At 32.8% G+C, this 144,179-nt stretch overlaps 4 protein-coding genes across 5 annotated transcripts; 2 read left to right on the forward strand and 2 right to left on the reverse strand.

The window, feature by feature from the left end:
* Positions 1-43,536: 43,536 nt before the first annotated feature.
* LOC143052249 (uncharacterized) lies at positions 43,537-81,844 on the reverse strand. Its single transcript, XM_076225237.1, has 20 exons — positions 81,502-81,844; positions 80,050-80,126; positions 79,084-79,219; positions 78,488-78,601; positions 70,906-70,962; positions 70,032-70,148; positions 68,956-69,157; positions 60,812-60,893; positions 58,970-59,059; positions 58,167-58,311; positions 56,108-56,476; positions 55,271-55,362; positions 53,866-53,898; positions 53,119-53,192; positions 52,727-52,803; positions 51,147-51,248; positions 50,207-50,320; positions 47,408-47,486; positions 44,578-45,356; positions 43,537-43,953 (listed from the first exon to the last, which is right to left on the reverse strand). Exons 1-20 carry the CDS (start codon positions 81,574-81,576, stop codon positions 43,681-43,683), a joined length of 3,087 nt encoding a protein of 1,028 aa, XP_076081352.1. The 5' UTR covers positions 81,577-81,844; the 3' UTR covers positions 43,537-43,680.
* LOC143052250 (uncharacterized) lies at positions 62,399-66,633 on the forward strand. The gene is made up of 2 exons (XM_076225238.1): positions 62,399-64,231; positions 66,600-66,633. The coding sequence occupies exon 1, from the start codon at positions 62,539-62,541 to the stop codon at positions 64,216-64,218; it is 1,680 nt and encodes a 559-aa protein (XP_076081353.1). The 5' UTR covers positions 62,399-62,538; the 3' UTR covers positions 64,219-64,231; positions 66,600-66,633.
* Positions 81,845-82,031: 187 nt separating the features above from the next.
* On the forward strand, positions 82,032-95,103 carry LOC143052251 (guanosine-3',5'-bis(diphosphate) 3'-pyrophosphohydrolase MESH1-like). Its single transcript, XM_076225239.1, has 4 exons — positions 82,032-82,171; positions 91,544-91,599; positions 92,572-92,653; positions 94,672-95,103. The coding sequence occupies exons 1-4, from the start codon at positions 82,051-82,053 to the stop codon at positions 94,962-94,964; spliced, it is 552 nt and encodes a 183-aa protein (XP_076081354.1). The 5' UTR covers positions 82,032-82,050; the 3' UTR covers positions 94,965-95,103.
* A 9,268-nt stretch (positions 95,104-104,371) lies between these two features.
* Positions 104,372-132,670, reverse strand: LOC143052252 (transmembrane emp24 domain-containing protein 7-like). Of its 2 annotated transcripts, none has more exons than XM_076225240.1 (3): positions 132,386-132,670; positions 123,986-124,234; positions 104,372-105,092 (listed from the first exon to the last, which is right to left on the reverse strand). In XM_076225240.1, the coding sequence occupies exons 1-3, from the start codon at positions 132,533-132,535 to the stop codon at positions 104,853-104,855; spliced, it is 639 nt and encodes a 212-aa protein (XP_076081355.1). In that variant the 5' UTR covers positions 132,536-132,670; the 3' UTR covers positions 104,372-104,852. The 2 variants fall into 2 exon arrangements, with proteins under 2 accessions (XP_076081355.1, XP_076081356.1); XM_076225241.1 differs by lacking the exon at positions 104,372-105,092 and adding an exon at positions 120,640-120,999.
* Between the last annotated feature and the right edge of the window lie 11,509 nt (positions 132,671-144,179).

The raw sequence follows: 144,179 nt of genomic DNA on the forward strand, positions 1-144,179 counted from the left end.
ACCAACAATTCAGCGACGAACAGACAAACTAATCAACACAAACCGACAATACCATTGCCAACCAACAATTCAGCGACGAACAGACAAACTAATCAGCACAAACCGACAATACCATTGCCAACCAACAATTCAGCAGCAAACAGACAAACTAATCAACACAAACTGACAATACCATTGCCAACCAACAATTCACCGGCAAACAGACAAACTAATCAACACAAACCGACAATACCATTGCCAACCAACAATTCAACGACGAACAGACAAACTAATCAGCACAAACTGACAATACCATTGCCAACCAACAATTCAACGACGAACAGACAAATTAATCAGCACAAACCGACAATACCATTGCCAACCAACAATTCAGCAGCAAACAGAAAAACTAATCAACACAAACTGACAATACCATTGCCAACCAACAATTCAACGACGAACAGACAAACTAATCAGCACAAACTGACAATACCATTGCCAACCAACAATTCAGCGACGAACAGACAAACTAATCAGCACAAACCGACAATACCATTGCCAACCAACAATTCAGCAGCAAACAGAAAAACTAATCAACACAAACTGACAATACCATTGCCAACCAACAATTCAACGACGAACAGACAAACTAATCAGCACAAACTGACAATACCATTGCCAACCAACAATTCAGCGACCAACAGACAAACTAATCAACACAAACCGACAATACCATTGCCAACCAACAATTCAGCGGTAAACAGACAAACTAATCAACACCAACCGACAATATCATTGCCAACCAACAATTCAACGACGAACAGACAAACTAATCAGCAAAAACTGACAATACCATTGCCAACCAACAATTCAGCGACGAACAGACAAACTAATCAACACAAACCGACAATACCATTGCCAACCAACAATTCAGCGACGAACAGACAAACTAATCAGCACAAACCGACAATACCATTGCCAACCAACAATTCAGCGGCAAACAGACAAACTAATCAACACCAACCGACAATACCATTGCCAACCAACAATTCAACGACGAACAGACAAACTAATCAGCACAAACTGACAATACCATTGCCAACCAACAATTCAACGACGAACAGACAAACTAATCAACACAAACTGACAATACCATTGCCAACCAACAATTCAGCGACGAACAGACAAACTAATCAGCACAAACCGACAATACCATTGCCAACCAACAATTCAGCGGCAAACAGACAAACTAATCAACACAAACTGACAATACCATTGCCAACCAACAATTCAGCGACGAACAGACAAACTAATCAGCAAAAACCGACAATACCATTGCCAACCAACAATTCAGCGACGAACAGACAAACTAATCAGCACAAACCGACAATACCATTGCCAACCAACAATTCAGCGACGAACAGACAAACTAATCAACACAAACCGACAATACCATTGCCAACCAACAATTCAGCGACGAACAGACAAACTAATCAGCACAAACCGACAATACCATTGCCAACCAACAATTCAGCAGCAAACAGACAAACTAATCAACACAAACTGACAATACCATTGCCAACCAACAATTCACCGGCAAACAGACAAACTAATCAACACAAACCGACAATACCATTGCCAACCAACAATTCAACGACGAACAGACAAACTAATCAGCACAAACTGACAATACCATTGCCAACCAACAATTCAACGACGAACAGACAAATTAATCAGCACAAACCGACAATACCATTGCCAACCAACAATTCAGCAGCAAACAGAAAAACTAATCAACACAAACTGACAATACCATTGCCAACCAACAATTCAACGATGAACAGACAAACTAATCAGCACAAACTGACAATACCATTGCCAACCAACAATTCAGCGACGAACAGACAAACTAATCAGCACAAACCGACAATACCATTGCCAACCAACAATTCAGCAGCAAACAGAAAAACTAATCAACACAAACTGACAATACCATTGCCAACCAACAATTCAACGACGAACAGACAAACTAATCAGCACAAACTGACAATACCATTGCCAACCAACAATTCAGCGACCAACAGACAAACTAATCAACACAAACCGACAATACCATTGCCAACCAACAATTCAGCGGTAAACAGACAAACTAATCAACACCAACCGACAATATCATTGCCAACCAACAATTCAACGACGAACAGACAAACTAATCAGCACAAACTGACAATACCATTGCCAACCAACAATTCAACGACGAACAGACAAACTAATCAACACAAACTGACAATACCATTGCCAACCAACAATTCAGCGACGAACAGACAAACTAATCAGCACAAACCGACAATACCATTGCCAACCAACAATTCAGCGGCGAACAGACAAACTAATCAACACAAACTGACAATACCATTGCCAACCAACAATTCAGCGACGAACAGACAAACTAATCAGCAGAAACCGACAATACCATTGCCAACCAACAATTCAGCGACGAACAGACAAACTAATCAGCACAAACCGACAATACCATTGCCAACCAACAATTCAGCGACGAACAGACAAACTAATCAACACAAACCGACAATACCATTGCCAACCAACAATTCAGCGACGAACAGACAAACTAATCAGCACAAACCGACAATACCATTGCCAACCAACAATTCAGCAGCAAACAGACAAACTAATCAACACAAACTGACAATTCAGCGACGAACAGACAAACTAATCAGCACAAACCGACAATACCATTGCCAACCAACTATTCAGCGGCAAACAGACAAACTAATCAACACAAACCGACAATACCATTGCCAACCAACAATTCAACGACGAACAGACAAACTAATCAGCACAAACTGACAATACCATTGCCAACCAACAATTCAACGACGAACAGACAAACTAATCAACACAAACTGACAATACCATTGCCAACCAACAATTCAGCGACGAACAGACAAACTAATCAGCACAAACTGACAATACCATTGCCAACCAACAATTTAGCGACGAACAGACAAACTAATCAACACAAACCGACAATACCATTGCCAACCAACAATTCAGCGACGAACAGACAAACTAGTCAGCACAAACCGACAATACCATTGCCAACCAACAATTCAGCAGCAAACAGACAAACTAATCAACACAAACCGACAATACCATTGCCAACCAACAATTCAGCGACGAACAGACAAACTAATAAGTACAAACTGACAATACCATTGCCAACCAACAATTCAACGACGAACAGACAAACTAATCAGCACAAACCGAATCAAAAACATTTATAAGGTGATCCTGAAATTGAAAGTATGTCTTGTTCAAAACGTTGTACCCGTTGTATCAGTCACACAAATACATATTTTTTGATACGTCTCTTTCGGTGATGACACAGTCGGAAAATGAGGACGGGGTTACGGTTCCTACAATTGAAACATGGCCATCGTCATAATAAAAAAAATATTCTATTAGTGTCAGTCAATTTGTAATTGTTTCCATATAATGTCATCTGAAGAGACGATTACATCTGTATCGAAAGTTAGCCTCTTTTGTCATATAACAGTTTTCTTGTATGCAGCAACCATCATTATAGGAAAAGAAAACTCTGGTATAACTGGAATATAAAAAAAATCACGCTACTGGAAATTGCCTTCATATACATTTAGGGTAAACTAAGCCTTGGTTCACACCGAAAAACAAGCTATAAATAGCATTTTACAATATTCGAAAACAATATAAATGTGTCATACTGACTATAAAATTGCATTAAACTAAGAGTGCATTCAGCTATATCAACAACATCAACCCAATTGTGTTCAAATTCACATGTTTTTAATTTAATTTACTTACTGTTTTTATAATTTAAATGAATGCAAAACAAACAAAAAATGGATGATTACATGAACCTTTTACCGAAATCATTGCTCAAAAAATGGATTGTTAGCACAACCTTCATCAGTACGTTGAAAGCTAGATATTTTCGAGTTAAAAAATAAATTCAACAATGGCATCTTCAGACGCAGACAGTGCCCTACATATGAGTACATGTTTACGTTTATACGTAAGTCATGAACTAAAACCTTCTAATAAGCAGTATTGATAACGTATGAAATGACAGTATTGATTGGGTACTATACTAAGTGTATTATTTGAAATGAAACTTGAAATCAAGGAACAGCCGCTTCAAACGAGGAGTACATGTAATTATGTCAGCAATATCGACTTTGTTGCACACGAAAACATAATTTTTCTTTTTACAGCATTATGAAAAAAGTTGAATATGTTGATGGTTATTCACACACAGTTGTTTACATGTGCGAGAACATCTTTTCTTTCTTGTGTCAAGTTTGCTTTCACGAATTAACAAAGATAATAAGTTATTCAACAAACCATCTGAATGCATCTCAGTGAATTAAAAATTGCTAAAATAACATACCAAGAGGAAAATTGAAAAAAAACCAATAAGTCATAGAAATCTTATATCACTTTAACAATAATATCAAACTAACAAGCTTAGCTCCCTTGAAAGTCACACACTCGAATCTCGAAATAGAACTAAATCATGAACTTTGACGTAAACCGGTTTTTCTTTTGGTATAACCCTTCACAAAGATACACACAGTGTGAAGAGGGACGAAAGATACCAGAGGAACATTCAAACTCATAAATCGAAATTAAACTTAAATTGTCTCATTGGTACTCTTATCACATCTTCCTATATCTATTGACAACGTCATGGATAAAATAGAAAACAGTCAGACAGACAGACAGACAGACGAACAATAGTACACAACACACACAAAAGAAAATATAAAGACTAAGCAATAAGATAATACCAAATGGGGTTATACCTTGGGACGAAGTTTGAATGCTATGACTGTAGAAACATGCAGTTTAAGAACTGTCTGTGTCTTTCCATTTAACAGCACTTTTGTGTGGATTCCCATTTCAGGGTCAGTAATGAATTCCTTAACTACAATAGTATCTAGGTCAAGGATTATTCTAAATGAAACCCTCCTAAAAAAACACAGATGTATGGTTCAAGGGTTTGATTGTAACCATATAAATTTTAAAACTAACGCGATATAAAATCCAACTTGAAACTGTTCTGTTGTTCGATCACATGGTTAAAGGACACAGTTATCCTCTACAATAAGAGTCCCGTGTGTGGACAGTGTATAATTTGTTTAAATGTTTTTAATACGCCTACAAACTTATTTCTTTAAACTGCATGTATACAATTGTAAGTATGGGATAATTACATGTAAAAAATTGTGCATGAAGGTTAAGGTCAATTAGTTGTTAGGTTCAGTTAAAGTAAATAGTCTTTCCAAAATGTGGATATAAGTTGTGATGAATATGAACACACGATTGCAGTAGTACGATTGTCGAAATTAATTTGTTATGCATCAAAATAAAACAAATTGATAAAAAGATAGAAATGCATGTTTGTAAAGGATATTGATGTCTAAAAAAAAGAAAAATGAATAGATTTCAAGCAGGTATTCAAATTTAGAGTTTAAATCTTCTACTTTGTTTGGACAAAAAAAAACATGAAAAAGTGAGTTAAGTGTTATATCATAAACACGCACAATCGAACTCAACAAGAAGACAACAATGACAAAGTCGAGGTCAAATATGAATGTATGACAATAAAACATTTAATTTAAACTGTGAAATATAAATTTTAACTATTAAATAATAAATCGACAACGTCCTCAAACCTTATTAAGCAGGCATTCGTCCTCAGACTTAGACACAATTCTATACTAATATAATTCTGCTTAAAATCAAACATCTCACTTACTATCGGGAACTACATTTCAATATACCATAGAAAGTTAGAGGTGTATTTTTTATCGGACGGTATTAATCTGCAACAAAAACTATTAATGTAATGTAACAAAATCGGTTTTAGATATTTTTTTTATCAAGAAGTTATACATTACTTTTATTGAATTACTTGAATTTAGCTTCTTTGTTATTCATAGCATCCCAAAATATTTTATAGATTCTTGCAAAATACCGTTTGACCTCCAAAACTGTGTCTCAGATTTTTACTATTACATTTCATTCTCTCATAAATCTTCAATGAATTTTGCAACATCAATTCATAAGAGACCACTAAACTCAATTGGATATAAAATTTGTTCTATTGATGTTTTCGGAAATCTAAGACACAGTTTTGTAGGTCAAGCTGTGTTGTAAAGGAATCTATAAAAGATTTTGGGATGCTATGAAGAACAAAGACGCTAAATTCATTCAAGTATAGACATCATAATACAGCAACTAATTACATAATAAATAATTATGTAGTAATTATGTCATAATGAGATTATCACAATGTGAAAGATTAATCTTTGTCTGATTGGGAGTGAACAAAATTTTGTATTGTGCTACCTTAAGCAATAATATCAGACCAAAAAACAAGAAAAACTGAAAATCAACGCCGAAACCTGAAAATTATAAAAACTATTATATTGCCCTACTTCATGAAGGAAGTTCTAGATTCGCACTTTGTACACAGGATTAGGTTTAAGTTGTTCATGGCCCTTGTATTGCAGCGTGATCTATCAAATTTTAGAAGCATTACTTTATTGCTTTTTCATTTTAGTTTTAGTTAAAAACGATATTAGGAAGAATAAGATATAAACACCAGAGGTAAATTTTGATACTGACCTTAAGACGGACGAGGATCAATCTCTCGAGAAAGAAAATTCATAAAGGCAACAAAAACAAGACTTCCAACGAGCATATTCAACTATTAGAATAAGTGTTAAACGAGGACAACCAAAAAACATGAGAAAAATGGCTGTGATAAAAATATTGGTAGTGTTAAATTTGAAAGTGTGATGAGTGACAAAATTATTGTATTGGAAGGTGACTTTAATAATATGTTTTTTTTTTAATTGTCATTTGTTCTTTTGATGTATTTTTTGTTCACATGATTTAAAACAATTGGGGTAATTGATAGTTTTTTTTATTATTTCAGTGATTGAACTATCATTTACCGATAAGAATCAGTTAGGCTACCTTTAACTGTCCAATTTTTAAGGCAGAGTAGGGCTATATTCTTACAAATATTGGACAGCTGAAGGTAACATGATAGTTTCTTACAGGTAAATTAGAGCCCAATAACTGATAAAACGGTTAAAACAATAGAATGACGTGACAATAATATTTTAAATTTCAATAGAAAAATACTGTTTGTGCTTTTTTTTGACGAATGTATAATCATGGTTTTAAAATACATATACCTAATTAAGTTATTTGTTATGTATTAACAGCTAGCCGAATAGTTTGAACCTCGTTTAAATGTAGTTAATACAAAAGGAAAACGACAATAGTCGTAGTAATCAGGTTATTTTTTTATTAATATCTAACCATCAGGTAATGGAAAACAGGCAACTTCTTGCAGCAATCACGTAAATATATGTTAAATGTTGCTTTGTTATTTGTCGAATTAAGCATTCATCTGCCTACCCTGTGATTTGTGTACTGTTGTTTGTCTGTTGGCCTTTTTTGCCATGGCGTTGTAAGCTTATTGTAGATGTATGAGTTTGAATGTTCTTTGGGTATCGTTCTTCTTTTCCTTTACCAAAATTTATGTTTGTTTTCTTATTTACTTTATGGATTTTTTCTTGTTTTTTTTATATATTATTTAGGCTCCTAATGTTGATGTTTCTTTTCTTTTTTTGTGGTAATTAAAAGTACACAGTTATTTCCTGCATGATCGGTGTCATCGTTGAACTGTAAAATGGTATGCTCGTGCTTGCATTTCCTATCATGATTTTCTTGATAGAGGGTTGCTGCTCACAAGGAAGCTATTAAACCAAGAGTTCCAAATGGTGAAGTTGAAATCATCCCTTCGTAAATTTTACGGACGCCATCACGAGTTGGTTGACCGTTATGGAATAACCGTTTCACAAATGATATCGGATATGTCCCTTACGTCGTAACTACAATCCCCTTCCCTTTCATGAATGTGACCTACCGAATTAGACTATTTACCGGCATTGTAATCACATAAGCAACACGACGGGTGCCACATGTGGAGCAGGATCTGCTTACCCTTCCGGAGCACCTGAGATCACCCCTAGTTTTTGGTGGGGTTCGTGTTGTTTATTCTTTAGTTTTCTATGTTGTGTCATGTGTACTATTGTTTTTCTGTTTGTCTTTTTCATTTTTAGCCATGGCGTTGTCAGTTTGTTTTAGATTTATGAGTTTGACTGTCCCTTTGGTATCTTTCGTCCCTCTTTTAAACATAATATAGAGAGGCGGAAGATACAAAAGGAACATCAACTGTCAATACAATGGCTATAAACAAAAACAGACTAACAGACAAACATATAACACTACATAGAAAAATCTAAGACTTAGCAACACCACGAATCCATCACAAACTAGATCTCAGATGCTCCGTAAGGGTAAGCACATCCTATCTTAATATTCGTTTTAACTGTTGGTCCCAAAGGGTACGTTCCTAAAGTTATCATTGTTTTGAATCTAGAATTCAAAATTTGATTTCATACTGATAATTTTACAGTTTGAAGATGTTAGCGTTTACGATACATAAAAATTACAGTTTTATCTGTAAAATTAATCTTTTATATGATATAAGAGATATAATTAACCTTAATGGAAGTCCTTTTTTTAATTGAAAATGCAAATGCAATTAGAACGTTTAGTATGAACATCTGGATTTCAATTATTGATGAGCTTGACAGTGCTATAAAGTTAAAATGTGGAAAAATGTAAATCCCTGAAGATGGTCATTTAAATGAAATAGTATTTATATGCATAAAATTAATCTATACAAAAGATCAAATCTATATACATTAAATTTTAAATTATCAATCGTTTGCTTTCTCATTGCAGATCATAATTCAAAATAGAAGTACGGCTTATCGCAGGGAATGCAGGCAGTAGAAAGTTAAAAATAAAAAAACGAACTTCCAAAAAGGAAAGTCTCTTATCAAAGCCACCCGTACGCCTATCAGTTATATGTCACTACTAATGACGTTCATTGGAAATCTTTAGACAGTATTATTCACTGGCTAAGGAAATAGTGTATATGAAACACTCAAATAATTTACGTAAGGATATACATAACTTCTGGTTGTACGATGAATTGAAGTGAACTAAATACCCAACGTTTGACGACGACAACAAACAAATAAAAACACAACTTTTGCCTTTTAAACTTCTTTTATGCCCCACTTATGGACCTTATGTTTTTGTTTGTTCGTCTGTGCCTTCGTTTGTCCGTCTGTTTGTTCATCCGTTTATTCGTCAATTCGTCCGATTGTCTGTCTTTTCCATCTTCCGTCTGTCCCGCCTGTGGTTAAACATTGGTCGAGGTAGTTTTTAATGAAGTTGAAGTGCAATCAACTTAAAACTTACTACACATCTTACCTATGATATGATCATTCTGATGTTTTTGCCAAATCAGAGTTTAACCCATTTTTACGTTCCACTGAACATAGAAAATAATAGTGCCAGTGTTGCATCCCTGTACTATGGACAAATTCTTGTTTTGATTAGTTTATCTAGACAATACTCAATTATTTTCCCATCATTTCTTTTGTTGAAATCTACAGAAATTGTTTGCCCTACATCTAAAGTATATAATAATGGTACAACCCTCGGAACCCTTCTGGATCCGCCATTGATATGATAACATGACTTACAAAATACGGACTTTAACAGAAGGGATGGGGTGAACACTTGCATAGGGCATTTGAGCGGGAGGATGCAAATAGTGTCATCACTGGACATTTTAGCTCTGCAAATTAAGCCTCATCTGGATTTTAATTATGACATTTTGGCGAAATTTTCTGTGTTACAACCGACAAATTTGACCTAATTTATTTATAATAGTAATGATTGTGTAGTCCTGGGTTCATATTCTCGTACCAATCAATCGGAATAAGCGCAAAACGGAAAACCGATGATGGAATAGCTCAACGTCCCTCGAAAATTAGTCCGTACCGAAGTACAGAAATTGATGTCACTGTGGCAAACCTGAAAAATGAAGACATTAGCAGCGTTTTAAAGCCTATGTATAGAAAAAGACATAACTCTCACCCTTCACTTGGATAATCTAAAGGGGAAACACACGAAACGGTAACAGAAGGAAGTAGTGTGGGACTGATATGTAAATACTGCCATTGCCGATTTTTATTTTTATGTCTCCGTTTATTTTGTTGCAAAAGAAGATATGATATGATTGCCAATAAGATATACAAGAGTCCAAATGATACAGATAGAAACAACTATAGGTTACCGTATGACCTTCAACAATTAGCAAAACCCATACAAATAGTCAGCTCATTTTTATTTTCGCTCAAATGTCCTTAAGTACATGAAATGTTGTATACTTTGCGCTCAAAGCCCCAATTTCACGGTCCACGAAACATAGTAGGACATCCGTGTACTATGGACACATTCTTGTGTTTTGTCTTAATTACACCAGCATATTGACAGAACACGTTATATCATTATATAGCACCAAAACAATCTATTACATGTTCCGCTGCTACAGTTACCGGTTTTTCAAAAAGTGGCCAAATCTTATATCGGAACGGAGAAATAATGCAAAAAGATGACCTGCAAGTAAATCTTATAAAGTTTATAAATTGAGTACTTGACAACTGTATTTTACATTCACATTATGCAAAGCTTTTTAGTTCAAGAGTTATATAGCATATGAACGTGAGGGGTTGGATGGGTTTTCCAATTTCCCATCGGAACATATTTTTTTTATGGAAAAACCACAGTCACAAAAGAGAGAAAAATTAAAGCTTCAATACATCTTAAATTGAGTCAAGAAATTAGGTTGATTTCTATTTTGATGTTATTATTATGTATGCGTTCATGCATTTACACAGTATTTTCGTCTGAATTGATTTATATTGATAATAAACATATCGTGTTTTTACAACTTATAATTTCATTTAAAATACGTGTCCATAAATGAGGGTCTGATTGTGGTTTGAGAAATGTAGAATAATGGGCAAAAATTGCAGAAAAGGCAAAAAATATATATATAGAGAGAGAATATTGGGGTGCTGAAATATAAATAATAAAAAATACTGGTAATACAAAGTCAAAATCAATAAATGAAGAACCTTCTATCCAGACGCTTATGATAAAAAGAACCTATCAATACAAACACAAAATCATCATGCAAATAGAACATTGGAAAATCATAGCATGATAATTTAACTTTATGTAATAAAAATGACAACGTTACAATTTTTGATGGTTTTTTTGCCAACATATTTAGGTTGCGTCGCTTCTACAGGGAAAACGAAGTCGGTGATCATATTATTCTTTTACATCATCTAATTTGTTAGACAAAGAGGACTAAAATATTTATTTTTAAAAAAAATATATGGAGTGAATTTCGTGATTTATACAGCAAAACGAAAATTGTAGTAGAAACATAAGGATTTTCTTTATATATTCAACGTAATTTGGTACCCTCTCGGACCATTTAAAATATGCCTTTTCTCGAAAACAAAGTCGGTGACCTATACTTTTATTTACATTTTCTGATGTATATTTACAATATCTAATTGATTTCTAAATTTGAAAAAAAAATGGACTAGTTCATTTATTGATCCTTGACCTTAAAGTATTTGTTATGAGTTGACATTTTGCCTAATAGTTTGACCCTCGTTCAAATGTGGTTAATTCAAAAGAAAAACGACAATAATCATATTAAGGATGTATTCTTCTGACTTTTCAGTCTCGTTCAGTCTCGTTCAGTCTCGTTGAAATCTCGTTCTTGGATTATTTGCAAATCATGTGGTACAAGTGAAAAATATCAAAGGGCCGTAGCAAAAAAAAAAATTTCTTCACCAATTATTTTGTTACAGTCTTATAAACCAAAAAATCAGGTTAAGAAAAAAAGTTTAATTCTAGAAATTTTTGGCTCCTCAGAGGTGTACATCCTTAATCAGGACAATAATTCAAAATAACTGCAATATAACTTCTTTTTTTATTAACATGTATCATTAGATAATGAACAACATGCAACTTGTTGTAGCAGTGGTGTCAATATTTGCTTTGTTATTTGTCGAATTAAGCATTTATCTGTTCACCCTGCAGATCACCTGACATCATCTCCGGTTTTTTTGTGGGGTTCGTGTTGCTAAGTTATAAGCTTTTGTGATTTGTGTACTTTTGTTTGTCTTTTGGCCTTTTCTTATTTTACCATTTTGTTGTATTTTAATTTAGATTCATGAATTTAAATGTCCTTTTGGTATCGTTCTCCTTTTTCCTTACAAAACAAAAGTTTTCATCATGACCTTTTTTACTCGGTTTTTCTTCATATATTATTTAGGGTCCTGATGTTTATGTTAATGTTTACATCATCTAATTTGTTAGACAAAGAGGACTAAAATATTTATTTTTAAAAAAAATATATGGAGTGAATTTCGTGATTTATACAGCAAAACGAAAATTGTAGTAGAAACATAAGGATTTTCTTTATATATTCAACGTAATTTGGTACCCTCTCGGACCATTTAAAATATGCCTTTTCTCGAAAACAAAGTCGGTGACCTATACTTTTATTTACATTTTCTGATGTATATTTACAATATCTAATTGATTTCTAAATTTGAAAAAAAAAATGGACTAGTTCATTTATTGATCCTTGACCTTAAAGTATTTGTTATGAGTTGACATTTTGCCTAATAGTTTGACCCTCGTTCAAATGTGGTTAATTCAAAAGAAAAACGACAATAATCATATTAAGGATGTATTCTTCTGACTTTTCAGTCTCGTTCAGTCTCGTTCAGTCTCGTTGAAATCTCGTTCTTGGATTATTTGCAAATCATGTGGTACAAGTGAAAAATATCAAAGGGCCGTAGCAAAAAAAAAAATTTCTTCACCAATTATTTTGTTACAGTCTTATAAACCAAAAAATCAGGTTAAGAAAAAAAGTTTAATTCTAGAAATTTTTGGCTCCTCAGAGGTGTACATCCTTAATCAGGACAATAATTCAAAATAACTGCAATATAACTTCTTTTTTTATTAACATGTATCATTAGATAATGAACAACATGCAACTTGTTGTAGCAGTGGTGTCAATATTTGCTTTGTTATTTGTCGAATTAAGCATTTATCTGTTCACCCTGCAGATCACCTGACATCATCTCCGGTTTTTTTGTGGGGTTCGTGTTGCTAAGTTATAAGCTTTTGTGATTTGTGTACTTTTGTTTGTCTTTTGGCCTTTTCTTATTTTACCATTTTGTTGTATTTTAATTTAGATTCATGAATTTAAATGTCCTTTTGGTATCGTTCTCCTTTTTCCTTACAAAACAAAAGTTTTCATCATGACCTTTTTTACTCGGTTTTTCTTCATATATTATTTAGGGTCCTGATGTTTATGTTAATGTTTATTTGTTTATTTTTTTTATTTTATTTATTTATTTATTTATTTATTTATTTATTTATTTATTTATTTATTTATTTTTTTTTTTTTTGGGGGGGGGGGTGTATGTAATGGCACAAAGTTGTTTCCTGAATAATAAAAATAGGGCTTTTTCTTAATATTTCATAAAGAGAAGGTGTCATCGTTGAACTGTAATATGATATGCTCGATTCAACATAATACAGAATGGCAAAAGATATGAAAGGACATTCAAACTCGTAAGTGGAACATACATCGACAACGCCATGACTAAAAACGAAAACAGACAAACAGTACATAAAACATTACATAAAAATATCAAGACAACACAAACCCATCCCAACTGTAGGTGGTTTCAGTGGCTTCGGAATGGTAAGCACATCCTATTCAAAGATTCTTTTTCAACTGTTGGCCCCAACGGATATTTCCATAGGTAATCATTGTTTTGAATCTAAAATTACAAATTTCATTCCATAATGATTAATACTTTCAGGTTATTAGCGTTTCTGATATTTCATCTGTACAATTAATGTTTTTAATTTGTTATATGAAATAAGAGATATAAAAAAAGAATTAAAGTTAATGATTATCACTTTTGACTCAAAATGGAAGTTTTTTCACTGTAAATGCAATTAAAACGTTCAGCTGTCGAATTTCAATTATTGATGAGCATTGCGGTGCTTTAAGGTGAATGTGTGGGAAAATGTTACTCCCTGAAGATGGTCATTTAAATGAAATGATATATCTATGCATAAAATTAATCTGTACAAAAGATAAAATCTATAAACAATAAATTTTAAATCATCAATCGTTTGCCTTTTCATTGCAGATCATACTTTAATATAGAAGTATGGGTAATCGAAGGAAATGCAGTAAAAAGTAAAAAATAGAAATACTGAACTTTCAAATCGGAAAGTCCCTTATCAAAGCCATTATATATATAATTATCTACTTTAATTAGATATTTGGACAGTTCTTCTCAACCGACATTCGTATTTTACAATATAAGTAACTTGCTATGCAAGATAGACTCTCTGACATGCAACGTGACTAAAGGCGATATCTCTACATTTTTGTGTAGACTATAAGAAGATTATTGTTAGAAGACCCAAAACCACAACCGTTCCGACAGACGTTCACACCACTGTTCGGTTGACTGTCCATAATGACCAACGTCCAGAAACTTGCGTTACTTACTTAGTCATTTTACCTGACCTCTCTTTTCCCGAATAGGCGTTTTAGAAATGTATCTGCAATTATTTATACTTTAGGTTGATACAGATCAGAGCTCAACAACATCCAAATGCATTGAGTTATTGCATGCCTTCTTGAACGACAATTCATCTTTGTTTAAAAAAAAAACCAGATCATCTTTATCAAATTAAAACACATAAATGATATCAATATTAATAAACCATGATTGTGATAGTACTATTGCTTTTTTTCACTCTGGTATATTAAGATATGTTTGATTCTCCTTTGTTTATATTTCAACATAACTTGATAGTCCAAGTGGAAACGTTTTTTTTTTTTTTGTTTAAACTATTATCTTTTTTTTCATCTTGTTATGATAAATTTATGCAAGAAATTTAAACATTAACGACAAATACTTGGCAAAACATTAACAATCAAAGTGAATTATGGAAAGGTTATTACCGTAAATGCTTCCAACAGAAAAAAAGGAAGGTGTGACCGAGACTGCGCAGCATGATTTAAAAAAACTGCGTTCAGATATATTACTGAGATGCTTTTTCAAATGATAGACAATTTCAATTATTTGTGCTGAAATGTACAAAACTGTCATATGTGTTGTGTCTATTTTCTCTGTGTTTTACTTAAAGTCTGCAGGTAAGATCATTATTATCGTAAAAATGATAAAAACAATGTGTAGTAACAGTTTTATTAAGAAAGAAACTTCAAAAAGGGAGGGGGCTCTTTATAGATTTTTTATTTGCTGACTCGAAAATTGCAATACATAAAATCGTGGTTCAAGCGCTATTACATTGGAATAATGTTTTAAGTAGCAAAATGGTGAAAAACGAGACAGTTGCATTTTCATTTTATAAATTCAAATCAAACTGGCAAGTTGATGAACGCACAACATGTAAAACGAATTATTACTAAATTGGATATCCATAGAATGTTCTTGATATATTATGTATATTGCATATATAAGGGGGTGTTTCCACTTACTAGAATCAAATGTAATTGTGCAAGGTAAAAATGAGAAGATTTTACTTTCTTGTTTTCACGTTTTAAGAACATTCAACATGCAATTATTTAAAGCTCCAATTTAACGTGGAATATTTAAAAACAAACATGCTGTAATCAAAACTGCTAAACCGAAACAGCTGCGATCGGTGTTGCTAGTTTTTGATTGACCAAAGTGACTAACGCAAATATGATTTTAGGATGTACTAACCTAAGGATTTGGAAATTTGTGTCAGATGTTCGGACTCCTGTTTTTTTCTACAATATAGGGTAAACTGTTTTGCCCTATAACACCCATTTTTTTTCATAAATGACTCCAATAGCTCACAAAAGGTCATTTTATAAAATTTAAGCAGATTATTGATTTTATATCTTTCGATTCGATACCCAAATAATACAAACGCAAGTGTAAGGTAAAAGTCCGAGTCAGCCTATTCAAAATATCTAAAAAAAAAAAAAAAAAAAAAAAGAGCTCCTTAACCTATCAATATATTTAACTTATTTTGTTCCTTAACTGGTGCTCTTTTGACTTATAATTTCAATTTTAAATTGTTGAATTATTAAATGTCACCTATAGGTACATCAAGAAGAAAAACATATATAGTGTTCTATAATTCATCATAGATAGAAGATTGGAATGTTGTATGTGCCCCAGCCGCGCGTTTTGTCTTGAAACGACTCATCAGTGACGCTTGAATAAAAAAAAGTTAAAAAGGCCAAAAAAAGTACGAAGCTGAAAAGTATTGAGGACAACAAATTCCTAAAAGTTTTGCCAAATACAGCTTAGGTAATTTATTTCTGAAGTAGGAAAGCCTTAGTATTTCAAAGTTTTGTAGACAGTTAATTTATAATTATGATCATATCAATGATAATTCATGTCAACCCAGAAGTGTTGACCTCTAGGCTGGCAATTACCTCGGGGAACAAAAAATCAACCCAATGGATGTAAATAAATTCATAATAAATACGATTTTTTTCTTTCAACAAATTTCTCAAATATAGCATATGCAAGTGATCAACGATTTGATTGATACTTCTTTTTAATTACCATGAACTGAATAAAATTATAATTTACTAATTTGAAACGTATTTTTGGGGTGTTACACTACTTCATGTACTAAATGCCCCAAACCTGGTCAAGCAAGTGTCAAGATACCAATCATTCGAGATCTACACAAACAGCCAATCATAAGACTACTAGTATAATGGCATCGGACATAACATTTCATAAAGACTAAAACTATTAAGATCTACCCTTACCAATGCCTGAGAAGATTGTTATAATTAATAATCGTCTTATCTTTATAATCTAATGATGTCCTATTCCCTACTAGTGAATGTGTTTTCGCATGGTGGGTGATGTCATGGTATTATCGTTCTCTGAGGACGGAACCGGTCTCATTCCTTTTGTTTCTATCCGTTTTTATTTGATTCAATGTATTTTCGTGCTTCTGAGGGTTTTTTTTCATTTTGTTTTTTTGTATAATGGTATTAGTTTTATTTTTATCGTGTTCTGTTTTAGCGACGGTCACGTCAATTTCTTTTTCCGAGTTAATATGCCCCTTTTGAGATCATTCGACTGTCTATGTCATACGATGAGAATATGTACTGCAAAATTTAATAAAAAGCAATTGTGTTATTGCTGAGATTTGACATTCAAGGAAAGGATATCAAAAAAAGTAAAATCACAAAATAACTAAACTCCGAGGAAAATTCAAAATGGAAAGTCCCTAATCAAATGGCAAAATCAAAAGCTCAAACACATCAAACGAATGGATAACAACTGTCATATTCCTGACTTGGTACAGGCATTTTCTTCTGTAGAAAATAATGGATTGAACCTGGTTTTATAGCTATCTAAACCTCTCACTTGTATGAAAGTCGCACCAAATTCCATTAGAATGACAACAATGCGTGAACAAAACAAACAGACATAATAGGTAAAAATGTCAATAATACAGCAGTTAACAGTGTGCTTTTATCCTAATCACTAAAGAAAGCATACAAACATGTAAAAAAGAAGCACACAATGGCATACAGATTAAGCATATTACAAAAATTTAAAGACAAGAATACACAAATTTACCATAGTACAATAACACAATGACGGGATGTATAGTCCATGTCATATATTTAAGGAAGAAACATAGCAAAAATGAAAGACGAGCAACAAACATGTTTTCGGAGTAACATCAAAAGGTATGTATTAAACTGAAAGTTATCTTATTTTGCAGATTCTGCATGTTATAAAGTGGGCACGAACTATAATTATGAAAATGAAGCCCTCACTAATGTTTGGTGTCAAAACAAGTGTAGAGATGATTCAGCAAATAATCGATATTATGGAACATTTGTAAGTTTTCTTTGTTTCAAATAGCAGATTTTTTCGAATGCATGTCATACACATGCTTCCTGAATAGTATGCATTCTATCTTAAAAGAAAATAGGCTACAGAAAGTTTTTGGTGATAAATAACACTAGAATAATCAGATGAACCAATCCGTCAACTGTCAATTTTCGGCAGGCGATTCTAGAATAATTACATATATTTACACTGAAAATGTAATCATTATGTATAACAAACCTTTCTTAAGGATGTTTGCTCCTCCATTTTTTACTTTTTGGCCAGATTTTCGGAATCCTCTGGTTCTTTCCATGTATTTTCATTAAAAAAATGCCCACTAACTCCAACTTTTCTTTTTATAATTTAATTACATAAAGTTTAAAAAGCAATATTTCAACATTTTATAAAATTCTTGTTATGTTTTCATAGTGTTTGAAACAAATAAGGTGCCAATGTTAAATATATATGAAAAATCTAGAGAGAATAATTTCCCGCCAAATTTTCAATGGCTTATATCTCGAAAACGAGCACGCGGACCCTCCATTTTTTCCTACTTTTTTAGTTTCTTTATTTTTATACTATCAATTCATAATAGTCTTTTAAAAAGCTTGTTCTTTTTAAACAGAGTAGCGAACATCCTTAACATGTTTGCTTGCGAATTTAGAAGTTAAAACGAAAGAACAGAAAAGTTGACCCAATATGGTCTTAATGTGAGAACTGCTCATTTAGATTTCTAACTGTGTCACTTCTTCACATCCTTGACGTTCAAGTATTCTCCTTTGAACGTTCCTGATGAACAGTAATCCAGAAAAGCGCAACGGACTCGGTATATTTATAACATGCAGCTTTCATTCTTTAAACATCATTGCACATGAAAGGCGTTAATATTCATCTATCGACGCTATATGAGTGAAAATAGATTATACCTTAGATGTAAGGCGCATGGCAATGACTTGTAAACTGAGGTCAAAGTTAACAACTTTGACTGTTCCTCGTATGCTTCAAATCTAACATTTCAAACGATTTACAAAAAAGGACTTTTTATGATTATCAGGTTAGCCAGTATTGTATAATTTTCCCGCAACCCGGCGTATTACTCCGTCTTCTGTTTGTTTTGGGTGTATTTTGGTTGGTTGGTGCATTCCTCAATGTATCTACAGTGCCTTTTTCAAATACCCTATATTCAATTTGTTTTTTTCTGTTATGGTTTTGACTGTATATCAGTCTGCATATCAAAAGAGTTTGATTCAGTAAAATAATATAGAAAGCGTAAATTATAGTGTATCAAGATAGGTCTAAGGAAGTGTATCGAACACGCATCATCCATAAAATGATCTATGGTCGGGGTGTTGTCTCTTTAACACATTCCCCATTACCATTCTCAATTTTATTTGCGTTTAAAAGTGGTTAACCCAATATGGATAATATTTATATGTAGGTTTCCCTTTTTTTGAATATATATTAACAATGATTGATATATATCGATAAGTTAAATAATCATCTTTAGTCTTTGTTACCCATTCGAAAGAAAAACAATGATTTTCATAACAATGGTTCGTTAATGGTTTGTGAACAATTTGCATATATCACCGACTTCTTCGAAAAGAGAAAAGATTTCTGCTCAAATAGTGATGATTTTAAATATTAATAAAAGTATACATGATGGAAACGTTACTTCAAATGAGCAATATTTTATTTCCCTTTCTTCATTCTTTCAGTTCAAACTATGTTTTTGTCTAGAAACGGTGCAATCTTTGTCAAAACGTCCGGATGCTAAATGTAATACAGCATGTCGGAGTAACCCTCAGGAAATGTGTGGAGGAATACTTGGCTCTCAACACCTAATGACTGTCTCTGAAATAGGTAATTTTACTAGAAACGTGTACATTTGTAAAGGAAAACAAATGCATTGTTACAGTTGAAGGTACATTGATCATTTATGTATTTATGTATAAGAAGTTTGTTTATGACAACGCGAGGTTTAGCTTATTTTTGAACACACCAAACAAAAACACAGTGATATACCCAATAACAATTCTGAACTAGTAAAAGTTAGTCTTATAAAGTTTGCAATGTAATATCAGTTTTAAAGAGGTACTGTAGTTTTGCATTTTTCAAACAAGAAAGAGACATGGAAGGAATTTAACACATGTGAATATGGATTGTGTGTGTAAGTATGCTGTCACATAAATATAGACGACTTACCTAATAAAACACCTAATCTTCAGAAATTAAAAAAAGAGATTGGCTTTGAAGAAGTAAAGGTGACTTTATAATATTACTTTTATAGAAACCTTCGGCAAATTCAACATAACGTTTGCTAAAGGAGAAGACGCGTGCATCGATCAATATTGTATCATCTAAATTAAAACACACTTCACTATCCTTGTGTATATATCCTGTTTGACAGAGGTTATGTTCTATAAATACAAAACAATAAATAACACCAAATAACCTAAAGCTACATGTAGGTTCAGTACGTCAATAGTAAAGACCTTCAGTAATGATTAACATTATACATGTTGCTATATTTACAGAAGTTCTAATTCAGAAAACCAACAATTTAGTATAAATTCACTATGCAAGTTTTATATTTTTGTTGTATTTAGTTTATTTATGTTTTTAAAAAAAACATTTGTTTTTTTTTTTTCATTTTCTCACGAATTGACTTAGTGCATCCAGGTAAAAGTATGACTTTATTTACTATTACATTTACATTACATCGGGTTTTTGCGTTGCAAAAGACAAAAATGGCTTTGTTTGCACATCAAAAATAACTTTATGACAGACAAATCTGAGCAGTTCGACAATTTTGAAGTTATTCATCCACTAGATATAAAAGTTAAATTCATATCGTGTTTCGGATAGATAAAATCTTTTTGGGAAGTTAAAGGGGTTTTTCCCTACTGTATTGATAGTTGTAAAACAAACAACGAAATAAAATTTAATACTATCCACTCAGTTACAACCTTTAAACCACATATTGCTGTGTGAATATCTATTTTCTTCTATAGTTCATATTTCAGAACAATTTATTACAATGTAATTGTTGATTGTTTTAAAGTTATGTAATGTCGAAAGATGAACTAGATATGATTTCTTGATTGATTCACTGGACAGTTATACATGAAGCAAGTGCTAATTCGACCTATGAACATAACCAATAGTCACATGCATCATATGTTCATCAATGTTTTATTCTTAAAATACAAAGAAAAAAGACAAAGGCGTCACAAATGTGTAACTAGTTAACCTTCTGTTCTTTTGAGCCATGCCATGAATAAAAGATTTATATAGCATAAAAATTTTAAATAGAAAAAATACACGTTACAGACCTAAACCTTAATATTATCTTTAACATATCTTTACAAAAGAATGTTTGATATACATCCTCCTCCTCCTCCTCCTCCTCCTCCTCCTCTTCCTCCTCCTCCTCATCATCATCATCATCATCATTATCATTATCCTGCTCCTCCTCCTCCTCCTCCTCCTCCTCCTCCTCATCATCATCATCATCATCATCATCATCCTCCTCATCATCATCGTCATCGTCATCGTCATCGTCATCGTCATCATCATCATCATCATCATCATCATCATCATCATCATCATCATCATCATCATCATCATCATCATCATCATCATCATCATCATCATCATCATCATCATCATCATCATCATCATCATCATCATCATCCTTCTTCTCCTCCTCCTCCTCGTCCTCTTCCTCCTCTTCTCGTCATCCTTCTCCTTCTCCCCCTCCTCCTCCTCCTTCTCTCCTCCTCCTACTACTACTCCTCATCATCACCAATTATGATTATCATCACGGGAGCAGAAAACGATGAATAAAGTCTCTTCATCAAATTAAAAAGGTAAACATTTCTGAGAGGCATAGAACAATGTTTTCAGAAATATACAGGAAATGATTACTCATGATACTGCCGGGACTTATAACTTTATAATCCATCAACTCCTTCCGTGCAATTGTAAAAATATCATGATATGGGGATGTTTGGACACGCAGCCATGTCATGTCAGATTTTTGGATTCAGTCTCACTTTGTACTGTATTTGCCGTTGTTTTCTCAATTTTTGTTTTGAGCGTCATGACGTAAGTGATTAGCGGTGAATGTTTTGGTGATATCATCTATGATCAATTTATTTACAATCACTTGGTAAATATCGATGCTGCATGTGTTGAGGTATATTTCTTCATCTAGGGTATCATAAGCCCAGTAGTAAATACTGCTGTGTTGACATGAATTATCATAGTTGTAAGTCAACTGTAAATAAAGCACGAAAAACTAAGAATTTATTATACCACATGGAAAGATTACATTGGCTGTATTCATCAAAATCTTTCGAGAATGTTTTTCCACCTAGTGCTTATTTTTTTGCCTTTGGTATCTTTTTTTTTTTCGATCGTCTCTAAAGAGTTTTTTGTAGACGAACAACGCTTCTAGAGCACAACATTTCATTACTGGTATAAACAGTTTATTTGGATCTCCAATCAAGAAAAGTGAGATCCGCGATTTTCTCGTAAACAATCATTTCAACAACTCAATGGGGGCTTTGTGTGTGGTTCATTGATACATGCATCATAAGATAACTTATATATCTCTGCAACCTCTCGTTCAATATTTTAAATTCAAACACAGCTCCCGAATAGACAATTGCAGACATTAGAATAATTGTCAATTGAAAATGATGTATGTGGTAATATATTAATAAATTATTATAGATGCTCAAGGTACTACTTGTTTTGTGTACAAACATGATATCCCATCATACAAGGGCTCAACTAGAGTTACACAAACAGGCAAGACCTGTCAATGGTGGTATAATCAATCTCCACATAGACACAGTTATGGGGAAAGATAAATCCTACTTTGTAAAGACTTACTATGATTCAAACAAAAAAGTCTCTGAAACTGATATTATCGAGATATTTGATTTCTGGATTGACAATATATTTGTTACCTTTGGAGGACGTGTTTATCAACAGACTGTCGAAATTCCAATGGGAACCAATTCTCTTCTTGCCGACTTGTTTCTTTATTATTACGAGTCTGAATTCATACAGGATCAAAGATAAGACGTAAGCAATATCCTTTAGCTTTACGTTCCGCTATATAGATGATTTTCTCTCACTAAATAATACAAAATTTGGTGACTATGTTAAACGAATTTATCCCATCGAACTAGATATACATTATACTACAGATACAGTTAAGTCTGCCTCATATCTTGACTTTCATCTAATAAAGACAAAAGAGATGGTTTCAGGCTCCCAATTGTGAACTTTTCAATTCTATGTAGCAACATTCCAGCAGCGCCTGCATACTGAGTATATATCTCCCAATTGATACGATATTCCCAGGTTTGTATTTCCTATCATGATTTCCTTGATAGGGGATAGCTGCTCACAAGGATTACAATTAAACCAAGAGTTCATATTGGGGAAGTTGAAGTCATCCCTTCGTATATGTTGCATGTTAGCTGCTGGAATGTTGCTACATAGAATTGAAAAGTTCACGAGCCTGAAACCATCTCTTTTGTCTTTATTAGATATATGTCAAGATATGAGGCAGACTTAACTGTATCTGTAGTATAATTGATACGATATTCCCAGGCTTGTATTTCCTATCATGATTTCCTTGATAGGGGATAGCTGCTCACAAGGATTACAATTAAACCAAGAGTTCATATTGGGGAAGTTGAAGTCATCCCTTCGTATATGTTGCATGTTAGCTGCTGGAATGTTGCTACATAGAATTGAAAAGTTCACAATTGGGAGCCTGAAACCATCTCCTTTGTCTTTATTAGATGTAAGTCAAGATATGAGGCAGACTTAACTGTATCTGTAGTATAATTGATACGTATTCCCAGGCTTGTATTTCCTATCATGATTTCCTTGATAGGGGATAGCTGCTCACAAGGATTACAATTAAACCAAGAGTTCATATTGGGGAAGTTGAAGTCATCCCTTCGTATATGTTGCATGTTAGCTCATATTTTAGGAGAGAAACTGTTTTGCCTTTGAATGAATCGATACAGAATCATGAAATTATATAACATTTACATAAAATTGAGAATGGAAATGGGGAATGTGTCAAAGAGACAACAACCCGACCAAATAAAAAACAACAGCAGAGGGTCACCAACAGGTCTTCAATGTAGCGAGAAATTCCTGCACCCAGAGGCGTCCTTCAGCTGGCCCCTAAACAAATATATACTAGTCCAGTGATAATGAACGCCATACTAATTTCCAAATTGTACACAAGAAACTAAAATTAAAATAATACAAGACTAACAAAGGCCAGAGGCTCCTGACTTGGGACAGGCGCAAAAATGCGGCGGGGTTAAACATGTTTGTGAGATCTCAACCCTCCCCCTATACCTCTAACTAATGTAGAAAAGTAAACGCATAACAATACGCACATTAAAATTCAGTTCAAGAGAAGTCCGAGTCTGATGTCAGAAGATGTAACCAAAGAAAATAAACAAAATGACAATAATACATAAATAACAACAGACTACTAGCAGTTAACTGACATGCCAGCTCCAGACTTCAATTAAACTGACTGAAAGATTATGATTTCATCATATGAACATCAGGCACAATCCTTCCCGTTAGGGGTTTAGTATCATACCATCATAACATATATGAGAAGAACATAACCCGTGTCATGCCAACAACTGTTTTTAGAATAAATGTGTTTAGTTTCGATGTAAAGACCTTATCAGTGACTCAATATTAACGCCAAAATATGCAATCTTTAATGACTTGACAACAGTATCGTAATTATATCCCTTCTTAATAAGTCTATTCAAAGGTTTTGTAAGTTTCTGAGGTGAATACTGACACCTTTGTGCTTTATAAAGAATATTTCCATAAAAAATTGAATGTGAAATACCTGAACGTATTAGAAGTCTGCATGTTGAGCTATATTTACGAATGATGTCTTTATACCGATGATAAAATTTAGTAAATGTTTTGACTAGTTTGTGATATCGAAAACCCTGGTGTAATAATTTTTCAGTAATACATAAATTTCTCTCGTTAAAATCTAAAACATTGTTACATACACGAGCGAATCGTACAAGTTGAGATATATAAACACCGTAAGATGGTGACAAGGGAACGTCACCATCTAAAAACAGATAATTAACGATAGGAAATGAAAAATCATCCCTTTTATCATAAATTTTAGTATTCAGCTTTCCATTAGTGATATAGATATCAAGATCGAGAAAAGGGCAGTGGTCATTGTTAGTATTAGCTTTATTTAAAGTAAGTTCAGCAGGATAAATTTCATTAATATACATACTGAAGTCGTCATTATTGAGAGCCAAAATATCATCCAAATATCTAAAAGTATTATTAAATTTGTTTATCAGATGTTGTTTCGATGGATCTTTGCTTATTTTTGTCATAAATTGTAACTCATAACAATACAAAAACAGGTCCGCAATAAGTGGTGCACAGTTAGTCCCCATTGGAATTCCGATAATCTGACGATATACGGAATCCCCAAAGCGAACAAAAATGTTATCTAGTAAAAATTCAAGGGCATATATAGTATCAAAGCATGTCCAATTAACATAGTTTTTTTGTTTATTGCTACTAAAAAATGACCTAAAAGAGTTTGAACATATATATTCACATTCTGATTTTTTGAATGCCCATTTAATTAGGTGTGTGAATTTTTTCTTAATGAGAATGTGAGGCAATGTGGTATACAGGGTAAAAAAAATCAAAACTTTGAACAGATTCAAAATCACAAATATAAGCATGCAATTTATCAAGTACTTCCAATGAGTTCTTGACACTCCAAAAGTAATTTATTCCATTATTTTCGAAGGCCTTATTTGAACAATTTATTATCAGGTTTTTAATTGTACCAAGTGTGCTGAGAAGAAGAATAGACAATTTAGTAGTTAAACAATGGCTTGAAGACGAAATAAATCTATATTTGTAAGGGGTTTTGTGTAGCTTTGGAAGCCAATACATAGTTGGGACTTTCATTGTATTTGGCTCTGCTTGTAAAGCGGTGGCTAAGAGTTTATGTTTGTGACAGATTTCGTTTTCTGAAAATGGAGTCAGTTGGAATGTTGGTGAATTGGTGATTTCCTTTTTCAGAACCTCAATGTAAAATTTACGTCAAACAATAATAATATTATTAGCAGCTTTATCGGCCGGGACAAAAACAAATTCCTTGGCTAGTTCTTTTAGTTTATGTTTGATACGAGAAATAGGTTTATTGTGGTTATTGTTAATAGTAAAATGTTCTTTAAAATGTTGAATACGTATATCAACTATCTTCATTACTGAATTAAAAAAAGAGTCCAAAGATTTTTTGTCAGCTTTTTCCCGTTTTATCCATTTCATACAGTAAGTATGGAGTGAGTCGTGGATGATATTACGACAATCATTCCAATTAATAATTGACGGGGGACGATATTTAGGTCCTTTACTGAGGAATGATTTTAACTCTCGGTCTTGAACGATGTTAAGATCTCCTGTTATAACATGGGAAATGGGTCCATAAATATATTCGGAATTACTGCAATTACATGAAGTAGGTGTATTTTCACTGATATTAACATCTTTACACAATTGACTATAATTAAACACAAATTTCCGGGTAGATTTCTTGTAAATATAACAAATAAGAGGTAGCTCAGTATTGTCAAAATATCCAGGAATTTGTTCTTTAACAGAATGGTCGTTAAATATACCGGCAATATTTACAAAATCAAAGCCTTTATTGACATACTTAATTTTAATAAAATGTTTTTTATGATCTTCAGGGAGATCAATTTTGGGAAATAATTTAGAATAACAATATGTCACAATAATTTGAACAATTTCATACTTAGGACTGCTATATGAAATTGTGTTGCAATCCTCCAAAATTTTATTTAACTTATTAGTCGGTAACGAACAGAGTTTTGTTAACAGATAATGTCTGCCGTTGTTTTTTGAAATAGAAATTAGGTCCGAAATATTGGTATGATTGGCCCGAAATTTTCTTTGATTGCGATTTGTTCTACGACCATGAGAACGTTTTTTACGAACAGTTTTAGAAACTATATCCAAAATGTTAACGGAATTGGTTCTAGATATATAACCAATTCCCATGATATTATCATTTAGACCGAGAGGGTAAACTGTCTGTAATTTTTTAATCCAATTTAATTCAATTATTTTCCGTGATCGTACAAACTTTGAATGCGATTCACCAGGCTGCTTATTTACTACTTCTAAAGGTTGAACTGCTAAATATTTAAAAGGATGGTTGTGCTTCTTAAGGTGTTGGTAAATGATCCTTTTGAATTTATTGGGTCTTTTAAAACGATACAGATGTTCTTGAGTGCGTTTAGATAAATATCGTCCAGTTTCTCCTACGTACTGAATACCACACCCCGGTTTGTTTCATGTGAGTAAATAAATAATACTGTTTGTTTTTCAAGTTATATCAGTTTCAAAATTTAAAGAAAATGTGCGACCATTAAACGTGGACCTTACCGTATTGTTGGTGGAAAGACGGGGACATGTAAGTCATTTTTTTGCATGACACTTATCGATAGAAGGGTAACCACGATTTTTATTGTTAAAAATGTTAGCGATGGTAGTATTTTTAGATAACCGATTTTGAAGATTGAGACGTGTAGATACCCTTTGAACAAGTTTAGTATTTAGTAATTTTCCATTTCTAAGCTTCATAATTATTTTGCTAGTGAATTACATAATAAAGGATCAAAGATTGGCGTCCAGAATATGAACCAGCATACAATAATTTAAGTTATATAAAATGGATAAATTTGCTCGGCTAAAAATGTCAAACGCTATCAGTAGTAATTACCCGAAAAAGATAGGGTATATCAGGGTAGGACTGATGGCTGACTAAATAGTAGAATGGGGCTGAATATTGAAATACTACTTTTTGATAAATATTCCTAAAGTAATGAACTAGAGCAGTTCTCGATCGGACACACACTCCATAATCTAGTATATTATAAGAGCATAAACCTCAAGCACGAGGAGGCACTCTACTGCCTCCACACGGCACTAAAGACAAACTCTGTAAAAAATAAAATTAACTTTCATTGTTTTATTAAAAACTGTAAGCGTGTTCAGTTCAGACTCATGATTTTTTTTGTGTACGATGTCTTACAATACCATTCTAAAGAGTTTTTTTTTCAATTATCATTGTGTATTGATCAAGTATCAAGACGATGACGTTACACTGGTTTTATTGTTTATAGTACATTTTTATGAGTGTTGCAATCCTTTTTGGTCTATTGATAATGAAGATTTGTAGATAACTTTATTATCAAGATATAACTATTGACAGTAAAATTTTAACTTCTCGAAACGTATTGTTTATTACAATTTGAGTTCAACTAGTGTACGTTAGCGCGTTAAAAGAATAGTTGTCACAATGAAACGAAATTTGTGCTAGGGAAAAACCCTATAATACAATACTGATACCCACAATTGTATAACTGAAACAAGTCATTATCTAGCTGTGCATGTCAGGTCACGGCTACATGTGTCTTAGCCAAGATATTTCAATTTGTTTTCTTTGCAGCTCATACCACATCGTTCTGTTCTTGTATTGATTAATTAAAAATATATGTGTATGGCATGAGGGTTACTTTTTAGTAGTTCCTATGTTGTTAACCTATTGTCTCCAATGCAGTATACATTTTAGATCTTAGAGAGGAAGCTCTTCAAGAGATTTTTAACCCCCATCCCTCCTTATATGATAAACAAAACTGTACACTTTTACACTTTTAAGCTATGCGTAATGTAGGAATTCTGATAAGTACTTTACAAAGGGTAGAAAATAAATACATCCCTTCAGTGTCTATGATGGCAAACTTGATTGTAATGTTACTTCATACATTTTTCAAAAGAATATATATTAGTGGCAATGCAACTGTTACAAAAGAATATGTCGTTATGGCAATTCAACTGTTTAAAAACAATTCATATTTGAGGCAATGCAACTGTTACAGTTTCTTTTCTACCGAGACAGCGTGCATGATTAACATGCTAATGATATCAATCCTAACCGAAGGGTTTAATTCATTTGTTTTATTTTTTCCACTTTTCATTTTTGACGTGATACTGATTTTCTTCGATCTATATTGTCTTTTGTTCTGTTGGTATATCGTTTAGTTTTAAAAGCAACATTATTTACAGATCGAACAACTGAAACCGTGACTGAGAAAAATATTATAGCGCCTAGTGCAACATCTGTATCTACAAGAGATTCAGCGATGACAGAATTCATAAACATGATAACTAGTGACACATCCTCGGCAATAGCTACAAAAAGTACTTCTTATACTAAACGGGATTTATCCAGTACAACATCTCAAAATGCAAATAATGATATTTCATCTGTTCTGACTGAGGCATCAACACAAGCAACAACAGGTATTGCACATATTGACACAAAGTTACCTGTTTGGTCATGGTATATATTGTGTATAAATACAACAACTGGAATGTTTAAATTCAATGACAAATCTTTATTGAAATGCACAGATTTTATAGCGTCTTTGTATCTTAGATCAAATGTAATGACTGAGAAGTCAAGATCAGGTATGGTCTATGTTGATAGTTATTCATTTTTTTTTATATAGTTTAGAGCAATTAGTTGAAATATACCGATACATCATTAATAGTACTTTCAAATTACGAATTTTGATAGTTTTCATTTTATCATTAAATTATGATTGATTTATTGATTTGCATAAATATAAGCAGATGTATCATTACATTCAAAAGGAGAATTATAATGAACGTTATGTTTTGTAGCAAATGGAGAATGGAGTACGTGGAATGACTGGAAGTTCTGTGAAGTAAATTGTGTTCGGGAGGATACAACAAATGGGACACAGAGGAGATGGAGAACATGTAATGGCTCGAAATGCTCTGGTAAAGAAATGGAAGAACGAGCATGCTCAGAGCCAGACATATGTAAAGGTATGAAAGTGTCAATGTATGACATACAATAAATTTGTGTTTATCCCTAATATTAAGCTTGTAAGCCTTACGTATTAATAAGTTTCACCCACCGATATAATATTTCTCATTTCAAACGTCACTTTGTGTAGCACCCTAGTCCAGCCGGAATACTGATATGTTTTGTCTAATTCTTCGGTATCATTCGTCAGGGCATTTTTTGTCAGTCCTGTGTAGTTTTTTTTTGTCATCTTCCAGATGCATTGTATTTCATTCTGTGATGTTTCTAAATGTATATTTCTTTTAAACTCGTATATATATATATATATATATATATATATATATATCGAAATTTACTGTGGATATGGCTTTGTCAAAAAGACACAGACAATATTTAAGGAAGTTCGCTGCTTAGTTTCAAAATTAATAGCTTTCCATTACACTAGTATATATTGAGATAGAGGATTAATTGACGAATCAATAAAGCAAAAAGAATATAGTGGTCAATGTGCTTGTTTTCGAGATATTAGCCATTGGAATTTTGGCGGAAAATGTTCTCTCTTGATTTGTCATATCTTTATCATTGACCAGTTAAAGTACTCAAAAATCATTAAAAAATAAGTAAGATTTTATAAGACTTTTACAAATGGCTTATAGTTATACATGTAAAAGATTTATAAAAAGAAATATGAGGGTCCATTGGCAATTTTTAAGGCATTCAAATGGATAAAACCAGAGGTTTTTGAAAAATCTGACAAAAATTCCGAAACATTACAGGCAAACATCCTTAAAAAGTTTATATGTTAAAGCGGAACAAATAGCAAGATCTTGATCATATCAGCTTTAGCTTGAGCCTAGCGTTTACCTAAATAAAAAAAGTCAAAATCTTTCCTATGTAATAATTAAAAATATATCAACTTACCAGTACGATGAAGTCTATTTTAGTTCATCTTCATTCACGTATTTTGCTCATACATACTTTAATATTTAATTTATAGTTTTCATTCTATTTACTCAATAGTGTAACAAATGAAATATTACATAAGATAACATCCCTTTTCACTTTGTTATTTTAGGAATGAGACCAAGGAAACTTTTATGTAAATGTCCAAAGAGGTTAATTAATACAAAATGGCACAACCTTGATGGAAAGAATATAACTGATGCCGAAGTAAAGAAAATTGTCCTTGAAGATTTCAACAAAAATACAAAATCAGAGATCTCGGTAAACAAGAAAACTGTATCAAAGGAGGTACGAAAGAAAAACTCCTCCGTAAACCAAAGAAAATCCTCACAATCTATTGGATGGGGCTGCGTTATTTTTCTCGTTCTGCCAATGGTTTTCTTGGTTGCCATAGACATACTCAACTGCTGCATGCACTTCCGGTCACGCTTTGGTGGTAGGAAACGGAACCGAAGTAGGCCAATTTCTAACACCCAAGTTCAGAGAGAAAGACCAAAGTCTCTGCAAGAAAATGGCAATAACACCGAAAGTTGTTACGCCAGCAGATGTGGCAATAATGTTCATCCTGACGAAATGAAACTCGAAACTTATCAGAGAAGAAGAGACGACACCAATCAGCCAAGCAGAGATGAATGGATGCAGTACATATAACGTGCAGTACTTGTTTAACTTTCCTTAATACATTTGACACTTTGCTCATCGGGATGATTTCTAAATAAAACTGTTTTTTACTTTACTAAATGTACTATGATTCGGAAAATTGGTCCTCTATGAAATAAATATATAATTTATAAAAGATATTTCTTTTTCAAAAACATGTCAAATTATCATGTTTTACATGCAAAGTTAAAGTTTTTTAACATCATCTAAACAACGAACCTACTACCCCTCCCCCCACAAAACATAAAACAATAAGTAAAATGGTCAGTAAACAAAATACTCTTTGAATTGTACAATTTCTCAACCACCCGTCCTGATCTGAGATCCTTAATCTAGATGAGATAAATAATGAAAATAATCAGCTTACAGTGACAAGCGTTTTCGCGTCAATTGAATCTAGATTAGTAACACACCACACGATATATTAGAGTTAAAGCCACGTTGCTGAGTAGTTGTCTTGATATCCCAATAGCATGCGTTCCAATTCCGGAGAGGGAAGAACAAAAGTTTTCATCCGCAAATTTGCAGATTTGACGTTGTTTATCTGATAAATTGCAAAACAACTGTAGGGGTATATTTGTTCGTTGGAAAAAAAAACCACCAAAATGTATTAAAAAAAGGTGGTCAAGTGAACCAATTAAGGTTCATCATAACCTTTTGGCTAAAATGGCCGTATTTACACCACCAATTTTACTCTAAGTACAAAATTACCTGTGCACTTGTTTAAGGCATGGCTGGGCCTAGATAATTAAATTTTAAATGCATTATATGGTTCAGAAAGTTATAAACTTTTCTTGATTTTGCTATTCATTTTTTTTTCATTCCTGCAGAAGGTGCAAAAATAAACTAAGTTCGGAAAATGTTTGAGAAGCTCCCCTCATATTATCGATGTTGTGAGTAGTATTGATTTAAATGGACAATAGATGGACAATAGACACCTATAAACAATAGGTGATTTAAACTGTGTAACTGAGTGGACCGTATCAAATGAAACTCGTGTGTTTGTTTATTTTGCGATCTTCTGCAGACTTGAAAAAATGCACGTCGAAATCCAGGTAAGTCATTAATTTTCTGAAACATAGACTTCATATAACTTTTAAAGTCGAGTGCACCCTACAAGGTGTACTTGATTTGGTCCATATTTCTATTTTTTTAACCAATAACCACATTAATAAACTTATTTTAAGGAAATCAATGCTAGAACTACAAGCAATAATCCTATATCTATCAGTCATCAAATTGCCAAATATGGGAGTACAAAGATAAAGGCTGTGTATTTTCTATAAAATTTCCAAATCTTTAGCATTGAATCAACACAAGGGTACATAATCCTTAAAGGCTTGGGAGTAATACATGGATACAGTGTTAATATAGAAGCTATATTATCAGAAAAAAAGCAAAGAGAGTTAATTTGTTTCTTGTGGTTTAGAAAACGTGTGACCTAACATTCAAGGGCTTTATATAGATATCATTGATTATTTCTTAAAAAACAGGGGGGGGGGGAGTTGAAATCCAAATGGAAGGGAGACCTTATAGATATAAAAAAAGAAAGAAATGAACAATATCCTGGGGTATTTTACATGGAAGGTATATTTAATTTACAGGGACATGTGTTGCTTATAAAGACTGTCAACAACGTGAGAGGTTTAGTGCTATACAACCAGGTTTAATCCACCATTTTTTACATTTGAAAATGCCTGTACTTAGTCAGCAATAAGACAGTCTTAGTCTTGTCCATTCGTTTTTGATGTGTTTTGTCATTTGATTTTGCCATGTGATTGTGAACTTTCCGATAAGATTTTCCTCTGAGTTCATTATTTTTGTGATTTTACTTTTTACTAGTGGTGTTGAACCCCCTGTTATGTCATTATCATATCTATATATGCTTAATTCAGGTGTTCTCTTAAAGGGGCACTAGCTACAAGATATATTAAAAACCTGATATATTTATTTTTTTTGGCTCAATCAGTAACGACATTCAAATAGTGAAATATTAATTCCCTTTTAGTAGCCAATAAGGTTCAATTTTGTCAAAATAAGCAAAAAGAACATTGACTATGAATTATTCACTAATATGAATAATTCGACCTCATTGAATCCGTATTCATATTAACTTTAATGTAACCCCTTAGATTGAGATGGATAACACGTGAATTGTATGTGTAAAGTTATTTAAAGGAAGAGAATATTAACATTGAAAGTGAAACAAAGGTAAATCATTTGATTGACTGATTCGATCCACAAATAAACATTTTAATACAGGTAAAAACGATGATAAACATTTATTTTTTTTTATCTGATATATGAAATTAAATAGACCTAGAATAATTCAACACCACGTATTTTCTTAATCTATTTATATCTTTATTTATGTTTACATCGCTTATATGGTCATCGGATGACTCTAGAGGTCAACTCGATAAATAATTAGATGGTGTCAAGACTCAATACACACGAAACGAAGCTACGTATTTTCATGACTGTGCCTTTGTTTTTTTTTTTAGACTTGTAATAGTTTGGATAAATGTTTTACATTGTTATAAATCAAATATGAGAATTTGATTAGAAACGGTGAACATGAATTTGACAGCTAGTATAAAAAAGATGTGGTATGATTGCTAATGAGACAACTATCCACAAAAGACCAAAATGACACAGACATTAACAACTATAGGTCACCGTACGGCCTTCAACAATGAGCAAAGCCCATACCGCATAGTCAGCTATAAAAGGCCCCGATAAGACAATGTAAAACAATTCAAACGAGAAAACTTACGGCCTAATTTATGTAAAAAAAATGAACGAAAAACAAATGTGTAGTGCCTTTTTAAGTAGCTTTGATCGTATATCGCAGAATACTATAGAAAGCCTCAACAAACATTGACTTTTGTCATACTAGTAAATAATTCATGAAAAAATAGTAATTATCACACAGGAAATTGTTAACATGAATCTCCACCTACGTCAAGTTAGTCTCTGGTGGATTATTTTATACTGTTCAACTTTTTTAGAAAGCACCATTAAATAACACAATTGATTGAAGGTCCATGAGAAGTTAATTGTTTGAGATCTGTTGTCTTGATATGAAATGTTGCAAAAAGAGCTGCTGATTAAACTATTATCAATTATTCATAACCTTTTATACCTTGATACGACTCGTTATAAGGGATGACATTTTGAATATGTTTTATCATTTGAAAAATAAGTATTTTTCCTTGAATCTGTTGAATTTACATGGTATGCATTATCATTTATTAAAAATAATTGATAAAACGTAGTTTGATAGTTTTGCTTTTTTGCTTTTGAACAATTTAATTACAAGTGGAGATTTAAATAAATATTTTTAGAAATAAAAGTTGAGTATAAAAATAGATTTCGCTTATAAGTGTTGAGCTTTCAGGGATTTGGGTTTAATAAACATAAAATCCAAAAGCATTGTTTACAAGGTTTAACTCAAATACATACCAAGTGAAATATTTTTTGAACATTTGTACATAGGATATTTTAAGATGTTAATCTTTAAAATGTTTCTCCGCTTGTAGATACTTATTTTACTTATTATTGAATTCATGTTGAAAGTATAAAGGTATATCTCATTAGCTAAGCAATATAAATGGGTTTTTTTAAACAGTCACAGTCAGATGAACCTTACCTGACATACAGGTACACCTAACAATCATTCCACACAACAAAAATATAGAGGACCTATCGCTTATAATATCAGGAAAACAGATCAAACCACAAAATCTGACCTTGACCAATAATCCGTGAAAATGAAGTCAATAAAATTGAGAATGGAAATGGAAATATGCCACATAAACTATGCCAGATCTACACAGACATGTGCATTTTACAATCATTGCCTTCTCCAAATATAACTGACAAACTACTTATATGATATATGATAAACTGACAAAATTGCAAAAACTTATCATTTATATCAATTAACCACTCCTTATAATTGTTACATACACTCAATATAATTGACTTATTGCTCACAATACTGATAATTAGACGAAAACATAAAATAAACGTTGTCGTATCAACCAGAAAAATGAGGTCAAGGTATTAAAGTAAAATCCTACTAGTTGCGCATGAACACCTTACATTCATTCCATACGCCAAATAAAGTGTCCCTTTTCCGTATAGTTTCTGTGAAATAAATCCAACCACGAAACTACTATACATTGTCCAATGAACCAGGAAATTGAGGTCAAGGTCAAATGAAACCTGCCAAATATAGTTGAAGATGATGGTTATGGTATCTGAGATACAGACTTCATTACTGATCCCTGAAATGAGATTGGGGTCTAGTGAACTCTATCTGAAGGACATGTATACGATGTAAGGATTCCAATTACAGAATGAGATTAGTATAGTACTAGTACCCCATAGTATTTCCCTTGACAAAGTAAACATATTTTTTTCTCTCAAGAAGTTACTGAAGCATGAACATGAGGTCAAGCAAATAGACATACAACAGACAGAAACTTCGTCATACAAGAAAACTCATTATAGCTACCAGGATTAATATTTTATATTTTCTCCAGACGCGTGTTTCGTCTACAAAAGACTCATCAGTGATTATCGAATCAAAAAAATTTTAAAAGGCCAAATAAAGTATGAAGTTGAAGGTTTTTGTTAACAAGGTATGAATCATCCAGGTTTTCTATCATCTAAAATATAAAGCTTAATACAAATAGTTTATGCTGTCACCGGATGACACAAACATTGCAGAATGTTTAATGTGGTTTATCGTTCAAACTACGGCAACATTATTTTCGTTTTTCTTCTTGGAGTTAAACGTTTCATTATTATGTCATCAAGTCAGGAGTTCTACTCCCCTCTATACCTATATACTTGTATTTACGTTCTCTATCTTCACCGTCATACAACTCTTTATTGGTGAAATGATGAAAGTAATATCATATTTAACACGACCTTCAGCATTGTTTGCATTTTTAATATGCATTACAAAATTACTTTTTACTACTGTGAATGTACTTTTATTCGTGGGGTACCAATTTTCGTGATTTTCGTGGATGACTTTATCCACGAATTTAAATGTCCAACGAAATAAATCAACCATTATCTAAATCAAGACATGAAAAGATCCCCATCGGTAGGTTTGACTACTGATATGATCTAGTATTACATAGACTGCGTATAGATATGTTATCCCATATAAAGAGTTCCACCTTAATAAATCATTGAACGAATACAGACAGAGCCGGTATCGCTCACCTGACTCTACTTGGGCTTTTGAAATCATATAAAAAAAGATAAAATTTGGTTTAATATTGCATTCCACGCTGTGGTTTTCTAAATGAAGACATTTGTATGTATTTCCAATAGGGTCCTATGTTAATCTAAGTCCCCCAGTCATTTTGGATGTTGGATCGGTGACAAATTAACAACACTTGGTCAGCACCTCATAAGGAACATTCATGCTATGTTTGGTTTCATTCCATTCAGTGGTTCTCTAAAAGAAGTCATTTGTATGCATTTCCCATATGGTCCTATGGTCCGAGACCACCATTATTTCGTAGTGCATTTCTTTTAGAACATAAATGAAAATAAAAAAAATCCCACCTGCGCTTTCTCAAAGAAACTTTTACAGTGTGTTGTACTACTTTAGGGACAAATTATACCAAAATTAAAGAAAACTTCATCGGCTCTAACTCAAAATTTGGACAATTTTATGTTTAGGGCGTCTTGAAATCTTTTGACAGCTTCCGAAGTGCTAATTTCCAACCTTTTTCACCAGGACCAAATCACTACTTTCCTTTAAAATTCTGGACCCAAATTTTTTTAGTGTAACTTCACCCCCCCCCCCCAACCCCACCCTTAACTGGCAATTTGAGGTATTAAACATGGAGAAATAAATTTAAAAGGGTTATAAAAATTAATGGCAAGTAACCCACTGTAAACACTAGGGACTATATTCGTGAACAACGAAAATCAAGGGACGACAATTGTGGTCTCGGACCCTATGTTAAATTAAGTCCCCCGCTGGTGGCAATCTTGGATGTTTGATCCTTGACAAAGTAACAACATTTGGTCACCACCTCATAAGGGACATTCATGCTATGTTTGGTTTCATTCCATTCAGTGGTTCTCTAGAAGAAGTTCAAAATGTAAAAAGTTAACAACGGCCATCAGGCCAGGTGAGCTTAGAAGGGAAATTTCTTTCACAGGGAAATCATTATATTAAAAATTTCAGAGTACCAGCAAATAGAAAACAGTTATCTGAAAGATATAACTAGAGGCTCTTAGTGTCGCTCACCTTGGTCTATGTGCATATTAAACAAAGGACACAGATGTATTCATGACAAAATTGTGTTTGGTGATGGTGATGTGTTTGTAGATCTTAATTTACTGAACATTCTTGCTTCTTACAATTATCTCAATTTATAATGAATTTGGTCCCTTAGTTACAGAGGAAAATACTTTGTTAAAATTTACAAAAATCTACAAAATTATTAAAAATTGAATATAAAGGGCAATAACTCCTTAAGGGGTCAACTGACCTTTTTGGTCATGTTGACTTATTTGTGGATCTTTCTTTGCTGAACATTATTGCTGTTTACAGTTTATCTCTATCTATAATAATATTCAAGACAATAACCAAAAACAAGAAAAATTTCCTTAAAATTACCAATTCAGGGGCAGCAACCCAACAACCGGTTGTCTGATTCATCTGAAAATTTCAGGGCAGATAGATCTTGACCTGATAAACAATTTACCCCCCCCCCCCCATGTCTGATTTGCTCTAAATGCTTTGGTTTTTGAGTTATAAGCCAAAACCTGCATTTTACCCCTATGTTCTATTTTTAGCCATGGCGGCCATCTTGGTTGGTTGGCTGGTTCACGCCACACATTTTTTAAACTAAAAACCCCAATGATGATTGTGGCCAAGTTTGGTTTAATTTGGCTCAGTAGTTTCAGAGGAGAAGACTTTTGTAAAAGTTAACAATGACGGACGACGACGCCAGACGACAGACACCAAGTTATGGGAAAAGCTCACATGGCCCCTCGGGCCAGGTGAGCTAAAAAGAGCTCACATAAACTCAAATCATTGCCAGGTTCCAAGCATGGTGTCTTTATATTCTGTAGATAAATATCTGTCAGACAAACAGATGAAAGGATAGAAGGATAAACAGTGAAACCATTATAGACAGGGCATATTTATTTGGTCTTTTGTAATTGGTGACTTTTTTGCATATTGTAATAAGACTATGAGACTAATTTTGACTTTTAAAAAGATGCGACTTTATTTCATCAACATCTACAAATACAACGTCACTGACTGACACAGATATTAATATACAGCAATATGATCTACAACCAGTTCACATTCACATACATTCGTCCTTATGATTATGATACAACCAGTCATACAAAACTTTTAAATTTTAGAATCACAAAACAGATGTGTATATACTACAGCTCAGGGGGGATTTTGCTTTGTCCACCCGTCCACAGTGGGAGTGGGCACCGGGTGGGCAAAATTTCTAGTTTGTCCACTCTGCCCACCCATAGGAGTGGGCATGCAATTTCTTTTGTTTAATCAAGAGACTGGCAAGGACAGTCAATTGAAAAAAGCAGATAAGCATTTGTAATCACTATTTTTACAAAATAAGAGATTATAGCTAGGGTGGGTACGGGTGGACTGCCCACAGTGGGTCGGTGGAAAAAGCAAAATCCACCCGGGCTGTTGTATATATTGTTGAAACATGATAAGTTTAGTCTACATTTTACGTTGCAGAGGTTCATTATCAAACATCAGATGAAACATGATAACAAAGTCACTAGGATAATAAACAGATGAAAGTTGATAACACAGAAGAATTATTGTGATTTTGTTGCTGAAAGAATTTAGCTTTTAAAGATTTTTAAGTTGTATCAAATTCGTTCCTTCCTTTAAGAGGTTTGAACTTTAATGATCTGCTAGCAATCATTTCACATATATATAATAGACATTCTATGGCAGTTATATTTGTGACCAACTCTTTAGAGTACATGTAATATATAAACATTTGGACACTGTTATTATCAATATTTCATATAGAGAATACTGTAAAAGCAGAAATTTTCGTGGAGGATTTAATTTCTTTTATTTCGTGGAAAGAACATATCCACGAAATTAAAAACCCCATGAGTATTTAACCTCCATATACTTTCACTTTCATTTAATGGAAACCACGAAATTAAATCCCATGAAAACTTATGTAGATACAAAACCACGAAATTTTAACCTCACGAAAATTAATGTTTCTACAGTATACGATACATGCAGAATTCATCACTCTCGATCAGGTTATATGGAAGTGTTCTGCCATTTTGGATTTCTATTGACCATTAAAGAACAATACACATTTTTACTGACAATAGCAAATGCTCATGCAAATATGTAATTCACTGTTTCAGAATCTAATGCATTCTGGGTAATATATTCAAAAGAGTACACCAAAACGTTGCGATTGGTTAAAACATTCTAAAAAATTGAAATTCAACCAATGACGTTACATTATTTTCATTTTGGTGTATGAACAATGAGATTACCCATAGCTCTCTAGTTTCTGAAAAGGCGAATTCACTGGTTTACATTAAATTTTCTTTTAAATGAAAAACAGTATATATGATTTATCTAATGAAAATAGTCTTAAAATTAAAAAAGATTGTTTTTTAATCATGAGAAATTTTATAAGAAAATGATTTTGAATTTCATTCATAAGTTTGTTTGTTTTAATGAGAGGTACATCACTTGTGTACTTCATAATTAAAATAAGGAAAGCAAAGATATTTTTTTCTATAGAAAATTAATCAAGATCAATTTGAATGAAACAGTCCTATGAACTGTATTCCTTAAAACACTCATTTACTATCAAATGTACAGTCATACAGGTAATAAAAATAATGCTAATTTTCTAATGCTTGTAGAGTAAAACTTTGGTTGACTTGCTTGCTTTGTTTAAATTAACGTTTACCAAAGTTTTGGAATTGAGATTGATATCTTTAAACCATTTTAATATATAGGAATAGTCAAACCTGTATGTATAATACTGTAAATTCAGAAATCATTGTGTGCATTTATTATTGCGATTTTGTCTTTTGACTAAAATGTGATTTTAATTTTTGTGATATTCAGAAATATCCTGTTTGATTGATGTAAAAAAAATGAAAAAAATCGAGTTTTAATTAATGCGATTATAACCCTGTCGCATTTTGGCAATAATATCTGAATTTACAGAATTTTAATATGATTGGACGTTATCCCAATTAAAATTATACAATACACAAAGAAAGCAAGCTAACCAAAGTTCTGCTCTACATGCATTAAGAAATTAGCTTTAATGAAATGGTTATGTACAAATGGGTGAATATCTAACCATTTTGCTATCTAACTTCTGATAAAAGCAATAGTATTTACTCTCAGACACATCACATTCTAATTAATGAGGCGATTTTGTAAGCAAGCACAAATTGTTAAGTAACTTGAAGCAAAGACGTCCTATGGTCAATATATTGTGCTAATGGTATGACACTCTATGCTCAATTTACAAAGTTATTCACAAAAATGCAATATAATTGTTATGTATGAAACCTTCTAAACAAAAAATTAAATTGATAAGAAACTCAATCACACACCCTCATCAATAAAGTTATTTTCTTAGATTTACAAATCATCTCCACTTACACAATTTAAATACATAATAACAAAAAGATCCATAAATCACCTCAAGATGAGTTAGGCATGCAAATAAAATTCATTATTATAGTTAATAGCTCAATATTTTAAATTTGTATAGATATCTAGGACAATTTAAAGTAAAAAACAGGAATAGATTTCCAATGTCTCCCACAAAGCACATATTTTATTTGTCCAAGGGCAATAACTACACTGTTCAGCAGGGTTTTACACAACTTGTTAAATAGAGAACTATATGGCATTTTCAATATCAAATCCATATCAACCAAGACACCATTACCATCCCAAGAGCTCTACTCCAGGGATTACATTAGTTGACAGTTGATACTGGTCCCATATTGGAAAAGCCATATCATATACATCATCATATCCCTCCAGAAGATGTTTTTCTAGCAACATTCAGATTATAGTTATGAAATATTCTTTGCAACAGTGTCTTGATATCGATGATGTGACGTCATAGAGGAAAGGGGTTTGAGTAAGCTTTTCATACCATAACTGATACGGATATAACCACAGATGGTTGTTACGGCAAGATTATCATTGATCGTCTTACAGATAAAATTTATTTGTATTTTGAACTTAGTAATAGAAGAACAGTAATGTACCCAGGTAGTCATAGATAATAAGTAACAAGAATGTGTCCATAATACACGGATGCCCCACTCGCACTATCATTTTACATGTTCACTGGACCGTGAGATTGGGGTCAATACTTTAATTTGGCATTAAAATTAGAAAGATCATATCATAGTTAACATGAGTACTAAGTTTCAAGTTAATTGGACTTCAACTTCATCAAAAACTACCTTAACTAAAAACTTTAACCTGAGCTTCACACTATCTTCCTCTTTGTTCAGTGGACCATGAAATTGGGGTCAATACTTTAATTTGACATTAAAATTAGAAAGATCATATCATATCATAGGGAACATGTGTACTAAGTTTCAAATTGATTGGACTTCAACTTCATCAAAAACTACCTCGACCAAAAAACTTTAACCTGAAGCGGGACGAACGAACGAACGAACGGAGGCACAGACCAGAAAACATAATGCCCCTCTACTATCGTAAGTGGGGCATAAAAAGAACTACCAAATCCCAGTTCTAAAGGTCAATATATATTATTGAGTAGCAGGAGTGTAGCCCATTGGAATGGGTAGTACTTACAATATAAAGGGCTTGTGAATCCTGTTTCCATTTATGTAGCCATGGAATCATAAACATTATAAAAGAACTGCATACAGTTAGTTCTAAAGGTTACAATACATTACAGTATTGAGACGCATGAGTGTAACAAACAGACAAGAGACTGGATAGAAAATACTTACATAAAAGGCTTGCTCACATAACAAGAATGTGTCCTCAGTACACGAATGCCCCACTCGCACTATCATTTTCTATGTTCAGTGGACCGTGAAATTCGGGTAAAATCTCTAATTTGGCGTTAAAATTAAAAAGATCATATCATAGGGAACATGTGTACCAAGTTTGAAGTCAATTGGACTTCAACTTCATCAAAAACTACTTTGACCAAAAACTTTAACCTGAAGCGGGACAGACGGACGAACAGACAGACAGACGGACGGACGGACGCACAGACCAGAAAACATAATGCCCCTCTACTATCGTAGGTGGGGCATAAAAATAAACATCATCCCAGTGGTAGTCATACAGCAAGATATATGTCTATTTCTAAATACAATTAATTGAACACACATACACACATATATATCTATACTTTAACAATTTCTTAAACAACACTAATCACTTAATCAATTGATTTTCTCATTTTCACTATCATTTAACGCCTTAAAATTTTGAACACAACGGAAGAATTATGAAAGCTTTGATTTGGTCCATTATCATGATTATTGACAACTGTTATTCGCATTCATCACATTCTCCTCCCACAATTCATCATGCTGGAATCATTATTGCCGATATTTTAAAATAATGGCATTTGTTTAACGATTTAATCCCCTCAATATACAACAGATAAAGTATACAGACATGACAGACAATTAATTAATGGTTTTCTTATCTAAATCCATTTGCACCATTTGGATTATTCAGATCATTTTATATTTTTCAAATCAGTAACAAAGTTGTAAAACTTCAAGTAATTTAAAAAAAAATATCTCTTTCATCACACACAATCTAATACATTCAAGAAAATTCCCACCAATCAGCAATAAGCACTAAAATTATCCACCAATGAGATCTATCATGTTTTATCCTTTTCTGTCATTGTCTATCATCCTCCTTATATTATTCACTGCTGAATATTAAGTTCATGATGACAAACACCATATCATATCAGCTTTCTCCAATTATTTACTGCACATATCTTATTTTTATCCAATCAAAAGTCTTATAATCATTTACTACTACACTCCAAGTAAATTATGCAGTTCATCATCTGACATTACTCCGTCTGACTCAGACTCGTGATGTGGGGATTCCAGTACAGCTACAGGAGGCGGTACAGGGGCAGGTACGGGGGCGGGGACAGGTTTGGGCTCTTCCTCTTCTTTTACTGGTTTGATGGGTGACGAGTCCTTGTCAAAAACCTCCTGTTCAGGATCATAGGCTGCTACAGCAGAAAAGGAATCCTGACTTTCTATAATGGCTTTAATTCTCGCATCTAAGTCTATTCTTTCCTGAAAAGAAATATAAGAGTATTTATTACCTAAACAAACTTTTTTTATGGTATTATGCAACAGAATAATTTTTGGGAGTTCATAAAGTATTAACATAACTTGATTTATGTATTTCTCTGTCCTGAGTGTTTATTTGTCCTGTATTCCTGTCACTTTATGTTGTCATTTTAGTGGTATTTTTGACATTGATAAAAGCAGGTGGTTTGGCTAGCCATAAAACCAGGTTCAACCCATTGATTTTTTTCCTTCATGTTCCAAGTCAGGAATGTTTCAGTTGTTATATAATAGTTTGTTTCTTTGTACGGTGCATTGTATCTTTATTGGTTTCTTTTGCACTTCAGTGTATCTGTTGTTCCGTTGTTTTCTTCTTATAATTGATGTATTTCCCTCAAATTAAGTTTGTTATCTGGATTTGTTTTTTATGACTTTTCTAACAGCGGTATACTACTGTTGCCTTTATTTGAAATAGGGCATGTGTAACTTTAGCAGCTAAAATTAACTCTCATGGTCCATTCAATTTTATTTTTCCAATTGCCCATCTATGATCTGAAAATTGTCAAAAAATATCACAAAGATATGACATTCTTTTTACTTATTTTCAATCTAGCAGACAAGAAGTAGTACCTGATCTTCATTGTCCTCAACATCATCCACAAATTCTGGTTGTGCTTCATACTTGGCCACTTCCTGTGCAGCTTGCTGTAATGACTTGGATAAATCGTCCCCGGCTTCATTATCTACATCCATGTCCTCTTCCTGGGATTTATTACCTCCCTTGGAATGATCTCCATCACCTCCCTTGGAATTATTACCCTCCTCTTCCTGGGAATTATTCCCAGAAGAAAAAGGATTATAGTCAGTATCATTACTAGTCACTTTCACATTAGAATCTGTTTTTGAATTGCCATGGAAATTTTTGATGATTTCCAATTCCTCGTTGGTCATATCCACTTCATTGTCCTCATCTTCAGTATCTTGTTTCTCGGAGTCAGTCTCGCCAGTTTTTACCGGTTTCTCAGACTCTTTTTCACCAGTTTTAACCTCTTTTTCTGAGGTCTTATCTTCCATTTTTGTGTCTTGATCAGACTGTTCGTTTTCACTTTTCTTCAATTCTAATTGATCCAAGTCGCCAAGTCCAGGAATTAGTGTCTCTCCTAAACCAGGGATTTGTGTATCGCTCTGTAGACTTGGCAGTGAAGGCCAATCTGGGTGACTCTCGGCAGTCCGATTTGGTAATTTATTATTTGGTATATTTGCCGAATCTACGGTGTCCTGCTTATTGTCTACATTGTCAGTTTTATCATCGGATTTATCATTATTGATAACCGTTTGATCTAAAACACTTGTTTCCATCGTAGAATCTAAATTCAATGAAACGTTAACATCTTCTATTGGTCCATTTTCTGAAAACAATCGAATCAACGTAAGTTAGAGTAAAAGTATGGATAAATAACTCTTATCTGTGAAGTTACATAAAATTCAATTTGTGTATATTGATTAGTTTGGAAATATGTTTGTACCCTATAACCTTTAATGTCAATGAGACGGCAACTAAACTACACCAAAAACTAAACGCCATCTTTAACTAAATAAGGAGAAGCATTTAACATTCAGGCAGACAGTGATGAAATAACTGGATGAACCAAGCTTATGTTATAATGATTGACCTAAATTCCAAGTATTCTGGAGATTTCTGCTCTTTTGAAGCTACTGATTTTTCTGATTGTTGTGAATGAGATTTTCTAAATGATAAACTAAATAAAGGTGTTCCATTCTTGCACACCTGTAATTTTGATAGGAAAATGCATAAAGTCTGCACCAAAAACTTTTCCAACTACTAGTCTGAAGACCAATATTCCACCATTTTGCTTATGCCAATACTTGCTAGCCCAAATAAAATTTTACTAGTCCAGGGCATCAGACTAGTGGCATAAGGTGCAGACTGTGCATATGATTAAATTGAAATAGCAATAATTTAACAAGAAAACTATGCAAAAAGTAAAATCACAAAAATACTGAACTCAGAGGAAAATCTAATAGGAAAGTTCATAATGACATGGCAAAAATCAAATGACAAAACACATCAAAAACGAATGGACAAGAACTGTCATATTCCTGGCTTGGTACAGGCATTTTCAAATGTAGAAAATGGTGAATTAAATCTGGTTTTATAGTGCTAAACCTTTCAAAATCCTTTATATTTATAATGATGCGTGAACTAAATAGACATAATAAATAAGATAGTAAAAATATGGGTACAGCAGCCATCATCATGTAACAATTTTAAAAGGAATAATTTAACAGAACACAAAAATATGTATCTACAAACTTTGATTGTCTGACGTCAGAAAATTTTATATGTCACATATATTTGACAGTCAATGTATATACAATTTTAAAATTTCACATTGGCAATGTTAGTATACAGGGTAAAACAAGAACGTGTCCATAGTACACGAATGCCCCACTCGCACTATCATTTTCTATGTTCAGTGGACCGTGAAATTGGGGTCAAAACTTTAACTTGGAATTAAAATTAGAAAGATCATATAATAGGGAACATGTGTACTAAGTTTCAAGTTGATGTAACTTTAACTTCATCAAACACTACCTTGACCAAAAACTTTAACCTGAACTTCGCACTATCATTTTCTATGTTCAGTGGACCATGAAATTGGGGTCACAACTATAATTTGGCATTAAAATTAGAAAGATCATATCATGGGGAACAAGTGTACTAAGTTTCAAGTTGATTGGACTTCAACTTCTTCAAAAACTACCTTGACCAAAAACTTTAACCTGAAGCGGACAGACGAACGGAGGCACAGATGGATGGACGGACGAATGGACAAACGGAGGCACAGACCAGAAAACATAATGCCCCTCTACTATCGTAGGTGGGGCATAAAAATCAAAAGTATGTAAGAAGTAATTTCAAAAATAGACCGAGATGTAAAATAGTCCAAAAGTTATATAGAATTTATAAGAATCCACAAATAGTTCATTCCACAACGCGATTGAAAAATTTTGATGTTTGTGGTTCAACGTATTTTCTAATTCATAATCATGATAATAGAAATATATCATAATGACATACATGTGTAATAGAACAATATCATACTGACAGGATCTTTTAAAGTACAGTCCTTTTTAATGCGTTTTGTTATTTGATTTTGCCATGTGATTATGGACTTTCCGAATTGATTTTCCTCTGAGTTCAGTATTTTTGTGATTTTACTTTTCACATTATAAGAACCAAAGAAACACAAAATTCGCATATACAAAACACCCCAGCAAAAAATGAAAGAGAGAATAAGTCAATGAACCATGACTGAATGTGACAGGATGTACAACAGAGAGACAAACAGACAAACAAATAGAAGCACAACCCAGAAACAAAATGCTCCTCTGACATGACACTTTACCTGTTATCAATAAAAAAACAAGCATATACCTGAGGTCTGTTGTATCTCGTTTTCTTTATTTTCTCTTTTCTTTTTTTCCAAGTTAACATCTTTATGCTTCTCTTTTATCTAAAATAAACATTACAATAAATATAGGTCAATAAATCTTATAATGGTCGGATGATGATGAAATGCATAGTCTTTCTGAAAAAACAATTTTTTTTCCAGCCAAACAAATATATATATCCATGTTACCTGCCTAAAGACAGAAAAAATAGTGTCAGTAGTTCATGGAGGCTGATAAAATACCTTTTTTTTAATGAAAAAAAATTAAAAAATTCCTGAATATTTAGGTTTTGTATGGAGACAGGAAACTGTATTTGATTTACCACAGGCACTAATTTTAGCAATTTTCTACAGCTCCTAAATGTAAGCCAGAAAAAAAATAAGGAAAAGATTACATTTCAAAAATCTAAAAAGAAAATCAGTAATCCTCGACTGTATTAATAATTTACCATATTATATCACTCTGAACATACTTTGGCATGATAATGTGGGTTTTGCTCACTGTTGAAGGTTGTTTGTTGATCCACCAATGGATGCTTACATCAATATTTTTTGGATAATTATCTAACTGTGATGTGACATCACAACTTCTAATTTTTATGCAAAGAACTCAGTAGTTTTGTACACAAAGTACAGTCTGCACTACTGTAAATTCAGAAATTATTGCGATGTTCTTATTATGGTGAAAAAGGCGACAGGGTTATAATAGCAATAACTTAAACTTGCTTTTTGAATTCTTTTATATGAAATAGGAATTTTCTCAATATCGCAAAAATGGAAATCGCATTTTGTAGTAAATGATCAGGGGTTAAAAAATTTGGTTACAGCTAACTAGCCCAGGACTTATTGGCAGCAGGATTTTACTAGCCCTGTTGGAAGAACTGCTAGTCCATCAAAACTGACCTGCTAGCCCTAGTATGCCTTAAAAATCAAGAGTTTGCTGCATAATACAAAGTGGGTGTCCTTTGTTTTGAAGGAGACATTATACACTGTATTTAATAATTTTTGTTGATCTGTTATTTATTCTTCTGGTGCTTAACCTAACTTAGTTGTTCCCACATTCAAAGCAGACTTTTTTTTTGCGTGCTTGGGGCAACTAACGGCAATATTCACAGAGCATTTTCGTTTTTTTCATCAGCAACAAGCCAACCTTGCCAGGGGAATCATTGTGTCCCAGTTCTACCAACTTTTCAGGAAGTGAATGTGTGATTTTTTGGCCAAATTGTAAAGATCAAAGAGAAAAAACAATAGATCAAAGGAAAATGACGCCAAATAAGCATGAACATGTGCGAGTCTCGCGCTAAAGACTTGGCAGCCCTTCTGTCCTGGACACTATTAATTTTTTTCCGCGGCTATTCCCTGTCGTATTTAGCATTTTTGGGGGATGAATTTTCAGCCTCGTTACTCCTTTCATCTACCGTTTTTCGTTTTGAAACTGACGAAGTTCCTTGGGTTCCCGTACTAAAATATTAAAAAATATTTTGTTGCATGGTTTCGTGCTCAAGAGCTGTGCAACAAGACAGGTCAATACCAATCAATACATCATACCCCCAAATACCGTTAATTGAAAATCTCGGCACGATAAGCAATGTACAATACCCCAAGCCATGGTATGAGAAATCGATATTTAAAGTATGAGAATTGCAATCAACACATGATACCAGGCCACCAGACATGCCAGAGTTATTTCTTCTATTTTTAAAATATTAAAAAAAACAGTTGTTGGCATGACACGGGTTATGTTCTTCTCATATATTTTATGATAGTATGATACTAAACCCCTAACGGGAGGGATTGTACCTGATATTCATATGATGAAGACATAATCTTTCAATCAGTTTAATTGAGGTCTGGAGCTGGCATGTCAGTTAACTGCTAGTAGTCTGTTGTTATTTATGTATTATTGTCATTTTATTTATTTTCTTTTGTTACATCTTTTGACATCGGACTTGGACTTCTCTTGAACTGAATTTTAATGTGCGTATTGTTATTCTTTTACTTTTCTACATTGGCTAGAGGTATAGGGGGAGGGTTGAGATCTCATAAACATGTTTAACCCCGCCGCAATTTTGCGCCTGTCCCAAGTCAGGAGCCTCTGGCCTTTGTTAGTCTTGTATGATTTTAAATTTTAGTTTCTTGTGTATAATTCGGAGTTTAGTATGACGTCCATTATCACTGTACTATTATGCATATTTTAGGGGCCAGCTGAAGGACACCTACGGGTGCGGGAATTCTCGCTACATTGAAGACCCATTGGTTGCCTCGGCTGTTGTTTGCTCTATGGTCGGGTGGTTGTCGCTTTGACATATTCACCATTTCCTTTCTCAATTTTATTTACAACAGGACCTGTACAAACCAGTTCAAATTCTTGGAAACCGAAATGATTTAATTGAATCGAATTGGCTAACATAGAATAGTGATGAAGGGATTTTTCACTTTCTATTTTAGAAACGTCAAGAATTTTTTGTTACTAGTCCGTCGGGCATATTGGATTACACATTTTAATTGCCCGAGGCGTAAATGATCTAGTCCCGGGCGTCGGGCTAGTGGATTTTTTAACCCCTGATGATAAAATCGCAATAATAAATACATGCACTAAAATCTGAATTTACAGTATTTCCCACTGTTCAGATGCCCATTACTAGTAAAATGTTATTCAACAATGCAATTATTTTTAAAACTTTGTTTGGATACATAAGAACAAAGTTGGAATATCTGTCTACTGACTTGTAGTTGGATAAGATTTTGATGCAGACTATGATTGAAGATGACAAATAACATACCACTACTGGTGTTGTTGAGCCGAAGTCTTCTCCTGACAGAAAGAAAGCTTTGAACTTGTGGTAAATCACTTCTGCTTTCTGTTTAATTCTCTCACTGCCTTTATATTTCCTCAACTACAAAGTCAACACACATTAAAATGACAAATACAAATACAAAACCACTTGATTTTCAAAAAGTTAACATACAGTACAAATTAATTAAAATCAAGTGTAAAACCTCCAATAAAATGAAGAGATAAACATATCAAATTTGAATTTTTATGATTGTTGTCACTCTTTTTATATATAGCAAGAGTTTTCTTCTGCAAGACATTTTCAGTTTCTTTTTGAGACAATAAGCATTCTTGATTTTTTTTGGTTACTTTTTTAATTGCATGCCTCTGTTTCTTGTTTTTTAATGGAATAGCCAACCAACCTTTTTATAGCTTTTTCTTTAATTTCTCCACAAACTCTTTTTTCACATATCAGATAAAGTGTTATAATACTGTAGAAACATTAATTTCGTGGTTTTGTCTCTATATAATATTTCATTGGGATTTAATTTCATCATTTCCAGTAAATGGAAGTGATAAAATATGAAGGTTAATTTTCGTGTAGGTTTTAATTTCGTGGATATATTCTCTCCAAGAAATCAACAAAATTTAATCCTCCATGTACATTTCTGCTTTTACAGTAGTTTATATTATATTACAATCGTGTGAATAGACAGGTTTATTCACAATATCAGAATTCAAAGAAAACCTGCATCCAATTTTAAAATAAGTTTCTATAAACAGATTTTTCTTTAGTTTTTAGGTGAAACTTATCTTCAATTAAATTTCTTACTCTATTTTTTCTGATATTTTGTGTGTGTGTGTAGAATTGTCCACTTGTAGCATTTTTTCAGTCAGACAAAGGGACACAACTATCAATATAATAGTGATAATACTCTAAGTCTTACCATTTTAATTGTCTTTAAAATGTCTGGATTTTTCTTTAACATGATCTGATTGACAGGTAGAGCTTCTAAATCCTCCATAATGGCTATACATTTGTCTACATCCTTTAAATATAAAATTACATATTCAATGGGAACTAAAATTCTATTGAATTCAAAAACCAAATATTTAATACTTACTTTAATGCAACAATATATTTCCATAGAACACCTGTTGTAAGTATATGGTAAACAAGAAGTTGATAAGCAATGAATCTGATACCGTATCAAATGGTAGACCATGCTGACATGAACCATGATCACAAATTTCAATAAGAAACGTAAACTAGAGTGTTGCTCACCTGTATTTACTGATGCTTTGTAAATCATGTAAAATGAGGTTAAAACATAATTAATAGTATTATATATTAGATATTATTAGATACTATAATGATATCCAAGATAATAACAAAAAACTGCAAAATTGCAGTAAAATTATTATCTCATGGGTAGCAACCTAACAAGGGGTTTTCAGATTTGTCTGAAAATTTTAGGGCAGATAAATCTTAATCTGATGAACATTTTTGCCACCAATCAAAGTTGCTCTAAATGCTTTAGTTTCAGAGATATAAGCCAAAAACTGCATTTTACCCCTATGTTCTATTTTTAGCCATGGCGGCCATCTTGATAGGTAGGGTCATCAGACACATTTTTTTACACTAGATACCCCAATGATGATTGTGGCCAAGTTTGGTTCTTTTAAATTTGTGTAGGCTTCATGTTTTTGATGCAATTTCAAATCACAGTAAAGGGAAATTGACCTATTTTTAAAACTTGTAAATCAATTGGGAAAGTACCAACTAAAATTTAATTAATAAGCAACAGAAAATCAAGAAATTCTAATCCTCATAAAAAATTTAGCAGAAACGGGGCTTGTAAACTAAGAGTTGTCTTTTGTTACAGGATGTCACAATTGTTTTCATTTATTGTCAGGCAGTATGTTTTCTAGTTTGAATAGTTTTACATTTGTCATTTCAAGGCCTTTTATAACTTTCTATGTGGTTTTTGCTCATTGTTGAGTGCCATAGAGTGACCAATAGTTCTAACTTCTATGCCATTTGGTCTCTGCTGGAGAGTTGTCTCACTTGCAATCATACCACATCTTCCTTATTTTTATCATACTAATGTCCCACAATGATCAAGGAAAAATAGTGAGAGGTGTACTGAAATTTATCAGTTGTCCCACTGTCTGTATCACTCTGCTCAGCTCTAAATCAAGTTACATATCAGCTTTGAGATGTCAAATATGTTGACCTTGTCTTAATAACTTTAACCCTGAAATATCACCAACATCATAATATATGAATCGACGCTGATAAAGTTTGACCTGAACTTATCATGTCATCTTCAAGTTTGCTGGTGAAATAAAGAAAAGTTAGTTATTGCAATATCAGCTGCACGACACAATATGAAGCCTTTTTTTATCTTGTTCTCTGCCCTCACTCAACAAAAAGTTTCATATTGTGTCAAGCAGCCGATTTTACGATATCAATATTCAGACAACTGGATGATCCCAATGTATCAATAACCAACAATATACATACAGTTGCTTCATGGTCTTTCTGTATACATTTCTTTATCTCTTTGTCCATCTGCATTAACTTAGTTTCTGTCTGTACAACTGCGAATGTAGAACAGAAGGCATTTAAGGAATTATAAAGATGACATCCCTTATGTGTTTTTGTTAGTTTAGTATTTTAGTATTCCTGGAAGATCTTTTGTACTCTCATCGTGTTGCAACAATTATGCTTTTATTATTTGTGATATACCAATTTTTGATGATTTTATGGGTATGCATGAACTATGATTCTGATGTTCAACGAAATGCAAATTTTCTGTATAGGATTCTTAAATAGCCACAAGAGAATAATACTTTCACATTCTACGAAAATTGGTACCCACAAAAATTAAATGAAGCCACAGTACAAAAACATACAGCTTATTTTATCTTTTTTCTTCTGTTCATATTTTTCTCTCTTTTTTCTTTCCTTTTCTTCCTCTTTTTCTCGGCTACAAAAAATCAAAAAATATTAATTGCTTTTATAAAATTCCCATCTAATGTATGTATCTTTCAATCTTTTTACAACTTTTTTAAATTGTTGATGCTGAAAATTATTTAAAATTCACTCTTTAATTAACAAGATTAAACCCCTTTTTTATGTATCATTTTATTTGTATGCAACAATGTTTTTTATAGATCAATATTTGTTTTTAAATGATAGACTGTTTATATTAATAATCTTGCTCTCAAACTTTCTGTTTTTAAGCACTTGTCAACTCCAGCATTGCATTGATTCTCAGTAATCTCCCTTGAATTCATCAAACTTTTCAGATTTGCATTTATTGACCTATGAATACAAAGAGTGCTTCTCATTACAGATTGGTGTATGATAAACTTTAGATGTTTAGTATTCTGTGTGTTATTTCTTAGGGCAGTTCCAGATTTAGATGCATGGGGGATGGAAAACATTTTCTTAAACCCCAAACACTCATAATAGAAAATTTTCATTTTTTTTTCTTTCAAATTCTTATGAAACTGCAAACACCAACAATTTATTAATTCAAGGGTCCTCCCATCCAACCTCCCCCTTTGCAGTCAATTCAAAACAAACTTCATCAACTCTAAATATTTTTTTTATGGTATAAACAAAAATGTTTCAAATATATTTATTAAATATCTTACAATTTTCTCTCTTTTTCTTCTTCTTTTTCTCTCCTGCAACGAATGATTTTTTATATTTATAACAAGTCTATAAATGTAATGAATAAATCAATTTTCTGATAATATAGTCATAAACAATAAAGCAGTTACTGTAAATTCAGAAATTATTGCGTGCATTTATTATTGCGATTTTGTCATTTTAGACTTAAATGCAATTTTAATTTTTACCATATTGAGCATGTTGAGAAAAATCCAATTTAATTCATATAAAATATTTCAAAATGCGAATTTAAATTATTGCATTTACAACTGTGTCGCATTTTTCGCAATAATAAAAACCTCGCAATAATTTCTGAATTCACAGTATATATTGAAATCCAATTATATTTGTTTAGACATCAGACCAACAAAGTGGTGACACAGTTGGTGCACATAACATATCTTCAGATAAATCTTAGACAATTTTCTTAACTCATATATAAAAAGGATATGTCATGTTTACATTTTTTCTTTCTTTAAGTATGAAAACCTAACAGAATTTGTTTTTAAGGTTTTTATGATGGAGTGGCTCTCTTTCAAAAGTGTCTACAGTTAACATTTAACTGAAACATAGTGAACTGTTACAACAGATTGTGTACAATGTATATCAAACAGTTGTCAGGCTTGGCCACAGGTCAATCAGCATAGGCTTATCAATTCTATATTTTCCACAAAAAAATAGTGATGAACCTATGGATGTAACAGCTTAATGACTGCACTAATCAATCAGATTAAAAGGCAGGAGGTTTGATTTCTCAATAGAATCATTTGTCACTTTTGCCTGGAACTTTAATGGTTTAGTTTATTTTTGCTCCTTGTTGAAGGCTGTACAATAACCTGCAGTCGTGTCCATCATTGTCATTCAGTCTCTTGTGGAAAATTGTCTCAGTGTCAATCATAGCACATTTATTGATCTTTATCTTAATTCCTGGAACATGAAAAGTACTGCACAAATTAGGGCTGTTCCAGAAAATACTATGTCCCCCCCAGGGACGGCACTTTTTTTTAACCCCCACCACCCACAGAAATAAAATTTAATTAGAACAGCACTCCCTTTGCATTTTGGTATTTCAAATACAACCATGACAACCACCCACATAATATTTAAAAAAATTGCCTTCCCTGGGGGGGACATAGTATTTTCTGGAACAGCCCTTAGAAGAAATTTATCCTATGATATTTTTATTCATAATTCAATTTTAACCATCATGACCATATGGCTAATCTGCAAAACACTTGACCATCACTTTGTGACACAAAAACCTCTGAAGTCATAAAACAATCAGATTTGCATGGTTGCGTCACACATTTTCCCACATGACATAAAATTTATACAGGAAGATGATGGCTGACAAATACCAATAAGGTGTACAAAGCACTGACTTACTGTTTTCTGACCCTCTCTATCCGTCGTTGTCGCTCTGCCTCTCTTTCTGCCTCCTGTGCCTCTTTATCTAATACTGAATGACTGCTCTCCTCCTAAAATAAAAACAGAAAATCTTTATAAAGTTTTACTCCTGAAATTATAGAAACAGTAGGGTAGGAGAAAAAAGGGTTGTAGATTTTAATTTCCATTTTAAGGTCAATTTGACATGAATTTGAATATTAAACTGGAATCCTGCATTCCTGAATTCTGCTAGATTATCTGAAAAGTTTCATATTGTGTCTTAAAGATTATAAATTTAACTAGTCTTAAAATTTGATTGATACTTAAATTTTTAAGCATGAGCAAGAATCTAAGAGCACTTACATTTGAATTAACAGGTTAACAAGTATCAGACTGATCTGACACTTTGTGGTAAGTCTCCCAATTTTAACATGATCATTTGTAGGTGTTACCAATACTATACTATGTTAAGTCTATCTTTTTTAGAATCAGCAAACCTACTTGCGAATGTACATGTTTTGAGTCCATATATTTGTGCCATCATACTTCCACAAGATTTTATGAGATTTAACAGGTTGACACAGTTGATCCTCAGTTTGCAAAGAATTTCACCAAAACTGGTGTTTGGGCTGATCTAAAACTTAAGATGAGAAAAAAATTTTGCTGTGATGAAGGCCTTGTTGCCTTTTAGATGGAGACAAGCAATAAAAGCAATGGTTCTTTGCTTTTTGTGGGTATTTTTTTCAACAGACTTTGTCATGGTTGGTGCCCAATATCCTTTTTTGTCTATTACTAGTATCAGAATGAAGCCTATATTTTCAGTGTCATTATACTTACATGAGCATGAGAATTAACAGGATTATCAGTATCAGAATGATCACTATGTTTTAAATTTTTAGAAATGTCATTATCACTTTCATCTTTGATCGTCTCTTCTTCTTCACGGTTTTCTTTTATAAATTCTTCTATCGTTTTACTCGGTTCTTTCTTTTTCACTTTACTTTCAGATTCATTATTTGATTTGTCTAAATGGTCTTTTTTTAATTTGTCCTTATCATGTTTCGTATCTGTTTTCTCCTCTGAATCTTTCTTGTCCGTTTTTATATGGTCCTTTTTATCAGATTTTTTAGAATGTTTTGATACACTGTCTTTTGGAGAATGCGATTCTCTTCTTTCTTTGACTATTTCTGACTTGTCTTTGTTTTCCTACAAAAAGATGAACAGAATTTAAAAACAAATAATTTTTATGTATTCTCTGTTTTTCATTTTTAACAGAAATACATAATTGTTTGAGAAAAAAACAAAGTTCTGAAACTAATAGATAAGTTGATTTACAGTACTTGAATAATACAAATTCTAAAAAAAAATTTTGTTATGATTGGAAGAGGAATAAGTGAAGCATGCAGTTACTAAACTAAGAGAAAATTCTTTTAGTAATATGTCCTTTTTGTTGGGTAGTTGTCTTATTTTCATATACTCAAATTTCTTTTATACCATGTCTATCAAAAATTATTCTTTAAAAAGACTTAAATTCTATTACAATTCTATTCATATAGAAGTCCAGATTTGTTTTGCGGCCATAAACTTTTGTGAATAATTGTTGTACAATACGTTAAATCAGGAAGATTTAATAAATTTCAAGGACTGTTCAATAATTTTAGTTTACGATCTAGTTTTGCAAAAGCCCTTAACAGGTTTTTGGTTTTTATCTATGCATTTTACATACATGTATGGTGTACAATGCATTGAATTAAATCCCCAAAGTTTCAATTTGATGTTATCTCAATATAAGAAACATTAAACAATAATTCGAAATTATTATCAATATCTTCTGCAAAATGTTTGCGAAGCAGAGCTATAACAAAATAACTTCATTGTTAATACATATACACTACTTAGCAGAAAAAATATATCGCTTGTAAAACAGTGTTACATAAAAATGTCTACACCAAGCACATGCAAAGACAGAAATGTAGTTTTGTAGCAGGTAATTTCTTTTTCTCAAATTGCTATATTTATCATAATAACAATAATGTTTTTTGTATAATTTACTGTTTTTTGGTTTCCTTAACCCTTTCGCCGATGAGTCCCGGTTTACCGGGATTCACGCTTCAGACAGCTGACAATGAGTCCCGTTTTACCGGGATCGGAATACCTCTTTTATATTTCCCGCTCAAAACAGTGCAAACATGAGTTATCTTTCTTTGATGAATACCCGGATGAAAGTGTAAACATGGCCCTTCCGTTTGTTGAAAACCGTGTCAAAATCAGACGAAATTTACGGAATTTACGAGAATTTGAAATGAGGGAACATTTTTTTTGAAAGAATATGGAAGAATTGAAGCCAAACTAGTAAACTTTTTTGACATAAAATGTCGTTTTATGTACAAAACACGTGGAATGGACATCGTTCAGTGCGAGGAATTTGTACAGCCTCATAAAATTTTTCAAAATTATGCCGTTTTGGGTTAAAAAATTACGTTTTGGGGTCTTAGAGCAGAATTTTGAGAATTTCACCTAGATAATGCCGAAAATTTGAAAATTTGAATATTTTATGAAGAATAAATTATCAAAACATTAACAAAACTGTGAACATGATGTTGGTGAATGAAATAAATACACAAATAACTACAAACAAGTTTTTATTGACATTTATTATGAAGATCTCCCACTTGAGTAATAGTAGCCAGGGAAGCCATCGTCTCAGAGTAGCTTCTGTCTGGGCAGCAATCGGTGAAAGGGTTAATATGCTTTTAGAGAAAAATGATAATTTTAACAATTCCTAACTGCTATTGTGAATTTGGATTTTTTGTATGAATTAAATAATGCCATTTCAGTTAATGCTGCAAAGAAATAATGAAATCAGAATTTAAAATATAAATGTTTCCTATCTTACACCATCTTCATCAAAGAACTTTTTCCTCTTTCTTTCACGTTTTGGGGAAGTACCATCATCACTTTCGGATTCCTCTTTTTCAGCTTCGGCTTTTAATCTTTCTTCATGGATTTTACGGATTCTCTCTTCCTCTTCCTTATGGGCTCTGAAAGGGAAATGATAATATCTTTTGGAACATTCTTTGTAACCATTTGAAAACTCTTACTTCAATGATAAATGTCACTTTATGGGTCTCAGTAGAGCATAACAAAATAATTCTAGATGCTCATTCCTTTCAGTTTTTTTCAGAGCTCTCATCCTCCTTCCCTTGCAAACCAGGGTTTTTTTTTTTTGGGGGGGGTTTAGATTTCGTAACTAGTTTCTACGCAAAAAATGGACGAAACAAAATTATATATAAAACTAAATTTTTTTTGAATGGCCTGATAAAACATGTTTGCTGTACAAAGCAGTAATTAATACATAAATGTATGTGATTCAAATGTTTTCTTTTTGTATTTTCTTCATGGACTAATAGAATGCACCTGTGAAATATATTTAAAAGGTATTGATGTCCCCAAAGTGTTTCTGAGGGTGGGAACTCTGTTTTTGAAGATACTTTCCTAGGAACCATGTATGTTTTAATTTAACAGTCCTTATAAAAAAATGTCTGAACTTGACAAAATCTTTGACAGATGAAAAATGTATTTAGAAAACAATTCTAATGTGGCTATCCTATTAAAAATCAGTTAGTTTGTTATTTATTGTCTAAATAGTTAAAACATGTCTCTTATGATAATGTATCCTTTACTGTAACATGTACAAACCGTTCTTCTGCCTCTTTTATTTTTCTTTCCATTTCTTTCTTTTTCTCCAAATCTCTCTTTTTCCAGCTGCTCAAACCGTCTTCAGAGTCACTTTAAAGAAATATGGGACAATTACAGAAAATCTACCACTATGGCTTATGATTGATTGATGGTTGCTTAATGTTCAGTGGCATATGTTTCATGCATGTTCAGGATGAGAACATACAATAAATAAGTCTGTAATAGGGGACGTTTAGGTTGAAGGTCGGAGGAATTTGGACTGCTAATGGAATATGAAAGCATACTGTTTAAACAGAAAGTTTGCTTTGCAACAGGCCACTTTAAGTACAACTTTTTTTTTTATATCTAAAGTGAAATCCAAATTAGCCTTTCCTCATACGATCTTTTTAGGACCCTTGCCAATCAACCATATTTTTCTATTTTTATTCGTAATACAATTATATTTGCTTTCATAACTATTACCCACAAAATATGTGGTGTCATACAGGGATGGGGTAATTAAAAATGTAATGGTAATTAAGTGTAATGCATTACAATTTTCCATGTAATTGAATGTAATGTGTAATTGAGCATTTTTTTAATTACATGTAATGGTAATTTAATTAATTACATTGAAAAAAGCATGTAATGCTCAATTACTTTTGAATTACATTTCAATTACATGTTCTTTTATGGTGTTACAGTTAAGGATTTGTGTTTTATAATATAAATTGTAAAATTATATATATTTTTCAAATATTAGTATCAATGCTTTTTTAATCAATATATGAAGTCTGTAATTTTTTCTTAAGTTTTTATATATTTTATTTGAACTACAGATTTTTCTGAATAGTCTTATAATTTGAAAAATGTGATAATCATATATAAGGGTTGTTCAATTTTTAAGAAAGATCTTTAACTAAATAGATTGATAAGTAATAAACAACTTGTTAAACAAAAACAATAAAATGTGTTACTGTGAAACATCTGTCTGAGACAGTTCATTTAGAATTTAAAATCACTGCATACAATCATTTTGTTAAATTAGTATACACAAAAGGATTATAGAAATAAAAATTAACAGCTGTAAAAACAAACAGCAATTAATCAGATTAAAATGTCTAGGGGCAATGCCACTATTACAGATATTTTATCTAATTAGCAAAATATTGCTAATATTGAGACATTATATACATATATTGTTTGTACTAAAATTATTTTCAATATTGTGACAAGCACTTTTTTATATGTTTAAAGTAAAATAAAAAAATATTTTAAATTCATTTGTAATTTCCTTATTCATATTATGTTTAATTCAAATGAGTTCATTTCTGAGATGTCAAAATACCCCTTGATGTATTGGCAAGTTAATAGGAACAAATTCCCTCTCCTATCAATATAATGATCTTCTATTCAAAAAATTTCCATGTCCTGATCAAACAATATCTTGTACCATATTAGCTCCTGTCCAAAGACTATTTAATTTACAATTGCTGTTTTCAGACCAGAAAGATTCAGAATAATTGACAAAACATTAAAATAACTATATTAAATGATTATCAAATGCAATGCTTAAAACTCTGCTTACATGAAAATTTTACACATGCATTATATAAACATGTAAATTATTGTTAAAAAATATCATGATGAAATGTAATGTGTAATTTAATTAATTACTTTAGTAAAGTAATTGTAATTTAATTAATTACATTTCAAAAACTGTGTAATGTGTAATTAGTGTAATTGACCATTTTTGCAATGTAATGTGTAATTTAATTAATTACATTCCAATGTAATTGACCCCAAGTCTGGACTGTCATATTCTTCAAAAACCTTTTCCCTGATGAATATATTTAAATTTACCTGTCACTAGATAGACTGCTCATATCGCTAGATGCAAGTTTGGTAACACTTTTATTTTTTCCTCCAGTAGATGGTCTTGAACCTAAAATTTATAAAAATTACTATCAGTCATTTCAACTTGACTTTTAAATTCCATAGTTTACAAATTTATATTTGGAATATTAATCTGACGTTTATATTTTGATGGAATGAGGTCAAAATATTCAGATGTTAATAGGATGTACATGACTCAGCTGCAGACAACATTTTTCATAAAATATTTTTTGGGTTTTTAAAATTCAGAAAAAATACTGTGTTCATCAAGACCAATCCCGTATATTTATGCAACCATACCTGAATTAGCCATTGTCTATACGTGTGTTTGTAAGATGAACAGACATGATACGTTTTAATTAATTTTGTTGCATTCCAATATGATGTTTTGCATTTTCAGACCAGAACAAAATTCAAACTTGAACTGTAACTTGTCCTAATAAAACTATATACCAAATTTATCAAATCATTATCTACAAGAATGACAAACTAAGTGCAGAAAACGGATTATTTAGTGAATTTTCTAAGTCAAAGGACCATATCTCTGCACAAAATTATCATCCTGAAACAAAAATCAGACCGTTGGTTTTCCCGTTTGAATGGTTTTACACTAGTTATTTTGGGGCTCTTGATAGCTTGTTGTTCAGTGTGAGCCAAGGCTCCATGTTGAAGGCCGTACATTGACCTTTAATGGTTTATTTTTTTTAAATTGTTATTTGGATGAAGAGTTGTCTAATTGGCACTCACACCACATCTTCCCATATCTATTGATCTGTAACTTGTCATGATTATGCAATCAACCAAAACTCAAATCAATATCTTCAAGATTTGTTCTAAATGGCTTTGGTTTCAGAGTTATAAGACAAAATCTACATTTTACCCCTTTGTTCTATTGCCGTCTTGGTTGGTTGGCAGGGAGGGTCACTGCACACATTTTTTAAAACTAGATCCCCTTATAATGATTGAGGCTAAGTTTGATTAAATTTGGCCCAGTAGTTTCAGAGGAGAAGATTTTTGTAGAAGATTACAATAAACTGTTATCACAGAGATATGTTTCCCCTTTTTTTGTAATTTTGATTATGCAAAAGTTGAAATCAAAATAGCAATACTTTAACATTTACACAAGTTATGTAAATATTAAAAGTCAATGAACCATGAGTGAGTTACATGGCTAAACAATCTCCATGTTAATGAGATGTGCCAATGCTAATACAACTGCATACCAAATACCATTGACTTATTATAAGTCGTTCCCAAACCTAAATACAAACATTAACTTGTAAACTATGTAAAAATTTCCAAGTCAATGAACCATGAAGAGGGGGTTGGGTTATATAATCTCCAGGGAAACAATACTTGCAAATGCTTGATTAAACAATCAACCAAAACTCAAATCAATATCTTCAAGCATGAAGAAAAAAGTGTGGAAAACTGATTTTATATCATATATATTTTTACTTACCAGTCAAGGAATATACATAAGGATTATCTCCCTTACAACGTTCTCATAACTCGCAACACCTGGATGATTTCAAACATCTATCTAACATTGATCATCCGGGTGAAGGCCTCCTCAGTTTATCTTTCGGCGGCAACAAAATAAGACGTTCTCACTTTGAGACTTCCTACTATAGTCTCGTCGTTGAAATTTTTATTTATGTACGTTTGATATTATCGTCCGTTCATATTGGACGATGGCGGAAGAGTATAGACACTCACTTGCTGACGCAAATGCTGAAAATTTAGATTCAGATAGTGCAGGTGAAACGCCAACGGGTGATTTTCTCGTGAAAAAAATGGCGAGGACAACAAAAGACTCTTCTTCAAAGAAAAAGAAACGTGTGTCAAAGACGGCTGAACTTGAGAATAAGTTAACCAGCATGGAGGACAGGTTTGATAAGAAAATAGATATGCTATTTGCAGTTTTGAACAAGTCATGTGCTACTACAGGTAGTTCGACTGTTGCAGAGAATTCTCAATCTGGTGGTTTAGCCACGCAGAGAGAACAAAGTTCGGATAACGTCCCAAGTACAGGGGAGCGTAGACCGGTAATTTCTTTGAATGCAAATCTTGATGAGGACTTGGGAAGTCCTAGAATTATTAGAAATATTGATTTTGACAATAGGTCAGAAATTTCTCTTCATATAGACAGTCGTGAAAAGGCTGATTTACTTGGTCTATGTTCATCAGAGGATGAATATTCTCGTGGCCTTGGTAGTCCTGTTAGTGTTTATTCTCAGGCTGGCAATAAATCTAGAAATGTTGAAAGATTTAGCCAATATCTACAAACTCAACCTACTATATTTAATAACAATGTTGAAAGTCAGTCAAATCAGAGACAAACAAGTAACATTGATAATAATAACAATAAAACTGTAGACAAGCAGTCAGATAATTTAAATTTATTGTCTAAGCTTTTCAAGGAAGATATTCCTTCAGAATCTTCTGATAATTCAGGTGGCTTGATCATTGATGAAGCGCAGGTTAGAATTCTAGAACGTTCCTGGAGAACTAAAAATCCAGAGAAACTTACTGCTTTTAAAGATGAATACCGTAGTTGTTTTCCGGTTAATGATAAATCTAAAAGCTTTTTACAAGTACCCAGTTTGGATGATTTATTAGAACCAATGATAAGAACTGTTCATGGTACAAATAGTGTTAAGTCATGGGACAAACACAAGCAATTGGTTACTCAACCTTTAAAACAGATAGAAAATCTAGCCTATCAAGGGCAGGTGGCTTCACGTATGGGTATTATATCAGTGTTGTATATGCAACAAACATTAGGAACCTTATTAGAGAGAGTTGAGAATGAAAATGTAAGTGATGAAACTTGTCAAATGGTGAAGGACTTGTTTGCAATTTCGACAAAGTCTCTTGATCAGGTAGGACGCACAGGGGCGTTTAACCATATGATACGCAGGAAAGCTGCAGCTACTGAGTCTGGTTTAAATAACTTGAAAGATATACAGGCTAAAGTGTTGTATTTACCTCTTTCGAATGAGGGTGTATTTGGTAAAGGTTTGGAAGACAAACTTGAGAAACGTAAAGAACAACGTGAGCAACTAGACGATCTCTTACCAGAGTATAAAAACAATAATAAGAGAAAGTTTGAATCAACTCAGGTGCGTCAAGATTGGCAAAATAAAGCTCCTAGATATAGTTCTAATAATAGTTCTACTCATGTTAATTATAACAATGCTAATTCAGCTGATAAACGCTCAGGTTTTAATTATAACAAATCTTCTGTGAGATCTGTTCCCAGGAAGTTCCAGAAAGACAATAAAGCTGATGACTTTGGGAAAAAGGATAAAGAAAAGAAAGCAGGTGGCAATTGGAATTCTTTTCGGATCCCAAAGAAAAACAGTAGCTGACTCAGAGTTGAAGGTAATAAGTTATCAGAATCAGGCCGAGATACCAGTTGGGGGTCGTCTAAGATTTTTTCGGGACAATTGGGAAAAAATAACAGACGATCAATGGGTCTTGTCAGTAATAACAGAGGGTTACAAACTAGAGTTTCTAGAAATGCCATTTTGGACAGGCATACGGAAAACCTCTGTGTCTTTAAAAGACTCGGATATTTTAATCCAAGAAATAAATACTCTTATAGAAAAAGACGCTATAGAACCTGTTCGCCAGCAAGATGCAGCAACAGGTTTCTACAGTACATTTTGTCTAGTCCCCAAAAAGAATGGGACAATGAAACCAGTAATAAATCTCAGACCCCTCAACAGGTATCTCAAGAAAATACATTTCAAAATGGACACTCTCACAAAAGTATTAAATCTAGTAAAAATAGGAGATTGGGCCATTTCTCTAGATCTAAGCGATGCTTATTTACACATTCCAATATTTCAGAAACATCGCAAATTTCTCAGATTTTCTGTTCAGAACCAGTGTTATCAGTGGAAAGTTCTTTGTTTCGGACCAACTTCTGCTCCGAGAGTCTTTACAAAAATGGTTTCGGTAGTAGCGGCTTTTCTGAGAACTCAAAATGTGAGACTAGCAGTCTATCTAGACGACTGGTTAGTAGTCAATCAAAACAAGGATCAATTATATCAAGATCGGAAGAAATGTCTCGATCTCCTAATGTCACTAGGTTTTCTTATCAACAGAGAAAAGTCAAGTCTAGTACCAACTCAAAACTTGATATACCTAGGGGGGCAGTTTCATTTGGACAAGGGACTTGTTTGCCCAACTCAGGAAAGAATAGACAAACTGAATATGGCAATATTAATTCTTTCATCAGGGAATGCAGTGTCAGCATTTCACTTCCTACAATTACTAGGCATAATGGCATCTTGCATAGAGTTAATTCCGAATGCACGCTTGTTCATGAGACCTATTCAACTACATCTTCTCTCATTTTGGAGACCAAGTTGTCAGGATCTGTCCATAAAGATCCCAGTTACACCACATCTGAAATCACATCTCAGTTGGTGGAAAAATTCAGCAAACACGCTGAGAGGCCAATATTTTCAACTGGCTCAGACTTCTGTCACAATAACGACAGATGCTTCCAAAACCGGGTATGGGGGTTTTATGAACAATCAAATTTTTCAAGGGGAATGGTCAGAAATGCAGAGCAAGAAACATATAAATTCCCTAGAATTGGAAGCAGTGTTTTTAACGCTGAAACACTTCCTAAATCAGTTGAAAGGTCAATATGTTCTGATAAGATCGGACAATACCACAGTGGTCCAATGTATAAACAAACAAGGGGGGACGAAATCGCCCACTCTTTGCTACCAAACATGGGATTTATGGAATCTAGCAATTCAAAACAATATTCGATTGAAGGCTGCTCATATAACGGGAAAATTGAACATTTTAGCAGACCAACTCAGTCGAACCAAAATTCAACACACGGAATGGTCTCTGAACAAACTGGTGGTTCAAAATCTATTTCAAATTTGGGGGACTCCTCTCATAGATTTATTTGCCTCAATAGACAATCGTCAGACAGAAATTTTTTGTTCATGGATCCCACATCAGAAAGCTTTAGCTCTGGATGCTTTGACAATTTCATGGGAGAGAATGTATGCCTATGCTTATCCCCCAATCTGTCTGATCCCAAAAGTCTTGCAATATATGAGGCAGTACCAGTGTCAGATTTTGTTGATAGCTCCCCAATGGCCACAGAGACATTGGTACCCGGAGCTGCTTCAATTATTGATAGCAGTTCCCATCAGGATACCAGTTATTCCGGAATTGTTATGTCAACCGAAAACTCGGATTTATCATCCCAATCCACAAGTTTTCAAGTTGACTGCATGGCTTCTATCAACGAACGGTTTACAACAGAAGGCTTTTCTAAAGGGGTTAGAGAGTTACTCTCCGCCTCATGGCGGAAAGGGACTCAAAAAGATTACTGCTCAAAATTCAAAAGGTTCAATAGCTGGTGTAGTACAAGGAAAATTGATCCCTATAAAATATCTTTAAGTCAGATAGCTGATTTTTTATCATATTTATTTGATAGTGGTTTGCAATACAGAACGATTGCAGGATATCGCTCAATGTTGTCCACAGTATTACCTCCTATAGATAATTTCCAAATTGGACAACATCCTAAAATAATTAGATTGATTAAAGGTGTTTTCAATACAAGACCTCCAGTTGCAAAACTATTACCTGAATGGGATTTGCACATAGTATTAAGAATGTTAGAAAATAGTCCTTTTGACAATGTTGAACAAATGAGTTTAAAAGATTTGACTTTAAAAACTGTATTCTTAACTGGCATTACTACTTTCAGGAGATGTAGCGATCTGCAGGCACTAAGAACGGATGAAGCTCCATGAGAATACAGACTAAAGGAATTACGTTTATAAGACATGGCCTAGCCAAACAGGATAGGGAGAAACATTTTGGAGCAAAAATTTTCGTACCTACATACACTGAGAATACCTCTTTAGATCCACGGAAAAGTTTGTTACAATATTTAGATAAAACAAAAACCGTTGCGAAAAAAATTACAGCAGGACCAAAGAGGGAAATTATTTTTAGCTGTATGTGAACCTCACAAGCCAGTTACCTCTCAGACAATTTCACATTGGATTGTTCAGATTATTAAACAGGCTTATTCTGACTCTGAATCTTCAGGGAAAGGGAAAATACATGCACATTCTACAAGAGATATTGGTCCGACTTGGGCATTCTTTAAAGGAGCATCTATCAATTCGATCTTAGAATCTGCAGATTGGAGTTCAGAATCTACTTTTAGTAGATTTTATTTGCGTGAATTAGATGTAAATGTGTTACAGAAAATAGACTAAGTTGATATTTTCGACGAGTTGCACAGCATGTTTTTGGTTATTCATTAAAATGTTATTGGTGGAAGCATTTTAAATGGTGGAAGTATTTTATATGTTTTTAACTATGAACTGCATTTGAACTTATGATGAAGTTGAAATGACAAAGAATCACAGAGAAGTTTTTCTGTTATTAGATGTGTTGTAGAAAGTCTCTTCAGGTGAGATAATTTATTTATAACACTCCTCCTAAGGTTCAGACTGCTTTGAAATCAGTAGTAATCCTTATGTATATTCCTTGACTGGTAAGTAAAAATATATATGATATAAAATTGAGAATTTGTTTTCAAGTTCTAATTTTATGAATTATTTTTACTTACCAGTCAAGGCTCTTCCACCACCTCCCCAGTTATAAATAATTTTCGGTATAGGGAATATTTTGTTCCCGCCGATAAACTGAGGAGGCCTTCACCCGGATGATCAATGTTAGATAGATGTTTGAAATCATCCAGGTGTTGCGAGTTATGAGAACGTTGTAAGGGAGATAATCCTTATGTATATTCCTTGACTGGTAAGTAAAAATAATTCATAAAATTAGAACTTGAAAACAAATTCTCAATTTGCTGGACTGATCGATGGGAGTGCAAACCTTTAAAATTCAGTCCCCTTCGACTTTGTCTGGAGAGGACTAATAAGCATTGTCATATCATAATGGCAGATTTTACAATAAGAAGGAATTATTGTTTTTTGTATCCATCAAAAAAGCAATTGCTGAAACTGTGAAACAGACTGTGTAATGGAGTAATGCATTATGTTATTGAATAAAATGTGTCTTTCTGAGTAAATAAAAATAAAAATTACTCTGTGTTTGTGTTTTATGTTAGAATTAGAGGGTTTTCAATTTCAAAATATTGGACATGGAATAGACATCATGACCTACTTTACTGACATCCAGCTTATTTGGAGTGGAATTTTGAAGTATTATTTATAAGTGGAGCCTAATAACATGGACTTATATTTTAATAAAAAGTCTTCTTTTGTGTTTTAATCATAACTTTAAGGCAGATTTTTATTGGTAAAGGCTAAAAAAGGTAATTTAATAATATTGTTGCTAACGTCACGTCTTTTCCGTCCATTGTGGTATGTCACGATCGCAATTTTCTTGTTAGTTCTCAGACAGCCCATTGTAGTTATTTTTATCCCGGGTTTTATAAATAATTGAAAATAGCAATCATATTAAATTTGGATGACGTAAGGGGGTCAAAGGACTTGAGGAATCAATATCATTGGCTGTTTTATTTTTTGCGAACGTTACTGTTCGAGGTTTCCGTCCAAATCAGTGTCACGTGAGCAACATATATTTATATCTGTAACTCTCCTGTATAGGAGTTACGATATCGCCCTTTGCAGAAATAGATTCGGAGTCAGTTCCTTCACATGATGGGGAAGCAAAGAAGGTAAGTTGTATGTAATATCGTTACAAGAGGACCTTAAATGTATTCCGTCCATCAAAAAGACGTTCGCAACAAAACATAATGTCATGATAGTAGATGTTGCTAATGTTACTATTACGAATTGGTTTCTTGTGTATTCATTTGATATAAAGTACACCTGCAAATGACATTCTGTATATTTAGAAATTCTAAACCAGACTGTACAATTTTATTACTCCAGGCATATATTAAACATCACTGTGTGCATACATTTTAACTTTTAAAGATGTTGTTGCTCATGTGACATGTCCAAATGTCGCTAACGTTACTAATTTTTGTCTCCGTCACATTAGCAACATGAAAGTAGGAGACAGAACACAATACTGTAAAATCTGCCTAATATATTGTGACATCCTTGATTTATTACCTTTGCTTTGTCGTTTTTGTGCTGGTTTGGCTGGTGTTTTCTTTTTCTTCTTTTCTTGTTTCTCTTCAATAGGTTTTTCTTCCTCCACTTCATCTTTATCACTTTCATCTGAATCAACTGATTTTTTCTTTGCTTTTGTCTTATTTGTCTTTCCTGGTGTTTTCTTTTTGCTTTTCTTTGCAGGTTCATCCATTTCAAAGTCCTGGAAGAAGATTGGTTATCAATTTTTGCCTTATTTACACCCTCCAATCAAATCAATTTTATTTTGTGTTTTGTTAATATGAGAACCATTTATTTGTCATTTAAATACTGAAAACAGGAAAACAGCTCATTTTTATAAACAAATATTACCACCAAAAATAAGTCCCAAGTATCAAAGACAGCTGATCATTAAATCCTTCATCATCATATAACAAAGAAGATGTGGTATGATTGACAATGAGACAATCCACAAAAGACCAAAATGACACATCATTAACAACTATTGGTCACTGTACGGCCTTCAACAATGAGCAAATCCCATACCGCATAGTCAGCTATAAAAGCATTGTTGTTTATATCCGAGTCTGTGACTGCAATTATATGCTTGTTCTATATTTTAGATGAAAAGGTCTTGTGTTGAGCTGATTCTCCATCAAACTGTTTTTATTCAAGTGTCAGTGAGTCTTAAGCAAACTTGTGTATGAAGTCATATAAGCCTACTGTTTATTTTAGTGGTTCTGAAAGTAGGTTATATCATTTAGTGTAAAGTCAGAACTTTGTTGTTAGGTGAGTAAAATTCAAGGGGATATGTGTCACATCAATTAATCCTCTCATTCTGATACATTATTTACATTCACTATTTCCCGAAATCCCATATTTAATTGCCTTAAAGGAGGGTTGTAAAGGGTTATTTATTGCAATGTATTTGAAATTTTTTATTTCATAATTTTTTTTTTATCTATATTGAAGTTAATTATTCATTGTGTTTCATTGAATTGTTGTTTTTTTTTCAATTTTTAATTCATCATAAAACACCAATTGTCTGTTTACACAACCCCCTTTTGTGAACCTCTCAAATTTCGACCTGTGGTTACCTCATCTCCTTCATCATCATTATCAGGTGATTCATCGTCCTCCTCTTCTTCTTCTTCCTCGTCTGCAACTTCTTCATCAGAAGCTTCATCTTTCCTTGCTTTCTTTGCTGGTTTACCCTAGATAAAGAGATAAGTAGAAACATAACAAGAAAACACAAAATAATAATGTGAAAATTACTCAAGACTGTTGTCTGCTCTATGGTCGGGTTGTTGTCGCTTTGACACATTCCCCATTTCTTTTCTCAAGTCTTCATAAACCTCTTGTTTTTTGCTTGAATTGTTTTACAATTTTGTCAGATTTACCAAAAAACAAACAAAACATATTGAAGTTGGAAAACTACTAAGGCCCTTAGCTTCTTAATTAAAACTGTTTTACCTTTTATCGCAAAGATGCATGGTATGGGTTTTGCTCATCAATGGCTGAATGATGATTAATGATAATTTTCAATTAATGCTGTAAAGTGCGGTTTCTTGACCATTCCATATATTCTAAGAGAATAAAAGCGTTAAGAACTCATACTTTTGGCATATAATTGGGTTTTCTTTTGAATTAATTGGGTTATTGAACCCTGTAATGGGCAATTGCATTGGGTTTTTAATTGTTTGTATTGTGAATCACGCAAATACGTAGCTTATCTGGAGCTCTGTACTAAGTTTCAAGTAGATTGGACTTCAACTTCATCAAAAACTACCTAGACCAAAAACTTGAACCTGAAACAAGACAGACGGACTGAATAACGAACGGGCGGACGCCCAGACCAGAAAACATAATGCCCATGAATGGGACATAATAAAAATCATGGTTGACTGTAACATGAATTTTTAGTATATATCTCGTCCATATTTTCTACCTATTTTTTAAAGTGACACTTACCCCTGATGTTGACTTTTTTCTTTTATGTGATTCTTTTTTCTTCTGTGTCTGGGGTGTCTGTAGAAAATCAAACAATTTTATGTAATATAATAAACATACTTATTTCATATCTATAGCTATCTATAGTGTATTCTTTAACGCTTATTATCAGTTTTCCAAATCAGGTAGCATTTCCCTCCAGGCCAACCTTAAAAATATGTTTGTTTGCAGTTTTCCGACTGTACCTTCAGACTGAAGGGTCGGTAGGTAGGAAAAATATTTTTATTTTATTAGCCAAAATACAGTTTAAACAAGCAGTTACACTAAACCAAGTTCCTTGTGAAAAAAACAACATTTTAAAACAACAAACACTGGACATGCTGAAAACCAACATCAAATGAACAGGCATTTTCAGATAAAAAACTTTTTAACCAAAACTGAAACTTTAACATAGTGTCATTATCACATAACATATGGTATAATTATTAAATACTGGAACCCTTATAAACAAGGAATGTCATTATGACTAGAACTGTTTTAAAGAAATATATTCAGACATGTATGCTTCTTGACTAGAATGTTTTCATGGGTAAAGTATTTTCATCAGAAACATGTAGATATTAAAGATTTATAAGACAATGTATTAAAGAGTGTATTTTTGATAAAAAAAAAATAACCATTGAATCTTCCTCAATTGAAAAAAGGCAACTTGAAAAAAAAGTATTAAGACATTCGACTGTTTTCATATTTCTAACAATATTTGATTATATGTGATAAGGTTATATTTTTGCCAGGCTTTATTGAAAACCAAAGAAATCTAAAGTTTGGGGTGAAATCCATAGCACCCCATTAAAAGTAAATGGTCTGTACTGAAATGTTTTTAATGCATAAAAAAAATTGGCAGCATATGTAGCTCCTAAGGACATGTTTTAATTGAATTCACACATGCCACACAGTTTGGGTATATTTAATATTGTAAGAAAGAGAATAATTGCAATGAGTGGGGCAGCCCCCCCCCCCCCCCCCCCTTATCCTAAAGGAGCATACTCATTGCAATCGAAGATAGATTTAATATAGAGAACTGCTATACAGAACTGAATTACTACAAGAACCGAGTAGGCCAAACCAACGCCATAGAGTCATGCAACTGTGGAGCACCTGAAACGCCTCAACATTTCCTTCTGGAGAGTCCCTGCTATGAAAACGAACGAGAAGACATGCTACACCAAATATCCAAAGAGGTCGGGATCAGAAACTTGAATTTAGCTACTATGCTAACGAGACTGGACGGCGAGAACACAGAAGAAACAAAAGCCAAATTACAAACAGTGGCACATTACATTGACAGAACGGGCAGATTTAATACTGCTGTTCCTCAATCCCAATCTTAACCAGTGCATACCACATTTAAAGCACAGAGAAGAAAATACGTCGAGGAAAACGCACCAGAGAGGAAAACCGCACCTTGGGACAATTCGTGCCAACAGGCCTTAATTAAGATTGAGGATTGAGGATTAGAGAGAGTATATTTATTTTTCAAGCTAACCATTCATTATCTCTACATCTTTGTGTAGTTAGGGTTGCTTCTTATTGATTTGGCATGATCTATATCCATTAACATTTCAAATGAGCCCTTCCTGCGTACAGGCCTGTTTACAGATATCCATGAAGATTTAAGTCGCGGGGGAGTTGTTTCATCTTCGTGTCTTCATGTCGTCTTCACAAGGATTTGTAGAAAATATGCCATACTTCAAGCTGCTATCGAATTATTTAACCACTGAAATTTGTTCCTTTAAGTCAGGATCCATAGATTCTGTACCCGATTTGTTTGAGACAGAATGGTTATCGTGTCAGTTATGAATATCCGCTGCATCATCGTCAATGATATCATCACACATCATTACATGTGCCTGAATCTGTATAAACAGTTTACTAATACACTTTTTTGTTTGTTATCTGTCTTAAAATTGATACGAGACGACAGCGTAAAGTACTCCTCCGTGACTTCATGGATACCTGTAAACAATTTCCATGTGCTTTATCATTAAATGGTCACATGAACGCTTGACGGGAAGCTAAGAAAAACCAAACTTGAAATGCGTAATTGACCCAGACTTTAAATCTTTACCGGAAAGGACCCAAAGTTCCGGATCGCGTCAATAGAAGTATTAAAAAAAATTTCTTCAAATTTAAAGCAATAAAATTTTCACAGTCGGGAGGATTTTCAAGGGTCGGTCGGTAAACTGCAAACAAACAATATTTTAATTTAAGCCCCATTAAAATAAATTATGAACAATTAAGAAAAGAATTTAATGAACAATTAAGAAAAGAATTTAATGAACAATTAAGAAAAGAATTTAATGAACAATTAAGAAAAGAATTTTTAAATGAAAATAAATACAATAACTTAAATGATATATACACCTGGAAAAAAGTATTGCAACACCAAATTGAAATTGAATTAAAAAAAACACTCATTATTTTTTTGTGATATAATTTGGTAAAATAGAACTAGTTAAACATTATTTAAGTATCACCTGAGTTTAATCAATAAATATCGACTCGATAAGTTTTTATCTGCACATGCAGCTACTGTACCCGTAAACAGCAAAAAAGATGTTTTGATCCTCATTGTTTTCAGCACTTTAAATAACCAAGTTTTTAAAATTATGTGATTGACACCTTATAATGGGTCCTTGACAACTCTTAACTGCAGCAAGATGGCAGATTATCAGCATAAGAGAAGCAGGGCTGTCGCTGTAACAACTGCACACGTTGTTGGTCATCACCATGCCACTGAAGTCGTTTTGAGAATAAAAATCAGGCAATAAACGCTGTAAAAGACCTTCTGAGATAATGAAGACCCCCTATTCCATTTGCTAGAGAAAATCAAGCATAATGAAGGTTGGTCAGAAGGAAACCCATTGCATACAAGACAATCCTAAAATGAGAGTGGTGGCCATACAAGAGCCTTTTAACAAGAACTGTTCGAGATCAACTCATCGCTTCTGGTTACAGTGCAATAATACCATTTCGGAGACCTTTGCTAACGAGCAGACTTACAGTTTTCCGTATCCAATGTAGTGCAGAGCTCGCCAAAGTTGGAAATTAGCATCGTGGAGGAAGATCCAATGTTCAAATGGAATTTGGTTCATCTTCCTTGGCCCGATCGTAGCCCGGCTTTGAACCATATTGAGCTTATATGGGACACTATTGGGCGGAAAGTGAGCGAAAGGACACCCCAGTTCAAACACAACATGAAATAAACAATTCCCTTCATCAGAAATGGTTGCTGCTACCTTAGCAACAAATTAGTCGATTTATGGCAGGAATCAGAAGACGTTAAGATGCGGTTATCCGTTTGAATGGAGGCTGCGCACAAAGTACTTATTCTTTGGCGTATAACGATCAACCATGATGTGAACAGTCATCTGAAGATTAATTTTGAAATGTCCGACATTGTAAAGTTCGACTACAGTGAAACTTGTCAAATGCGTTTTTTTGTACAAAAAACACTTCATTTTGTTATTGAAATTGTGGTTATATAAATCTTTTTTTTTTAAACATTTTTTGTTCGTTTCAATGCCAATGTTATCGTGAACTATGTTTCAATAATATTATACACATATTTTATTATATTCCATAACTAGAGGCTCTCAAGAGCCTGTATCGCTCACCTGATTCTACTTGGGTTTTTGAAATCATATAAAAAAATATAAAATTTGACTAAAAGTGACAACACAACCTCATTTATAAGGAAAGGAACATGTTTAATTTCATTCAAAAGTCCCCCACTGGCGGCCATCTTGGATGACGGATCAGCTACAATGTAACAACACTTGGTAAGCACCTCATAAGGAACATTCATGCCATGTTTGGTTTTATTCCATTCAGTGGTTCTCTAAAAGAAGTCATTTGTATGCATTTCCCATAGGGTCCAATGTTAAACTAAGTCCCCTGCTGGCGGCCATCTTGGATGATGGATCGGCTACAAAGTAACAACACTTGGTCAGCACCTCATAAGGAACATTCATGCAATGTTTGGTTTTATTCCATTCAGTGGTTCTCTAAAAGAAGTCATTTGTATGCATTTCCCATAGGGTCCTATGTTAAACTAAGTCCCCCGCTGGCGGCAATCTTGGATAATGGATCGGCTACAAAGTAACAACACTTGGTCAGCACCACATTAGGAACATTCATGCCATGTTTGATTTCATTCCATTCAGTGGTTCTCTAAAAGAAGTCATTTGTATGCATTTCCCATAGGGTCCTATGTTAAACTAAGTCCCACGCTGGCGGCCATCTTGGATGATGGATCGGCTACAAAGTAACAACACTTGGTCAGCACCACATAAGGAACATTCATGCCATGTTTGGTTTCATTCCATTCAGTGGTTCACTAGAAGAAGTGATTTGTATGCATTTCCCATAGGGTCCTATGTTAAACTAAGTCCCCAGCTGGTGGCCATCTTGGATGATGGATCGGCTACAAAGTAACAACACTTGGTCAGCACCCCATAAGGAACATTCATGCTATGTTTGGTTTTATTCCATTCAGTGGTTCTCTAAAAGAAGTCATTTTTATGCATTTCCCATAGGGTCCTATGTTAAACTAAGTCCCCGGCTGGCGGCCATCTTGGATGATGGATCGGCAACAAAGTAACAACACTTGGTCAGCACCTCATAAGGAACATTCATGCCATGTTTGGTTTCATTCCATTGAGTGGTTCTCTAAAAGAAGTCATTTGTATGCATTTCCCATAGCATCCTATGTTAAACTAAGTCCCCCGCTGGCGGCCATCTTGGATGATGGATCGGCTACAAAGTAACAACACTTGGTCAGCACCTCATAAGGAACATTCATGCCATGTTTGGTTCCATTCCATTCAGTGGTTCTCTAGAAGAAGTTCAAAATGTAAATTGTTAACGACGACGACGACGGACGACGACGGACGACGCCGGACGACGACGGACGACGGACGCCAAGTGGTGAGAAAAGCTCACTTGGCCCTTCGGGCCAGGTGAGCTAAAAAAAAAGAGGCTGATTTTTCAAATTTTAAAAAATCAAGGTGTTGCAATACTTTTTTCCAGGTGTATAGATAAATTAAAACATATCCTCAATCCTAAAACAAAACAGGACACTTGCAAATTAGGCTCCTTTTTAAAAAAAGTCACTAAGACTGAGGGCAGGGAGTCCTTGATATAATTTGAATCTCTTATATATATATATGTTAGCATCAATAAGTGAAATTAGGCATTAAGCTTAAATCCTAGGCAATAAGCTAACGCCTAGGCATTAAGTTATTGCCTGAAATTTTCAGGCATTAAGCTTATTACCTGAAATCTTATGATGATTATTCATCCTATTGCCGAACATAATTTTAGGCAATAAGTGAAATCTGGAATTAATGCATATTTGGTGATTTATTCTTGATATAAAGGAGTAACTTATATAACATGTGTTAATATACATTCATTTGACAGATCTTCAAATTTAGTAAGTTTATTTAGTAATTTTAGCAGTTTAAAAACAGAATTTACACATACTTTTTTCATGTTTTTGTGATGTTACAAAATATTAAAAAGATTTAAAAAAGTGATTGTTATAATCCAATTAAACAAGGGAGAGATTCTATAAAATAATTTTAATATTTACTTTTTTCACTTCACTATAGTCGAGCTGATTTAAACTGGTCAAAAGTAGACAAAATTATAAGGGATTTTATTTCCAGTCTCTTGTGGAGTGTTGTGACACTTTCATTTCAGCTCCCTCAAAGCATGATTTTACTGATTATATGCCGTAAAATTTTAACTATTTGCAGTTAGTTTGTTCAATTCTAATATAAAACGTAGTTATATTTTTTACTTATGTTTTGTTTCATATAGTTTACAATGTACAAATTATTATAATTTAAAACTAATATTTTTTTCTAATAATTAGTCGGTTTTTAAATTTAAGTTGTTGGTTAAATTTAATACAATATTAATTTTTTTCATTTGCTATTTTTTACGTCAATACACGGTTAGGACATCCTAGCTAAAATAATCCTCGGATAGCTTCAATGTGCATGCTGAGACATGTCGTAAGTCGGTCCTAATTTTATCCTAATTTCTGTCCTAGGAATATCTTATAGGATCGATCTTGGGACAGTTTCGATAAACATGCCCAAGTTCTCACAATGTTATTATTTAACAAATATATTGTTATTTAACTGAATAAATGTCTTTTATTTACTCGCATTAAGTTTTAGGCATTAAGCTTAATGCCTGCACATATTTTTCAGGATTTAAGCTTAAATCCTAGGATTTAAGACTAATGCCTAATATCATTTAGGCAATAGACTTAGTGCCTAGGCGTTAGCTTATTGCCTAGGATTTAAGCTTAATGCCTAATTTCACTTATTGCCGCTAACATATATATTGATTTAAAGAAAGACAAGGATTTATAGTTCAAAGTGTCTGCATTGTTTATTTTCATTGTTTTATATATGTAAACTGTATATTATGTATCATGTTTTAAGCCATTGGCCCATATGGGTGTTAAGTGCTTTCAATAAAGTTTATTTAAAATGTCAACATCTTAAACCATGTAAACCCTTATCTCTTTATTTTTTAAATGATTTAATCCTGGTAATTAATTAGGTTTTTTAATTATTTAAGGATTTTGTGTTTCTTAGTACAAATAGAGCCTCATTCATGTTTACTTTAATTTCTTCCGGAGAAAGGTAGTATAAATTTGATAAAGCCAGAAGTTATCCTGATACAGACACACAGTTAAGTAAAAACAGGACATAACCAGATGAATAACATAAGTCCTTATTCCATGATTTGATATTGAAATTAGTGAGTCAAGAGCTGCTTCTTCAAATATTATCTTATTTTATTAGTTGAGGGAGCCAGAGTATTCGGGGAGAACCATCAACTTTTAGATTGAAAACTGACAATCTGAGTCAATTCAGATAATTGTCTAGTGCAACTACCACATGTGGGATTCAAACTCAGGGCTATTCCAGAAAAAAATGTATGGGGGGGGGGGTTGGAAGGCAGTTTTTGTCAGCACCAGCCACCCAGACAATTGTAATTGAGAATTATAGTGTGAAAAGTTGCTCTGATACCCATCACCCATGTATTATTAATACAATGTGCCTTCCAATCCCCCCCCCCCCATACATTTTTTTCTGGAATAGCCCTCACAGCCTCAGTGTTGACATTCTAGTGATACATTTGTTCCAATTACTGTAAGTTCAGAAATTTTTGCATTCATTTGTTATTGTGATTTTGTCATTTTAGACTAAAATGCGATTTTAAATTTTGCAATATATAGAAAAATCCTGTTTTCTTCATATAAAATATATCAAACTGTACATGCAAGTTTAAATTATTGTGATTATGTCCCCATTGCATTTTTCGCAATCATTAAAACATGGCATAATTTCTGAATAATTTCTGAATTTACAGTACTCAAACCCTCAACTACCAAAGCCCCACTTAGAGCTGTTTAAGACTTCTAGATAGCCTTTTTTTTTATTTTGTTTAACTGTGATTAGATGCAAATATGAGGTATCCCATCTCTCCCTGACATCTTTTATTTGGCTTAGTTTACCTTTTTAGGTGTTTTCTTCGTAGCTTTAACCTGCTCTTCAGTCTCTGACTCAGGTTGTTCTTCTTCTTCCACCTCTTGTTCTTCCTCTCCTTGTTCTTCATCAGAACTTGGTTGCTGAAAGAATAAATTAGAAAAGATCAGTTTATTCATATATAATTTTAACCAAAAATCTAAATTTGAATCTGTTACAATTGACATGATTGACAAATACATGAATACTCAAAAAAAAGAAACATAAATCCAATTTGGTTAAGCTATCCATTTTTTCTTCAAATTGACAAATATTTGTATTGAAATTTTTAAAACAAAGTTGGTAGAATTAATTTCCAAAATATGTAAAGAAAAAAAACCCCAGTCAGCATGGTCATCTTTTGTCTCAGATGGACAGGGGTAACTTTAAAGCCCTCTCAACTTGTCAAAGAATAAAAAGTTTAATATTATATTTTCAAAATAATCATTAATTTTCTGCTTGTTATTTTTCTCACTTCACTGAACATTTACACTATTAATCATCTAAGTTTATCATTATGAATGTAATGTAAATCATTGCACTCTCTGTGTCAGGATGATAAAAGATATCATTTGTTTTTACTTACTGCACCAGAAAATTTAACTTTTGGATTATTTTCTATTTCCCAGAGTCCTTCATTAAAACCTATCCTTTTCTGTGGCTTGGCATACTTGTGTTTCCACTTTTCATATAAAAATATATCTTTTGTGGCCAGGAATGCTCTGAAAAATAAATAAAATACGAAGATGCAAATGTTATATCTCATTAATTTCCTACTGTTTTTCCGTCACTGTGCAGTGTTCTCCCCAGATATTTCATATAGCATCCTGGAAAAAAAGGAATTTGAAATACCATCATGTTTTTAAAATTTATTGCATCATATCCATAGCATAATCACAATAAGAAAACCACTTCAGATAGTATCACATTACCATGATGCTAAAAGGTCTGGGGAGAACACTGCTGTGTCTTGTACAAAATGTTGTATTCTTACAGTTTAAAGCCATACTAAAATGTTTCTTTTTTTCTGTTAACTTTGTTTTGAACTTTGCTTTTTATTGTTGTTTTATGTATGTCTTTAAAGTCTAAACAAAATATATGTGTTTCTAGTCACACGACCAATACTGGAATGTTTTTTTTGCATTCTTAAAACGCTTTTAAACCATCCAATTTGATAAATGTTACCTAAATGCAGACATCTGAATTCATACTCTATTCACTACAGCTAAATTAGCAATGCATTCTTTAAAGAATGCAACAAAGGGGGGAAAATGCCCTATTTTTTCAGCAAACAATATAATAGGCTTTAAGGGGGTATAATTCCCAAATAAAATTCTGTGAAAACGTGAATATTTCAGGATTTAGATAATCCCAACTCCAAAACAAAACTAAAAACAAAGAGATTTCCTGACCTACATGTAAGTACATTATTCTTGTAAAGCATGTAATAGGAAATAGTTTTTTAAATTATAAATAATGGTTATAAAAAGATAGAAATATGGTAGCACAGGGTTAGTAAATAATCTAAAGTTCAAAATTACAGCCAACATACGTTTCATGAGTCCCGTAGAAAAAGATTGGAAACTTTCCTTTTGGTGCTTGCTTTCCACCCTCTGGAACTTCATCAATCTGAAAAACATAACATAGACATATCTAAAATAAATGGTGATTTCATGAATAAAAAAAAAAAACCAGCCTTTAATCAACTTTCAGGAAACACCCCTAATTTCTGAAATATTCAGATTAGGGACACCAAACATAAACTCATGATAAGTTACCCTGATCACAGCCATCTGTGTTTGAGCGTATATATAGAATCATAAGCTTCATAAGTCCAATTTAGTACACTAACTGAGCTAATTTTGATTCCTTCTTAGATCAATCACTAAATTCAAACTAACCATTAATTTAAAAATTAATCATACATTGATGTAATTTTTGTTAAAATATGGGACATGATTGACTTAAGATGGGTCACTTTCGTTTGATCAACATGAAAAATCAAATAACTGGAAGGTCCACGACCTTTGACACCACAACCTGCAACCAAAATCCCAGGCCCTACATATGGATCTATAACAACCGCTATTTGAACCCCTGAATAAATCATACATAGAAATGCTACTCAATTTGATGAAAGAAAGAGGTGGCGAAGGTATCCTTTTCTCACGAGTTTCTGACCATATGATACTAGTTGTTTACGACGTGAACCCTCACATAGGATGTGAATGGTGAACACTTATAGTTCAATTGAGACCATTGGGTTGAGTTTTACAGACTTATACAGTGTTCTAGGATTTTTTTGGCACCTTGACTTACCACGGGTAAGATCAATAAAAAAATTACTTACCCACATCTAAATGTTAAATCCGCCAACCAATGCGGACGGCGCAAAAAAAACGATTTCTTACTAAATTTGACAAATATGTTATAGTTATTACTATGTCATTTATTAAGAGCTATAATAAATGCAACTGTAAGTTTATTTTCCTCCGATGACAAGAAAAAAAATCGTTTATGTCCCGATTTAAGCACCAGTTATCAATCCGGATTTTCTGATTTTACCGACACCGTGACCGACTTTTAGAATGATAGGAGAAGAATGTGGTCTCTTTTGCGCTTGATTACACCTAGTAAACGAGTGCTTGAATAAAAGCGCCGATAGACATCGACAAAATCTTCGATCTTTTATCAAAGTTTTTTCTCGTGATTTAATAAAAATAAAAAGCAGATATGGGAAAATTGAAGAGGACCGGGAAATTTCAAGAGTTTTTCGCTTCCCCGAACTTGAAAATTGACTTACCACCGGGTGACAAAGGCTAAAAAATTACTTACCCGTTGTCCTAATCCACTTACCCCGGGTAACGGGTAATGGGAATCCTAGAACACTGCTTATAATGAGCAAGCAGGTAATACAAGTTTACTTTGCAACTACCTTTACAAAAAGAATAAAATCTGCATGCCGAACCACACAAAATGACATATGACAATAACTATTGCATACCCTTGCTGGCCAATGCGGATATCCCTTCATTTTGGCGAATATTTTGTCAAATGGTTTGAATTCTTGATGTGCCATTGTATTTAAAAGCTGTCAGATACAAACGTGAACCTCTTTTGTATGTAAATGGCGACGACAATGCCTACACCTCGACTTTGTATTCGATTTGCTTCTTTTCAGAGATTGGTATCAAATACCAGAAAGCAAATTCCACAATTTGGCAATGTTATGCAATTGTTTATCAGTATAAACATGATCGTCTTATTATCCTATTCATGTTTCAAGGATTTTTTCTTCCGCTAATTTTTGGTCGTGTAGGCTGCCATATTAGATTGTAGTATCGTAATTTCTCGCGAGCATTAAAATTTGGCGGGAATTCAAATTTACGACTTCATTTTAAAATTTATTCTGATTTTAGGTACTTGTTTTCATTAAATATGTAATACAACAACATAGAGGAATATACGTTGATGTTTATTTTAATTTAAGAGTCAATTAAAAAAATATTTAACTTCAATTACGCCAGTCGAAGGTTGTCAAAAACAAAACAAAATGGCTTCCGGAGAAGCTTCAATTTCAGAAATTATTAGATGCACCAATTTTGCAGCAATTAAACACAAAAATCAAAGAAGGAAAGACCCTGAAAGCACCCCATATATAAATCATCCAATAGGTTGTTAAAATTCCTTTATATAGAGTTGCTTATGCTGGTTTTTTTTGACTGGTCTGATGTTTCGGCCAGAATAGTCAAATCGGTACTTGGTTAAATCGGCACCTGGTCAAATCGGCACTTAGTCAAATTGGCACCGGGTTAAATCGGCACCTAATGTAGTAATTTTGGCACCCATGTTAAATATGTCTTATATATATTTTATATATAGACATTAGACATTAGACATTAGACATTATTTTATTTTTCCAATCATGGGCCCTTGTCAGGCAAGATACAAAAACATCATAATACAATGATTATATAAACATTAGTGAAATACACAATAAGTAATACACAAATAATAAATTGATAATATGAGTAATGTAGGATATAATTATAGTAAGAGACATTGAGTGCAATGAGGCCAATTTAATATTAAAAGGATATGATATTAAGTTTATTTTAAAATACGGAAACTAAAAAATAGCAAAAATAGAACCGGGAATATAGTATCTCAATCTGCAGTAGTTCTCCTCATGACCAGTGCACAGTAGTGAGGGACTTCATCACAACAATGCAAAGGTCATCAAGGGGGGATCCTTCAGAACTAGCTACAGATACATGAGATTACTCCAATAGTGATTCTCCTCATGACTAATGCACAATAGCAAGGGTTAACATTGCTACTGGACAATATTCATCAAGGGACGGTGCTCTAGAACTCACTATGGAGAAAATATAAAGTTCAAATTACAAGTAGTAGAGGGAAATAAATCCCATTAAAACTTTTCATATTTCTTAATGAACATGCATAATTCTGATAATAAATTCTCATCTTCATATATATATTTTTTGGCGATATTTTAAGCAAAACGATTCAAATAAAGAAGGGGTTGTGCCAAAATATTGATGAATTTACATATTCAGGAGGTTTATGTATGCAATTTTTTCGGTCTAATTAAAGGCGCAAGAAATATTTTATGCATAATTTCCCAGAAAATTTGAATGTCTGCTCAAAGCAAGCGTTGCTTTCAGAATAATTATGTGCTTGTGCTTAAAACAAAAGCCTTGTTACTTAAGCGCTGATTGGTTAATTCAAATGCAGTGTTAATTTTGATTGGTTAATTAGAATAATCTCGAAAAGCAAAATTTAGTAAGCGAGATTTCACATGCAGCAGCAACTTGGAAACCCCCAAGCTGATTGGACCAAATAGCAGAGAGGGATTCCCAATTAGAATAATATGTACCTGTATTGCACAAAAACGTATTGTGTATTAATAATCTATTGATACAAAATTGTTCCATTAATTCACAATCCACATACTAGTCCCCCCTCTCCAATCCTCCCTATATATTGCTCCTTATTCTATTTAGGGACTATGTTGCGAATACTTAGATGTTTTCACTTTTGGGGCCCGAACCAAACACTGAAAAGATACAGTGCAAATGAAGCATCTGTTTTACACTAATCAGAGATCAGTAGGGGGTCCAAGATATGTCAACTGGTTCTTAGTTAGAAGTATAAACTGAACAAACACAGGTTTGGGACAAAGAACCACAGTTTGATATTTTCTTTGCATATCAATAAAGCAATACATGTAAACATAATTACAAACAAAGCAAATTCCAGTTGAAAATCTGTGTCAGTGTGGTACTCCAAAGAAAAACCCCAAACCTGTGTAAAGGTAGAAAGTAGGACATGTGTTAGAAAATGCTAAGACTGAGGGCTGTTGCAAAAACATTCATTATTTGACGAACCACAGTACAATTTTAACCAATTTGATGCTAATGGCAGGGGTTAAAAAAATTTGTTACAGCTAACTAGTCCAGGACTTATTGGCAGCAGATTTTACTAGCCCTGTTGGAAGAACTGCTAGTCCATCAACACTGACCTGCTAGCCCTAGTATGCCTTCAAAATCAAGAGTTTGCTGCATAATACAAAGTGGGTGTCCTTTGTTTTGAAGGAGACATTATACACTGTATTTAATAGTTTTTGTTGATCTGTTATTTATTCTTTTGGTGCTTAATCTAACTTTGTTGTTCCCACATTCAAAGCAGACTTTTTATTGGCGTGTTTGGGGCAACTAACAGCAATATTCACAGAGCATTGTCTGTTTTTTCATCAGCAACAGCCAACCTTGCCAGGGGAATCATTGTGTCCTAATTCTGCCAACTTTTCAGGAAGTGAATGCGTGATTTTTTGGCCAAATTGTAAAGATCAAAGAGAAAAAACAATAGATCAAAGGAAAATGCCACCAAATAAGCAGGAATATGTGTGAGTCTCGCGCTAAAGACTTGACAGCCCTGCTGTCCTGGACACTATAATTTTTTTTGCACGGCTTTTCCCTGTCGTATTTAGCATTTTTGGGGGATGAATTTTCAGCCTCGTTACTCCCTTCATCTACCGTTTTTCGTTTTAAAACTGACGAAGTTCCTGGGGTTACCATACTAAAATATTAAGAAATATTTTGTTGCATGGTTTCGTGCTCAAGAGCTGTGCAACAAGACAGGTCAATACCATTCAATACATCATACCCCAATATACCGTTAATTGAAAAACTCGGCACGATAAGCAATGTACAATACCCCAAGCCATGGTATGAGAAATCGATATTTAAAGTACGAGAATTGCAATCAACACATGATACCAGGCCACCCAGACATGCCAGAGTTATTTGTTCTATTTTTAAAATATGTACAACAGGACCTGTACATACCAGTTCAAATTCTTGGAATCCCGAATAACTTAATTGAATCGAAATGGCTGACATAGAATAGTGATGAAGGGATTTTTCACTTTCTATTTTGGAATCGGCAAGAATTTTTTGTGACTAGTCCGTCGGGCATATCGGATTACACATTTTAATTGCCCGAGGCGTAAATGATCTAGTCCCGGGCGTTGGGCTAGTGGATTTTTTAACCCCTGTAATGGTAGCCAAAAATGGCAGTATGACACCTGACAGTAACGGAAATTCATACCCTCTGAAATTAACAGAAAAAGTCTAGACCAAACTAGAACTCTTACAGAAATGACCCATGGCTGAACCAGTTGTGTGGCAAAAACATCTGGAAAGCAAACTGTCAAAAACCATAGTTCAAATTATGATTTCTTGAAAGACTGTGTCATGGGAAGGTGTCAAAAAGCAAAAGCTTCAAATAGCCTTCCTATTTTTGTCCATCTGATGAGTTAAGCCTTTTTCAACTGATTTTTATAGTTCGTTCTTATGATGTACTGTTATACCACTGTCCCAGGTTAGGGGAGGGTTGGGATCCCGCTAACATGTTTAACCCCGCCACATTATTTATGTATGTGCCTGTCCCAAATCAGGAGCCTGTAATTCAGTGGTTGTCGTTTGTTTATGTGTTACATATATTTGTTTTTGGTTCTTTTTTTTTTACATAAATAAGGCCGTTAGTTTTCTCATTTGAATTGTTTTACATTATCTTATCGGGGCCTTTTGTAGCTCACTATGCGGTATGGGCTTTGCTCATTGTTGAAGGCCGTACGGTGACCTATAGTTGTTAATGTTTGTGTCATTTTGGTCTTTTGTGGATAGTTGTCTCATTGGCAATCATACCAAATCTTCTTTTTTATATTTCCAGGATGACCTAATTATTTGAAATAGGGTACCCTACTGCCTTAAGATGATCTAATAGAATGTTTTAAAGAAAAAAAGGTACATAGAAAAGGGCAATTTGAAATAAACACACTATAATGAGAAAATAAAATGTATTTGTCCCATTGGCAATTATACGCATATCCATATTTTGAATTTTGTATACTAACCTTTTTTAACATGTAACTTTGTCCTATTTTTATACGACCGCAAAATTTGAAAAATTTTTCGTCGTATATTGCTATCACGTTGGCGTCGTCATCGTCGTCGTCCGAATACTTTTAGTTTTCGCACTCTAACTTAAGTAAAAGTGAATAGAAATCTATGAAATTTTAACACAAGGTTTATGACCACAAAAGGAAGGTTGGTATTGATTTTGGGAGTTTTGGTCCCAACATTTTAGGAATTAGGGGCCAAAAAGGGCCCAAATAAGCATTTTCATGGTTTTCGCACTATAACTTTAGTTTAAGTTAATAGAAATCTATGAAATTTTGACACAAGGTTTATGACCACAAAAGAAAGGTTATGATTGATTTTGGGAGTTTTGGTTTCAACAGTTTAGGAATTAGGGGCCAAAAAAGGGCCCAAATAAGCATTATTCTTTGTTTTCGCACATTAACTTTAGTTTAAGTAAATAGAAATCTATGAAATTTAAACACAAGGTATATGACCATAAAAGGAAGGTTGGTATTGATTTTGGGAGTTTTGGTCCCAACAGTTTAGGAATAAGGGGCCCAAAGGGTCCAAAATTAAACTTTGTTTGATTTCATCAAAATTGAATAATTGCATGGGGTTCTTTGATATGCCGAATCTAACTGTGTATGTAGATTCTTAACTTTTGGTCCCGTTTTCAAATTGGTCTACATTAAGGTCCAAAGGGTCCAAAACTAAACTTAGTTTGATTTTGACAAAAAATGAATCGGTTGGGTTCTTTGCTATGCTGAATCTGAAAATGTGAGTGTTATTTTTCATCTGTTAGCTCAAACTCTAGAGGTGTAGCTATTTTGTTCAATAATAATTTTGAATGCAAAGTGTTGAAAGAAAAAAAAAGATATAAATGGAAACTATTTAATTTTAGATATTCTTGTAGAAAATAGAAAGATAACTCTTGTATGTCTATACGGACCAAATACAGACAATCCTGATTTTTTTTCTAATATTATGTCTGTTATTGATGATTTTGAAAATGAATACTTTGTTATTTGTGGTGATTTCAATCTTGTCCAAAACCCATGTATAGATTATTGCAACTATGTGAATATTAACAATCCGAAAGCTAGGGAAAAAGTATTGGAATTTATTGAAGAAAGAAATTTGATAGACCCGTATAGAGAACTTTTTCCAGATGTACAGCGATACACTTGGAGGAAGAGAAATCCTTTTAAACAGGCTAGATTAGACTTTTTTCTTCTCACTGAAAACTTTTTAAACAGTCTAAAAAATTGTAATGTACTTCCAAGCTATCTGTCAGATCACTCTATGATTTTGCTAGATTTAGAATTTAACCCTTTCATTAGGGGCAAAGGTTTGTGGAAGTTTAACAACTCTTTATTATATGATATAGACTATATAAATACTATTAAGCAAAAAATTCAGGAAGTGAAAAAACAATATTGTGCTTTAGTTTATAATATGGAAAATATTGACAAAATAGATAATACAGACATTCATTTTAGAATTAACTGTCAGCTTTTGCTTGAGACTCTTCTTATGGAAATTAGGGGGAAGACAATTTCATATTCAAGCTATAAAAAAAAGCAAGACGAAAAAAGGGAAATAAATCTTCGAAATGAAATAACTCAATTAGAGGAGAGAGTTGATGAACATTCCATTAACACATTAGAAGCAAAAAAACATGAGCTTGAAAGTTTACGAACACAAAAATTGAAAGGGAAATTAGTAAGATCCCGTGTCCAATGGATACAGGAAGGGGAAAAACCTACTAATTATTTCTGTGGCTTAGAATCACGAAATTTTATGAGTAAAATTATTCCCAAAGTAGATAAAGAAAATGGGGAAATTATAACAAAACAAAAAGATATTCTGAATGAAGTTAAATATTTTTATGACAATCTTTATAAAAAAAGGGATACTAAAAGTACTTTAAGTGATCTTAAAAAAGACTTGAAAAATTTAAATGTCCCTATACTTTCGTCTCTGGAAAAAGAAAGCTTGGAAGGTACAATTACTGTTAAAGAAGCTGGAGAAGCATTGAAAAAAATGAAAAACAACAAAACTCCTGGAACGGATGGTTTTTCAGCAGAGTTCTATAAATTTTTTTGGAAGGATCTTCAAATTTTTATTGTAAATTCTTTAAATTATGGGGCAAAAACAGGGGAACTATCTGTTACACAAAAACAAGGGATTATTACTTGTTTGCCAAAAGGGAATAAACCCCGCCACTTTTTAAAAAACTGGCGCCCTATATCTTTACTGAACACTGTGTATAAAATTGGATCAGCAGCTATTGCAAACAGATTTAAGAGTGTTCTTGATAAACTGATAAATTTTGATCAGACTGGTTTTATTAGTGGAAGGTATATTGGGGAAAATATAAGACTCATTTATGATATATTACAGTACACAGAGGAACATGAAATACCAGGGTTATTACTTTTGATTGATTTCGAAAAAGCTTTCGATTCAATATCATGGGATTTTTTGATAAATGTTTTGAAATTTTTCAATTTTGGCGAATCTATCATCAATTGGGTTAAAGTTTTTTACAATAATATCAACTCTGCTGTCATCCAGGGGGGGAACCTTTCAGATTTTTTTACTATTGGAAGAGGTTGTAGACAAGGGGACCCCCTGTCTCCATATCTTTTTATTTTATGTGTTGAGATTCTGGCATTGAAAATAAGGGGAAATAGCAACATTAGTGGTATAGAGGTCACACGGGTTGAGCATAAATTGTCACAATTTGCTGATGACACCTCTTTGATTTTGGATGGGAGTGAAAAATCTCTACAAGAATCATTATTAGAATTAGACTGGTTTGCAAAAATATCTGGACTGAATATTAACTTCACAAAAACACAAGTTATTTGGTTTGGGAGCAAAAAATATAGTACAGATACCTTATGTCCTAACAGAAATCTGTCCTGGGGTGAAACTTCTTTTAAATTACTAGGAATTAATTTTGATGTAGATCTTGAAAAAATTGTTAAGATAAATTATTCTGAAAGAATTGTACAGATTAAAAATACTTTAAATCAATGGTCTAAAAGGAATCTAACTGTTATAGGGAGAATAACTGTGGTTAAAACTCTAGTCTTGCCTATTGTAAACCATCTCATTATCTCTCTGCCAAATCCTTCAGATGATATTATTAAGAGAATAAATGAACTTATTTATTCATACATATGGAACTCACCTATACATAGAGTTAAGAAGGATATTCTAATCAAAGATTATTTGGAGGGTGGTTTGAAAATGCTTGATTTGAATATGTTCATTACAGCACTTAAATCAACATGGATTAGGAGGATTTTGCAGAGAGATAGTAAATGGCAAAATATTTTCATGTCAAATATAGATAAAAGAAAGTTGTTTAGTTGTGGTGTTGATTATATTAGACAACTGTATATGAAAGTTAACAACCATTTTTGGAAAGATGTACTAAGATCCTGGGAAATGATTATTCAAAAAGAAAGAAATTTTACTTATGATTCATTTTTATCAAATCCACTATGGCTGAACAATATTATTAAGATTGGTCATAAATCAGTAATTTATCAAGATTGGTTCAAAAGTGGTATTAGATTTGTAAATGATATAGTTGACCAAAATGGATTGTATATTTCATTTGACCAATTTAAGCAAAAATATAACATTAACACAGATTTTCTTAAATTTAGCAGTGTTATTTCGGCAGTGAAAGAGGCATCAAAATCTTTCCCTAAAGGATCTTACAAATTAGTTTGTCCTTTTATACCATCATGTCTACAAATATTTTTAAAACATTGTAAAGGATCAAAAGATATGTATTCTGTACTGACTAGAAATAATGTTATTCCTACTGGACAGCTTAAGTGGGTTAAAATTTTAGGTGAACAGAACCTGAACTGGAAAAAGATTTTCAGACTGCCTTTTGCTGTTACTAAAAATAGTAAATTACAGTGGTTGCAATATAGGATTAACCATTGCATTATTGCCACAAATCAGTATTTAGTAAAAATAAAATTGACTGATGATCCTTTATGTACATTTTGTAAATCAGATAATGAGTCTATAGAACATCTATTTTGGAATTGCAATACTGTACAAGATTTTCTACAGGATGTTGATAACTGGTTCCTTTCCGGTGGAATAAGTCTCCCAATGAATAAATTAAACTTTCTTTTTGGAGACTTATCCAAAATATTTCCCAACAATCCATATAACATTATTTTTCTTTATATTAAACAATATATGTATAATTCTAGATGCTTTAAAAAGAATCTCTCATTGCAAGCAATTATAATAAAACTGAAAGATATGTATAAATTAGAGAGTATGATAGCTGTAAAAAATAAAAAGATAACTGAATTTGACAATGTATGGAATGTTTTTGAAAAACTATTATTGTATACCGACTAATGTCTTTTTTGTTGTTGTTACAATTACTTAGGACTACTTAATTATAATCTTTTTTAAAGAAAATATTTTTGCCATGTTATGTACTTGATCAGTGTTGATGGCTGTTACAAAAGAAATATGTCTCGTTAACATGGTTAATATAAAAAAAATAATTTCAACATAATTATGTGATATCAAAAATAAAGATAGGGATGTAACTGGATAATCCTTTTGAGTTTTGTTTTTGTTTTTTGTTTTTTTTAATTTTTCCTTCTTTATTTCTTTATTTTTTTTTTTATCTTTTTTTTTTTTTTTTTTTCTTTATCTTTTCTATAGAAAATGTAAAATATTTCCAATTAAGATTTATTTATAAAAATGACATTGTATTTATCTTATATGTATTATATTGTATGTATATCATGTATATGTTGTAATTGTTGGAAATAAAAAAATCAAAAGTTAAAAAAAAAAAAAAAAACCTTTTTATAGGTACATCTTAAACAATGCCAATTTAAGGTTGAATAGACCTATGTTATGTTTTTAATATTAAAAAAAAGAAGATGTGGTATCATTGCCAATGTAACAACTCTCCACAAGAGACCAAAATGACTCAGAAATTTACAACTATAGGTCACTGTACGGCCTTTAACAATGAGCAAAGCCCATACCATAGAGTCATCTATAAAAGGCCTCGAAATGACAATGTAAAACAATTCAAACAAGAAAACTAACAGCCTAATTTATGTACAAAAAAATGAATGAAAAACAAATATGGAACACATAAACAAACGACAACCACTGAATAACAGGCTCCTGAAAGTTCATTTTCTCCCTAGTTTCATCTTATTCCATTTTGAGATGTTGTTATCTTAATAAGTTACACACATAGTGAACAAAAGATATATCCTGTTTTCAAGAATTTGTTGAAAGGTCATTTTGGCAGTGCAGATCGTTTATCATTTTACTGATCAAAACTATGTTCGGGCAATTCTTTTCTGATACATGTATTTTATAGCTAACTATGCCGTATGGGCTTTACTCATTGTTAAAGGCCATACAGTGACCTATAGCTTGATATTAATGTCTTTGTCATTTCAATGGTCTATTGTGGAGAGTTGTCTCATTGGCAATCATACCACATCTTCTATTTTATAAATACAACCTGAAAATTGTTTAAGGATTGTATTATAACAATTGATTTGTATGTAATTACAGGAGTAGCTTATATACTGACAAATGAAGGAAAGGTTACCGACTTAAGTGTGATACAGGTATGTATACATAATACATGTAATAATTTTATAACAAACCATTGCAATTTTAGTACATGTAGTAACTACGTAATATTTTGTTTGTTAAAATTTTATGATAGCAAAATCTCTCCCAGCTTGAAAAATTGATAAATAACCAAAGTCTTGTAATTCTGAGTCACACATTGAAATTGTCATTGGAGGAAATTGGGTAATAGTTTATCAACAATGATCAATATCTGATATTGTCAGTTTTCAGCAATATAAGTTCTGATTATTCATATTATTTATCACCGATTTTCTGAAACAAATTTTCTGCGTTTCTTTTTTACCACAAAAAATTGTATATGATTGTGAATGAGACAACTTTCCTCCAAATGGTATATGATTCATCAACTATGGGTCACTGTACAAACTTTAGCAATACGGAAAACCCATACAGCATAGCAAACTGTAATAGGCTTTACATGAAAATTAACTGCTTATAAGCATAAATATTTAAAAATAGAAACAATATCTAATTTTATTTAAAGGATTATTATTTGATTGATGGATGTTTAATGCTTTGGCTATATACATGATATGCACAGGTGCAGGATCTGTTTACCCTTCCAGAGCACCTACATGTAATATCACCCCCAGTTTTGGGTGGGGTTTGTATTGCTCAGTCTAGTTTTCTATGTTGTGGTTTGTGTACAAGCATGGGCAGATCCAGCTATCTTAAAAAGGGCGGGGGTTTCCAACTATATGTCACCATTTAAATGCATTGATTGTCTAAAAAAGGGGGGTCTGGGGGTTGGAACCCTCCTCTGGATCTGCCATAGACTAGTGTTTTTCCCAACCGAGGATAAAGGGGGGTTCCAACTAAATGTCCCCATTCAAATGCATTGATCGGCCAAAAAAGTGGGGGGTTCCAACACCCGGAACCCTCCCCCTGGATCCGCCACTGCATTTACAATGATGCAACTATTAAAACATGTTACAAAATTTCAGGCTGCACTGTTACATGACACGGTAGAAGACACAGAAACAACGTTAGATGAAATCAAGGAAGAGTTTGGCGATGAAGTGGCAGGTTAGTTATGGTATGATAAGTCCCACAAAGACAATACATTGTCAATTTAACTAGAATACAGATCATGTGTCAACCATGTGCTTGCAAGGATCTGACAAAACTTCTTTTTACTTTCAGTTCTGCCATCTGGTAATTATTACATAATCAAATTTAATGTCATTTTAAAGTTTTAATTATTTGTAGATCAGTTGCTATTGTTTGTCTGGTTTATTTTAGCCATGGCATTGTCTGTATATTTTTTTTGACTTAAGAATTTTTATGTTCCTGTTGAATCTTTGGTCTCTATTTTAAGGTATTTAAGGATGAACTTAGGTGATGTTTTGGAATTTGTGTCAAATGTTCGGACTCCTTGGTGTTTTTCCATATATTACAATGTAAATTATTTTGCCCCATAACACCCATTTATTTTTTCATATATTAAAGACTTAATAGCTCATGAAAGGTCATTTACCAAAATTTTAAAAGATTCTTGATTTTCTTTCTTTTGTTTTGAGACCCAAAAAAAACCAATGCAAATATAAGTATAAAGTCCGAGTCAGCCTTTTCCCGTCATATTTTAAATCTCAAATATCTCAAAAAGGAGGTCCATGACCTATCAATATTTTTATCCTTTATTGATGCTCTACTAGCTCATAGTATCAATTTTAAATTCTTAATTTATTAATTTTCACCTAAACTCACCTAAGTACATCCTTAAACATAAACTAAAACTGCCCATCATTAAAACTTTGCAAACAAAGTGTGGATACAAAATCTGTATTTCAATTTGATTGATACATAGCATAAATATTCCTTTAACCATTAGCTAGTCCTAGTACTGTGAATTCAGAAAGTGTTTCATGCATTTATTATACAACTGGCAAAAATATGATTTGAAGAAATGATGCATAGAAATAATGCTACAAATTTATAATACAGAGGCGGATTTAGGGGGGGGGGGGCCCCTTTTTGGGAAAAAATTTGGTTGCTTATATAGGGAATCACTGAAGCGTGACTGGAGCGGGCCCCCTCTTAGGTCAGTCAGTGGGCCCCCACTTATGAAAATTTCTGGATCCGCCTATGTAATATGCATGTCAGGTTTCACAATAATAAAATCAGTGTTTTTGGAATTTGAAACATTCAGTTGTAGAACCTGCCAATTCATTCTGTATCTAATTCCTTTGCAAGTGAATTTATGCATCTATATGACCAAAGATAGTATTCATTGTAAATTATTGACACAACTCAGTCAGGAAGGTTTTTGACTAAAATTACTACCAAATTCATAGTGGGAGTTGTAATCAATGTATAGAATTTTCTGAATGTGTGTAAGGGGGATATGTTTAGCTGACTTTTGGTCAAAGTAGCATGCTATAAATTCAGTGAATTGGGAAAATATTTACATTTTTTGGGATGTTTCATTTGTGGTTTTGCAAAAGTCTGCATACAACATTGTACAACATGTACAAGACTTTCGCTTATTTGAACTTAGTTAAATATTGAAATTTGTTGGTTCATCTAAAACCAAAAAATCCACAATAAATTGTATTTCAATAATAATAAATAAATTCACAGTTTACCGTAAATTAACTAATTTAGTGAGCAATTTATTTTCATGACTTTCACAGAAGTAAGATAACCGAAAAATGTAATGTCTCAAAAAATAAAAACTTGGAACTTTGCTTATCTAACTATATCAAGAAAATTTAAAAGTTGCTAAATTAAATCGCTGCGAAGTGGGCTAGAAAGAGCTCATCATGAAATAAAGTATTTTATGAAAATAAGTTGGTTTGTAGTGTATACCTAGTGGTGGATCTAGGGGGAGGGTACCGGGGGTTGGAACCCCTTTTTTTTGGACGACAAATGCATTTGAATGGGAGCATATAGTTGGAACTCCCCCTTTACTCTGGCTTGGGACCCCCCCCCCTTTTTTTAAATGGCTGGAATCACCCCTGATACCTCTATAAGCTAGAATATTTTCAAATTGGTAGAAAGTGATATGAGATTATAATAATTTTTGTACATTCCTCTTATTACAGGTCTAGTCGATGAAGTTTCAGATGATAAAAGTTTATCCAAGATTGAAAGGAAAAATCTACAGATAAAAAATGCACCTCATAAAAGTCTCAAAGCTAAACTGGTCAAGTTAGCAGACAAATTGTACAATCTAAGAGATCTGAAAAGAGCTACACCAGAAGGCTGGAGTGAGGAACGAGTCCAGGAATATTTTGTATTTGCATTTAAAGTAGTAGCTGGACTGAGAGGAATAAACGATGCTATGGAAAAAGAATTAGACAAATTGTTTAAAGAAAAGGGTTTATCAGATTCTTAGTTCACTAGTTTTTGTATAAGATACTATAACAGTATCAACATTAGATACTTTTATTCACTTTGAAAATCTCAGACTTTTTGTAATGCCTGTCATGAATACTGTAATTTTTGAAATTATTGCAAGGTTTTTTTTATTGCGAAAAAATGCGACAGAGTTGTTAACAAATAATTTATATTCGCATTTTGAAATATTTTATATCAATTAAACACGATTTTTATCCAAATTGTAAAAATTAAAATCGCATTTAAGTTTAGAATAACAAAATCGCAATAATAAATGCATGCAATAATTTCTGAATTTACAGTATTGGAAAGAAAAACTCAGGTGTTTTTTTGTTTTTCTTTAGACTTGGGATCTCAGTCATAAAACTATTTAGCAGTACAAAATGTGTCCTGTAAAAATCAAATCTAGTATTTTGTGATAACAGTTTTGAAGCATATGTTTATTTGTTTCATATTTGTTTTTTTCTTTAATTTTTAGCTCACCTGGCCTAAAAGGCCAAGTGAGCTTTTCTCATCACTTGGTGTCCGGCGTCTGTTGTTGTCGTCCGGCGTCAGTCGTCGTTAACTTTTACAAAAATCTTCTCCTCTGAAACTACTGGGCCAAATTAAACCAAACTTGGCCACAATCATCATTGGGGTATCTAGTTTAAAAAATGACCCGGCCAACCAACCAAGATGGCCACCATGACTAAAAATAGAACATAGGGGTAAAATGCAGTTTTTAGCTTATAACTCAAAAACCAAAGCATTTAGAGCAAATCTGACAGGGATAAATTTGTTTATCAGGTCAAGATCTATCTGCCCTAAAATTTTCAGATGAATTGGGCAGCCCGTTGTTGGGTTGCTGCCCCTAAATTGGTAACTTTAAGGAAATTTTACTGTATTTGGTTATTATCTTGAATATTATTACAGATAGAGATAAACTGTAAACAGCAATAATGTTCAACATTATAAAATCTACAAATAAGTCAACATGACCAAAATTGTCAGTTGACCCATTAAGGAGTTTTTGCCCTTTATAGTTAATTTTTAACCATTTTTCTAAAATTTTAGTATTCTTTTTAAAAAATCTTCTGCTCTGAAACTACTGGGCCAAATTTAACCAAACTTGGCCACAATCCTCATTTAGGTATCTAGTTATAAAAATGTGTGTCGTGACCCTGCTAGCCAACCAAGATGGCCGCCATGGCTAAAAATAGTACATAGGGGCGAAATGTAGATTTTGGCTTATATCTCTGAAACCAAAGCATTTAGAGCAAATCTGACAGGGGAAAAAATTGTTTATCAGGTCAATTTCTATCTGCCCTGAAATTTTCAGACAAAACAGACAACCTGTTGTTGGGTTACTGCCCCAGAATTAGTAATTTTAAGGAAATTTGGCAGTTTTTGGTTATTATCTTGAATATTATAATAGATAGAGATAAACTGTAAATAGCAATAATGTTCAGCAAAGTAAGATCTACAAATAAGTCAACATGACCAAAATTGCCAGTTTACCACTTAAGGAGTTATTGCCCTTTATAGTCATTTTTTAACAATTTTCATTAAATTTTTGTAAATTTTTTGTAAATGTTTAGAATATATTTTCCACTGTAATTACTGGGCCAAGTTCATTATAGATAGAGATAATTGTAGCAAGAATAATGTCCAGTAAAGTAAAATCTACAAACACATCACCATCACCAAAACACCATTTTGTCATGAATTTATCTGTGTCCATTGTTAATATGCACATAGACCAAGGTGAGCGACACAGGTTCTTGAGAGCCTCTAGTTATATGAGAAGGTCATTTTGAAATAATTGTCACTGGACATTCAACAAGCAGCAATCAATCATCATACCAAGAACTTTCTCAAGGACAAATATCATTTCTCATGCAGTTGTATTTCATTCATAAAATTTATTATCATGTAGCAAATTCATTAAGTCACATGCAATAACAGAGATGGGTCCGATTACTTTCAAGTAATTGATTAAATTACAATTACTTTGTCATTTGTACGATTAAATTAAATTAATGATAACATCATTTCTGAAAGTGTCTGATTAAATTAATGATTACATTAGCAAAGTAAGTTAGAGACAGTGGTAGAGCTCTATGACCAAGAAGGTCCTGATTACAGTAGCCGTTGTGGGTGGTTGCTGTAATAAGTTGTTCGTCCCAACTCCTCCATGGATTTCATTTAATTTTTTGTGAAGCCTTTGTTTAACTGTTGTTTGTTTTACATACATACAATTATCATATATATATTATAGTACATGTAGTACAATTTTTTATATGAATTTTTCTTTGACAATTAATATTTATTTAAGATTAGAATTTATTTATATTTATAAATAAAGATTTGCAAATAACATCATAAGATCTTCTAGTGATCAATCATCATAAAGATATAACTATACAAGTTTAATTGGCATAGTGTCACATCTACAGATCACCATTAAATAGTTATCAAGAGTGAGCAAATCCTTCTTATCAGTGTTCCAGTTTGAATCTTTGGGCAGAAGGGTGCTAGTTGTCAGAGATTGGACTTTAGCGTTATAACCTAAATTGTAATGGCAATGTTGGGCAATCAGTGTATAAATTATCTCAGCTATTGCTTGGCCCAGTTGGAGAAAACGAGTTGTATTTCAACCTTATTTAGAAATCTTTTATGATAAATTATAACTAACAATACAATAAATAGGAACTAACCACAATAGACCAAAGGATGCAGATATATACAACTGTAGGGTAGTGTATGGCTTTTTACCACTAGCAAAACTCATCCTGTGTAGTAAGCTATCAAATATTCTGACATGTCAAAATGAGAAACAATTCAAAAGAGAAAAACAACAAAATGATTTATACAAAACAACATACAAAATAACAAATGTGTCATACTGCAACCAAGGACAACCATCGCATTACAATAAAATGACTACACATTGTGTAATACCAGTTTTGTGAATGAATAGGTCAAAAGAGACTTACATGGCTCATGACGAGAAAAGTCAGCAATCGAAGCAAGATGTTTGTCACTCTGAAATAACTTGGTGTCTGTTGACATCTTTTATTTGTTTAACTTTTAAGCTTACATTGTCCACTACTACTGCCATCATTAGGCTTCTGTAGTTTATGTTGTTTGATGTCATTGACTTTTTATTTTAAATCTCTTCTGAAACCACTTGATCAATTTTAACTAGACTTGGGCTGAATAATCCTTAGAGTAATACTACATGTTTCTGTCAATCAGCCAATAAGACTCCATTGACAAAACATAACATGGGGGGTGTATATAATTGGTAAATAATGGTTTGGTGCTGAACCATAATACAATCAACTATTTGATAGTAAAACACATTCTATACATCAACTCTAAATCCATTATGATTAATTGTTGCATTAGAAATTATGTACATGTTTTGTTGGTTAATATAACTTTGCCGAGGAATATATGGAAAAAGTAAAATAAAAAAAAAATACTGAACTCAGAGGAAAATTACAAATTTTAACATAAAATGCTAAGCAAATGGCAAAATCAATAGCTCTAACACAACAAACAAATGGATAACAACTGTAAAATAACGAGTTGTGTTGTCCTTGTCATTTATCATCTGTATATATGTTATTGGTATTCAACCCAGAATTCTACACTTATAAAAGACCACATCTTTATGATATTCATATCGCTTTATTCTACTTCAATATGATTAACCTATTTTCAAGAGTTTGTGTTAAATCAAATCTTCAAATATCAAGTTCCAATAATTAAAGAATCTAGAGTAATAATAAAAATGAACCAGTGAATCTAAAACAAATCCTATTATTTCAATGATTTTGCAAATCATTATTGGGTTTTGGAAGTTCAAACATGTTAGACTGGTGATATTTTATTTGTTAAAATGCGTAAAATAGGTACTATTAATGGTATTAATACAATTGGTTATATACCCTTACCGATTGATTGTTATCCTGGATGTCAGCAGCCAAGTTGTCAGTACTTCAATCAGTGCTGATATGATAATTCGAATATTGTTTGATTTTAATGTGCTTATAAAATTTTGAAATCATTTTGAACTAAGAAATGTTTATCATCGTATACTCACAGCCTTCGAAGCGCTTTCTTCTGTATTTGCCTTCACAAGGAACGGACATCATTAAAAAATGAAAGCCAAGCATGAATATAACTACCTAAAAACGACAAGATCGATATGCACTATATTAATATAACAACATTCATTTGATGTCAACTTTGTCTGAGTATGTTTGAATCTTAACGTTTTATATTGATTCAATCTTTAAACAAAGAATTTAATCGCAAACATATAATATATCTCACGTAAGAACCGAAGTAGTGGCTTCTGGTCTGATATCATCTCGGGACTAACAGTCCACCAGCCAGCAGCGTTACCATCCCAGGGGTAGAGAAAGAAAGTAAGACTTCATAATCTTGCTGCGTCTGAACGGCTTTTCTTGATATACCTTCATCAGTAATGCTCATACCCAAAATAATTGAGAGCTAATGATGTATAACTACCTATGTTTGGGAAGAGCGACTAGTATATGATCTGAAACTGACATCAAAATACTGGATTTTTGATTATTCAACAAAATAAAGGCAGCAGTAGTTTACCGATGTTCAAAATACATAAATCGATTTAGAGGAAAACAAATTTCGGGTTACCAACTAAAACCGAGGGAAACTCCAACTTTAAAAGCAAAAGAAAGGAACAACAGGACCACTGAAGTACTGTTTGAGGGTTTGGTGCGTGTTATAAAACTTTGAAAAAAAATCGGCGGCATTTATATGGTAACTTACTGTGCTCCTCTTCTTTGCCAACTTGTTACTTTATTCATATGAAGCACTCTACACTCAATAGCTTCTAATGACAAATAAACAGAAGCTTAAGCAGCCATTACCTTTAAATTTCGCACTAATTATTTGTAAGTTCGGGGGTAAATTGAACGCGTCCACCATATCGAACTTGAAATAAAAGATACATCTGATAGTTAAGTCTAACTCGTATCTTGACTTCTATCAAGACATTGATCGATGGTAATTTGAAACAAAACGTTACCAGAGATGTTTATTTTCACCTTACCAATAGTGAAAGATTGGTTTGTTTTTTGTGTCATTTTGTCTCTTGGAAATCAAACCACATCTTTTTAGTTTTATATTATTTCTATCTAGCAGCATTCCAGAGCTTGCGTTTTCTATCAAGATTTTCACGAAAGAGGGTTGCTGTTTACATGGAATCTATTGAACGAGAATTATTAATGGATTTTCTACTCTGGTATTTTTCGCCTCACCTGAGATTTTAACACATTACGTTTTACATCCGAATTAAGCCATTCTTACTAGTACTCTTGCAAAGACTAAAAGAGGTTGTCATAGAATGTAACAAAGCTTTATGCTAACTATAGTAGCGAATTTAGGAATGCTCGTAGATCTGTAAACACTCTTTGTCAATATGGAAATAAGAAGAGACAAAAGAGACCAAAAACACATCAAAACTCAGTCATGGCAAAAAAGGAAAAGACTAAAAGGGAAACAGCAGTATACAATTGCAAGACATTTCATAGAAAGCTGGAGACTGAGCAAATCAAACCCACCAACAAAAACAGGAGGATTTCAGGTGCTCAGGAAGGGTTAGCACATCCTGCTCCACATATGACACCCGTATTGATGCAGCTGTCTGGCAGTGATGCTCATGTACAAAACCGGTGATAAGTAAATGCATGTTTTTAGGCTGGTAATTTTTTGAAGGATATTGCTAGAAAGTTGCTACAAAGAAATGGAAAGTTTACAATTAGGAAGCTGAACTAATTTCTTGTATTGTAAATTTTTGTTTGCAAACGACCCTCGTACGTTGTAAATTTTCAGATAAGAGTCAAGATATAAACCTGACTCAGCTGTATCCTTTATCGCAAGCTCGATTGGATTCATTAGATCAACATACTCACCAAAATTTGAATTATTTAGTGGCAATGTCGATTGTTTATTGAAAAACACGCCCTCCAAACGTAACACATATGTTGTCGATCATGAAATCCATCATCTTGACAATGCCTGTTTCGAGTTTTTGTTTGAATCAGAATGTTTTTTTTACATAGTACGATTTACCGATCCCTAAGACAAGATACTTGCAACTGCGTTTGTCATTTTTTTTATAAAACGAAGCAAAACTCTGTAATTATTTGTCTTTCAGATCGGAATTTGCCTCTATTACACTTTACTCGTGTTAAGTGTAGAAGAGTCAAATATTTGCCATAATATTGCAAGATGATAGAAGAGGGTCTGGATGAGGGGGTCTGTTATTCTGTAAACATTTAATTTTCACCCCTTTTTTCTCTAATCTTTAAAAAAATAACCCCTTTTTTCTCTAATCTTCCAAAAATTAACCCTTTTTTTCTCTAATCTTCTAATTTTTGGCCCATTATTCTCTAATTTTCATTTTTTAAGGGCATTATTCTTTAATCATTTAACCCCATCCAAACCCTCATAGAATACGTCGCTGGTAAGGACACTTATGCAATTTAGGTATCCGATACAAAGAATATGATCCAGTTCTTTAATCTTTGGTTGAAATTCCAAATGAACATAAACAAGACTATGATTATCTAGGATAACTCCTTGTTAAATGTCGTGGGGGTATATTGAGTTTCCAAAAAATATTTGTCCATACCTTATTCATTTACACAAACACACACAGTGACACTATGTTGTTTGGGGCTTTATCTTCGGGCATAATTATCAAAGATAAAACTAACCTTCACCAATTATTTGGATAAACGCAAGTATAGGTCACCGTACGGCCTTCATAAACGAGAAAACCCAGACCATATATTCAGCTATAAAAGACCCCGGCAATGCAGTTTTCTTAAATAACAAATACCGGTATATCACACATAAACCAACGAATTACTAAATTAGTCTCTTGACGACCACGACTAGGTTAACATGTTTGGGTAAACGTCCGATAGTATACTGTCCTGGGTCAGCGGTGCAACAGAATACACATTATCATAATATTCAATATAAGGACAATTCATATAATTCGTTACTCGAGACTAGATATTCAATAAACAACAGTCACAGCTTTCTCCGCTTCATATGTTTCGACTTATACATCTAATTTGACATAAGCTGTCATCTCAAAACCAGAATCCATGAAAATTAAACGAGCAGATTTTAATTTTAAAATTATAAATGACACTCTACTAAGCGGCAATATGCAAAATGTACCTGCACATGACATATACATTTCCCAACACCTTTGATAATCAAGAGTGTACAGTCATTTTCTACAGATGGAAAATACTTGTACCAATTCAGGAATATGACAGTTATTTCTTTCATTTCATGTCTGAGTTATTAATGTTGCCATTTGAAAAAAGACTTTCCGTTATAAATTTTCCTTTCAGTTTGATTTTTTTGTAATTTTACTTTTTAAGAGCTTGACATTTTGTACAGGCGCGTGGGTTTTGTTGTTATCGACGAAAAGACGATGTCATGAAGATGTTATTTTCTTTTATTTCCTTGCTTGTTGTCTGATCAACGTTTTTCAAGCTTGCAAAACATATTTAAACTATCAAATGCTTAACATTTTGTTGTTTTAACCGTTTGTCTTTGAATAATATGTTAGAGCAAGTGCTTTATAGAATAATACCGGTATTTGGATGTATTTTAATTAATTTAATTTATGTACTTAAATGCATTGGTCTTACTTGTCGAGTTCTATTCTTCTCTGAATATCAATTCAACATTGAATAAGATAAGATTATGTGGGCTTACTTCACAGGCGACACTAATTCAGAAGTGCAGTCACCGATAGCTTTCAAGATTAAATGACTGCTATAAACCAACTCTACCTGCATATGGTATATTTATATATGTTTCCCAAATCATTTGGTAGCCTAGAGGATGCATACATATGATAGGTTTAACTATCTTTAAGACCAGGTTAAATTCACCATTTTCTTGACAAGAAATGGCTGTCCCAAGTCAGGAATACGACAGTTGTTTTCCATTCGTTTGGTGTGTTTGAGCTTTTGAATTTGCCATTTGATTATGGACTTTCCTTTTTGAATTTTCGTCGGAGTTCAGTATTTTTGTGATTTTACTTTTTGCAGCCACTTTCGACAGAAGGAAATGCCTGCACCAGGCAAGGAACATGACTGTTATTTTCCATTCGTTTGATATGTTTGAGCTTTTTATCTTGTCATTTGAGAAGGAACTTTAGTATATTTTTCAAGATTAAAAATAGTTTAAACTATCAAATGCTTTACATGCAGTTTCCTTTAACGGCTTTTAACAATTTGTGGAGTCATGTGTATGATAGGATAATACCGGTATATGGATGTATCTTAAGTACAAAAAAAAATAATAACGGAATGATATGTGCTGCTTATTAGTTCAGTAGTGTACGTATCTTATTCAATACTTAGTATGTCAAATATCTGTTTATCGATTTAAGTTGTTTTTTTCATACAACAATCTAATTTCGAAATTGGTGTAATATAAACACAAACACAGTTGAACATATAAAATAATTTTAATTGAAGAAAAGGAATACATTAAAGCTGCTTAATTTCACATGATAGTAAATTTGATATTAGTACATTTAGATATTGAAAGCGTTACATTGTAATAGCTATGACATTAGGGACCAATTCCATTTCTTTAACGTCTATGTTAGACAAATATGATTATATTATGCGACTAGTATACGTAGTTGGTTAATTTCCTCATGTACAAAAATGCACTAGTCTTACTTGTGCATTGACATGGGCATATATGAGAATCTGGCTAAGGAGTATGTATTTCTGTGTTCTTTTTCTCTATTTCATATAGTTTAGTGCCTCATTATTATCTTTTCCTTTTCCCCCCAAATATACTCTTATGTAAAAACAACACCCAGACCCTTATTATAAAAATAATGTATCTTTCTGTACCAATTCCTTAATGCCATATCCCTATCGCTGTTTTGATAAGTTTCATATTGGAAAAGTTTGCTACATCTTCCAGTAACAAGAAAAGTTTGAACTAGTATCACTATCCCCAATATTTAAGGTATTAACTTTTCACTTGTTTTGGGTCCTGCTTATATCAGTTGTAGTTTTGGAGCTACAATGCCGCTGTTTGTTTCATTCTAAGGCTCATTAAAAACAATGTACACAGAAGTCTTAACTAATAATTTAACAAATCTATTGATAAAAAAGTTACTAATCATCGTCAATAGCCTTTAGATACAATCCCACGTGACCCTTTCGTATCCCTCGGCTATTGAGGACCAAAACTACTTGACTTTTACATCGGTTTGCATACATACGTATGACCATTTTTGAAGTCGATGGGTATTTTCAATTGAGCAAAATATTTTAAACATCTCAACACCATGACTGTAATGATGAATTCCATCTAATTGTTACTTTGAAAAGATGTCAAAGAAAGAGCTCTCTCTAACATTGTGCTATTTCCGATTAATGTATTCCAACAACCGGTAAATTCAACAAATATTGACTTTTTTTAATTTGAAAGAACTGTATCAGGTAAAACAATGATGACATGTTTGTAAATAACAGCATAATAGTTACACAGTAACTTTTACAAATTATTGTAAAGCTTTTAAAAATTTGTTCGTCTGCACTCAAACTTTTCTACCCTATTTTATTGTTTTGACAATATTTTATTCAGTGAAAGCGTTTACTGAGAATAGAAGCAGACGCCATTGAAAATATTGCGATTAATTAAAATATATACCTGAATTGTGAACTTTCAGACCAAAAAATAAATAATAATAACTAAGGATAAATATACCTTATCAGTGGAAAAATAAAAACGGATAACGATTCAAAATGCCAATTTGATATGGATAATTTATTCCTATTCAGTACAAAGACTATGAGGTAATAGGGGTCGAATTGTAACCTTTTTTCTCACTGAAAAAGCTTCTAAGAACAAACACTTGTCCGATTCCTAACATTAGAATAAAAAATGTCTGTCCTAACGACCAGTAGAAAACGCGACTGTTCAAATCATCAGCGTATATTCGACCTTTGGCTTCTTTCAATCTGAAGTGTGTCTGGCTATCAACTACCTCTCTAAGTGATGAGTGGATATCTTCAGAGGCTGTCTCCATCTACAATATAAAAAATACGTATCGTGAGTTGATAAGGTCTATTGAAGTTAGTGGAAACTGTTATATTTAGGATCCATTCGTTGTATTCCACTGAACCAAAAGGTCTGAATGGATATGATAAGAAATTTTTTCCTAAAAGATAACATATAAACGAACGCCAGTAAAGAATTGCAATTTCCAATATAATTTTACTAGTCCACTATTTTAAGTTTATGAAACCCCTTTTAAGTAATACATACACCGTTTCGTCATTTTCACAGATACATCCCATCCTTTTCCATGGTCCAGGGCACTGTCTCTACATGTGCACACAGTATGATAACCTTCCGTTTTGTACATACCTTATATTTTTACTCGTTTTATACACAAATGCTAGATTTGAGTTTTTACAATGTAAATCATAATACAAAATAAATAATCGATGTTTGCTGTGGTCAAATTAGAAAATGAGATACTTTAGGAAAGCAATCTAGTTTTAAATAGATATATATAACAATATACATGCATCGTTTTTGAAAAATAACAAAAATACCGAACTCCAGGGCAAATTAAAGAAGGTGAAGTCTATAAAATACAATCCATCACAAAAACTAATGGAAAACAACTGCAGTATTCATGACAGGGTTTTGGCTAAAATAGTTGGTTAAACAAGATTGTATAGCTAGTTAATCTCCCACGTGAACGACGTTGTTATAGTATATCGACAAAATTGAGTGAGCAACCCAAACAGGCATAATAGGTAAATGACCATATTTGTGATCAATCAGTCGAAATAAACTGTATAAACATACATCATAGACTGAGGTATACAACTGACTTAATGTGTCCTTTCTTCCTTATCTGAGGCATGTGAGGGTCGTGATGTAGAAAACATGCTGGGTCGTTCTAATTAAATGTTATTGGATCAATTGAATTATTGGACAGTATAATCGCTACATGTTTGTATATATTCGAAACACCTCGATGTATGGAAACAGATGCATTTACATAAAACGTTTACTGTACGCCTTTATCATGATTATAAAATCAACTGTGTCATTGTTAATGGACATCGCAAACATATCAAGTCAGGAATATGACAGGTGTTGTTCATTCGTTTGATATGTTAAATCATTTGATTGGTACTTTCCGTTTTGATGTTCATCAAAGTTCAGTATTTTTGTGAATTTACTTCCAGGCGCGGATCCAGAGGGACGATCAATGCATTTGAATGGGGACATGTAGTTGGAACCCCCCCCCCCCTTTTGTCCTGGGTTAGGAACCCCCCTTTTTAAAATGGCTGGATCCGCCCGACTTTTTATATGTAAACAAACATATGCCGTACATTATACCCTTTTTTAAATGCCACTTTGGAAAACATTTTCTACAGTATATTCGTGGTGATTGTCGGTATTAACAGATGAGAATAGTTATTAAAGGTATCAGGCTAATAATGTAATACGACAGACGCGCGTTTCGTCTTCACAAGACTCATCAGTGACGCTCAAACCAAACTAGTGAGAAAGCCAATGTAGAAATGTATAATTGTTTAAGAAAGATTGTTGTCTTTAACGTCGGTTTCTTAGACCAGATCGTTAACCGTACTGTTACAATTTCTTTTATTTGCATGAATTGAAGATATAAGATATTATTTTAATTCATTCACATGTTCAAAATCAACACCGCGGGAAAGAATTTGTAATTTGGCCAGCTGTTAGATGCTAGGTTACCGGACATGCCATATTGGTTGAGAAATGCAGGAGTGGAGTTCAATGCCATTTATTGATTTTCTGTGGTAAAACATTGTGTTGGTTTCGTCTATAGAAATTTCCGATTAGGGAGCTACCATTTGATTTTTATGGGGGGCTAGGATGAAATTTGAAAAAAATAGGCAGGACAGGAGTTTTGAGTAAAAAAACTAGAGGCTCTAAAGAGCCTGTGTCGCTCACCTTGGTATATGTGAATATTAAACAAAGGAAGCAGATGGATTCATGACAAAATTGTGTTTTGATGATGGTGATGTGTTTGTAAATCTTACTTTACTAAACAGTCTTGCTGCTTACAATTATCTCTATCTATAATGAATTGGCCCAGTAATATCAGTGGAAATGTTAATAAAAATTTACAAATTTTATGAAAATTGTTAAAAATTGACTATAAAGGAAAATAACTCCTTAGGGGGTCAATTGACCATTTCGGTCATGTTGACTTATTTGTAAATCTTACTTCGCTGAACATTATTGCTGTTTACAGTTTATCTTTATCTATAATAATATTCAAGATAATAACCAAAAACAGCAAAATTACCTATTCACGGGCAGCAACCCAACAACGGGTTGTCAGATTCATCTGAAAATTGTAGAGCAGATAGATATTGATCTGCTCTACAATTTAACCCCATGTCAGATTTGCTCTAAATGCTTTGGTTTTTGAGTTATAAGCCAAAAACTGCATTTTACCCCTATGTTCTATTTTTAGCCCATGGCCATCTTGGTTGGTTGAACAGATCACGCCACACATTTTTAAAACTAGATACCCCAAAGATGATTGTTGCAAAGTTTGGATTAATTTGTCCCAGTAGTTTCAGAGGAGAAGATTTTTGTAAAAGATAACTAAGATTTACGAAAAATTGTTCAAAATTGACTATAAAGGGCAATAACTCCTAAAGGGGTCAACTGACCATTTCGGTCATGTTGACTTATTTGTAAATCTTACTTTGCTGAACATTATTGCTGTTTACAGTTTATCTCTATCTATAATAATATTCAAAATAATAACCAAAAACAGCAAAATTTCCTTAAAATTACCAATTCAGGGGCAGCAACCCAACAACGGGTTGTCCGATTCATCTGAAAATTTCAGGGCAGATAGATCTTGACCTGATAAACAATTATACCCCATATCAGATTTGCTCTAAATGCTTTGGTTTTTGAGTTATAAGCCAAAAACTACATTTTACCCCTATGTTCTATTTTTAGCCGTGGCGGCCATCTTGGTTGGTTGACCGGGTCACGCCACACATTTTTTAAACTAGATACCCCAATGATGATTGTGGCCAAGTTTGGTTTAATTTGGCCCAGTAGTTTCAGAGGAGAAGATTTTTGTAAAAGCTAACGACGACGGACGACGACGACGGACGCCAAGTGATGGGAAAAGATCACTTGGCCCTTTGGGCCAGGTGAGCTAAAAAAGGCAGGATGAGCAACTTGGTAAAAAAAAAGGCAGGATGACAATTTGTGTAAAAAAAGTCAGGATAAACTAGTAAAACTAGAGGCTCTAAAGAGCCTGTGTCGCTCACCTTGGTCTATGTGCATATTAAACAAAGGACACAAATGGATTCATGACAAAATTGTATTTTGGTGATGGTGATGTGTTTGAAGTTCTTACTTTACTGAACGATTTTGCTTCTTACAATTATATCTATAATGAACTTTGCCCATTAGTAACAGAGAACTATATTTGGTAAAAATTTACATAAATTTACCAAATTAATGAAAATTGTTAAAAATTGACTATAAAGGGCAATAACTCCTTAAGGGGTCAATTGACCATTTAGGTCATGTTGACTTATTTGTAGATCTTACTTTGCTGAACATTATTGCTGTTTACAGTTTATCGCTATCTATAATAGTATTCAAGATAACCAAAAACGGCAAAATTTCTTTAAAAATTACCAATTGGAGGGCAGCAACCCAACAACCAGTTGTCCAATTCATCTGAAAAATTCAGGGCAGATAGATATTGACTTGATTAACAATTTAACTTCTTGTCAGATTTGCTCTAGATGCTTTGGTTTCATAGTTATAAGCCAGAAACTGCATTTTACCCCTATGTTCTATTTTTAGCCGTGGCGGCCATCTTGGTTGAATGGCCAGGTCATCGGACACATTTTTCAAACTAGATACCCCAAAGATGATTGTGGCCTAGTAGTTTCAGTGGAGATTTTGTAAAAGATTACTTAGATTTATGAAAAATGGTTAAAGATTGACTATAAAGGGCAATAACTCCAAAACGGGTCAACTGACCATTTTGGTCATGCTGACTTATTTGTAGATCTTACTTTGCTGAACATTATTGCTTTTTACAATTTATCTCTATCTATAATAATATTCAAGATAATAACAAAAAACAGCAAAATTTCCTCAAAATTACCAATTCAGGGGCAGCAACCCAACAACCGATTGACCGATTCATCTGAAAATTTCAGGGCAGATAGATCTTGACCTGATAAACATTTATATCCCCATGTCAGATTTCCTCAAAATGCTTTGGTTTTTGAGTTATAAGCCAAAAACTGCATTTTACCCCTATGTTCTATTTTTAGCGGTAACGGCCATCTTGGTTGGTTGACCAGGTCACGCCACACATTTTTTAAACTAGATACTCCAAAGATGATTGTGGCCAAGGTTGAATTAATTTAACCCAGTAGTTTCAGAGGAGAAGCTTTTTGTAAAAGATTACTTTAATTTACGAAAAATGGTTAAAAATTGAATATAAAGGGCAATAACTCCTAAACCGGTCAACTGACCATTTTGGTCATGTTGACTTATTTGTAGATCTTACTTTGCTGAACATTATTGCTGTTTACAGTTTATCTCTATCTATAATAACATTCAAGATAATAACCAAAAACAGCAAAATTTCCTCAAAATTACCAATTCAGGGGCAGCAACCCAACAACCGATTGACCGATTCATCTGAAAATTTCAGGGCAGATAGATCTTGACCTGATAAACATTTTTACCCTATGTCAGATTTGCTCTAAATGCTTTGGTTTTTGAGTTATAAGCCAAAAACTGCATTTTACCCCTATGTTCTATTTTTAGCCGTGGCGGCCATCTTGGTTGGTTGACCGGGTCACGCCACACATTTTTTAAACTAGATACCCCAATAATGATTGTGGCCAAGTTTGGTTTGATTTGGCCCAGTAGTTTCAGAGGAGAAGATTTTTGTAAAAGTTAACGACGACGGACGACGACGACGGACGACGGACGCCGGACGACGGACGACGACGACGGACGCCGGACGCAAAGTGATGGGAATAGCTCACTTGGCCCTTCGGGCCAGGTGAGCTAAAAACGTCAAAATTTTCTTAAAATTACCAATTATGGGGCAGCAACCCAACAACAGGTTGTCGGATCCATCTGAAAATTTCAGGGCAGATAGATCTTGACATGATAAACAATTTCACTCCGTCAGATTTGCTCTAAATGCTTTGATTTTTGAGTTATAAGCCAAAAACTGCATTTTACCCCTATGTCCTATATTTAGCCGTGGCAGCCATCTTGGTTGGATGGCCGGGTCACCGGACACATTTTTAAAACTACATACCCCAAAGATGATTGTGGCCAAGTTTGGATTAATTTAGCCCAGTAGTTTCCGAGGAGAAGATTTTTGTAAAAGATCACTAAGATTTACGAAAAATGGTTAAAAATTGACTATAAAGGGCAATAACTCCTTAAGGGGTCAACTGACCATTTCGGTCATGTTGACTTATTTGTAAATCTTACTTTGCTGAACATTATTGCTGTTTACAGTTTATCTCTATCTATAATAATATTCAAGATAATAACCAAAAACAGCAAAATTTCCATAAAATTACCAATTCAGGGGCAGCAACCCATCAACGGGTTGTCCGATTCATCTGAAAATTTCTGGGCAGATAGATCTTGACCTGATAAACAATTTTACACCATGTCAGATTTGCTCTAAATGCTTTTATTTTTGAGTTATAAGCCAAAAACTGCATTTTATCCCTATGTCCTATATTTAGCCGTGGCAGCCATCTTGGTTGGATGGCCGGGTCACCGGACACATTTTTTAAACTACATACCCCAAAGATGATTGTGGCCAAGTTTGGATTAATTTAGCCCAGTAGTTTCAGAGGAGAAGATTTTTGTAAAAGATTACTAAGATTTACGAAAAATGGTTAAAAATTGACTATAAAGGGCAATAACTCCTTAAGGGGTCAACTGACCATTTCGGTCATGTTGACTTATTTGTAAATCTTACTTTGCTGAACATTATTGCTGTTTACAGTTTATCTCTATCTATAATAATATTCAAGATAATAACCAAAAACAGCAAAATTTCCATAAAATTACCAATTCAGGGGCAGCAACCCATCAACGGGTTGTCCGATTCATCTGAAAATTTCTGAGCAGATAGATCTTGACCTGATAAACAATTTTACCCCATGTCAGATTTGCTCTAAATGCTTTGGTTTTTGAGTTATAAGCCAAAAACTGCATTTTACCCCTATGTTCTATTTTTAGCCATGGCGGCCATCTTGGTTGGTTGGCGGGGTCACCGGACACATTTTTTAAACTAGATACCCCAATGATGATTGTGGCCAAGTTTGATTAAATTTGGCTTAGTAGTTTCAGAGGAGAAGATTTTTGTAAAAGTTAACGACGACGGACGCAGGACGACGACGGACGACGACGGACGCAGGACGACGGACGCCGGACGCAAAGTGATGGGAAAAGCTCACTTGGCCCTTCGGGCCAGGTGAGCTAAAAAAAAGGCAGGACCGAATAGAGTAAAAAATAACTAGAGGCTCTAAAGAGCCTGTGTCGCTCACCTTGGTTTTTGTGAATATTAAACAAAGGACGTAGATGGATTCATGACAAAATTGTGTTTTGGTGATGGTGATGTGTTTGTTCATCTTACTTTACTGAACATTCTAACTGCTTACAATTATCTCTATCTATAATTAACTTGGCTTAGTAGTTTCAGAGAAGATTTTTGTAAAACCCAACAACAGGTTGTCCGATTCACCTGAAAAATTCAGGGCAGATAGATCTGGACCTGATGAACATTTACCCCATGTCAGATTTGCTCTAAATGCTTTAGTTTTTGAGTTATAAGCCAAAAACTGAATTTTACCCCTATGTTCTACTTTTAGCCATGGCGGCCATCATGGTAAGTTGACCGGGTCACGCCACACATTTTTAAAACTAAATACCCAAATGATGATTGTGGCCAAGTTTGGTTTAATTTGGCCACGTATTATCAGAGGAGAAGATTTTTGTAAAAGATAACTAAGATTTACAAAAAATTGTTAAAAATTGACTATAAAAGGAAATAACTCCTAAAGGGGTCAACTGACCATTTCGGTCATGTTAACTTATTTGTAAATCTTACTTTGCTGAACATTATTGCTGTTTACAGTTTATCTCTATCTATAATAATATTCAAGATAATAACCAAAAACGGGAAAATTTCCTTAAAATTACCAATTTAGGGGCAGCAACCCAACAACAGGTTGTCCGATTCACCTGAAAAATTCAGGGCAGATAGATCTTGACCTGATGAACATTTTTACCCCGTGTCAGATTTGCTCTAAATGCTTTGGTTTTTGAGTTATAAGCCAAAAACTGCATTTTACCCCTATGTTCTATTTTTAGCCGTGGCGGCCATCTTGGTTGGTTGGCGGGGTCACGCCACACAATTTCTAAACTAGATACCCCAATGATGATTATGGCCAAGTTTGGATTAATTTGGCCCAGCAGTTTCAGAGGAGAAGATTTTTATAAAAGATAACTAAGATCTACAAAAAATGGTTAAAAATTGACTATAAAGGGCAATAACTCTTAAAGGGGTCATTTGACCATTTCCGTCATGTTAACTTATTTGTAAATCTTACTTTGCTGAACATTATTGCTGTTTACAGTTTATCTCTATCTATAACTAGAGGCTCTAAAGAGCCTGTGTCGCTCACCTTGGTCTATGTGAATATTAAACAAAGGACGCAGATTGATTCATAACAAAATTGTGTTTTGGTGATGGTGATGTGTTTGTACATCTTAATTTACTGAATATTCTAGCTGCTTACAATTATCTCTATCTATAATTAACTTGGCCCAGTAGTTTCAGAGGAGAAGATTTTTGTAAAACATTACTAAGATTTACGAAAAATGGTTAAAAATTGACTATAAAGGGCAATAACTCCTAAATGGGTCAACTGACCATTTCAGTCATGTTGACTTATTCGTAAATCTTACTTTGCTGAACATTATTGCTGTTTACAGTTTATCTCTATCTATAACTAGAGGCTCTAAAGAGCCTTTGTCGCTCACCTTGGTCTATGTGCATATTAACAATGGACACAGATGGATTCATGACAAAATTGTGTTTTGGTGATGGTGATGTGTTTGTAGATCTTACTTTACTAAACATTCTTGCTGCTTACAATTATCTCTATCTATAACAGTACTTTCTGTGGAAAATGTTATTGAAAATCTTCAAATTTTAAGAAAATTGTTAAAAATTGACTATGAAGGGCAATAACTCCTTAGGGGTCAATTGACTATTTTGGTCATATAGACTTATTTTTATTTCTTACTTTGCTGTACATTATTGCTGTTAACAGTTTATCTCTATCTATAATAATATTCAAGATAACAAAAAAAACAGCAAAATTTCCTCAAAATTACCAATTCAGGGGCAGCAACCTAACAACCAATTATCCGATTCATCTGAAAATTCCAGGGCAGATAGATCGTGACCTGATCAACAATTTTACTTCCTGTCAGATTTGCTCTTAATGCTTTGGTTTTTGAGTTATAAGCCAAAAACTGCAATTTACCCCCATGTTCTATTTTTAGCCATGGCAGTCATCTTGGTTTGTTGGACAAGTTACCGGACACATTTTTTTAACTAGATACCCCAATTATGGCTAAGTTTGGTTAAATTTGGCCCAGTAGTTTCAGAGGAGAAGATTTTTGTAAAAGATTACTCAGATTTACGAAAAATGGTTAAAAATTGACTATAAAGGGCAATAACTCCTAAAGTGGTCAACTGACCATTTTGGTCATGTTGACTTATTTGTAGATCTTACTTTGCTGAACATTATTGCTGTTTACAGTTTATCTCTATCTATAATAATATTCAAGATAATAACCAAAAACAGCAAAAATTCCTTAAAATTACCATTTCAGGGGCAGTAACCCAACAATGGAATGTCTGATTCATCTGAAAATTTCAGGGCAGATAGATCTTGACCTGATAAACAATTTTACACAGTCAGATTTGATCTAAATGCTTTGGTTTTTGAGTTATAAGCCAAAAACTGCATTTTACCCCTATGTTCTATTTTTAGCCATGGCGGCCATCTTGGTTGGTTGGCCGGGTCACCGGACACATTTTTAAAACTAGATACCCCAATGATGATTATGGCCAAGTTTGGTTAAATTTGGCCCAGTAGTTTCAGAGGAGAAGATTTTTGTAAAAGATTACTAAGATTTATGAAAATGGTTAAAAATTGACTATAAAGGGCAATAACTCCTAAAGTGGTCAACTGACCATTTTGGTCATGTTGACTTATTTGTAGATCTTACTTTGCTGAACATAATGGATGTTTACAGTTTATCTCTATCTATAATAATATTCAAGATAATAACCAAAAACAGCAAAATTTCCTTAAAATTATCAATTCAGGGGCAGCAACCCAACAACAGGTTGTTTGATTCATGTGAAAATTTCAGGGCAGATAGATCTTGACCTGATTAACAATTTTACCCTGTCAGATTTGCTCTAAATGCTTTGGTTTTTGAGTTATAAGCCAAAAACTGCATTTTACCCCTATGTTTTATTTTTAGCCATGGCGGCCATCTTGGTTGGTTGGCCGGGTCACGCCACACATTTTTTAAACTAGATACCCAAATGATGATTGTGGCCAAGTTTGGATTAATTTGTCCCAGTAGTTTCAGAGGAGAAGATTTTTGTAAAAGATAACTAAGATTTACGAAAAATGGTTAAAAATTGACTAAAAAGGGCAATAACTCCTAAAGGGGTCAACTGACCATTTCGGTCACGTTGACTTATTTGTAAATCTTACTTTGCTGAACATTATTGCTGTTTACAGTTTATCTCTATCTATAATAATATTCAAGATAATAACCAAAAACAGCAAAATTTCCTTAAAATTATCAATTCAGGGGCAGCAACCCAACAACGGGTTGTCCGATTCTTTTGAAAATTTCAGGGCCGATAGATCTTGACCTGATAAACAATTTTACCCCTGTCAGATTTGCTCTAAATGCTTTGGTTTTTGAGTTACAAGCCAAAAATTGCATTTTACCCCTATGTTCTATTTTTAGCCATGGCGGCCATCTTGGTTGGTTGGCCGGGTCACCCCACACAATTTTTAAACTAGATACCCCAAAGATGATTGTGGCCAAATTTGGATTAATTTGGCCTAGTAGTTTCAGAGGAGAAGATTTTTGTAAAACGACGACGGACGCAGGACGACGGACGACGCCGGACGCCAAGTGATGAGAAACGCTCACTTGGCCCTTCGGGCCAGGTGAGCTAACAAGGCAGGACAGAGATAATGATTAAAAAAAAAAGCAGGACAAAATTTTTCATCCTAGCCCCCACATAAAAATCAAATGGTAGCTCCCTTAATTAATATCGACAGCATAATTTTTTTATTTGGATTTTAAAATATTGTAAAAGATCGTATATTCATTGACTTCAGAGTGACATTTGTGTTTACTAGAACCGTCAATGGCGTAAAGCCCACATAATTTGATCAAAATTAAAACAAATTGATCTTTTTTTTAAACATAAAAAAGAGTTCACATGCTGAAATGTCTCGCCTTCTTTACTAATCATTGATATTATTGTGATAGTCCTAAATATAAAGCTTTATTATAACAGTCACATAAACTTAACATTAACAGGAAAACTAAACATTGACCAATGAACCATGAAAATGAGGTCAAGGTCAGATGAACCATGAAAAGGAGGTCAGACATGTACAGCTAACAATTCTTTCTTTCATCAAATAAAGTTGACCTATTGCTTAAAGTTAAAGAAAAACAGGCCAAAACACAAAAACTGACATATTGATCATAAAATATTTCCATACACCAAATATAGTTGACTTATTGCATATAGTTTAGAAAAAGATACCAAAAGCTCAAAAACTTAACTTTGACCACCTAACCATATAAATGAGGTCAGATGACACCTGCCAGCTAGACATGTACACCTTACAATCATTCCATACACCAAATATAGTAGACCTATTGCATACAGTATAAATATAACAGACCAAACAAGATGCTCCGCAGGGCGCACTCACTTTATACAACCGCAGAGGTCGAACCCTGAACAGTTTGGGCAAGTATGGACACAACATTTAAGCTTGGCACAGCTCTGAATTTGGATTGTGGTTAAATAGTTGACACAACATATGTTTCTGACACAGAATGAATGTGGTTTAAGAACTTGAACATAAAAACTTAAAAATTTTAAATTGGACATTTACCTATTCGAATATTATACAATTATTGTCTTTTGATGAGGTAAATGTGTAGTTTTATTGACTTTTGAAAAACTGATATTCACTGAGGCCAACGGCCGAAGTGAATATCAGTTTTTCAAAAGTCAATTAAACCACATATTTACCGAAACAAAAGACAGTAATTGTTTTATTCCATATTCCGAGAGAAATGTATGTAACGGCAATTATTAACCAAAACCAATTGTACATCAATCGTTTTTTTACTAAAATAGTGCAGGTAAAAGCACGCGACGTTATGCACGGTGAATATCCTTTTTCCGCAGGTGAATATGCTTATTTATTCAAAATCCCATTCATATAGAAAAACCTACCAAAGTTTTATCAATATGGAATAAATATTTATATTTTTTTTCGGAAGTATTTTGGCAATAACTCATTGTGAACACAACTCATTGGAGAGGGAAGATTCTTATCCATGGTACTATTGTTTACTATCATGTGTAGTTGTTCATTTCATACCATAATTTCGATTCGACCATTTTCATCAGAGTTATGGAACTTTCACCATTTTTTTTAAATGTTGTAACAGCAACATCCTCTTAAATTAAACTCATCATAGATACCAGGACTAAATTTTGTATATACGCCAGACGAGCGTTTTGTCTACAAAAGACTCATCAGTGACGCTCCAACATCCTGTTAAAGCAACTCTCTGAGACCACAGACAGTTTTACAGAAACCCTTCATAGTTGGTAGAATTGGTTGCCATTATAAGTTTGACCAATTTTGATTTGACAATTTTAATGCGAGTTATGAATCTTTGACCATTTGTTGGGAGTATTGTAACAAAAACATCTTGTAAAAGCATATCCTCTGAGTCCATTTACAGAAAAACTCTCATTCTTAACAGAATAATAGTTGACCATAGTATACCGTCTTTTTTCAGGAAGTTAAGGGACTAAATTTTTTTTAGTAATGCAATTGTGTCATCTTGTAAGATCTACAGTGTGAGTACTCCTATAAGACAATTTGAAAGAAAGCTGTCATACTTAGAAGCACTGTTTGCTATAAAATTGAGAATGGAAATGGGGAATGTGCCAAAGAGACAACAACCCGACCATAGAGCAGACAACAGCAGAAGGTCACCAACAGGTCTTCAATGCACGAGAAATTCCCGCAACCGAAGGCGTCCTTCAGCTGGTCCCTATGTTATGTATTATACAATAGTTTAAATTTACCACATATATGAGAGTGATGGGATTTTTACCTTATTATGACTATCATACCACAATGTCATATAATAACACACATATTAGTTCTTCATTATGCAGGGTGGGGGAAATTTTGAGAGGGTGTAGGAAAGTTGTTCATATTGACAGTTTTTAATACTGATAACAAACAGTCTAAAAAAAGATGTTAAAATGTAGAAATTTATTGAGATATTTTTCATAAATAAAAAAAAATTAGGCAAATTATAAAAACATCTAATTTTTGGCATAACAATTATTATAGAAATATCCTTGAACAATATTCAATGAGTGCTGCAAAATTTCAAAATATTAGTAAAGAGGAGTTAGTTGCAAGGCAGATGTCAATATTTCTTATATACTACATTTGTACTACTACAACTCAACATTTTCCAGCTTCAGACCAAATATAAAATTATTCCCTTTCCTAAAAGCCAATATTTGCACAAGGTCTTTCGTACAGACAGTCTGAATGGTGGACTGTGGAGCATTTACTGGATCTGCTTTCACTATAGGCAATATATGTATAAAGAGCTGAATCTAAGCATTTTATTTCTTTTATATTTTTGTCAATGGAAAAAACATAACAAAGGTACAAAGTAATTATAAATTATATTATTAATACTCTTTCATCATGATCGTTGAGTTGTTGAGTTGTTACAAAAAATAACAATCATGATTGTTGACTTGTTGAGTTGTTACAAAAAATAACAATCATGATCGTTGACTTGTTTAGTTGTTACAAAAAATAACAATCATGATCGTTGACTTGTTGAGTTGTTACAAAAATAACAATCATGATCATTGACTTGTTGAGTTGTTATAAAAAATAACAATCATGATCGTTGACTTGTTGAGTTGTTACAAAAAATAACAATCATGATCATTGACTTGTTGAGTTGTTATAAAAAATAACAATCATGATCATTGACTTGTTGAGTTGTTATAAAAAATAACAATCATGGTTGATTGTTGACTTATTGAGTAGTTGCAAAAAAAATAAAATATAACATATTTATTTCTAAATGGTGTTCTACTTTCATAACTACTTTTGGTTGAGCGCACAATTCAACAACAGAAACCTGTTAGTATTTATTCTCAATTTAAAACATTCAGTTTGTCTCCAAAATTGTTCCCAATTTCGCTACGTTTACATACATCATGTACTTAAATAAGAACTATTCATGAGAAGAAAAAAAAAAAAGAAAAATTCTAAATTAACTTTAAAAAAATAGATTTCTAAAGAAGCAAATGGAAAATAAACAACAATAAAAATTTTAAATGAGCAAGCACTGACTTTGTAGATTTTAAAGTAAACCCTTGAATTAATAACACATGAGATTTCCTGTGATCATGATACGCCCATCTAAATAACTATTACTATAAAATCTACTGGGAAATCTTTCATTCACTAGATCACTAAACCAAACAGCTTATTTTTTAAACAAAAAAGTTTTTTTTACATAACCTTAAAAAAAACCAAAAAAAAAACAATGGATGTTTTGATACTAATTATATATATGGAATGATAACCATCTATACAAAAAAACAAACAAAATAAATATTCTCAAAACACGCACTTCACGACAACACATATGTGTGTACATACATCATATAAAACAGAAGTACAAATAGCACACAGTGATACAAAATATCCACACTACAATTATATTACATCAAAGAGAAGAAGTTTGAGATTTTTTCATACTTTAACAAAAATCATAACATATATCTAGTTTCTGAGTTCTGTGTATTCATGTACAAGTCAGTGCAATATGGTTTGAATAAGTTTGACATCCTGACATGCCATCGCATCAGAGCATTCATTACAGTTACCATGGTTACTGAACATGCATGTGATATATAAATGTATAAATATAGTGTTTTCAGTTGCCCTCAAAATAATTTAGTACAAATCTTAGTTTACAAGTGATTGGCAACATTACATGTAAGGCATATTTACGTAAAGCTAATTTTTAATGTTATCAGATATCAGATATCAAATTGCATTGTGGGAGAAACAAAAATTTTAAATAGCTATGTTAGATTTTCACAAAATTTACAGTTCCAATCCCTTGTACTCCTATTTATTGACTAACTATGTCAAATACTTTCATTCCTCTATAATGGTATGAAATGAGCAAGATGAAATGAGCAATGAAAATAATTTACAATGAAATTTAACAGTCTAATTAAAACTTGATTTTCTGTTCTGTGTTTTAGTATGTACTTGGACCTGCCAAAAAAAGTTTTGAAAACAATGCTTGAATAGAATTTTTTTCAATCAATTCCCTTCAATATAATAATCTGAACATTTAAATTGCATTGCAAGTTTTGATAGGTTAATTTATGAGTCTGTAACCGTACTGGAAAATTGATAGACCACAAACTTGATCTAAACTGTGGAAAATATATATACATCCTAATTTTAGGGGAAATTTTATCATTATCATGTTAATTAGACTGAACTTCATATATATCTTGATAAGGCCATACTTAAAAATTGTTTACAGCTTACATTTTAATTCTAACCTGAGTATTGTGGTTTTTACTTATTTTCATGGTTAATAAAATGTGATTTTTTGGTTGACACTGATTTTGTGGATTTTTTATGTAAAGGGATTGTTCATGACATCGTATCAAAACAAATTTTGTATGCATAGAAAGAATACCAAAAATTAGTATTTTGTTGGAGATACTAATATGTTTCATAAGAAATTCATGAATATCCATATCAACAGAACAATAATGATTAAGGGCATACGATACAGTTACAGGGAAGGTAATGACGTTGCTAACGTAAAACGTTATTTTCGCGACGTCAAACTCTGACATATCGGGAAAAGATGCATTTTTCGAGCAAATATACAAAATTTCGAACTCATTTTACTCAAAAAGTAGAACATGAAGGTATATTTTTTATTACATATTTGATTTAATGAGGTAAAAAATAGCCTATATGCAAATTTTCATCAACTTGTAAATACAGGTTCAAAACTGTATCGTATGCCCTTAAACAGTATATCTTTATGGGATATTTTAGGTCCATTTTGGAAATATTTTCCCTGCAACAATTATAATATATATCCACTACCTAAATTATTATGCTAATTTATACTAGAAGAATTTTAAATCCTAGCAAATTCATAAATTTTTAAGGATGGCCTACATGAAATAAGTATAAAATCTAATTAGCAATACATTATGCTTTTCCAGTTCTCTTATCTGTGAAAAAACTTCTTAGTACTAAAACCTGCCCTATTCCAACAAATAATATTATTAATGACTGTCCTAACGACCAATAGAATACTCTATCGTTTAAATTTTCTGCAAATACTCTTCCTTGAGCTTCACGCAGACGGTGATGAGTTTGGTCATCTAATATGTTACGTAAGTCCTCGTGTATATTGACCGCTGAAGTCTCCATCTACAAAGGAAAAGAATAAGCCGTAACCAGATATACATCTTGATCTGACATAGCCTGCTAATAGTAAAAAGCTTGGTAAATATTACTCTAAATCAGGAAATTTTAGTGTGTAAAAACTTTGAAATGGTAGTCTGCACCAAGTTCTTGTCTGACTACCAATATTCTAACATTGTTCTTGTACATGTAAGTTTAAACAAAGTTTTGCAAAATTCGCTAGTCCAAATAAAATTTTACTAGTCTAAGCATCAGACTAGTGGCTAACGGCACAGACTGCAATAGGAATTTTACCTCAAATTTTTTCTTAACAGACATTTTACAGTTTTAGTAATTAAACATGATGCATTGTACAATGCTATGAATGATGAAACATGAATAATGAAAACAGATCTAACTGCACCATCTAAGACGAAAACTGTGAACCAAACCTGATGCAAAAATAAACTCATATACAGTATTATATGACTTTAAACATGTCAAAGATACCAGATAACTGGAATTTTCATTTTATTATTACTTTTTGTTGTCATGTTGTTTAGGCTAAAACAGAGAATAGAAATCCATGAACCATTCAGATCACATGCAGATTTAATGAAGCATATTTTTTAATCTATTGGCAAATTTCAATGGTGCACTTGTTCTTTTAGTTTTAACATTGTTATACAATGCAAGATCTTCACAAGAATCGGTGAAGGCAAGAACTCCAATAGATACATTGTATGTCTATGCTATAAAGATTTCGGTCTATTACGCACACACTGTTATGTGATTAAATAAATAATATGGTCTAAATTACAAAAATGTTACAAGTCTTCAAGTGTTATTTTTTCACTGGTCCTGGTATACTAATTTTTGAAGTAGATGTATATCCCTTCTACATGTACATTCATATTTTTAAACTTATACTTTAAACTTATACAAGCCATGTATAAAAGGATTTTTTTTGTATTCTTTTCTTGAATGTTCTACATTGCTCTAATAGACATGGTTTTTTATTGTCTTTTATTGATAGAAAATTTTGTGTACAAAAGTATTCATAAAAGGGGAGATAATTCAAATCTTGAAAATTTAATTACAAAAATCTTTCAAATTTACTCATACGAGTAAATGATATTAAGGTGGTACCTAACACTACAGGGAGATAACTCTGTAAAATCACCAGAACGTTTTAATGACGTTGTGTTGTTAAAGGAATATTAAGCTTCTCAATGATCAAAATAAGTTTTTGTCAAACTGCTATATAACCAGTGTAATATTTCTGATTAAACGGTTGGTTCAAAGTTTTTGAAATTTTTATATTTTTGTCAAAGGGTCAAACTAAATACTTTGTCAACATTTTAAGAAAATTAAACGAGCCAAATTAATTTTAGTTCAGGTGTTAGGTACCACCTTAAAAAATATGACTTGTTTTCGTAAGAAAAACCCTGACTGATTGTCAGTCAAAGGAATACTTTACTGATCAAGTATTCAGCATGGTCAGCATATTTATCATGTTTCTGATTATGAAATCTAAAACTATCATATTTAATCTAATTATGTCTAATTTAAAAGAAAATATCAGTAATTTTAATGATCTTACATTAAGATACTCCTTAAGAAACTCAAATTGAAACAGAAAGTCACTAATAAAGCCTTGGTCAAATTTGGAGACCATTGTCTACAAGTTCTTAGAAATTTGAATCACTACATTGTCTTTTTTTTTAATTTCATTATTTTATTTCATTCCTCTAGTCAGCCAGAAATGTTGCTACTGAAAAAATGTTTTTGTCCAGTATAATACTATATATGTACAAATTGTGTCACACCACCTCCTGTTGTTTCAACTTTTATCAATTTGTTCAAAATGCTACAAAATTATCAACCTTACAGATTTTGATATGCTACTAGTCAGATCAAGATGATGCGTTCATGCAGGAAAGTACAACATGCAGATATTGTTCAATAAACAGGTTTCATCAACTTACTTAGGGACGACATCAAAAGTTCAATGTAGGATAAAAAACTTAATTCACATACCTTTTTCACTGACCCACACACCCCCTCTCTTAATTTAATTTGGGAAAAATTGATTTACCAATAGGGATATATGTAAAAATCGATTTTAGATATACAAAACTTGCAGAATTTTAACCTCCCCACCCCCAAACTATTTGATCTAAGTTTTTTTATCCTACATCGATTTTTTTATGTCGTCCCTTATGTAGATGGACTTGGAAATGTTAATACATTTTTAATACAAATAATATAAATCAATTAATCATTCAATCAATCAAATTTTTTTTTGTGTTTACATGTATTATAAGGAGCATAAATTCTCTACAACCCTTAAAGGCCTTATATATCCACCCAAGAAAAAATGAAGCATTGTTCAAAACTATTTCAGGTATCTCACATTTAATCAATTGAGCATTCAAGTTTTGCAGAAATGTATTCGAGATGTTTTATAAAACAGAATTTTCCCCCTCCGCCCAAAAATGAAAAGTTCAACACTGAACCTGAGCACTCCCAATTTCTATCTGTACATCTGTAGTAATGTCTAGCATGTCTAGTAAATACATTGTCTTAAACTAGTTGGTTAACCTTTTTTTTATCTGCTAATACATTTTTTGTAAGTGAATGCATACTTAAAATATTTTTTTCAATTGCATTTGCCCCCATTACTCAATGAAAGGGGCAACTTCCAGTAGTAACTAGAGAATAGCATCCTGAATGTATAGTACATTATATATAGATCATGTATACCTGTATATTGAACAATGATAAGCAAATAAATGAAAATAGAACTATCATGCAATACCAATTACAACTAAAAGCATGCAAACTAGCGGCACGAAATAATAGACTTCTAGATCACAAAATGTTCGTAACATTATTCAGCCTGATGATATACCTGTATCAAATCCAAATTATTGCATGTAAAAGATCCTACATTTATTTCAGTTCATGCAAATTACAATGTAATTAAAGAAAACATGAAAGTCCAACTCACCAGAGTCATAGCTGTTGCATGTTTCCCTTCTTGTTCAAAAAGTGGCTTTTCATCTCCAACTTGGAAATCAAAATAGACGATCTTATGTGTAAATGTTGAAAACTCATTACTAAAACAGAACTTGAAGACCCCACTTTGATCTGGTGTCCAAGTAAAACTATCATACTGCTTCTTTACGTCTTTGTATAATACTTGACCATTGGGAGCGGTCAATTCCATGTCCACATCATACTGACCACCGGATATTACCTAAAAAATATAGCAAATTGAGTATTTGAATATAAACTTTATATTATAAATGTCAGCTAAAAGATGTCCTGGATGTAAAAATAAAAGGAAAAATTGCCAATCAATTATTAAAACAAAATACTGGAATAATTAAAGAACAAATCTACATGTATACACAATGTACATGTATAGGAATCTGATGTTCAGTGGTTGTGGTCTGTTTGTGTTTCTCAATTTTTTTTATATAGATAAGATCGTTCATTTTTCCTGTTTGAATTATTTTCCACTAGTAATTTTTGAGGCCCTTAATAGCTTGCTGTTTAGTGTGAGCCTAGGCTCCCTGTTGAAGACCTTTCATGGTTTACCTTTATAAATCATGTAAATTGTGACTTGGATGGAGAGTTGTTTCATTTGCACTCATACATGTACCACATCTTCCTTTATATCTATATGTAGTGGAAAAGTGCAAAACAGAATAGAAACAGATTGGAAAGAAACAGTATGAAGAAACAGTTTTAAATAATTGTCAATTGATCGCAAATAAACAATGCAAATAATTTTTTTTATCTCCATTTTTATTTATTTTTTTATCATGTTTATTATTTTGATCATCAAAGTTTGATTTAAGATTTAATTTATTTTCTACAGAATGATCATGTACATGTATTTTACTTGTCAAACTTTTTTCCCTTTGGTACCAAGTCAGATATATAACTCTAAAGGCATGACAGGGTTATAACAGAAAATAACTTCAGGGATTTAAAAATCCACTAGCCCGACACCCGGGACTAGATCATTTGCGCCTCAGGCAATCAAAACTTTAACCCAAGGCCATAAAAAAGAATAGGTTTGTTTGCCCAAACCCTACCTACCCAGACAAAAGCTGCCTACTCAAATTCTTTTATTGTCCTGATTTGAAGAAGTTTTTTTTAATCAGATAGGCATGAAGACTTATAAACATCTAATACTTCAATTTCTTAAAAAAAAAAAAAAAATGCCTACCTACCTACCCACCCACTGTCTCAACCTTGAGTAGGGTTTGGGCAAACCAAATAATTCTTAATTGTGGCCCAATATGCCCGACGGACTAGTAACAAAAAATTATTGGCATTTCCAAAATAGATAGTGGAAAATCCCTTCATCCCTATTCTAAATTAGCCAATCAGATTCAATTACGTCATCTGGGATTTAAAGCATTTGAACTGGGTTGAGTTCAATATCGTAGTAGCTACTTAGTGCTTTGTAGATTTTGACTATTGAACGTGTAGCTACAAACTAGTTGCTACATAGATATTGATAGTAGCTACGTAGTCCTTACATAGCAGCTACCATATTGAAATCAATCCTGGTTTGTACAGGTCTATGGTTGCCTTCAATATTGGAGCTGCTACTTAGGGCTACGCAGATTTATTGAACGTGTAGCTAGCCTAGCTGCTACATTTTGTCATTTTTTAGAAATGCCCAAAATAAGCAGTCAGGGGTGCTACTTAAACAAGTGATTTCATTATCACCTATTTCAGTGATTTGATAAATTCAGTTATCACCTATTTAAGTGATTTTGGTGTTTCCTAAATGATCTTCAAATGCTGATTTCATTGATTGCGTAAACCCCTGAGGGTTTACGCAGTATATATTGGACGAGTGATGTAGTCTTTCGGAACACCGGATGTAAGTCGGAACACTTCTGGTCTTTCTATGACCACCTTTCAAATACATGCGCAATAGCTATGACCACCTTTCAAATGCATGCGCAATAGCTTACAAATCTGTTGAATATGCATTAGCATCTTAAGTTGCTATAGAGATATTTTACGTATGATCTGAAATTTATTATGATATAATATTTTCTTGCACACGATTACAAGCTGCTAATATTAACCTACATGCGTAGTATTTTAATTAGTCAAACGATGTAACCAGCTGTGTTTAGATATGAGATAAGATTTCATGTAAACAATGCGCTTTATATTCTGAACGAGAATAATTAAAAATAAAATCTTTAGAAAGAGTTTTAGTAGCATTTTATTTTAGATTTGACGTTTAGTGAAGATGTCCATGTTGTAAAAAGCAAGCTATTTATTTTTTTATACTGAAATTAAAGGGAAGTCTTTCTTGCATATGAATAAATTACAGTTATTTTTTTTTGGTTAAATATTGCAACTTTAATAAAAAAAAAAAAATGGTTATTAAAAATAAAATTAAATAGATATTGAATATGAAAAAATAAAATATTTTGAACGAGAACAATTAAAAATAATATCTTTAAAAAAAGTATTAGCACTTTTTGAAATTTTACGTCTAGGATAGACCAAGGACATGGAAATATAATCATAAATACGTGCCTCAAATAGGTGTAAAAACGAGGATTTAAAAAAAAATCGTTTATTGAAAATAACGTTAAAATTAATTATGAAAGTTATGTCCGTATTTATTTTCATTAATATTGCAAATTTTAAAGTTATTTTCTTTGTTTAAATATTGCAACATTATTTACTTTTTTTAATAACCTCTGAATCCTTTTCGTCATTAAAATGCGACTGATAAGTATAGATATTCAATATGAAGGGGGAAAAAATAACCGTGACTGAAATCTAAATCTAAAATTTATTTTAAAAAAATACACATTTGACCATGCAGATGTAAGAAATGATACTTCAAGCAATGAAACAACGAATTAAATGTGCCACTTTAATTACGACTGATAACCTAAAACTGAATCATGCATGCATTTTTAGCAGACTTAACCAGGTCGGCGATAAGATATCGAATATAAAAAAAGAAGATATCGGGTTTGGTGTCAATGAGACAACTATCTGCAAGAAACTAAAATAACACAGAAATACAAACTATGGATCACCGTACGGCCTTCAACAACAGGCAAAGCACGTACCGCATAGTCGGCTATAAAAGGCCCCGAAATGACAATGTAAAACAATCAGTCAAAAAAGAAATTAACAAAGTCCGTATCATCGTATGCGTAACTTAGTTGCTCACCAGAGGAACTTTACGCAAGCGTTTAAACACGCGTTCCATAAGTTTGAAGTACGTCGAAATGCAAAGGTATACGCTTGGTGAACGCTTTTACTTCAGGAAAATTTTAATGGAACATAAAAAAAATCATTCAGCTCAAGCGTTTGTCAAACGTATATACATGTACCTGTAAACTGCACGCACATAATATACACGCTACACGAGCGTTGAAAACGCTACAGATAAGTTTTAGACACGTTAAGGGCACATTGCATACAAAAATACTCGTCGCCTTAAAGCTTTCATTTAGGAAAAGAAGTCCGATACGGGTGAAACTTCATCAAACCTACAGAAGATATTACACCCTCTCTAACCATGCAACATGGGACTAGACATAGAAGTACAGGAACTACTCACATTAGTTTGAGCTGTACAAGATCTACAAAAATATCCCTCCTGCCTCAAAGGTGCATATAGGATCGACCATGGTCCAGCACTAATGATACAAATACCAACCAGAGTTACAATGACGTGGTAGTAAGTCTTTAAAGGCCACCGAGCGGCCTCCAAAAATGAAAAAAACTACTATTTAGTCGGCTATTAAATGCCCCGACCATTATGATTAAAAACAAAAATCAAACAAAACTAAACAGCCTTATTGATAACAAAATAATTTACGAAAACAACTTGACCGACATGAATTATGAACAACAACCACTGAACTACATGTTTCTGGCTTTAGAATGGACATTGGCACATAAACAATGTGATGGCCATAAACCCAACCCTCCCAAGTGAACCAAACCTTAAGGACAACACATCGCAAGAAAAAACTGTAAAATATCAGTTGCAATTCGCGTCCCTAAAATTATGGGTACGGTGCACAATAATCACTTACATAAAAACAATAGACACAAATCACTGAAATAATCGCACTTACCGAAAGCTATTTCAAAGCTAGTGAACATGTAGACGAACCAGTGGACATAGACGGAGTGGTAAACATGTAAACAGACGGGCGAATGTGACAGACTTATTGACAAACATTCACATATAGACAGACCTGCAGTTGGGAATGTAGGAAGACCAGGAGAAACGCTAAGGTACGCTTTACGCACACCCAATACACGCTTTAAGCTCGTTGTGCACACGATACAGATATGATTGACAGGTTGAATGCATCAAAATTACTAGCGTTTTGGTAGCGTGCATGATTTTTTTTACCTCGGCCGACGTACGTCGGATCTATACGTTGATGTGTGAAGCCGGTATTACATTATTTAAACCACTAAACAGGCAATGTCAGTTTCTAATTCTTATGCACAACAAAAGTAATATAAGACAATACATCTTTATTAAACAATTATCTAATATATATATAATGCCAAACAAGCATTTGGGTTTACGATTGCATTTCTTTTTTTAAAGAAAGCAACTTGTTTTCCATATTTTCACAAACTTTCTATAACTTTTCTTCATAAATCAATTAACCCTTTATCTTTGGATATCAATTTCACCAGTTGGTTTGGGCAGTAAATTAGTGTGCTAAAGCTTTTAAAAGTACCCTTGGGAATTGTTCTGTAATCAAATATTCTACTACTCTTACTATCAGACAAAGGTCAACAATACAAGTTAACCTGATTGGTTTTCTTTAGAATTAGAATGATTTATTTTAAAACTATGTCATGATCTACAAATTAGTCCAGGTTTTGCATATATTCAAATAAACTGTAAAAACTGGCAGGCTTATCAAGCAAATGACAATTTCTGCATGTACAATAAAAAAATCGAGCTTGAGGGGAAAATATTCAAAAAACATTATAAACACTTATTCAGTCAGGGTTACTACTTGTACAAGTGTATTTTATTTACTTAAAGAATTAAAAAAATATAATCACATATAAGTAAATTTGTAGGATACTTATACAAGTGAATTTTATTTACTTGTATACATTGTAGGTAAAAAAAAATGGCTTAGTTATGTCCCTTAGGCATTAAGAATTTTTTATTTGTATAAGTAAAAAAATCATCCTTTCTTCTTTTCTTGAATTCTTAAGATTTCTTTGCTCTAATAGAATTTTAAATTGTGTATATACGTACCCTTTACATATGTCTTTACTTATCATTTAAGTGTAATTTCAAGGACAATGAAAATCCCATTTGTCTGTTATCTTCATAACACTGCTCATTTACAAGCCCCAAAGGAGCAATTTTTGATTGCCTTGCACAAATATACAAGATCTTTGCTAAATCAGTTTCTTTGATGAATGAATTAGATGAAACATTGCAGGCGACGACAATAACGCTTGTCCAATTGTCCGGTACCAGAGGGAAAAAAGGTCGGACAAGTAAAAGCTGAATCAAGCTTGTCCGTCGGGACAAGTACATGATTATTCAGCAGAAAATAAATTTAACCCAACTTTGATGAACAGAGTAATTATAAACTAAAAACAAGAAAACAAATATTAGTTTGACATGTTTCTGCATTCTGTTTATTCAAATGCAAAACCTTTTTTCTTCAACATGTTTACTTGCAATCGATAAATTTTAACTGGTTCTTTGTCAGGTACTTTTCAACAGGTAAAATGTATACTATTCTCGGAAACCAGTCTTACTGATCCGAATCAATGATGCACTTTGTAGATAAGGTAACTTTACAGGACAGTTCTTCACCTCTACAGGTTTAGCTGAAGTTTAATAGACAGTTTGGCACTGTAGGAGACATATTTAGTAGACATGATTGACAGACATTTGGCAAGGCAGGAGACATTTCGGGACCAAGACAAATCATACCTCATTTTGCTACCCTATTCTGTTTCTTATAACCAATACCATACTGGTAATTTTTTCACAAAATTTTTATTTTTTTATTTACCATAAAACATGTTAAATTCACACAATCATTTTTGATCATAACATGCATAAGAAGAAAAAAAAATACTGACAATATGGTGACCTATAGTTGTTAGTTTCTGTGTCATTTGGTCTCTTGCAGAGAGTTGTCTCATTGGCAATCATACCTTATCTTCTTCTTTCTATTTATGGCATTTCAATAAACTTTTTTCAACTTAAAAAAAAAGGATTATACAAATCCAATGAGTGTACAGGCCTATCTGCTATCAGATGGTGCCTCATGTTTAATGTCTGATGAGACTGGTATTGATGAAAAACTAGAACCCAAGTCCTGTGACATGACTAGATTCAGTTGAACTTGACTCATATTTTTGAAAAGTATTTCAAATCAAAAGAAATGTACATCAAATCATGTCTATTGTTTAAATTCGTTTTGTTTCTTTAATCAAGTAAAAATATAAAAAGGTTATTTTTAATAGAAATTTTTTGGACAAGTAACAATTTCATTCGGACAAGTAAATTTTGGTATGAACTTGTCTTGTACTTGTCCGACAAGTTGAAAAAAAGTTATTGTAGAGGCCTGCATTGAACTTTAATGAACAAATTTGAGCAAACCTGGGAAAAATCATTAAAGGCATGATTTTACATCTCAAAACTTGAGGATAAATGTGGGATTGTAAGAAAAATTTACTTACACAAGTAAATTTTTTAGAAAATTAAGGGGAGATTATTCAAACATTATTTATTTACTTATATGTGTATATTTTTATTTTACTTCTTCAAGTAAATAAAATACACTTGTACAAGTAGTACCCTGACTGTTATTGAAGTGATTACATTTGAACTTCTCAAATTACTTGTTTTAGTGATTTTGAAAAGTCTGTGTGAAATTTTTAAATATATTTTCACAGCCAAAATCACTCAAAAAAGTGATTTTGAAATCCCTTGTTTAAGTAGTGCCCCTGACTGATACATTTGTAAGTGCTATTTATTTGATGTGACGTGTTTTGACTTCGTTATTGATAGTTTGGAAATTTGAGAATGCAATCGGCGCAATTACCTGGTTGCATTCTGTACTCTTCTGTGATGAAATGCATGCAATTATAACAAATATTAATTGACAGATTCCAAGTTCAATACACCACCATCACTCTAAAACTAAGTTTGAATGATATTTTATTGTTATTATTTGAAATAATTTGGATAATTGGGAGTATGTTTTTAACACATGTCCGTTTCTGTATCCTATCTTTACTATGAAATCGGCCAAAAAAAGGTAGTGTCAAGTCCGGTCAACATGGTCAATATATACATGTATGTTCGTGCTAATAATTAGTTCACATGATTTTACTCTTACAAACTAAAAAAAAATGAAAAAGTCTTTAGTATAATGTTACATTTTTCTGTGCACATAGCATGATTTTTACACACGGGAATTAAGCAAATATATCATGTATATGAAATAAAATTGAAATGGACATTGGAAATGTGTTAAAGAGCCAACAACCTGACCACAAAGTGTAAACATGCTGACTGAAGAGTAGAAAACAATTAAAGGCCACAGACATAACAGATGAGTCTTAAACACGAGAAAATCCTTCACCCAGAGGGAGGCATCAGCTTGTCCCTACACAAAAATGTGTACTGGTCAATGAACAGATTTTAAAATTTAAACAATTTACCATATGGGGGTAACAAAATGGTGTAGACACGGCACAAACAAAATGTGGGAACGTCACTTACTTCTTATATTGTAGTGTAAAAACTTTGTGACGTGTCACTTGTATACTTGGGCATTCTATAGATTGATTATACATATATTAGAACATGCAACGTTTTCTTCCTTAATTCATGTATTCCCGACAACGAATGACCCACCAAATGGTGACATCCCCTTGAAGTTATACTGAGTATAAGTTGATGTTTTGATGTACAAAATGTATGTGATGCTGTATTAATCCAAACACTACCATGATGACGTGTGCAAAATGAAATAGGTTGAATCATCTATCTTAGAACCAACAATTGAAACTCAATCATCTCAACTGAGCAGAGTTGTACAAATCAAAGGTTGTCAGGATAGTGATATTGTATCTCCTAAGGTTTTTACCCAGTTATCTTGAAGTTGAAGTCATACTCTCTCGATAAATGTTTGGTCGTCCCAATTTTCAAACAGTGATATATTCTTTTTTCTGAATTGTTCATTGTGTCTGAGGACTTACAATGTACAAACCTAACATATGTCATGTTTACACATGTGTTTTACTTTGTTTACATCAACATTTGCATCGAATTTTGAATTATTATTGTTGTTTCGTATGTTTATATTTGTTATTGTTGTTTACAAACCTGAAATTCAAGGGTAGACTGAACACCCTTTTCAATTTGTTCAAAAAAACACTGTCTTTCATTATCTGGTAACTCAAATGTCAGTTCGCCGGCAAACACAACTGACAATAAACTAAGTACTGCAATGACACCGATCAATTTTTCATTCATTGTCAACACGGGATGCTAAATATGATAATCAAAGTTCGTGTCAATCTATTCTTATTTCAACAATACAGTTATTAAAACGTATGCAACATGTGTTGTCAAGTCCTTCCTAATCGTCTTGTCGAAAGATGGCGTAGTTTAAAATTACGTGGCATACGAAAGATTTCCACTAAAGGGAAATAACCCACGTTACAATTATATGTCATTGGAACATAAATTTTATGTTTAATTTATATATTTCTCTTTATACCTTTTATATTTGATTGAAATCAATGTAAATTGTTTTAACTACATTGACTTTTAGTTTCCCTGCGGAGTTTAGAACAAATGCTAGATCTAGTAGTCCAAGGTGTTTTTCAGTTTAAAAAAAGGGGGGGGGGGCAGTTTGGATTTGTTTTTGATTGGTTATTTATTTTTGTAAACTAAAAGGATAGGTTATCTATTTTCTGCACTATTGAAGCAAGATTTATCATTTTCATTAAAGCAAGGGACTGATTATTTATTTATGTGGCTTCTGTCTTTTTTAAACTCCGACATGATCAAGTTAATAACAAATTTGCTAAATTACAAAAGGAATGCAACACTAACAGATACAGAAGCGCAGGGCAATCAATGAACAATAGACACATAAATAAGAAACATTGATTCTAAAAAATGTGGGGCTACGTCTGAGGGAGAACAGAACTTGCTTCTTGCAAGGCACTCGCCGTGAACACAATTTGATATGGAGACGAGCATTTGGTTTTGAAATTTCCTACATGAGGCATTTGCCTCTAAGTAGTTATGGCCCTGTATTGCTGTAATAAAAGTGAAGAAAGTGTTCCTGAGAAAATGTATCTCAAGTTAAATGAAACCAAGTATATTTAAATAATATTTAAACTTTTATTATTAAAAGATTTGGGAAGTGTTTCCCAATTTCTTTTTTGGGGAAAAGATGAATTTATGAAGAATCTAGTGCCATCTCATAGTTTCGATTAGACCTGCCGAGTTATTTATTTTCAAGACATTGCAAGTCAGGTAATTTATTTTCAAACTACCACAAAACAAACCATTTATTTTTGTGATTATCAAGGCTGAGTTATCTATTTCCAAAATCCTCCTGTCCCCTCCCCTCCCCCCCAGAATATCAAATGGTCGTCCCCTTATATCAAAATGTACCTTAACATGCTTAAGTTCGTTATATATTTTACATATAGTAATGTTTGAATACATTACAACTTATAGACTATACTGACACCGATATGGACCATTTTCAATCTGCATGGCCTTTCCCTACAGCAATAATTAACATAATTAAAGGGAGACGGATTTTCATAACTTTTTCTTGTTGCCAAATACCTGTATTTATATTGTATAATCATATTCGTGCACTTTTGAAAAAAATAAAATATTGTTTAAACTAATAATTAACCTGAAATTCATCTTATTTCTATCAACTAACCAATTGCAATCAGCACTAGAGACAGAGATTGTATTTGGAAGTAGAATGTACACAGGAAAATTTAAGCAGGACTGCTGAAAGGCTTTTTTGGGGGTAACAATTTGTAAACAATTCTCTGTTTTACGAATTTCGTCTATATATATATATATATATGAAGACATTTAATAAAAGGACCCAATAAAGAGCCTCGAGGTACCCCCTTTTTGGATGGCATCATAGTTACTAAGAACACTGGTTTCTTAAAATATGTTGTTGTCTGTCAAAAATATACTATTAACATACTGAGTGCGTGACGTAAAAATGACCTAGCTACGCCACTGTGTACTTTTACTCGTACACCACTGTCCAAGGTTAGGGAGAAGATTGGGATCCGCTTAAATGTTTAACCGAGTCACTTTCTGTATATATGAGCCTGTATCAATTCAGCCTGTAATTAAGCGGTTGACGTTTGTTGATGTGTTACATATTTGTTTTTCGTTCATTTTATTACGGTTCATTAACTGATGATAGCCATTAGTGGTCTCGTTTGCATTGTTTTACATTTTTGATTTCAGGGTCCTTATAGGTGACTACGCGGTATGAGCTTTTCTCATTGTTGAATGACGTACAATGAACGTATGGATGGTGGTGGTAACGAATTAAGGACATATAGAACATTTAAAACCGAAATAAGTTGTGAACTTTATTTAAAATACTATTATCTCCTGCTCAACGTAGAGCATATTCGCAATTCAGATGTGGGGTTGCACCCATACGAATCGCGAATCGAACCGGGCGCTTCTAACGTTTACCAATGCATGAACGGACTTGCTTTTTGTGTGAAAATAAAACTGAAACTGAGGAACATGTACTAATTGAATGTTCGCTTTATGATGATTTAAGGAACGAACTTTATGAATATATAAACAGTGTAGATGAGAAATTTAACTTCAACGAGACAACGACCCGACTAAAAAGCACAAAACAGCCGAAGTACATCAATGGGATTTCAACGCAGAGAGAATGTCCCGTAATCGGAGACGGGATTTAGCTGGCCCCTTAACAATAATGTCTGCTAGTACATAGAAATGAACCAACACCATGCGAAAGGTTTAAACATATTCTGTGAGGTTTCCACCCTCCCCTATATCTCTAGCAAAAGTGTAAAAAAAAACCAAACACACATGCAGCAATAAGCATAACATTTGTGTTTAAGGTTTTAAATAAGCTGTCAATGTTATTGCCAATACAACCCAATAGGATTATTGGTTCTTATTATCCCATCTTGTATATTTCTCCGTCCGTATTGACCATGTTGGCTAAAGCATTAATTAATTAATTACCATGTAGCCGGTAACAAAAAAAACAGCAATAGATAAATCAATACGTACACTGTAAATCAAAGTGTTAATAAATAGAACACTGCTTGAACTCTTTTTTGTAACACTTTTTGAACGTGTAATGGTGTTCCAAATGTTTACACTAGTGTTCATCAATTAAATATGTGGTGTTCAGTTTTTAATGCCTTTGTGTTTCATTTTTGAACACTTGATGTTAGAGACCTTAACATTAGTGTTCAACGATTTAACGTGTCCGAATGTTCAAAATCTTAATACGTCGACGCGTTCAACAGCCATGTAACACTTTTTGAACACACAGAACATGTTTAAAAATCAAAATGTTAAGATTCAGAACACCAGACGTTTACATTCAGAACAGTTGACATAAGTGTTCAAAGTGATGGTGTTCAAATGTGGAACATGTTCTATTTTCAAGCGTACATAATTTTCCATAAGGACTTAATTAAACTGTTATAAAAACTATATTGAATCAGACAAAATATAACAATAAAACATATTTTAACAAGTAATTCTTTATATAATCAAATGAGCATATATGTAAGAAAAGTACACAAGAATACCTTATTATATCACAAGTAACATTCAGTGAAATCACATACATAATGTTTTTAAACTGACTTAAATATATCACAAATAATGATTTAGCCCTAATGACAAGATAGTTGCTACATCATGTGTATCCTAACCAAAAAAGCATGTCAATGTGATAAGTAGATAGTTTATGATAAAGATATTTGTCACAATGAAAGTTTAAAAGTTTGCAAATTCCAACAGTTCTTATACGATCACATACAATGTACGCTCCACATTTCAGTGCATCTTCACTTAAAGCTATCAACTGGGTGGCATTTTATGTGTTGTTATCAACTTCCAATGTCAAATCCTCCACAACAAGCAATGTCTATGAGCCTATATATCCTGCAGAATAAAATTTAAAATAAATAAAAGAGAGATTTTTTATAAAGCATAAAAAAATTCAATGGTTGTTATGCTTTAATTTCGATATATACTAGAGTACAAATTGATATTCTATGGCAGTGAAATGCAAGTTTTGACATTATTAATTACAAAAGTCGATTGTTTAACGAGGGGGGGCAAGGGGGGTCCCAATAACAGCAAAACAGTAAATTGATTTGGCTTAAAACAGATAACAAGGAATTGAAAAGGGATAATAACAGATAACAGTAAATGAAATCTTAAAATCAGTCCTGTCCAGGACCTATACAGTAGACCTTATTATATAACTGGCTGTATGGACCTAGCTATAGGCTTTAACAGAGACATATATATATATACATTTTAATTATAATCCTTATCAGGTATCCTTGGCCACATGTTTTCCTTTTTGTTATTTTAATTATTGATTTGAATTTGATATACATGTACACTTAGGAAACACAAAGAACATTATCCCCGGCCATATATACGTAAAACTCAAATTCGAACAATATCACAAAAAAAGTAATCATATGGCTAGGGATACCTGATGATGATAGGCCTAGGTCCATACCACCTCAACAGAATCACCTTTTATATATTGTTCACAAGTTTATTATGATTTGTACCCAAAAAATACATACAAATTATAATTTGTACAAATTTCGACATAAAATCACTTAAAACTAAACAAAATTACTAATTTCTGTGTTTGTTAAAGAAATATTTAATAAAAACAAATATTTTTCGGGGGAGGCTAGGATGAAAAATTGTGTCCTGCATTTTATTTTTTTTGTAATATCTGTCCTGCTTATTTATTTTTCACTCTATTTGGTCCTGCAATTTTTTTTAGTTTAATATCGTCATTTTTTTTTACATAAAGTGTCTCATCCTGCCTTTTTTTACTCACCCCCTCCCCTACCTATAAATAAAATGGTAGCTCCTTAATAGAAATAGGCTGAAATTGACAATTTGGATGATGGTTATGGTTATTTGTACAAGTTATAATTTGTACAACAAATGTGTACAAAGTTAAAATGCATATGATGGGGTGTACAATGTATGTTACTGGAATCCTGCAAATACGTGACTTCCATATCACCATTTGAATAACCACAATAGATATAAAAGATGTGGTATAAGTGCCATTCTAACATGACGTCCTTCAAACGCTTTGAGTACACACCCGTGGTAAAATATGAATATATTGCCAGTGCTGTTCCGATTGTACTCCCACGTCATATGCTTTTTTATGAATGAGATACCCGACGTCATAGAACAATGACGTTAGAATGTAAGCATTTTACGGGAAAATACACGCTTGTGAATCCGAAAATCATCACAAGGAAACATACACAAATGATGCTAAAATGTGGCAAAAGCCCTTTATTGTACATCATATAAGACATATAAATAAATTATCATTCAAATTCATCCAAAACTGTCTAAATACATTATTTTAAATAGTTTAAGCATGTCACTAATCAGTCATTCCCAAAAAATGGGTACAATTACAAAATTTCAGTGTCGCCGGCAAATAACCACAAAATGCAAGTTTAACATATGTCACAGATAATCTTTTTCGTGTTCTAAGTGATTAATATGTATACTAAAATAAAATTATATTATTTTGTGATGTATATCGTAAATATATTTGTGTGATTTTCTATTCAATATACGGAAATCACACGAATTCCGAATGTCGCCAAGAAAAACTCCAAATATCGGTGTGAATTGAAATACTTTATTTCATCTAAATCATGATTAGATTTGCTTTTTTTATTTGACACTATATTGATTTGTATCCACAAAAATATTTTAGAATCAAAAGTTATAATATACACTTTTATTTACCCATTAAACCAATGTCGCCGATAAACGTATAACCTACCGTAACGTATCTTTAGGTACAGTTAAAACATATTTATATGATTGGAAATCATGCCCAAGGTGACTTTAAGCAAAGTTGATACATCAAATTTTAAAATCCTGCCTTTAACTTTTATTGCAATGAAACGAAAAATTAAAAAAAAATCTTCTCTTTCTCTTTTTTTCGATTGTCGCATATAAGAATCCAACCTACGTAACGCGTATTTTGGAACGCACTAACAAAGAACAAATCAAAATGATGATTATTTCATTGAAAGCACCCATAAAGCTTCTCAATAATCAGTTTTGAGAAAGCAACTCAACAATATTGTTACATATTTCCATGTATAATGTAAATAAAACTAACCTCCGTTTAAATAACCTCCGTGACGCAGTTATTTACAGTTAAGTTGTCAGACTTTTTTATCAGTATCAGCGGCTGCCGACACTGCTGAAAGTCATTTTTGTAGCAGACATCATTTATTATAAAGAAAACAGACAAACAAAATACAGATTTTGAGAAAAAAAAATGTTGTTTTGAGAAAGGTAGGTTAACTTGTTTTTTCCCTATTATGTGAGCAACATTATAACGTTTAATAAACGTTATATCAGCCATTTTCTTAGATTTAAAATAGTCTATAACACAACTTGTGTAATTACGACGACAATCATAACTTTAACAGCGGTTTATGGCAAACATTTTCAAGATTATTTAGGACTCATCAATGTAACGGAGGTTATGCAAATAAAAAAACTCTAAAGATGCATGTAAACACGATCATACCAATTGAAATTCTTGTACATTGTTATAGATACCAAATCAGTTCATCAATTATCACTAATAAAAATCAAAAGGTGATGTCAATCATAGACGACATCATTGATTTACGTTACGGAGGATAGAAATTTAAGGGAAAACAGTTTTTTTTTCTCTAACAGGACTTCACTCTTTTTAGATAACGATTTACCAAGAAAAATGTTTAATTCTGTTGTCTTGTTTGTCATTTAATTCCAATATTTACATTCATTTATATGTTTGCTGTTGGTAAGAACTGGAATTGTCCGTTATGGAGGTTTTAAATGTCGTTACGGAGGATAGAAATTTTCGAAATGAAACTATTTTGACTCCAAAACTTCATAGTTGAGTATAATACATACATTATGGTGTGAAGGAAGATGACATTATCTGTATAGAGTTAATAAAATTAAGTTGAACAGTATTCAGTTTAGGTAAAACATATTTTTGAGTGAAAGTTCATGAATCGTTACGGAGATTTTGACAAGAACACGTCCATTTGACTAAAAGAAACATATAACTTGATAGAAAACAGTTTTTTAGTTTGTAATGTCAATAAATTGTTTAGAAGAGCTAGCATTAAAGAGTTAAGTGTTACTATGTATCAGCATTCAGATACTGGTTTGATATCAACCTCCGTAACAAAGATGGGGGTGTGGATTAATACAAGCATAAAAAATACATACAAGTGATTCAAAACATAAATAATAGGGTTTTTCCTGGAAAGCTGTATTATGAAACTAAAATATTATACAGCATAACATTTCATTAGTTTAAATTTATTACTAAATAAGTCGTGAAAACTACTTATTTGAATTATTTTTTAAACACTATATTAATTCAGACCTTAAAATTGGTATTTGCTTTCAATATATACAGAATAATACGTATAAATCAGTTTGCTATGGTGGTAAATGTAACCCATTTCACATGAGCCTGGATTTAAATCTTGTGTTTTTCTCTAATGCAATTTTTAAGATGACTTTATACAACACTAACCTCCGATACGTTCATACTTACCTTGCCTTACAAAAAATGCTAAAACTAGAAAACAACTAAAACGGTGTAAGTAAAAATTAAAAAAATGACAGACTAGATATAGACACAGAAGAAAACAACACTCTCTCTCTGCTCAGTTGAAATTTATTTTTTAACAGTGTCTACATTCGAATTGTACCCATTTTTTGGGAATGACTGTAATGCGATTTGCTCCGTTCTTTTACGCTAGTTTATTAGTGCGTTTATTTATGGGAACGGCAAATATTTGCCTACACCTAGAGCGCTTCGATCCAAAAGAATTGCCGTATGTGTCCTATCAGAATCGAAATAATTCATGGGGGCTTGAATATATCTAGATTTTACCACGGGTTGTCCCTTTATGCCGATATTTTACCCCTCGCTATCGCTCAGGGGTAAAATATTTGATTTAAAGGGCTAACCCGTGGTAAAATCACGATATATTTAAGCCCCCATGAATTATTTCTTAAATGAGACAACTCTCAAACCAAGTCACAATGTTCAATTATCTTCAATTTCTACTTAAGATTGGCTGTCAAAATTCTAACATTCCAATTTTCAATAACAGTTAACAATAAATACAATCTCACAATAACAGATAACAATAAAAATAATAGTCCCATAACAGCTAACAAGGAATATGACAATAACAGCTAACAGCAAATAAATTTTCAGAATAACAGATAACAAAGAATTAAATAACCCCATAACAGCATAACAGTTAAACCCCTTGCCCCCCCCTCTTTAACCTAAGGTATACATATATAGAAATGATACACCCACATAAGCTATTAATATGCATATATTGTCATACCTTTTTTTACATCTTTCTTTTTTTCCAACACTTTATAGCATGCAGAAATGACCTTTATGTGATTATTGGCTACCGGTTCCTAATTAAAACATTTCAATCTAACAATTCCTGCAAATAAAAAAAAACCAAAAAATGGTGTTCCAAATGTTTACACTAGTGTTCATCAATTGAATGCGTGGTGTTTAGTTTTTAATGCCTTAATTTGTGTTTCATTTTTGAACACTTGATGTTAGAGTTCTTAACACTTATTGTTCATCAATTGAATGTGTGGCGTTCAGTTTTTAATGCCTTTGTGTTTCATTTTTGAACACTTGATGTTAGAGTTCTTAACACTTAGTGTTCGTCAATTGAATGTGAAGTGTTCAGTTTTTAATGCCTTTGTGTTTCATTTTTGAACACTTGATGTTAGAGTTCTTAACACTTAGTGTTCAGCTAATATACGTGGATGTCAAAAATCATCATTTATTCTGTATAACAGACACACGCTCACAGATTGGTTATTCATCAGTTTAGGAAATCACCAGAACAAAGCTGACAGTTATTTACGTTTAATCTAAATCCTGTTCTTTAAGTATTTTATGTTGAAATTGAAAATAGTTGTATTAACTGATAGAAAATAAAAACATTTAAATGACCATGACTGCACTTTGGATCATTTAATAGTCCCATTACTTACACCAGGTGTAAAAAAGGGGGGTCAATATTCCTTGACTCTTCAATACCTTGAATTTTTTACTTAACCCATTGTAAAAATTGTGGAAAGTCTTTTAAGAAGAAGAACAAACAAGAAAAAAATCAACAAAACTGATCTTGATATTGAAAGTTTATGTTCCTGTAGTCCAAAATGAAATTTTCAAGTATTTTCTATCAAAGTCATACATTACAGTCAGTTTAAATTGAGCTGTGAAATTTGTAATATAAGTCACATTATGCTCAGATAGGATGTTTCTGACTTCAAATTGACTAAGGATTAAGAATAAAGCAAAGCAAAGATTTCTGAGCAACTTTTTTGGCTCTTTAAGGGAAATGCGGTGAAACCCCAAATTCAGAAAACAATTGATTTTTTTTACTTAACTGATCATATGAAGTGATAGTAGTCACATTTCAATCTTTTTGGGGGCAAAAAGTCACATATTGCAAATTTAGAGCCTTAGACCTGAATTTGTGCTATTTTTAGCTTTTCCCACCTTGACAATATGCTTTCACATAAAAAAATGTTCCAAATTGTTATAAATGCACAGCAAGATGTTTCTGTGGTATTAACATTAAAACATGGTTATTTTACCACCAAAAAAAGTTCTTGTTATCAAGATTTAATGAAATTATTTGATTTTTATCCCTTATATCATTGCGTCATAGCATGTATTTGGCAGATAACATAGCCTGATGTAAACATTGCAAAAACTCACAAAAATCCCATTTATTATCTCAAATGAAAGTTTTATGCCTTAAGTTGTATTAACTGATAGAAAATAAAAACATTTAAATGACCATGACTGCACTTTGGATCATTTAATAGTCCCATTACTTACACCAGGTGTAAAAAAGGGGGGTCAATATTCCTTGACTCTTCAATACCTTGAATTTTTAACTTAACCCATTGTAAAAATTGTGGAAAGTCTTTTAAGAAGAAGAACAAACAAGAAAAAAATCAACAAAACTGATCTTGATATTGAAAGTTTATGTTCCTGTAGTCCAAAATGAAATTTTCAAGTATTTTCTATCAAAGTCATACATTACAGTCAGTTTAAATTGAGCTGTGAAATTTGTAATATAAGTCACATTATGCTCAGATAGGATGTTTCTGACTTCAAATTGACTAAGGATTAAGAATAAAGCAAAGCAAAGATTTCTGAGCAACTTTTTTGGCTCTTTAAGGGAAATGCGGTGAAACCCCAAATTCAGAAAACAATTGATTTTTTTTACTTAACTGATCATATGAAGTGATAGTAGTCACATTTCAATCTTTTTGGGGGCAAAAAGTCACATATTGCAAATTTAGAGCCTTAGACCTGAATTTGTGCTATTTTTAGCTTTTCCCACCTTGACAATATGCTTTCACATAAAAAAATGTCCCAAATTGTTATAAATGCACAGCAAGATGTTTCTGTGGTATTAACATTAAAACATGGTTATTTTACCACCAAAAAAAGTTCTTGTTATCAAGATTTAATGAAATTATTTGATTTTTATCCCTTATATCATTGCGTCATAGCATGTATTTGGCAGATAACATAGCCTGATGTAAACATTGCAAAAACTCACAAAAATCCCATTTATTATCTCAAATGAAAGTTTTATGCCTTAAGTTGTATTAACTGATAGAAAATAAAAACATTTAAATGACCATGACTGCACTTTGGATCATTTAATAGTCCCATTACTTACACCAGGTGTAAAAAAGGGGGGTCAATATTCCTTGACTCTTCAATACCTTGAATTTTTTACTTAACCCATTGTAAAAATTGTGGAAAGTCTTTTAAGAAGTAGAACAAACAAGAAAAAAAACAACAAAACTGATCTTGATATTGAAAGTTTATGTTCCTGTAGTCCAAAATGAAATTTTCAAGTATTTTCTATCAAAGTCATACATTACAGTCAGTTTAAATTGAGCTGTGAAATTTGTAATATAAGTCACATTATGCTCAGATAGGATGTTTCTGACTTCAAATTGACTAAGGATTAAGAATAAAGCAAAGCAAAGATTTCTGAGCAACTTTTTTGGCTCTTTAAGGGAAATGCGGTGAAACCCCAAATTCAGAAAACAATTGATTTTTTTTACTTAACTGATCATATGAAGTGATAGTAGTCACATTTCAATCTTTTTGGGGGCAAAAAGTCACATATTGCAAATTTAGAGCCTTAGACCTGAATTTGTGCTATTTTTAGCTTTTCCCACCCTGACAATATGCTTTCACATAAAAAAATGTCCCAAATTGTTATAAATGCACAGCAAGATGTTTCTGTGGTATTAACATTAAAACATGGTTATTTTACCACCAAAAAAAGTTCTTGTCATCAAGATTTAATGAAATTTTTTGATTTTTATCCCTTATATCATTGCGTCATAGCATGTATTTGGCAGATAACATAGCCTGATGTAAACATTGCAAAAACTCACAAAAATCCCATTTATTATCTCAAATGAAAGTTTTATGCCTTAAGTTGTACTAACTGATAGAAAATAAAAACATTTAAATGACCATGACTGCACTTTGGATCATTAATAGTCCCATTACTTACACCAGGTGTAAAAAAGGGGGGTCAATATTCCTTGACTCTTCAATACCTTGAATTTTTTACTTAACCCATTGTAAAAATTGTGGAAAGTCTTTTAAGAAGTAGAACAAACAAGAAAAAAAACAACAAAACTGATCTTGATATTGAAAGTTTATGTTCCTGTAGTCCAAAATGAAATTTTCAAGTATTTTCTA

The sequence above is a fragment of the Mytilus galloprovincialis genome, chromosome 11 (assembly GCF_965363235.1).
Source record: "Mytilus galloprovincialis chromosome 11, xbMytGall1.hap1.1, whole genome shotgun sequence".
NCBI classification, from domain to species: Eukaryota; Metazoa; Mollusca; class Bivalvia; order Mytilida; family Mytilidae; genus Mytilus; species Mytilus galloprovincialis.

Excerpts from the sequence above, each read along its gene's own strand:
- LOC143052250 (XM_076225238.1), top strand. The coding sequence starts at position 62,539 with ATGGCGGAAGAGTATAGACACTCACTTGCTGACGCAAATGCTGAAAAT.
- LOC143052249 (XM_076225237.1), bottom strand. The coding sequence starts at position 81,576 with ATGGCACATCAAGAATTCAAACCATTTGACAAAATATTCGCCAAAATG. Across the intron at positions 53,193-53,865 it reads GAAGAAAAAGAGAGAAAATT|CCGAGAAAAAGAGGAAGAAA; the intron begins GTAAGATATTTA and ends GATTTTTTGTAG. Across the intron at positions 47,487-50,206 it reads GCTCAACAACACCAGTAGTG|ATAAAAGAGAAGCATAAAGA; the intron begins GTATGTTATTTG and ends TGTTTATTTTAG.
- LOC143052251 (XM_076225239.1), top strand. The coding sequence starts at position 82,051 with ATGGCTTCCGGAGAAGCTTCAATTTCAGAAATTATTAGATGCACCAAT. Across the intron at positions 82,172-91,543 it reads ATATATAAATCATCCAATAG|GAGTAGCTTATATACTGACA; the intron begins GTTGTTAAAATT and ends ATGTAATTACAG. Across the intron at positions 91,600-92,571 it reads CCGACTTAAGTGTGATACAG|GCTGCACTGTTACATGACAC; the intron begins GTATGTATACAT and ends ACAAAATTTCAG.
- LOC143052252 (XM_076225240.1), bottom strand. The coding sequence starts at position 132,535 with ATGAATGAAAAATTGATCGGTGTCATTGCAGTACTTAGTTTATTGTCA. Across the intron at positions 124,235-132,385 it reads AGTCTACCCTTGAATTTCAG|GTAATATCCGGTGGTCAGTA; the intron begins GTTTGTAAACAA and ends TATATTTTTTAG. Across the intron at positions 105,093-123,985 it reads ATGCAACAGCTATGACTCTG|ATGGAGACAGCCTCTGAAGA; the intron begins GTGAGTTGGACT and ends TTTATATTGTAG.